Source organism: Haliotis rufescens, unplaced genomic scaffold (genome assembly GCF_023055435.1).
Source record: "Haliotis rufescens isolate VD_foot unplaced genomic scaffold, xgHalRufe1.0.p SCAF_17, whole genome shotgun sequence".
NCBI lineage: Eukaryota > Metazoa > Mollusca > Gastropoda > Lepetellida > Haliotidae > Haliotis > Haliotis rufescens.
In genome coordinates, this window is record NW_025963857.1 from 23,485,308 (window position 1) to 23,629,486 (window position 144,179).

The 144,179-nt window shown below is 39.3% G+C and overlaps 11 protein-coding genes across 12 annotated transcripts; all 11 read right to left on the minus strand.

The window, feature by feature from the left end:
- Positions 1 to 10,496: 10,496 nt before the first annotated feature.
- Positions 10,497 to 11,170, minus strand: LOC125381062 (acanthoscurrin-1-like). Its single transcript, XM_048397244.1, has 2 exons — positions 10,834 to 11,170; positions 10,497 to 10,579 (listed from the first exon to the last, which is right to left on the minus strand). The coding sequence occupies exons 1-2, from the start codon at positions 11,168 to 11,170 to the stop codon at positions 10,563 to 10,565; spliced, it is 354 nt and encodes a 117-aa protein (XP_048253201.1). The 3' UTR covers positions 10,497 to 10,562.
- Positions 11,171 to 14,952: 3,782 nt separating this feature from the next.
- Positions 14,953 to 15,931, minus strand: LOC125381084 (ctenidin-1-like). Its single transcript, XM_048397281.1, has 2 exons — positions 15,290 to 15,931; positions 14,953 to 15,035 (listed from the first exon to the last, which is right to left on the minus strand). The coding sequence occupies exons 1-2, from the start codon at positions 15,624 to 15,626 to the stop codon at positions 15,019 to 15,021; spliced, it is 354 nt and encodes a 117-aa protein (XP_048253238.1). The 5' UTR covers positions 15,627 to 15,931; the 3' UTR covers positions 14,953 to 15,018.
- A 3,473-nt stretch (positions 15,932 to 19,404) lies between these two features.
- On the minus strand, positions 19,405 to 20,254 carry LOC125381083 (acanthoscurrin-1-like). Its single transcript, XM_048397280.1, has 2 exons — positions 19,742 to 20,254; positions 19,405 to 19,487 (listed from the first exon to the last, which is right to left on the minus strand). The coding sequence occupies exons 1-2, from the start codon at positions 20,085 to 20,087 to the stop codon at positions 19,471 to 19,473; spliced, it is 363 nt and encodes a 120-aa protein (XP_048253237.1). The 5' UTR covers positions 20,088 to 20,254; the 3' UTR covers positions 19,405 to 19,470.
- A 3,610-nt stretch (positions 20,255 to 23,864) lies between these two features.
- LOC125381085 (acanthoscurrin-1-like) lies at positions 23,865 to 24,843 on the minus strand. The gene is made up of 2 exons (XM_048397282.1): positions 24,202 to 24,843; positions 23,865 to 23,947 (listed from the first exon to the last, which is right to left on the minus strand). The coding sequence occupies exons 1-2, from the start codon at positions 24,545 to 24,547 to the stop codon at positions 23,931 to 23,933; spliced, it is 363 nt and encodes a 120-aa protein (XP_048253239.1). The 5' UTR covers positions 24,548 to 24,843; the 3' UTR covers positions 23,865 to 23,930.
- A 3,480-nt stretch (positions 24,844 to 28,323) lies between these two features.
- Positions 28,324 to 29,173, minus strand: LOC125381086 (acanthoscurrin-1-like). Its single transcript, XM_048397283.1, has 2 exons — positions 28,661 to 29,173; positions 28,324 to 28,406 (listed from the first exon to the last, which is right to left on the minus strand). The coding sequence occupies exons 1-2, from the start codon at positions 29,004 to 29,006 to the stop codon at positions 28,390 to 28,392; spliced, it is 363 nt and encodes a 120-aa protein (XP_048253240.1). The 5' UTR covers positions 29,007 to 29,173; the 3' UTR covers positions 28,324 to 28,389.
- A 3,609-nt stretch (positions 29,174 to 32,782) lies between these two features.
- On the minus strand, positions 32,783 to 33,485 carry LOC125381087 (acanthoscurrin-1-like). The gene is made up of 2 exons (XM_048397284.1): positions 33,120 to 33,485; positions 32,783 to 32,865 (listed from the first exon to the last, which is right to left on the minus strand). The coding sequence occupies exons 1-2, from the start codon at positions 33,463 to 33,465 to the stop codon at positions 32,849 to 32,851; spliced, it is 363 nt and encodes a 120-aa protein (XP_048253241.1). The 5' UTR covers positions 33,466 to 33,485; the 3' UTR covers positions 32,783 to 32,848.
- A 3,774-nt stretch (positions 33,486 to 37,259) lies between these two features.
- Positions 37,260 to 54,159, minus strand: LOC125381193 (acanthoscurrin-1-like). Of its 2 annotated transcripts, XM_048397757.1 has the most exons (3): positions 53,989 to 54,159; positions 37,578 to 37,775; positions 37,260 to 37,323 (listed from the first exon to the last, which is right to left on the minus strand). In XM_048397757.1, the coding sequence occupies exons 1-3, from the start codon at positions 54,134 to 54,136 to the stop codon at positions 37,307 to 37,309; spliced, it is 363 nt and encodes a 120-aa protein (XP_048253714.1). In that variant the 5' UTR covers positions 54,137 to 54,159; the 3' UTR covers positions 37,260 to 37,306. The 2 variants fall into 2 exon arrangements, with proteins under 2 accessions (XP_048253714.1, XP_048253713.1); XM_048397756.1 differs by lacking the exon at positions 53,989 to 54,159 and having other exon boundaries at positions 37,578 to 38,220.
- LOC125381194 (ctenidin-1-like) lies at positions 48,912 to 49,683 on the minus strand. The gene is made up of 2 exons (XM_048397758.1): positions 49,248 to 49,683; positions 48,912 to 48,993 (listed from the first exon to the last, which is right to left on the minus strand). Exons 1-2 carry the CDS (start codon positions 49,567 to 49,569, stop codon positions 48,977 to 48,979), a joined length of 339 nt encoding a protein of 112 aa, XP_048253715.1. The 5' UTR covers positions 49,570 to 49,683; the 3' UTR covers positions 48,912 to 48,976.
- A 5,870-nt stretch (positions 54,160 to 60,029) lies between the features above and the next one.
- LOC125381088 (neuronal acetylcholine receptor subunit alpha-3-like) lies at positions 60,030 to 68,408 on the minus strand. The gene is made up of 6 exons (XM_048397285.1): positions 68,308 to 68,408; positions 65,812 to 65,951; positions 64,900 to 64,944; positions 63,994 to 64,103; positions 62,606 to 63,144; positions 60,030 to 61,135 (listed from the first exon to the last, which is right to left on the minus strand). The coding sequence occupies exons 1-6, from the start codon at positions 68,363 to 68,365 to the stop codon at positions 60,789 to 60,791; spliced, it is 1,239 nt and encodes a 412-aa protein (XP_048253242.1). The 5' UTR covers positions 68,366 to 68,408; the 3' UTR covers positions 60,030 to 60,788.
- Positions 68,409 to 75,042: 6,634 nt separating this feature from the next.
- LOC124125733 (neuronal acetylcholine receptor subunit alpha-7-like) lies at positions 75,043 to 83,087 on the minus strand. Its single transcript, XM_046489099.2, has 6 exons — positions 83,022 to 83,087; positions 81,796 to 81,938; positions 81,052 to 81,096; positions 79,214 to 79,323; positions 76,649 to 77,187; positions 75,043 to 75,553 (listed from the first exon to the last, which is right to left on the minus strand). Exons 1-6 carry the CDS (start codon positions 83,071 to 83,073, stop codon positions 75,240 to 75,242), a joined length of 1,203 nt encoding a protein of 400 aa, XP_046345055.1. The 5' UTR covers positions 83,074 to 83,087; the 3' UTR covers positions 75,043 to 75,239.
- Positions 83,088 to 88,425: 5,338 nt separating this feature from the next.
- Positions 88,426 to 99,370, minus strand: LOC124125737 (neuronal acetylcholine receptor subunit alpha-3-like). The gene is made up of 6 exons (XM_048397245.1): positions 98,998 to 99,370; positions 96,027 to 96,239; positions 93,652 to 93,774; positions 91,168 to 91,267; positions 89,081 to 89,619; positions 88,426 to 88,754 (listed from the first exon to the last, which is right to left on the minus strand). Exons 1-6 carry the CDS (start codon positions 99,368 to 99,370, stop codon positions 88,426 to 88,428), a joined length of 1,677 nt encoding a protein of 558 aa, XP_048253202.1.
- Between the last annotated feature and the right edge of the window lie 44,809 nt (positions 99,371 to 144,179).

Below are 144,179 nucleotides of genomic sequence, written 5' to 3' on the forward strand. Positions count from 1 at the left end.
ACAATGTCTCAGCCATTCATACTTTTGCATATATACTTAATCACTGTTGCAAATAACTCACGTTAACGTGTTTTAATCTTCGGCTGAGTCTTAGGTCGTAAACATTAGAAGAAAGTATATAAATCGTCTCTACCCTTTACGTATGCCCTTGACATGATGAAGCAGTAGTGATAGTGATGATTGTGTTCTTTTAAGTCGTGTTTAGACCAAAACTCTTACCAAGAATAAAACACGCGCAAATCAGTTTGACAATGTGTAACTATATAAGGGTTGCCCAGAAAAACCGTACATCTAAAAGTAAAGACGTGTGTTTTCAGAAGAAAATGCTCTTAAAGTATAACACAAAGGTGTTTTCAAAGATAGACATGATCAAACGACTTGTTTTTACAGTCTGGTTGTTGTTATAAAGACTTATGACACGCTTTAAAGTTGGACCATTTATTCCGCTGAATTTCACTCTCTACAGTTACCAAATGCAATCTCCTTTGTATTGATAAATGATTGTCACTTCTGCTTTGTAATCAAACAAAAGGGATATATTAGCTATTTGTTTGTTCATTGTAATCTTCAATCCTACCAATCCAGTTCGGAATCTTCAAATTCGCGCTCTGATTTAATCAATATGTATTTTACAAATAGCGCCTACAGGGAAGGTGGTTAGTAAACACACAACTAAATATCTATATAGATACTTCTCCTATTAATTACATAAGCAGTATGCAAAATGTTAAATTGCATCATCAAATCAAGAAGTACATGTTTGATGGAAATTACAAATAATTCGTAGTTTGATAAGCTATACCCGGACAAGCGTATTTAATAGATACTTTTGAATTCAATCGTTTTGTTTGTGTAATTGATAAACTGTAAAGATATGTTATTGTCATGGAAATTCCAACTGTATGCATTCCCTTCTAACCAAAGCAGTAAGAATCTTGCAACATTTGTTTTGATGCTCTACATCACTATGGCTTTCGGGTTTGTTTTATTGCAGCAGCTCAGATATTATTTATACAAAGCGCCATAACAACATGTAGATTGTATTCTGAATACAACTTTCGCTCATTTTCAAGGACAGCGCACACATTTGCATTTCAATACAGTGCACACTGTCTACCCCTTGATACCGTCAATGACTGCTTTGACAAAAATTGACACGCCTGCTTATTTGTTTCGCTGCATGTTTTTAAAATGCAAATTGAAATACAGACAGCCAATTCCAGATATTATGGTACTTCAAATGGCCATCAAACCCTTTCCTGGCAGCCCAAATGATACATTCCCGTGAAACATGAACTCGGGTAAGTGACATTTGGTGGGAGATATATCAAGCATAAAATCCCTCCTCTTATCATCATGTCCGGTTTCCTCAGGAACTTAATAGCACATTTCAGTAGTTGATATCTTAGCTAGCAGTAAAACGCAATATCATTGAAGTGTGCTTGGATATTGGTCGACAACACGTACTATGTCCAGAGTTTACAATATAGAGAAACATAGATCACTCTTCCATTGTGAACATTCAATTCAGATTAAGATTTTCAAACAAATTTCAAGGCGTAAATAAATATGACAAGATTTTATTGAACCAATTCCATTGGTTTGAGAAAATACATAAATAGCCAGCATCACACTGCAGGTGATAATAACTCAATAATAGCCGATACCTGAAACAAAAAAATAGTAGAATAAAGTTGGGATGTATGGATAAGTCACAACGAAGTCTTGAAACTAGCTGCATGATAAACTATACCAAATATTAGAGAAAGCAGAGAATAGTTTTAAAGATGTTTTGTAAATGTCATCAGCTTTGTCGCTGAAAATAGTAATACCACATAGGTAAATTATGCAATTTTGCAAACGAGACTGGAGGTATATTTACGGATACGATAAACAAATGATATCATATTTTGTGAAATACCTTTTCCCAATCCAATTCCGTATCCTCCCATTCCGTAGAGACCACCATAGCCCCCGAGTCCTCCGTACAGACCTCCCATGCCGTATCCGTATTTGCCTCCGTATAGACCTCCCATGCCTCCGTATATACCTCCCATGCCTCCGTATAGACCTCCCATGCCTCCGTATAGACCTCCATAGCCTCCAAGACCTCCAAGGCCTCCGTACAATCCACCCATTCCGTAGCCAATTCCGCCCAGTCCTCCTTTCAACCCGCCAATTCCACCATACAGACCGGTAGGCTCGGCAAAGGCGGTAACAGCCAGGCAGGCAACAAGAGCGGCGACTATCTTCATCATTTTGAGTATCTATTGAGTAACGGGAAAATTATTGTCAAGAAAGGTAAAATAGCATGTTATCGTTACTCATCTGGTAAATTCAGTTCACACCACTCATTGTGAATTATGTTATCAGTTTTGCTTTCACCCGCATTCATATATTTCTCAATTTACAAGAACGTCTTATGTTACATATTCGGACTTTTATGAATTGGCTCAACATAAAGATTGAAAACAGCCTGATGCGCAGCAGATGAATCAAAAATTAAAAGTATACATATATATCACAAGCAAAATTTAAATTAGTACTTGCAGTTTGGTCTTTACTCGTATCTGTGTCTCAACGGCAGGTGAAGATAAGAGATGATGGAACAGTTTCCCCCGTCCTTTATATATACCATTTGTGAATTATACGTGATTGATTTACCTTGGGCTGACCACTTCCAGGTAAGTAACGCACCTCAGCTTAATGGTGTAAAGTAAGCATTCTTTTCGCATCAAAGGGCCCGAGGTTATCACCCTACGGGTACACATGCGAGCTGGTATCCATGAACATCGATTAAGGAAGTACAAGACAACGTATATAAAGGTGGCAAACAGACACACTCTCTCTGGCATCGTCGAACTGCATTTCAAACAGTCCTCGATACTCAATGTTTAACCTATATTATTTAGGGGCGGTCGGGTAGCCTAGTGGTTAAAGCGTTCGCTCGTTACGCCGAAGACACGGGTTCGATTTCCGACATGGGTACAATGTGTGTAGCCCATTGCTGGTGTCCCCCGCCGTGATATTGCTGGAATATTGCTAAAAGTGGCGTAAAACCATACTCACTCACTCACTTTAACCTATATTAAGTAAATATTCGATAATGGTCTGAAAAGTGTGTATCCAGTAAATATATGATGTGGGAGCAACATACATCAGACATTATAATGCATCTGTGTGATACGACATAACATGAGACCAGAAAACTGACGCAACACACCAGTACAGCCTCGCCACAGTACAGCAGTAGCACTGTACCACACGAGGTCAACTATGCTAACCGTTTCCGTGTAATACAGCAGCCTGCTCACAAGAAAATAGCTTCTGCTGAATATACTGCAGAAGTCCCCAGATACTACGTTATTCTCCCCGAATTTTATTTATCTTACTGCACAATAACTATAAACTACAACAGCTTTATTTCCTAACTGAAAGGGACATATATTGGTTTCTTCTCACAAAGGGACTGTCACTATGAATACTCACAACACCTTTATATGTGTGTAGTATCTGTTAAAAGCCGAAAGTACACCAGTGTCTTCTGAAAACATGATTGACATATGAACAACAGCTTGTTTTCTCGTCTTTGTTGACTTGTCTTTGTATGTGTTTGTGACGGTAGAACCGATGGGGCAGGATACGCTTACTTTTTGGCAACCGCCAGGTATCATCACTATCTGGTTGGTTAGTTGGTTGGTTGGTTGTTTAACGCTGCACTCAGCAATATATTACTGCTATATGACGGCGGTCTGTAAATAATCGAGTCTGGACCAGACAATCCAGTGATTAAAATCATTAGCATCGATCCACCCAATTGGGATCGATGACATGCATCAACCAAGTCAGCGAGCCTGACCACCCGATCCCGTTAGTCGCCTTTTACGACAAGCATAGTCACCTTTTACGGCAAGCATGGGTTGCTGAAGACCTATATATTCTACCCCGGAATCCACTATCTGATAGTCATTCATACGCACATGCTTGTGATCATTATAGTCGGAATCGTACAATGGCCTCTGCTTCGAGCAGAGCTTTCGAATGATTCTGAAAAGGGTTTTGTGGCGTTTATTTGCAACTGCGTTTCTTGAGAGAACTCTCTTATCTTCAACATATCATCTTGATAATTGTACACTTCATTATCAAGGAATTTGTGATTATACGAGCATCACTAAATTTGATATCTCAACTTTTATAGATAACGCCTGAATATTGATATAATAATCATTCAATGATGACCCTTTAGCTACATAAATCGTCAACGACAGAGAATATTCAGGCTCGATTATCTGTTGAAACAGATTTCATTGGGTGTAAAAGGCAAGATTGTGCTAAAATGTATACTGAATATCAGTGATGTCACCAGGTGTTAGTGAATAGTTCATATTTGTTGGATGTTTCATGAGCTCCTCCGTCCGTTCCATCGTGTGCCAAATTGGGAGAATGTTGTCTTTTGACAATGTCTCAGCCATTCATACTTTTGCATATATACTTAATCACTGTTGCAAATAACTCACGTTAACGTGTTTTAATCTTCGGCTGAGTCTTAGGTCGTAAACATTAGAAGAAAGTATATAAATCGTCTCTACCCTTTACGTATGCCCTTGACATGATGAAGCAGTAGTGATAGTGATGATTGTGTTCTTTTAAGTCGTGTTTAGACCAAAACTCTTACCAAGAATAAAACACGCGCAAATCAGTTTGACAATGTGTAACTATATAAGGGTTGCCCAGAAAAACCGTACATCTAAAAGTAAAGACGTGTGTTTTCAGAAGAAAATGCTCTTAAAGTATAACACAAAGGTGTTTTCAAAGATAGACATGATCAAACGACTTGTTTTTACAGTCTGGTTGTTGTTATAAAGACTTATGACACGCTTTAAAGTTGGACCATTTATTCCGCTGAATTTCACTCTCTACAGTTACCAAATGCAATCTCCTTTGTATTGATAAATGATTGTCACTTCTGCTTTGTAATCAAACAAAAGGGATATATTAGCTATTTGTTTGTTCATTGTAATCTTCAATCCTACCAATCCAGTTCGGAATCTTCAAATTCGCGCTCTGATTTAATCAATATGTATTTTACAAATAGCGCCTACAGGGAAGGTGGTTAGTAAACACACAACTAAATATCTATATAGATACTTCTCCTATTAATTACATAAGCAGTATGCAAAATGTTAAATTGCATCATCAAATCAAGAAGTACATGTTTGATGGAAATTACAAATAATTCGTAGTTTGATAAGCTATACCCGGACAAGCGTATTTAATAGATACTTTTGAATTCAATCGTTTTGTTTGTGTAATTGATAAACTGTAAAGATATGTTATTGTCATGGAAATTCCAACTGTATGCATTCCCTTCTAACCAAAGCAGTAAGAATCTTGCAACATTTGTTTTGATGCTCTACATCACTATGGCTTTCGGGTTTGTTTTATTGCAGCAGCTCAGATATTATTTATACAAAGCGCCATAACAACATGTAGATTGTATTCTGAATACAACTTTCGCTCATTTTCAAGGACAGCGCACACATTTGCATTTCAATACAGTGCACACTGTCTACCCCTTGATACCGTCAATGACTGCTTTGACAAAAATTGACACGCCTGCTTATTTGTTTCGCTGCATGTTTTTAAAATGCAAATTGAAATACAGACAGCCAATTCCAGATATTATGGTACTTCAAATGGCCATCAAACCCTTTCCTGGCAGCCCAAATGATACATTCCCGTGAAACATGAACTCGGGTAAGTGACATTTGGTGGGAGATATATCAAGCATAAAATCCCTCCTCTTATCATCATGTCCGGTTTCCTCAGGAACTTAATAGCACATTTCAGTAGTTGATATCTTAGCTAGCAGTAAAACGCAATATCATTGAAGTGTGCTTGGATATTGGTCGACAACACGTACTATGTCCAGAGTTTACAATATGGAGAAACATAGATCACTCTTCCATTGTGAACATTCAATTCAGATTAAGATTTTCAAACAAATTTCAAGGCGTAAATAAATATGACAAGATTTTATTGAACCAATTCCATTGGTTTGAGAAAATACATAAATAGCCAGCATCACACTGCAGGTGATAATAACTCAATAATAGCCGATACCTGAAACAAAAAAATAGTAGAATAAAGTTGGGATGTATGGATAAGTCACAACGAAGTCTTGAAACTAGCTGCATGATAAACTATACCAAATATTAGAGAAAGCAGAGAATAGTTTTAAAGATGTTTTGTAAATGTCATCAGCTTTGTCGCTGAAAATAGTAATACCACATAGGTAAATTATGCAATTTTGCAAACGAGACTGGAGGTATATTTACGGATACGATAAACAAATGATATCATATTTTGTGAAATACCTTTTCCCAATCCAATTCCGTATCCTCCCATTCCGTAGAGACCACCATAGCCCCCGAGTCCTCCGTACAGACCTCCCATGCCGTATCCGTATTTGCCTCCGTATAGACCTCCCATGCCTCCGTATATACCTCCCATGCCTCCGTATAGACCTCCCATGCCTCCGTATAGACCTCCATAGCCTCCAAGACCTCCAAGGCCTCCGTACAATCCACCCATTCCGTAGCCAATTCCGCCCAGTCCTCCTTTCAACCCGCCAATTCCACCATACAGACCGGTAGGCTCGGCAAAGGCGGTAACAGCCAGGCAGGCAACAAGAGCGGCGACTATCTTCATCATTTTGAGTATCTATTGAGTAACGGGAAAATTATTGTCAAGAAAGGTAAAATAGCATGTTATCGTTACTCATCTGGTAAATTCAGTTCACACCACTCATTGTGAATTATGTTATCAGTTTTGCTTTCACCCGCATTCATATATTTCTCAATTTACAAGAACGTCTTATGTTACATATTCGGACTTTTATGAATTGGCTCAACATAAAGATTGAAAACAGCCTGATGCGCAGCAGATGAATCAAAAATTAAAAGTATACATATATATCACAAGCAAAATTTAAATTAGTACTTGCAGTTTGGTCTTTACTCGTATCTGTGTCTCAACGGCAGGTGAAGATAAGAGATGATGGAACAGTTTCCCCCGTCCTTTATATATACCATTTGTGAATTATACGTGATTGATTTACCTTGGGCTGACCACTTCCAGGTAAGTAACGCACCTCAGCTTAATGGTGTTAAGTAAGCATTCTTTTCGCATCAAAGGGCCCGAGGTTATCACCCTACGGGTACACATGCGAGCTGGTATCCATGAACATCGATTAAGGAAGTACAAGACAACGTATATAAAGGTGGCAAACAGACACACTCTCTCTGGCATCGTCGAGCTGCATTTCAAACAGTCCTCGATACTCAATGTTTAACCTATATTATTTAGGGGCGGTCGGGTAGCCTAGTGGTTAAAGCGTTCGCTCGTTACGCCGAAGACACGGGTTCGATTTCCGACATGGGTACAATGTGTGTAGCCCATTGCTGGTGTCCCCCGCCGTGATATTGCTGGAATATTGCTAAAAGTGGCGTAAAACCATACTCACTCACTCACTTTAACCTATATTAAGTAAATATTCGATAATGGTCTGAAAAGTGTGTATCCAGTAAATATATGATGTGGGAGCAACATACATCAGACATTATAATGCATCTGTGTGATACGACATAACATGAGACCAGAAAACTGATGCAACACACCAGTACAGCCTCGCCACAGTACAGCAGTAGCACTGTACCACACGAGGTCAACTATGCTAACCGTTTCCGTGTAATACAGCAGCCTGCTCACAAGAAAATAGCTTCTGCTGAATATACTGCAGAAGTCCCCAGATACTACGTTATTCTCCCCGAATTTTATTTATCTTACTGCACAATAACTATAAACTACAACAGCTTTATTTCCTAACTGAAAGGGACATATATTGGTTTCTTCTCACAAAGGGACTGTCACTATGAATACTCACAACACCTTTATATGTGTGTAGTATCTGTTAAAAGCCGAAAGTACACCAGTGTCTTCTGAAAACATGATTGACATATGAACAACAGCTTGTTTTCTCGTCTTTGTTGACTTGTCTTTGTATGTGTTTGTGACGGTAGAACCGATGGGGCAGGATACGCTTACTTTTTGGCAACCGCCAGGTATCATCACTATCTGGTTGGTTAGTTGGTTGGTTGGTTGTTTAACGCTGCACTCAGCAATATATTACTGCTATATGACGGCGGTCTGTAAATAATCGAGTCTGGACCAGACAATCCAGTGATTAAAATCATTAGCATCGATCCACCCAATTGGGATCGATGACATGCATCAACCAAGTCAGCGAGCCTGACCACCCGATCCCGTTAGTCGCCTTTTACGACAAGCATAGTCACCTTTTACGGCAAGCATGGGTTGCTGAAGACCTATATATTCTACCCCGGAATCCACTATCTGATAGTCATTCATACGCACATGCTTGTGATCATTATAGTCGGAATCGTACAATGGCCTCTGCTTCGAGCAGAGCTTTCGAATGATTCTGAAAAGGGTTTTGTGGCGTTTATTTGCAACTGCGTTTCTTGAGAGAACTCTCTTATCTTCAACATATCATCTTGATAATTGTACACTTCATTATCAAGGAATTTGTGATTATACGAGCATCACTAAATTTGATATCTCAACTTTTATAGATAACGCCTGAATATTGATATAATAATCATTCAATGATGACCCTTTAACTACATAAATCGTCAACGACAGAGAATATTCAGGCTCGATTATCTGTTGAAACAGATTTCATTGGGTGTAAAAGGCAAGATTGTGCTAAAATGTATACTGAATATCAGTGATGTCACCAGGTGTTAGTGAATAGTTCATATTTGTTGGATGTTTCATGAGCTCCTCCGTCCGTTCCATCGTGTGCCAAATTGGGAGAATGTTGTCTTTTGACAATGTCTCAGCCATTCATACTTTTGCATATATACTTAATCACTGTTGCAAATAACTCACGTTAACGTGTTTTAATCTTCGGCTGAGTCTTAGGTCGTAAACATTAGAAGAAAGTATATAAATCGTCTCTACCCTTTACGTATGCCCTTGACATGATGAAGCAGTAGTGATAGTGATGATTGTGTTCTTTTAAGTCGTGTTTAGACCAAAACTCTTACCAAGAATAAAACACGCGCAAATCAGTTTGACAATGTGTAACTATATAAGGGTTGCCCAGAAAAACCGTACATCTAAAAGTAAAGACGTGTGTTTTCAGAAGAAAATGCTCTTAAAGTATAACACAAAGGTGTTTTCAAAGATAGACATGATCAAACGACTTGTTTTTACAGTCTGGTTGTTGTTATAAAGACTTATGACACGCTTTAAAGTTGGACCATTTATTCCGCTGAATTTCACTCTCTACAGTTACCAAATGCAATCTCCTTTGTATTGATAAATGATTGTCACTTCTGCTTTGTAATCAAACAAAAGGGATATATTAGCTATTTGTTTGTTCATTGTAATCTTCAATCCTACCAATCCAGTTCGGAATCTTCAAATTCGCGCTCTGATTTAATCAATATGTATTTTACAAATAGCGCCTACAGGGAAGGTGGTTAGTAAACACACAACTAAATATCTATATAGATACTTCTCCTATTAATTACATAAGCAGTATGCAAAATGTTAAATTGCATCATCAAATCAAGAAGTACATGTTTGATGGAAATTACAAATAATTCGTAGTTTGATAAGCTATACCCGGACAAGCGTATTTAATAGATACTTTTGAATTCAATCGTTTTGTTTGTGTAATTGATAAACTGTAAAGATATGTTATTGTCATGGAAATTCCAACTGTATGCATTCCCTTCTAACCAAAGCAGTAAGAATCTTGCAACATTTGTTTTGATGCTCTACATCACTATGGCTTTCGGGTTTGTTTTATTGCAGCAGCTCAGATATTATTTATACAAAGCGCCATAACAACATGTAGATTGTATTCTGAATACAACTTTCGCTCATTTTCAAGGACAGCGCACACATTTGCATTTCAATACAGTGCACACTGTCTACCCCTTGATACCGTCAATGACTGCTTTGACAAAAATTGACACGCCTGCTTATTTGTTTCGCTGCATGTTTTTAAAATGCAAATTGAAATACAGACAGCCAATTCCAGATATTATGGTACTTCAAATGGCCATCAAACCCTTTCCTGGCAGCCCAAATGATACATTCCCGTGAAACATGAACTCGGGTAAGTGACATTTGGTGGGAGATATATCAAGCATAAAATCCCTCCTCTTATCATCATGTCCGGTTTCCTCAGGAACTTAATAGCACATTTCAGTAGTTGATATCTTAGCTAGCAGTAAAACGCAATATCATTGAAGTGTGCTTGGATATTGGTCGACAACACGTACTATGTCCAGAGTTTACAATATGGAGAAACATAGATCACTCTTCCATTGTGAACATTCAATTCAGATTAAGATTTTCAAACAAATTTCAAGGCGTAAATAAATATGACAAGATTTTATTGAACCAATTCCATTGGTTTGAGAAAATACATAAATAGCCAGCATCACACTGCAGGTGATAATAACTCAATAATAGCCGATACCTGAAACAAAAAAATAGTAGAATAAAGTTGGGATGTATGGATAAGTCACAACGAAGTCTTGAAACTAGCTGCATGATAAACTATACCAAATATTAGAGAAAGCAGAGAATAGTTTTAAAGATGTTTTGTAAATGTCATCAGCTTTGTCGCTGAAAATAGTAATACCACATAGGTAAATTATGCAATTTTGCAAACGAGACTGGAGGTATATTTACGGATACGATAAACAAATGATATCATATTTTGTGAAATACCTTTTCCCAATCCAATTCCGTATCCTCCCATTCCGTAGAGACCACCATAGCCCCCGAGTCCTCCGTACAGACCTCCCATGCCGTATCCGTATTTGCCTCCGTATAGACCTCCCATGCCTCCGTATATACCTCCCATGCCTCCGTATAGACCTCCCATGCCTCCGTATAGACCTCCATAGCCTCCAAGACCTCCAAGGCCTCCGTACAATCCACCCATTCCGTAGCCAATTCCGCCCAGTCCTCCTTTCAACCCGCCAATTCCACCATACAGACCGGTAGGCTCGGCAAAGGCGGTAACAGCCAGGCAGGCAACAAGAGCGGTGACTATCTTCATCATTTTGAGTATCTATTGAGTAACGGGAAAATTATTGTCAAGAAAGGTAAAATAGCATGTTATCGTTACTCATCTGGTAAATTCAGTTCACACCACTCATTGTGAATTATGTTATCAGTTTTGCTTTCACCCGCATTCATATATTTCTCAATTTACAAGAACGTCTTATGTTACATATTCGGACTTTTATGAATTGGCTCAACATAAAGATTGAAAACAGCCTGATGCGCAGCAGATGAATCAAAAATTAAAAGTATACATATATATCACAAGCAAAATTTAAATTAGTACTTGCAGTTTGGTCTTTACTCGTATCTGTGTCTCAACGGCAGGTGAAGATAAGAGATGATGGAACAGTTTCCCCCGTCCTTTATATATACCATTTGTGAATTATACGTGATTGATTTACCTTGGGCTGACCACTTCCAGGTAAGTAACGCACCTCAGCTTAATGGTGTTAAGTAAGCATTCTTTTCGCATCAAAGGGCCCGAGGTTATCACCCTACGGGTACACATGCGAGCTGGTATCCATGAACATCGATTAAGGAAGTACAAGACAACGTATATAAAGGTGGCAAACAGACACACTCTCTCTGGCATCGTCGAGCTGCATTTCAAACAGTCCTCGATACTCAATGTTTAACCTATATTATTTAGGGGCGGTCGGGTAGCCTAGTGGTTAAAGCGTTCGCTCGTTACGCCGAAGACACGGGTTCGATTTCCGACATGGGTACAATGTGTGTAGCCCATTGCTGGTGTCCCCCGCCGTGATATTGCTGGAATATTGCTAAAAGTGGCGTAAAACCATACTCACTCACTCACTTTAACCTATATTAAGTAAATATTCGATAATGGTCTGAAAAGTGTGTATCCAGTAAATATATGATGTGGGAGCAACATACATCAGACATTATAATGCATCTGTGTGATACGACATAACATGAGACCAGAAAACTGATGCAACACACCAGTACAGCCTCGCCACAGTACAGCAGTAGCACTGTACCACACGAGGTCAACTATGCTAACCGTCTCCGTGTAATACAGCAGCCTGCTCACAAGAAAATAGCTTCTGCTGAATATACTGCAGAAGTCCCCAGATACTACGTTATTCTCCCCGAATTTTATTTATCTTACTGCACAATAACTATAAACTACAACAGCTTTATTTCCTAACTGAAAGGGACATATATTGGTTTCTTCTCACAAAGGGACTGTCACTATGAATACTCACAACACCTTTATATGTGTGTAGTATCTGTTAAAAGCCGAAAGTACACCAGTGTCTTCTGAAAACATGATTGACATATGAACAACAGCTTGTTTTCTCGTCTTTGTTGACTTGTCTTTGTATGTGTTTGTGACGGTAGAACCGATGGGGCAGGATACGCTTACTTTTTGGCAACCGCCAGGTATCATCACTATCTGGTTGGTTAGTTGGTTGGTTGGTTGTTTAACGCTGCACTCAGCAATATATTACTGCTATATGACGGCGGTCTGTAAATAATCGAGTCTGGACCAGACAATCCAGTGATTAAAATCATTAGCATCGATCCACCCAATTGGGATCGATGACATGCATCAACCAAGTCAGCGAGCCTGACCACCCGATCCCGTTAGTCGCCTTTTACGACAAGCATAGTCACCTTTTACGGCAAGCATGGGTTGCTGAAGACCTATATATTCTACCCCGGAATCCACTATCTGATAGTCATTCATACGCACATGCTTGTGATCATTATAGTCGGAATCGTACAATGGCCTCTGCTTCGAGCAGAGCTTTCGAATGATTCTGAAAAGGGTTTTGTGGCGTTTATTTGCAACTGCGTTTCTTGAGAGAACTCTCTTATCTTCAACATATCATCTTGATAATTGTACACTTCATTATCAAGGAATTTGTGATTATACGAGCATCACTAAATTTGATATCTCAACTTTTATAGATAACGCCTGAATATTGATATAATAATCATTCAATGATGACCCTTTAACTACATAAATCGTCAACGACAGAGAATATTCAGGCTCGATTATCTGTTGAAACAGATTTCATTGGGTGTAAAAGGCAAGATTGTGCTAAAATGTATACTGAATATCAGTGATGTCACCAGGTGTTAGTGAATAGTTCATATTTGTTGGATGTTTCATGAGCTCCTCCGTCCGTTCCATCGTGTGCCAAATTGGGAGAATGTTGTCTTTTGACAATGTCTCAGCCATTCATACTTTTGCATATATACTTAATCACTGTTGCAAATAACTCACGTTAACGTGTTTTAATCTTCGGCTGAGTCTTATGTCGTAAACATTAGAAGAAAGTATATAAATCGTCTCTACCCTTTATGTATGCCCTTGACATGATGAAGCAGTAGTGATAGTGATGATTGTGTTCTTTTAAGTCGTGTTTAGACCAAAACTCTTACCAAGAATAAAACACGCGCAAATCAGTTTGACAATGTGTAACTATATAAGGGTTGCCCAGAAAAACCGTACATCTAAAAGTAAAGACGTGTGTTTTCAGAAGAAAATGCTCTTAAAGTATAACACAAAGGTGTTTTCAAAGATAGACATGATCAAACGACTTGTTTTTACAGTCTGGTTGTTGTTATAAAGACTTATGACACGCTTTAAAGTTGGACCATTTATTCCGCTGAATTTCACTCTCTACAGTTACCAAATGCAATCTCCTTTGTATTGATAAATGATTGTCACTTCTGCTTTGTAATCAAACAATAGGGATATATTAGCTATTTGTTTGTTCATTGTAATCTTCAATCCTACCAATCCAGTTCGGAATCTTCAAATTCGCGCTCTGATTTAATCAATATGTATTTTACAAATAGCGCCTACAGGGAAGGTGGTTAGTAAACACACAACTAAATATCTATATAGATATTTCTCCTATTAATTACATAAGCAGTATGCAAAATGTTAAATTGCATCATCAAATCAAGAAGTACATGTTTGATGGAAATTACAAATAATTCGTAGTTTGATAAGCTATACCCGGACAAGCGTATTTAATAGATACTTTTGAATTCAATCGTTTTGTTTGTGTAATTGATAAACTGTAAAGATATGTTATTGTCATGGAAATTCCAACTGTATGCATTCCCTTCTAACCAAAGCAGTAAGAATCTTGCAACATTTGTTTTGATGCTCTACATCACTATGGCTTTCGGGTTTGTTTTATTGCAGCAGCTCAGATATTATTTATACAAAGCGCCATAACAACATGTAGATTGTATTCTGAATACAACTTTCGCTCATTTTCAAGGACAGCGCACACATTTGCATTTCAATACAGTGCACACTGTCTACCCCTTGATACCGTCAATGACTGCTTTGACAAAAATTGACACGCCTGCTTATTTGTTTCGCTGCATGTTTTTAAAATGCAAATTGAAATACAGACAGCCAATTCCAGATATTATGGTACTTCAAATGGCCATCAAACCCTTTCCTGGCAGCCCAAATGATACATTCCCGTGAAACATGAACTCGGGTAAGTGACATTTGGTGGGAGATATATCAAGCATAAAATCCCTCCTCTTATCATCATGTCCGGTTTCCTCAGGAACTTAATAGCACATTTCAGTAGTTGATATCTTAGCTAGCAGTAAAACGCAATATCATTGAAGTGTGCTTGGATATTGGTCGACAACACGTACTATGTCCAGAGTTTACAATATGGAGAAACATAGATCACTCTTCCATTGTGAACATTCAATTCAGATTAAGATTTTCAAACAAATTTCAAGGCGTAAATAAATATGACAAGATTTTATTGAACCAATTCCATTGGTTTGAGAAAATACATAAATAGCCAGCATCACACTGCAGGTGATAATAACTCAATAATAGCCGATACCTGAAACAAAAAAATAGTAGAATAAAGTTGGGATGTATGGATAAGTCACAACGAAGTCTTGAAACTAGCTGCGTGATAAACTATACCAAATATTAGAGAAAGCAGAGAATAGTTTTAAAGATGTTTTGTAAATGTCATCAGCTTTGTCGCTGAAAATAGTAATACCACATAGGTAAATTATGCAATTTTACAAACGAGACTGGAGGTATATTCAAGGATACGATAAACAAATGATATCATATTTTGTGAAATACCTTTTCCCAATCCAATTCCGTATCCTCCCATTCCGTAGAGACCACCATAGCCCCCGAGTCCTCCGTACAGACCTCCCATGCCGTATCCGTATTTGCCTCCGTATAGACCTCCCATGCCTCCGTATATACCTCCCATGCCTCCGTATAGACCTCCCATGCCTCCGTATAGACCTCCATAGCCTCCAAGACCTCCAAGGCCTCCGTACAATCCACCCATTCCGTAGCCAATTCCGCCCAGTCCTCCTTTCAACCCGCCAATTCCACCATACAGACCGGTAGGCTCGGCAAAGGCGGTAACAGCCAGGCAGGCAACAAGAGCGGCGACTATCTTCATCATTTTGAGTATCTATTGAGTAACGGGAAAATTATTGTCAAGAAAGGTAAAATAGCATGTTATCGTTACTCATCTGGTAAATTCAGTTCACACCACTCATTGTGAATTATGTTATCAGTTTTGCTTTCACCCGCATTCATATATTTCTCAATTTACAAGAACGTCTTATGTTACATATTCGGACTTTTATGAATTGGCTCAACATAAAGATTGAAAACAGCCTGATGCGCAGCAGATGAATCAAAAATTAAAAGTATACATATATATCACAAGCAAAATTTAAATTAGTACTTGCAGTTTGGTCTTTACTCGTATCTGTGTCTCAACGGCAGGTGAAGATAAGAGATGATGGAACAGTTTCCCCCGTCCTTTATATATACCATTTGTGAATAATACGTGATTGATTTACCTTGGGCTGACCACTTCCAGGTAAGTAACGCACCTCAGCTTAATGGTGTAAAGTAAGCATTCTTTTCGCATCAAAGGGCCCGAGGTTATCACCCTACGGGTACACATGCGAGCTGGTATCCATGAACATCGATTAAGGAAGTACAAGACAACGTATATAAAGGTGGCAAACAGACACACTCTCTCTGGCATCGTCGAACTGCATTTCAAACAGTCCTCGATACTCAATGTTTAACCTATATTATTTAGGGGCGGTCGGGTAGCCTAGTGGTTAAAGCGTTCGCTCGTTACGCCGAAGACACGGGTTCGATTTCCGACATGGGTACAATGTGTGTAGCCCATTGCTGGTGTCCCCCGCCGTGATATTGCTGGAATATTGCTAAAAGTGGCGTAAAACCATACTCACTCACTCACTTTAACCTATATTAAGTAAATATTCGATAATGGTCTGAAAAGTGTGTATCCAGTAAATATATGATGTGGGAGCAACATACATCAGACATTATAATGCATCTGTGTGATACGACATAACATGAGACCAGAAAACTGATGCAACATACAAGTACAGCCTCGCCACAGTACAGCAGTAGCACTGTACCACACGAGGTCAACTATGCTAACCGTCTCCGTGTAATACAGCAGCCTGCTCACAAGAAAATAGCTTCTGCTGAATATACTGCAGAAGTCCCCAGATACTACATTATTCTCCCCGAATTTTATTTATCTTACTGCACAATAACTATAAACTACAACAGCTTTATTTCCTAACTGAAAGGGACATATATTGGTTTCTTCTCACAAAGGGACTGTCACTATGAATACTCACAACACCTTTATATGTGTGTAGTATCTGTTAAAAGCCGAAAGTACACCAGTGTCTTCTGAAAACATGATTGACATATGAACAACAGCTTGTTTTCTCGTCTTTGTTGACTTGTCTTTGTATGTGTTTGTGACGGTAGAACCGATGGGGCAGGATACGCTTACTTTTTGGCAACCGCCAGGTATCATCACTATCTGATTGGTTAGTTGGTTGGTTGGTTGTTTAACGCTGCACTCAGCAATATATTACTGCTATATGACGGCGGTCTGTAAATAATCGAGTCTGGACCAGACAATCCAGTGATTAAAATCATTAGCATCGATCCACCCAATTGGGATCGATGACATGCATCAACCAAGTCAGCGAGCCTGACCACCCGATCCCGTTAGTCGCCTTTTACGACAAGCATAGTCACCTTTTACGGCAAGCATGGGTTGCTGAAGACCTATTCTACCCCGGAATCCACTATCTGATAGTCATTCATACGCACATGCTTGTGATCATTATAGTCGGAATCGTACAATGGCCTCTGCTTCGAGCAGAGCTTTCGAATGATTCTGAAAAGGGTTTTGTGGCGTTTATTTGCAACTGCGTTTCTTGAGAGAACTCTCTTACCTTCAACATATCATCTTGGTAATTGTACACTTCATTATCAAGGAATTTGTGATAATACGAGCATCACTAAATTTGATATCTCAATTTTTATAGATAACGCCTGAATATTGATATAATAATCATTCAATGATGACCCTTTAACTACATAAATCGTCAACGACAGAGAATATTCAGGCTCGATTATCTGTTGAAACAGATTTCATTGGGTGTAAAAGGCAAGATTGTGCTAAAATGTATACTGAATATCAGTGATGTCACCAGGTGTTAGTGAATAGTTCATATTTGTTGGATGTTTCATGAGCTCCTCCGTCCGTTCCATCGTGTGCCAAATTGGGAGAATGTTGTCTTTTGACAATGTCTCAGCCATTCATACTTTTGCATATATACTTAATCACTGTTGCAAATAACTCACGTTAACGTGTTTTAATCTTCGGCTGAGTCTTATGTCGTAAACATTAGAAGAAAGTATATAAATCGTCTCTACCCTTTATGTATGCCCTTGACATGATGAAGCAGTAGTGATAGTGATGATTGTGTTCTTTTAAGTCGTGTTTAGACCAAAACTCTTACCAAGAATAAAACACGCGCAAATCAGTTTGACAATGTGTAACTATATAAGGGTTGCCCAGAAAAACCGTACATCTAAAAGTAAAGACGTGTGTTTTCAGAAGAAAATGCTCTTAAAGTATAACACAAAGGTGTTTTCAAAGATAGACATGATCAAACGACTTGTTTTTACAGTCTGGTTGTTGTTATAAAGACTTATGACACGCTTTAAAGTTGGACCATTTATTCCGCTGAATTTCACTCTCTACAGTTACCAAATGCAATCTCCTTTGTATTGATAAATGATTGTCACTTCTGCTTTGTAATCAAACAATAGGGATATATTAGCTATTTGTTTGTTCATTGTAATCTTCAATCCTACCAATCCAGTTCGGAATCTTCAAATTCGCGCTCTGATTTAATCAATATGTATTTTACAAATAGCGCCTACAGGGAAGGTGGTTAGTAAACACACAACTAAATATCTATATAGATATTTCTCCTATTAATTACATAAGCAGTATGCAAAATGTTAAATTGCATCATCAAATCAAGAAGTACATGTTTGATGGAAATTACAAATAATTCGTAGTTTGATAAGCTATACCCGGACAAGCGTATTTAATAGATATTTTTGAATTCAATCGTTTTGTTTGTGTAATTGATAAACTGTAAAGATATGTTATTGTCATGGAAATTCCAACTGTATGCATTCCCTTCTAACCAAAGCAGTAAGAATCTTGCAACATTTGTTTTGATGCTCTACATCACTATGGCTTTCGGGTTTGTTTTATTGCAGCAGCTCAGATATTATTTATACAAAGCGCCATAACAACATGTAGATTGTATTCTGAATACAACTTTCGCTCATTTTCAAGGACAGCGCACACATTTGCATTTCAATACAGTGCACACTGTCTACCCCTTGATACCGTCAATGACTGCTTTGACAAAAATTGACACGCCTGCTTATTTGTTTCGCTGCATGTTTTTAAAATGCAAATTGAAATACAGACAGCCAATTCCAGATATTATGGTACTTCAAATGGCCATCAAACCCTTTCCTGGCAGCCCAAATGATACATTCCCGTGAAACATGAACTCGGGTAAGTGACATTTGGTGGGAGATATATCAAGCATAAAATCCCTCCTCTTATCATCATGTCCGGTTTCCTCAGGAACTTAATAGCACATTTCAGTAGTTGATATCTTAGCTAGCAGTAAAACGCAATATCATTGAAGTGTGCTTGGATATTGGTCGACAACACGTACTATGTCCAGAGTTTACAATATGGAGAAACATAGATCACTCTTCCATTGTGAACATTCAATTCAGATTAAGATTTTCAAACAAATTTCAAGGCGTAAATAAATATGACAAGATTTTATTGAACCAATTCCATTGGTTTGAGAAAATACATAAATAGCCAGCATCACACTGCAGGTGATAATAACTCAATAATAGCCGATACCTGAAACAAAAAAATAGTAGAATAAAGTTGGGATGTATGGATAAGTCACAACGAAGTCTTGAAACTAGCTGCATGATAAACTATACCAAATATTAGAGAAAGCAGAGAATAGTTTTAAAGATGTTTTGTAAATGTCATCAGCTTTGTCGCTGAAAATAGTAATACCACATAGGTAAATTATGCAATTTTACAAACGAGACTGGAGGTATATTTAAGGATACGATAAACAAATGATATCATATTTTGTGAAATACCTTTTCCCAATCCAATTCCGTATCCTCCCATTCCGTAGAGACCACCATAGCCCCCGAGTCCTCCGTACAGACCTCCCATGCCGTATCCGTATTTGCCTCCGTATAGACCTCCCATGCCTCCGTATATACCTCCCATGCCTCCGTATAGACCTCCCATGCCTCCGTATAGACCTCCATAGCCTCCAAGACCTCCAAGACCTCCAAGGCCTCCGTACAATCCACCCATTCCGTAGCCAATTCCGCCCAGTCCTCCTTTCAACCCGCCAATTCCACCATACAGACCGGTAGGCTCGGCAAAGGCGGTAACAGCCAGGCAGGCAACAAGAGCGGCGACTATCTTCATCATTTTGAGTATCTATTGAGTAACGGGAAAATTATTGTCAAGAAAGGTAAAATAGCATGTTATCGTTACTCATCTGGTAAATTCAGTTCACACCACTCATTGTGAATTATGTTATCAGTTTTGCTTTCACCCGCATTCATATATTTCTCAATTTACAAGAACGTCTTATGTTACATATTCGGACTTTTATGAATTGGCTCAATATAAAGATTGAAAACAGCCTGATGCGCAGCAGATGAATCAAAAATTAAAAGTATACATATATATCACAAGCAAAATTTAAATTAGTACTTGCAGTTTGGTCTTTACTCGTATCTGTGTCTCAACGGCAGGTGAAGATAAGAGATGATGGAACAGTTTCCCCCGTCCTTTATATATACCATTTGTGAATTATACGTGATTGATTTACCTTGGGCTGGCCACTTCCAGGTAAGTAACGCACCTCAGCTTAATGGTGTAAAGTAAGCATTCTTTTCGCATCAAAGGGCCCGAGGTTATCACCCTACGGGTACACATGCGAGCTGGTATCCATGAACATCGATTAAGGAAGTACAAGACAACGTATATAAAGGTGGCAGACAGACACACTCTCTCTGGCATCGTCGAACTGCATTTCAAACAGTCCTCGATACTCAATGTTTAACCTATATTATTTAGGGGCGGTCGGGTAGCCTAGTGGTTAAAGCGTTCGCTCGTTACGCCGAAGACACGGGTTCGATTTCCGACATGGGTACAATGTGTGTAGCCCATTGCTGGTGTCCCCCGCCGTGATATTGCTGGAATATTGCTAAAAGTGGCGTAAAACCATACTCACTCACTCACTTTAACCTATATTAAGTAAATATTCGATAATGGTCTGAAAAGTGTGTATCCAGTAAATATATGATGTGGGAGCAACATACATCAGACATTATAATGCATCTGTGTGATACGACATAACATGAGACCAGAAAACTGATGCAACATACAAGTACAGCCTCGCCACAGTACAGCAGTAGCACTGTACCACACGAGGTCAACTATGCTAACCGTCTCCGTGTAATACAGCAGCCTGCTCACAAGAAAATAGCTTCTGCTGAATATACTGCAGAAGTCCCCAGATACTACATTATTCTCCCCGAATTTTATTTATCTTACTGCACAATAACTATAAACTACAACAGCTTTATTTCCTAACTGAAAGGGACATATATTGGTTTCTTCTCACAAAGGGACTGTCACTATGAATACTCACAACACCTTTATATGTGTGTAGTATCTGTTAAAAGCCGAAAGTACACCAGTGTCTTCTGAAAACATGATTGACATATGAACAACAGCTTGTTTTCTCGTCTTTGTTGACTTGTCTTTGTATGTGTTTGTGACGGTAGAACCGATGGGGCAGGATACGCTTACTTTTTGGCAACCGCCAGGTATCATCACTATCTGATTGGTTAGTTGGTTGGTTGGTTGTTTAACGCTGCACTCAGCAATATATTACTGCTATATGACGGCGGTCTGTAAATAATCGAGTCTGGACCAGACAATCCAGTGATTAAAATCATTAGCATCGATCCACCCAATTGGGATCGATGACATGCATCAACCAAGTCAGCGAGCCTGACCACCCGATCCCGTTAGTCGCCTTTTACGACAAGCATAGTCACCTTTTACGGCAAGCATGGGTTGCTGAAGACCTATTCTACCCCGGAATCCACTATCTGATAGTCATTCATACGCACATGCTGTGATCATTATAGTCGGAATCGTACAATGGCCTCTGCTTCGAGCAGAGCTTTCGAATGATTCTGAAAAGGGTTTTGTGGCGTTTATTTGCAACTGCGTTTCTTGAGAGAACTCTCTTACCTTCAACATATCATCTTGGTAATTGTACACTTCATTATCAAGGAATTTGTGATAATACGAGCATCACTAAATTTGATATCTCAATTTTTATAGATAACGCCTGAATATTGATATAATAATCATTCAATGATGACCCTTTAACTACATAAATCGTCAACGACAGAGAATATTCAGGCTCGATTATCTGTTGAAACAGATTTCATTGGGTGTAAAAGGCAAGATTGTGCTAAAATGTATACTGAATATCAGTGATGTCACCAGTTGTTAGTGAATAGTTCATATTTGTTGGATGTTTCATGAGCTCCTCCGTCCGTTCCATCGTGTGCCAAATTGGGAGAATGTTGTCTTTTGACAATGTCTCAGCCATTCATACTTTTGCATATATACTTAATCACTGTTGCAAATAACTCACGTTAACGTGTTTTAATCTTCGGCTGAGTCTTATGTCGTAAACATTAGAAGAAAGTATATAAATCGTCTCTACCCTTTACGTATGCCCTTGACATGATGAAGCAGTAGTGATAGTGATGATTGTGTTCTTTTAAGTCGTGTTTAGACCAAAACTCTTACCAAGAATAAAACACGCGCAAATCAGTTTGACAATGTGTAACTATATAAGGGTTGCCCAGAAAAACCGTACATCTAAAAGTAAAGACGTGTGTTTTCAGAAGAAAATGCTCTTAAAGTATAACACAAAGGTGTTTTCAAAGATAGACATGATCAAACGACTTGTTTTTACAGTCTGGTTGTTGTTATAAAGACTTATGACACGCTTTAAAGATGGACCATTTATTCCGCTGAATTTCACTCTCTACAGTTACCAAATGCAATCTCCTTTGTATTGATAAATGATTGTCACTTCTGCTTTGTAATCAAACAATAGGGATATATTAGCTATTTGTTTGTTCATTGTAATCTTCAATCCTACCAATCCAGTTCGGAATCTTCAAATTCGCGCTCCGATTTAATCAATATGTATTTTACAAATAGCGCCTACAGGGAAGGTGGTTAGTAAACACACAACTAAATATCTATATAGATATTTCTCCTATTAATTACATAAGCAGTATGCAAAATGTTAAATTGCATCATCAAATCAAGAAGTACATGTTTGATGGAAATTACAAATAATTCGTAGTTTGATAAGCTATACCCGGACAAGCGTATTTAATAGATATTTTTGAATTCAATCGTTTTGTTTGTGTAATTGATAAACTGTAAAGATATGTTATTGTCATGGAAATTCCAACTGTATGCATTCCCTTCTAACCAAAGCAGTAAGAATCTTGCAACATTTGTTTTGATGCTCTACATCACTATGGCTTTCGGGTTTGTTTTATTGCAGCAGCTCAGATATTATTTATACAAAGCGCCATAACAACATGTAGATTGTATTCTGAATACAACTTTCGCTCATTTTCAAGGACAGCGCACACATTTGCATTTCAATACAGTGCACACTGTCTACCCCTTGATACCGTCAATGACTGCTTTGACAAAAATTGACACGCCTGCTTATTTGTTTCGCTGCATGTTTTTAAAATGCAAATTGAAATACAGACAGCCAATTCCAGATATTATGGTACTTCAAATGGCCATCAAACCCTTTCCTGGCAGCCCAAATGATACATTCCCGTGAAACATGAACTCGGGTAAGTGACATTTGGTGGGAGATATATCAAGCATAAAATCCCTCCTCTTATCATCATGTCCGGTTTCCTCAGGAACTTAATAGCACATTTCAGTAGTTGATATCTTAGCTAGCAGTAAAACGCAATATCATTGAAGTGTGCTTGGATATTGGTCGACAACACGTACTATGTCCAGAGTTTACAATATGGAGAAACATAGATCACTCTTCCATTGTGAACATTCAATTCAGATTAAGATTTTCAAACAAATTTCAAGGCGTAAATAAATATGACAAGATTTTATTGAACCAATTCCATTGGTTTGAGAAAATACATAAATAGCCAGCATCACACTGCAGGTGATAATAACTCAATAATAGCCGATACCTGAAACAAAAAAATAGTAGAATAAAGTTGGGATGTATGGATAAGTCACAACGAAGTCTTGAAACTAGCTGCATGATAAACTATACCAAATATTAGAGAAAGCAGAGAATAGTTTTAAAGATGTTTTGTAAATGTCATCAGCTTTGTCGCTGAAAATAGTAATACCACATAGGTAAATTATGCAATTTTACAAACGAGACTGGAGGTATATTCAAGGATACGATAAACAAATGATATCATATTTTGTGAAATACCTTTTCCCAATCCAATTCCGTATCCTCCCATTCCGTAGAGACCACCATAGCCCCCGAGTCCTCCGTACAGACCTCCCATGCCGTATCCGTATTTGCCTCCGTATAGACCTCCCATGCCTCCGTATATACCTCCCATGCCTCCGTATAGACCTCCCATGCCTCCGTATAGACCTCCATAGCCTCCAAGACCTCCAAGACCTCCAAGGCCTCCGTACAATCCACCCATTCCGTAGCCAATTCCGCCCAGTCCTCCTTTCAACCCGCCAATTCCACCATACAGACCGGTAGGCTCGGCAAAGGCGGTAACAGCCAGGCAGGCAACAAGAGCGGCGACTATCTTCATCATTTTGAGTATCTATTGAGTAACGGGAAAATTATTGTCAAGAAAGGTAAAATAGCATGTTATCGTTACTCATCTGGTAAATTCAGTTCACACCACTCATTGTGAATTATGTTATCAGTTTTGCTTTCACCCGCATTCATATATTTCTCAATTTACAAGAACGTCTTATGTTACATATTCGGACTTTTATGAATTGGCTCAACATAAAGATTGAAAACAGCCTGATGCGCAGCAGATGAATCAAAAATTAAAAGTATACATATATATCACAAGCAAAATTTAAATTAGTACTTGCAGTTTGGTCTTTACTCGTATCTGTGTCTCAACGGCAGGTGAAGATAAGAGATGATGGAACAGTTTCCCCCGTCCTTTGTATATACCATTTGTGAATTATACGTGATTGATTTACCTTGGGCTGACCACTTCCAGGTAAGTAACGCACCTCAGCTTAATGGTGTAAAGTAAGCATTCTTTTCGCATCAAAGGGCCCGAGGTTATCACCCTACGGGTACACATGCGAGCTGGTATCCATGAACATCGATTAAGGAAGTACAAGACAACGTATATAAAGGTGGCAAACAGACACACTCTCTCTGGCATCGTCGAACTGCATTTCAAACAGTCCTCGATACTCAATGTTTAACCTATATTATTTAGGGTTTGTCGGGTAGCCTAGTGGTTAAAGCGTTCGCTCGTTACGCCGAAGACACGGGTTCGATTTCCGACATGGGTACAATGTGTGTAGCCCATTGCTGGTGTCCCCCGCCGTGATATTGCTGGAATATTGCTAAAAGTGGCGTAAAACCATACTCACTCACTCACTTTAACCTATATTAAGTAAATATTCGATAATGGTCTGAAAAGTGTGTATCCAGTAAATATATGATGTGGGAGCAACATACATCAGACATTATAATGCATCTGTGTGATACGACATAACATGAGACCAGAAAACTGATGCAACATACAAGTACAGCCTCGCCACAGTACAGCAGTAGCATTGTACCACACGAGGTCAACTATGCTAACCGTCTCCGTGTAATACAGCAGCCTGCTCACAAGAAAATAGCTTCTGCTGAATATACTGCAGAAGTCCCCAGATACTACATTATTCTCCCCGAATTTTATTTATCTTACTGCACAATAACTATAAACTACAACAGCTTTATTTCCTAACTGAAAGGGACATATATTGGTTTCTTCTCACAAAGGGACTGTCACTATGAATACTCACAACACCTTTATATGTGTGTAGTATCTGTTAAAAGCCGAAAGTACACCAGTGTCTTCTGAAAACATGATTGACATATGAACAACAGCTTGTTTTCTCGTCTTTGTTGACTTGTCTTTGTATGTGTTTGTGACGGTAGAACCGATGGGGCAGGATACGCTTACTTTTTGGCAACCGCCAGGTATCATCACTATCTGATTGGTTAGTTGGTTGGTTGGTTGTTTAACGCTGCACTCAGCAATATATTACTGCTATATGACGGCGGTCTGTAAATAATCGAGTCTGGACCAGACAATCCAGTGATTAAAATCATTAGCATCGATCCACCCAATTGGGATCGATGACATGCATCAACCAAGTCAGCGAGCCTGACCACCCGATCCCGTTAGTCGCCTTTTACGACAAGCATAGTCACCTTTTACGGCAAGCATGGGTTGCTGAAGACCTATTCTACCCCGGAATCCACTATCTGATAGTCATTCATACGCACATGCTGTGATCATTATAGTCGGAATCGTACAATGGCCTCTGCTTCGAGCAGAGCTTTCGAATGATTCTGAAAAGGGTTTTGTGGCGTTTATTTGCAACTGCGTTTCTTGAGAGAACTCTCTTACCTTCAACATATCATCTTGGTAATTGTACACTTCATTATCAAGGAATTTGTGATAATACGAGCATCACTAAATTTGATATCTCAATTTTTATAGATAACGCCTGAATATTGATATAATAATCATTCAATGATGACCCTTTAACTACATAAATCGTCAACGACAGAGAATATTCAGGCTCGATTATCTGTTGAAACAGATTTCATTGGGTGTAAAAGGCAAGATTGTGCTAAAATGTATACTGAATATCAGTGATGTCACCAGGTGTTAGTGAATAGTTCATATTTGTTGGATGTTTCATGAGCTCCTCCGTCCGTTCCATCGTGTGCCAAATTGGGAGAATGTTGTCTTTTGACAATGTCTCAGCCATTCATACTTTTGCATATATACTTAATCACTGTTGCAAATAACTCACTTTAACGTGTTTTAATCTTCGGCTGAGTCTTAGGTCGTAAACATTAGAAGAAAGTATATAAATCGTCTCTACCCTTTACGTATGCCCTTGACATGATGAAGCAGTAGTGATAGTGATGATTGTGTTCTTTTAAGTCGTGTTTAGACCAAAACTCTTACCAAGAATAAAACACGCGCAAATCAGTTTGACAATGTGTAACTATATAAGGGTTGCCCAGAAAAACCGTACATCTAAAAGTAAAGACGTGTGTTTTCAGAAGAAAATGCTCTTAAAGTATAACACAAAGGTGTTTTCAAAGATAGACATGATCAAACGACTTGTTTTTACAGTCTGGTTGTTGTTATAAAGACTTATGACACGCTTTAAAGTTGGACCATTTATTCCGCTGAATTTCACTCTCTACAGTTACCAAATGCAATCTCCTTTGTATTGATAAATGATTGTCACTTCTGCTTTGTAATCAAACAAAAGGGATATATTAGCTATTTGTTTGTTCATTGTAATCTTCAATCCTACCAATCCAGTTCGGAATCTTCAAATTCGCGCTCTGATTTAATCAATATGTATTTTACAAATAGCGCCTACAGGGAAGGTGGTTAGTAAACACACAACTAAATATCTATATGATACTTCTCCTATTAATTACATAAGCAGTATGCAAAATGTTAAATTGCATCATCAAATCAAGAAGTACATGTTTGATGGAAATTACAAATAATTCGTAGTTTGATAAGCTATACCCGGACAAGCGTATTTAATAGATATTTTTGAATTCAATCGTTTTGTTTGTGTAATTGATAAACTGTAAAGATATGTTATTGTCATGGAAATTCCAACTGTATGCATTCCCTTCTAACCAAAGCAGTAAGAATCTTGCAACATTTGTTTTGATGCTCTACATCACTATGGCTTTCGGGTTTGTTTTATTGCAGCAGCTCAGATATTATTTATACAAAGCGCCATAACAACATGTAGATTGTATTCTGAATACAACTTTCGCTCATTTTCAAGGACAGCGCACACATTTGCATTTCAATACAGTGCACACTGTCTACCCCTTGATACCGTCAATGACTGCTTTGACAAAAATTGACACGCCTGCTTATTTGTTTCGCTGCATGTTTTTAAAATGCAAATTGAAATACAGACAGCCAATTCCAGATATTATGGTACTTCAAATGGCCATCAAACCCTTTCCTGGCAGCCCAAATGATACATTCCCGTGAAACATGAACTCGGGTAAGTGATATTTGGTGGGAGATATATCAAGCATAAAATCCCTCCTCTTATCATCATGTCCGGTTTCTTCAGGAACTTAATAGCACATTTCAGTAGTTGATATCTTAGCTAGCAGTAAAACGCAATATCATTGAAGTGTGCTTGGATATTGGTCGACAACACGTACTATGTCCAGAGTTTACAATATGGAGAAACATAGATCACTCTTCCATTGTGAACATTCAATTCAGATTAAGATTTTCAAACAAATTTCAAGGCGTAAATAAATATGACAAGATTTTATTGAACCAATTCCATTGGTTTGAGAAAATACATAAATAGCCAGCATCACACTGCAGGTGATAATAACTCAATAATAGCCGATACCTGAAACAAAAAAATAGTAGAATAAAGTTGGGATGTATGGATAAGTCACAACGAAGTCTTGAAACTAGCTGCATGATAAACTATACCAAATATTAGAGAAAGCAGAGAATAGTTTTAAAGATGTTTTGTAAATGTCATCAGCTTTGTCGCTGAAAATAGTAATACCACATAGGTAAATTATGCAATTTTACAAACGAGACTGGAGGTATATTTAAGGATACGATAAACAAATGATATCATATTTTGTGAAATACCTTTTCCCAATCCAATTCCGTATCCTCCCATTCCGTAGAGACCACCATAGCCCCCGAGTCCTCCGTACAGACCTCCCATGCCGTATCCGTATTTGCCTCCGTATAGACCTCCCATGCCTCCGTATATACCTCCCATGCCTCCGTATAGACCTCCCATGCCTCCGTATAGACCTCCATAGCCTCCAAGACCTCCAAGACCTCCAAGGCCTCCGTACAATCCACCCATTCCGTAGCCAATTCCGCCCAGTCCTCCTTTCAACCCGCCAATTCCACCATACAGACCGGTAGGCTCGGCAAAGGCGGTAACAGCCAGGCAGGCAACAAGAGCGGCGACTATCTTCATCATTTTGAGTATCTATTGAGTAACGGGAAAATTATTGTCAAGAAAGGTAAAATAGCATGTTATCGTTACTCATCTGGTAAATTCAGTTCACACCACTCATTGTGAATTATGTTATCAGTTTTGCTTTCACCCGCATTCATATATTTCTCAATTTACAAGAACGTCTTATGTTACATATTCGGACTTTTATGAATTGGCTCAATATAAAGATTGAAAACAGCCTGATGCGCAGCAGATGAATCAAAAATTAAAAGTATACATATATATCACAAGCAAAATTTAAATTAGTACTTGCAGTTTGGTCTTTACTCGTATCTGTGTCTCAACGGCAGGTGAAGATAAGAGATGATGGAACAGTTTCCCCCGTCCTTTATATATACCATTTGTGAATTATACGTGATTGATTTACCTTGGGCTGGCCACTTCCAGGTAAGTAACGCACCTCAGCTTAATGGTGTAAAGTAAGCATTCTTTTCGCATCAAAGGGCCCGAGGTTATCACCCTACGGGTACACATGCGAGCTGGTATCCATGAACATCGATTAAGGAAGTACAAGACAACGTATATAAAGGTGGCAGACAGACACACTCTCTCTGGCATCGTCGAACTGCATTTCAAACAGTCCTCGATACTCAATGTTTAACCTATATTATTTAGGGGCGGTCGGGTAGCCTAGTGGTTAAAGCGTTCGCTCGTTACGCCGAAGACACGGGTTCGATTTCCGACATGGGTACAATGTGTGTAGCCCATTGCTGGTGTCCGCCGCCGTGATATTGCTGGAATATTGCTAAAAGCGGCGTAAAACCATACTCACTCACTCACTTTAACCTATATTAAGTAAATATTCGATAATGGTCTGAAAAGTGTGTATCCAGTAAATATATGATGTGGGAGCAACATACATCAGACATTTTCATGCATCTGTGTGATACGACATAACATGAGACCAGAAAACTGATGCAACACACCAGTACAGCCTCGCCACAATACAGCAGTAGCACTGTACCACACGAGGTCAACTATGCTAACCGTCTCCGTGTAATACAGCAGCCTGCTCACAAGAAAATAGCTTCTGCTGAATATACTGCAGAAGTCCCCAGATACTACATTATTCTCCCCGAATTTTATTTATCTTACTGCACAATAACTATAAACTACAACAGCTTTATTTCCTAACTGAAAGGGACATATATTGGTTTCTTCTCACAAAGGGACTGTCACTATGAATACTCACAACACCTTTATATGTGTGTAGTATCTGTTAAAAGCCGAAAGTACACCAGTGTCTTCTGAAAACATGATTGACATATGAACAACAGCTTGTTTTCTCGTCTTTGTTGACTTGTCTTTGTATGTGTTTGTGACGGTAGAACCGATGGGGCAGGATACGCTTACTTTTTGGCAACCGCCAGGTATCATCACTATCTGATTAATTAGTCGGTTGGTTGGTTGTTTAACGCTGCACTCAGCAATATATTACTGCTATATGACGGCGGTCTGTAAATAATCGAGTCTGGACCAGACAATCCAGTGATTAAAATCATTAGCATCGATCCACCCAATTGGGATCGATGACATGCATCAACCAAGTCAGCGAGCCTGACCACCCGATCCCGTTAGTCGCCTTTTACGACAAGCATAGTCACCTTTTACGGCAAGCATGGGTTGCTGAAGACCTATTCTACCCCGGAATCCACTATCTGATAGTCATTCATACGCACATGCTGTGATCATTATAGTCGGAATCGTACAATGGCCTCTGCTTCGAGCAGAGCTTTCGAATGATTCTGAAAAGGGTTTTGTGGCGTTTATTTGCAACTGCGTTTCTTGAGAGAACTCTCTTACCTTCAACATATCATCTTGGTAATTGTACACTTCATTATCAAGGAATTTGTGATAATACGAGCATCACTAAATTTGATATCTCAATTTTTATAGATAACGCCTGAATATTGATATAATAATCATTCAATGATGACCCTTTAACTACATAAATCGTCAACGACAGAGAATATTCAGGCTCGATTATCTGTTGAAACAGATTTCATTGGGTGTAAAAGGCAAGATTGTGCTAAAATGTATACTGAATATCAGTGATGTCACCAGGTGTTAGTGAATAGTTCATATTTGTTGGATGTTTCATGAGCTCCTCCGTCCGTTCCATCGTGTGCCAAATTGGGAGAATGTTGTCTTTTGACAATGTCTCAGCCATTCATACTTTTGCATATATACTTAATCACTGTTGCAAATAACTCACTTTAACGTGTTTTAATCTTCGGCTGAGTCTTAGGTCGTAAACATTAGAAGAAAGTATATAAATCGTCTCTACCCTTTACGTATGCCCTTGACATGATGAAGCAGTAGTGATAGTGATGATTGTGTTCTTTTAAGTCGTGTTTAGACCAAAACTCTTACCAAGAATAAAACACGCGCAAATCAGTTTGACAATGTGTAACTATATAAGGGTTGCCCAGAAAAACCGTACATCTAAAAGTAAAGACGTGTGTTTTCAGAAGAAAATGCTCTTAAAGTATAACACAAAGGTGTTTTCAAAGATAGACATGATCAAACGACTTGTTTTTACAGTCTGGTTGTTGTTATAAAGACTTATGACACGCTTTAAAGTTGGACCATTTATTCCGCTGAATTTCACTCTCTACAGTTACCAAATGCAATCTCCTTTGTATTGATAAATGATTGTCACTTCTGCTTTGTAATCAAACAAAAGGGATATATTAGCTATTTGTTTGTTCATTGTAATCTTCAATCCTACCAATCCAGTTCGGAATCTTCAAATTCGCGCTCTGATTTAATCAATATGTATTTTACAAATAGCGCCTACAGGGAAGGTGGTTAGTAAACACACAACTAAATATCTATATGATACTTCTCCTATTAATTACATAAGCAGTATGCAAAATGTTAAATTGCATCATCAAATCAAGAAGTACATGTTTGATGGAAATTACAAATAATTCGTAGTTTGATAAGCTATACCCGGACAAGCGTATTTAATAGATATTTTTGAATTCAATCGTTTTGTTTGTGTAATTGATAAACTGTAAAGATATGTTATTGTCATGGAAATTCCAACTGTATGCATTCCCTTCTAACCAAAGCAGTAAGAATCTTGCAACATTTGTTTTGATGCTCTACATCACTATGGCTTTCGGGTTTGTTTTATTGCAGCAGCTCAGATATTATTTATACAAAGCGCCATAACAACATGTAGATTGTATTCTGAATACAACTTTCGCTCATTTTCAAGGACAGCGCACACATTTGCATTTCAATACAGTGCACACTGTCTACCCCTTGATACCGTCAATGACTGCTTTGACAAAAATTGACACGCCTGCTTATTTGTTTCGCTGCATGTTTTTAAAATGCAAATTGAAATACAGACAGCCAATTCCAGATATTATGGTACTTCAAATGGCCATCAAACCCTTTCCTGGCAGCCCAAATGATACATTCCCGTGAAACATGAACTCGGGTAAGTGATATTTGGTGGGAGATATATCAAGCATAAAATCCCTCCTCTTATCATCATGTCCGGTTTCTTCAGGAACTTAATAGCACATTTCAGTAGTTGATATCTTAGCTAGCAGTAAAACGCAATATCATTGAAGTGTGCTTGGATATTGGTCGACAACACGTACTATGTCCAGAGTTTACAATATGGAGAAACATAGATCACTCTTCCATTGTGAACATTCAATTCAGATTAAGATTTTCAAACAAATTTCAAGGCGTAAATAAATATGACAAGATTTTATTGAACCAATTCCATTGGTTTGAGAAAATACATAAATAGCCAGCATCACACTGCAGGTGATAATAACTCAATAATAGCCGATACCTGAAACAAAAAAATAGTAGAATAAAGTTGGGATGTATGGATAAGTCACAACGAAGTCTTGAAACTAGCTGCATGATAAACTATACCAAATATTAGAGAAAGCAGAGAATAGTTTTAAAGATGTTTTGTAAATGTCATCAGCTTTGTCGCTGAAAATAGTAATACCACATAGGTAAATTATGCAATTTTACAAACGAGACTGGAGGTATATTTAAGGATACGATAAACAAATGATATCATATTTTGTGAAATACCTTTTCCCAATCCAATTCCGTATCCTCCCATTCCGTAGAGACCACCATAGCCCCCGAGTCCTCCGTACAGACCTCCCATGCCGTATCCGTATTTGCCTCCGTATAGACCTCCCATGCCTCCGTATATACCTCCCATGCCTCCGTATAGACCTCCCATGCCTCCGTATAGACCTCCATAGCCTCCAAGACCTCCAAGACCTCCAAGGCCTCCGTACAATCCACCCATTCCGTAGCCAATTCCGCCCAGTCCTCCTTTCAACCCGCCAATTCCACCATACAGACCGGTAGGCTCGGCAAAGGCGGTAACAGCCAGGCAGGCAACAAGAGCGGCGACTATCTTCATCATTTTGAGTATCTATTGAGTAACGGGCAAATTATTGTCAAGAAAGGTAAAATAGCATGTTATCGTTACTCATCTGGTAAATTCAGTTCACACCACTCATTGTGAATTATGTTATCAGTTTTGCTTTCACCCGCATTCATATATTTCTCAATTTACAAGAACGTCTCATGTTACATATTCGGACTTTTATGAATTGGCTCAATATAAAGATTGAAAACAGCCTGATGCGCAGCAGATGAATCAAAAATTAAAAGTATACATATATATCACAAGCAAAATTTAAATTAGTACTTGCAGTTTGGTCTTTACTCGTATCTGTGTCTCAACGGCAGGTGAAGATAAGAGATGATGGAACAGTTTCCCCCGTCCTTTATATATACCATTTGTGAATTATACGTGATTGATTTACCTTGGGCTGGCCACTTCCAGGTAAGTAACGCACCTCAGCTTAATGGTGTAAAGTAAGCATTCTTTTCGCATCAAAGGGCCCGAGGTTATCACCCTACGGGTACACATGCGAGCTGGTATCCATGAACATCGATTAAGGAAGTACAAGACAACGTATATAAAGGTGGCAGACAGACACACTCTCTCTGGCATCGTCGAACTGCATTTCAAACAGTCCTCGATACTCAATGTTTAACCTATATTATTTAGGGGCGGTCGGGTAGCCTAGTGGTTAAAGCGTTCGCTCGTTACGCCGAAGACACGGGTTCGATTTCCGACATGGGTACAATGTGTGTAGCCCATTGCTGGTGTCCGCCGCCGTGATATTGCTGGAATATTGCTAAAAGCGGCGTAAAACCATACTCACTCACTCACTTTAACCTATATTAAGTAAATATTCGATAATGGTCTGAAAAGTGTGTATCCAGTAAATATATGATGTGGGAGCAACATACATCAGACATTTTCATGCATCTGTGTGATACGACATAACATGAGACCAGAAAACTGATGCAACACACCAGTACAGCCTCGCCACAATACAGCAGTAGCACTGTACCACACGAGGTCAACTATGCTAACTGTCTCCGTGTAATACAGCAGCCTGCTCACAAGAAAATAGCTTCTGCTGAATATACTGCAGAAGTCCCCAGATACTACATTATTCTCCCCGAATTTTATTTATCTTACTGCACAATAACTATAAACTACAACAGCTTTATTTCCTAACTGAAAGGGACATATATTGGTTTCTTCTCACAAAGGGACTGTCACTATGAATACTCACAACACCTTTATATGTGTGTAGTATCTGTTAAAAGCCGAAAGTACACCAGTGTCTTCTGAAAACATGATTGACATATGAACAACAGCTTGTTTTCTCGTCTTTGTTGACTTGTCTTTGTATGTGTTTGTGACGGTAGAACCGATGGGGCAGGATACGCTTACTTTTTGGCAACCGCCAGGTATCATCACTATCTGATTGGTTAGTTGGTTGGTTGGTTGTTTAACGCTGCACTCAGCAATATATTACTGCTATATGACGGCGGTCTGTAAATAATCGAGTCTGGACCAGACAATCCAGTGATTAAAATCATTAGCATCGATCCACCCAATTGGGATCGATGACATGCATCAACCAAGTCAGCGAGCCTGACCACCCGATCCCGTTAGTCGCCTTTTACGACAAGCATAGTCACCTTTTACGGCAAGCATGGGTTGCTGAAGACCTATTCTACCCCGGAATCCACTATCTGATAGTCATTCATACGCACATGCTGTGATCATTATAGTCGGAATCGTACAATGGCCTCTGCTTCGAGCAGAGCTTTCGAATGATTCTGAAAAGGGTTTTGTGGCGTTTATTTGCAACTGCGTTTCTTGAGAGAACTCTCTTATCTTCAACATATCATCTTGGTAATTGTACACTTCATTATCAAGGAATTTGTGATAATACGAGCATCACTAAATTTGATATCTCAATTTTTATAGATAACGCCTGAATATTGATATAATAATCATTCAATGATGACCCTTTAACTACATAAATCGTCAACGACAGAGAATATTCAGGCTCGATTATCTGTTGAAACAGATTTCATTGGGTGTAAAAGGCAAGATTGTGCTAAAATGTATACTGAATATCAGTGATGTCACCAGGTGTTAGTGAATAGTTCATATTTGTTGGATGTTTCATGAGCTCCTCCGTCCGTTCCATCGTGTGCCAAATTGGGAGAATGTTGTCTTTTGACAATGTCTCAGCCATTCATACTTTTGCATATATACTTAATCACTGTTGCAAATAACTCACTTTAACGTGTTTTAATCTTCGGCTGAGTCTTAGGTCGTAAACATTAGAAGAAAGTATATAAATCGTCTCTACCCTTTACGTATGCCCTTGACATGATGAAGCAGTAGTGATAGTGATGATTGTGTTCTTTTAAGGCGTGTTTAGACCAAAACTCTTACCAAGAATAAAACACGCGCAAATCAGTTTGACAATGTGTAACTATATAAGGGTTGCCCAGAAAAACCGTACATCTAAAAGTAAAGACGTGTGTTTTCAGAAGAAAATGCTCTTAAAGTATAACACAAAGGTGTTTTCAAAGATAGACATGATTAAACGACTTGTTTTTACAGTCTGGTTGTTGTTATAAAGACTTATGACACGCTTTAAAGTTGGACCATTTATTCCGCTGAATTTCACTCTCTACAGTTACCAAATGCAATCTCCTTTGTATTGATAAATGATTGTCACTTCTGCTTTGTGATCAAACAAAAGGGATATATTAGCTATTTGTTTGTTCATTGTAATCTTCAATCCTACCAATCCAGTTCGGAATCTTCAAATTCGCGCTCTGATTTAATCAATATGTATTTTACAAATAGCGCCTACAGGGAGATGGTTAGTAAACACACAACTAACTATCTATATGATACTTCTCCTATTAATTACATAAGCAGTATGCAAAATGTTAAATTGCATCATCAAATCAAGAAGTACATGTTTGATGGAAATTACAAATAATTCGTAGTTTGATAAGCTATACCCGGAAAAGCGTATTTAATAGATATTTTTGAATTCAATCGTTTTGTTTGTGTAATTGATAAACTGTAAAGATATGTTATTGTCATGGAAATTCCAACTGTATGCATTCCCTTCTAACCAAAGCAGTAAGAATCTTGCAACATTTGTTTTGATGCTCTACATCACTATGGCTTTCGGGTTTGTTTTATTGCAGCAGCTCAGATATTATTTATACAAAGCGCCATAACAACATGTAGATTGTATTCTGAATACAACTTTCGCTCATTTTCAAGGACAGCGCACACATTTGCATTTCAATACAGTGCACACTGTCTACCCCTTGATACCGTCAATGACTGCTTTGACAAAAATTGACACGCCTGCTTATTTGTTTCGCTGCATGTTTTTAAAATGCAAATTGAAATACAGACAGCCAATTCCAGATATTATGGTACTTCAAATGGCCATCAAACCCTTTCCTGGCAGCCCAAATGATACATTCCCGTGAAACATGAACTCGGGTAAGTGATATTTGGTGGGAGATATATCAAGCATAAAATCCCTCCTCTTATCATCATGTCCGGTTTCTTCAGGAACTTAATAGCACATTTCAGTAGTTGATATCTTAGCTAGCAGTAAAACGCAATATCATTGAAGTGTGCTTGGATATTGGTCGATAACACGTACTATGTCCAGAGTTTACAATATGGAGAAACATAGATCACTCTTCCATTGTGAACATTCAATTCAGATTAAGATTTTCAAACAAATTTCAAGGCGTAAATAAATATGACAAGATTTTATTGAACCAATTCCATTGGTTTGAGAAAATACATAAATAGCCAGCATCACACTGCAGGTGATAATAACTCAATAATAGCCGATACCTGAAACAAAAAAATAGTAGAATAAAGTTGGGATGTATGGATAAGTCACAACGAAGTCTTGAAACTAGCTGCATGATAAACTATACCAAATATTAGAGAAAGCAGAGAATAGTTTTAAAGATGTTTTGTAAATGTCATCAGCTTTGTCGCTGAAAATAGTAATACCACATAGGTAAATTATGCAATTTTGCAAACGAGACTGGAGGTATATTTACGGATACGATAAACAAATGATATCATATTTTGTGAAATACCTTTTCCCAATCCAATTCCGTATCCTCCCATTCCGTAGAGACCACCATAGCCCCCGAGTCCTCCGTACAGACCTCCCATGCCGTATCCGTATTTGCCTCCGTATAGACCTCCCATGCCTCCGTATATACCTCCCATGCCTCCGTATAGACCTCCCATGCCTCCGTATAGACCTCCATAGCCTCCAAGACCTCCAAGACCTCCAAGGCCTCCGTACAATCCACCCATTCCGTAGCCAATTCCGCCCAGTCCTCCTTTCAACCCGCCAATTCCACCATACAGACCGGTAGGCTCGGCAAAGGCGGTAACAGCCAGGCAGGCAACAAGAGCGGCGACTATCTTCATCATTTTGAGTATCTATTGAGTAACGGGAAAATTATTGTCAAGAAAGGTAAAATAGCATGTTATCGTTACTCATCTGGTAAATTCAGTTCACACCACTCATTGTGAATTATGTTATCAGTTTTGCTTTCACCCGCATTCATATATTTCTCAATTTACAAGAACGTCTTATGTTACATATTCGGACTTTTATGAATTGGCTCAACATAAAGATTGAAAACAGCCTGATGCGCAGCAGATGAATCAAAAATTAAAAGTATACATATATATCACAAGCAAAATTTAAATTAGTACTTGCAGTTTGGTCTTTACTCGTATCTGTGTCTCAACGGCAGGTGAAGATAAGAGATGATGGAACAGTTTCCCCCGTCCTTTATATATACCATTTGTGAATTATACGTGATTGATTTACCTTGGGCTGACCACTTCCAGGTAAGTAACGCACCTCAGCTTAATGGTGTTAAGTAAGCATTCTTTTCGCATCAAAGGGCCCGAGGTTATCACCCTACGGGTACACATGCGAGCTGGTATCCATGAACATCGATTAAGGAAGTACAAGACAACGTATATAAAGGTGGCAAACAGACACACTCTCTCTGGCATCGTCGAGCTGCATTTCAAACAGTCCTCGATACTCAATGTTTAACCTATATTATTTAGGGGCGGTCGGGTAGCCTAGTGGTTAAAGCGTTCGCTCGTTACGCCGAAGACACGGGTTCGATTTCCGACATGGGGACAATGTGTGCAGCCCATTGCTGGTGTCCCCCGCCGTGATATTGCTGGAATATTGCTAAAAGCGGCGTAAAACCATACTCACTCACTCACTTTAACCTATATTAAGTAAATATTCGATAATGGTCTGAAAAGTGTGTATCCAGTAAATATATGATGTGGGAGCAACATACATCAGACATTTTAATGCATCTGTGTGATACGACATAACATGAGACCAGAAAACTGATGCAACACACCAGTACAGCCTCGCCACAATACAGCAGTAGCACTGTACCACACGAGGTCAACTATGCTAACCGTCTCCGTGTAATACAGCAGCCTGCTCACAAGAAAATAGCTTCTGCTGAATATACTGCAGAAGTCCCCAGATACTACATTATTCTCCCCGAATTTTATTTATCTTACTGCACAATAACTATAAACTACAACAGCTTTATTTCCTAACTGAAAGGGACATATATTGGTTTCTTCTCACAAAGGGACTGTCGCTATGAATACTCACAACACCTTTATATGTGTGTAGTATCTGTTAAAAGCCGAAAGAACACCAGTGTCTTCTGAAAACATGATATACATATGAACAACAGCTTGTTTTTTCGTCTTTGTTGACTTGTCTTTGTATGTGTTTGTGACGGTAGAACCGATGGGGCAGGATACGCTTACTTTTTGGCAACCGCCAGGTATCATCACTATCTGATTGGTTAGTTGGTTGGTTGGTTGTTTAACGCTGCACTCAGCAATATATTACTGCTATGTGACGGCGGTCTGTAAATAATCGAGTCTGGACCAGACAATCCATTGATTAAAATTATTAGCATCGATCCACCCAATTGGGATCGATGACATGCATCAACCAAGTCAGCGAGCCTGACCACCCGATCCCGTTAGTCGCCTTTTACGACAAGCATAGTCACCTTTTACGGCAAGCATGGGTTGCTGAAGACCTATTCTACCCAGGTGTTAGTGAATAGTTCATATTTGTTGGATGTTTCATGAGCTCCTCCGTCCGTTCCATCGTGTGCCAAATTGGGAGAATGTTGTCTTTTGACAATGTCTCAGCCATTCATACTTTTGCATATATACTTAATCACTGTTGCAAATAACTCACTTTAACGTGTTTTAATCTTCTGCTGAGTCTTAGGTCGTAAACATTAGAAGAAAGTATATAAATCGTCTCTACCCTTTACGTATGCCCTTGACATGATGAAGCAGTAGTGATAGTGATGATTGTGTTCTTTCAAGGCGTGTTTAGACCAAAACTGTTACCAAGAATAAAACACGCGCAAATCAGTTTGACAATGTGTAACTATATAAGGGTTGCCCAGAAAAACCGTACATCTAAAAGTAAAGACGTGTGTTTTCAGAAGAAAATGCTCTTAAAGTATAACACAAAGGTGTTTTCAAAGATAGACATGATCAAACGACTTGTTTTTACAGTCTGGTTGTTGTTATAAAGACTTATGACACGCTTTAAAGTTGAACTATTTATTCCGCTGAATTTCACTCTCTACAGTTACCAAATGCAATCTCCTTTGTATTGATAAATGATTGTCACTTCTGCTTTGTAATCAAACAATAGGGATATATTAGCTATTTGTTTGTTCATTGTAATCTTCAATCCTACCAATGCAGTTTGGAATCTTCAAATTCGCGCTCTGATTTAATCAATATGTATTTTACAAATAGCGCCTACAGGGAAGGTGGTTAGTAAACACACAACTAAATATCTATAATGAATGAATGAATTTCTTTATTTCCTCCAGAGTTGAATCCGAAGATTTTACATGGGCAAGTACATTATTTACAAAACATCAATGAAATTACTTGAATATATACAAAGAAATCATGTTATACACTACTATGAATAAACAATTTACAATGTACATTTTGAGAGCAGTAAGGTATCTAGTAGATATACATAAGGTATTTCTTTAAATTCCATATGAAGTGGCAGAAGACATTATGATGCTTTGCCAAGTATCGTAATCAAGTTCGTTTGTCAAGTCATGGACATCTGCACCGAGAAAGAAAGAAAGCATATCATCATCGTCAAGCATATCTATTTTCACGTATACATCTACATCAAGTTTATCAATTAGGCATGAGAAGAAATTATTTCTGTCAGGCATAAACATTTCACAGTGCAAAATAATATGGCAATCATAGTCATAGCAATGTCTATTGCAATGGTTACATTCTTTCGACACTTTTGCTCTTGATCCGATTTTAATACAAAGTTGCAGGGGTTGTCTTAGATGTGGATAGAGATACACTACATTATAAAGAACATGCATTTGTAACCGTTTATGAATTTTATGGTATCGTGAAAGATCCGGTCTCTGTGCTAGTCTCTCTCTCCAGATGTACTGTTCATTCTCTGATAGACGTCTGATTACGAGAGCTCGCCAAGCCGATTTTGTTGGGAACGAACCGCTATCAGTATATCCCTTTATATAGTTATCCAAATGGTATTTTTTAGCAGTATATAGAAGGATGTTGCATATGCTTACTGGACGGCTAATATTGACAAAAGCGTTGGTAGCAATGTGAGCACAAAATAGGTCTTTTGTTATTGAGTTACAATCGTTATTGCAGAGCCTTCCTAATAATTGTAGTCTACATTTATCAATGTAGCCATTCATTGACCACATTCCCAAGTTAGAAATAGACGAATCGGTTGGATGTCTTTTACCAAATCCTTGTATATGACGAGCAAAGTAACTTTGTGTACATTCAATCATTTCAAGTTCTTTACCGAAAAGGCTGGTAACAATTCACATCCATAAAAGCTTGTAGATAAAATCATTCTTTTCCATATATTGACATATGCAACTGGGTGGAGGTCTGAGTCGTTGAGGCCGAGTGATCGTAGTGAATTAACACTTTTTCTTGCTTTTGAGCAACATGTCATGATTCTTTCTTTACAGGATAAATTATTGTTTATGATTATTCCGCCATATTTGACGGAGTCGGAAGTGTCAATTATTGCATCGCCAAATTTGTAGGTTACTTTATTATGACGCTGGCGTGTTTTGCAGAATACAAGTGATTTACTCTTGGAGGCATTATAGGTGAGTCTCCATTTGTTGGCATATAAACGAACTGAATCAAGGGAAGACTGTAAGCCCCGTGGGGTTGTAGACAAGAGCGTTGTGTCATCGGCCAATAACACACTGGGTATATAGATGCCATAAACAGAGAGGCCATCGTTTGCTTTCCTTAGTTCTATGAAAACGAGAAAGAACCATGCTGACATAACTCGACCTTGCCCAACACCTTGTTTAATGGGAAACACATCAGTTCTTTCTCCATTGTAGGATATCAAAGCACAGCTGTCTGTATAGCTATCGAAAAGTAAGTTCCATAATTTACCTTTCACACCAAGGTCATGTAATTTGACAAAAAGACCGTCGTGCCAAATACGATCGAAAGCTTTTTCATTATCTAAAAATGCAGCAAACACTTGTGATTCTCTTTCTAGGTAAAAATTAACACATTCTAAAACGGTGAATACAGACATGATTGCTCCATGTTCCTTTCTGAAACCAAATTGTAAAGCATCGGGGAATGATTGGAGATTACTGGGTGTATATTTTTCTATTCTACTTAAAATGATTTTCTCAAGGAGTTTAGATAGACACGATGTAAGAGTTATGCCCCTGTAGTAACGTGGATCATGTTTGTCGTTTTTGCCTTTATAAATAGGTATTATCATGCCTTTTCTGAAGGCACATGGATAATACTGGGATGCAAGTATTTGATTGAATAGGTGTTTGAGGGTTACTACAAGCATCTCTCCTCCAAATATCAGGTGTTCATTTGTGATACCATCAGGTCCTGGAGATTTGTTTCTTTTAAGGTTGTGTATATGTGATCTGATTTCTGGGACTTGGATTTCTGTATACAGGATATCATCTAGTGGATCATGATTATGACGATTTTGTTCCATGATATAATGAAGTTTTGATACAACGGTGAGTTTAAAGTTTTCGTCAAAATCATCAGACTGGTGAGGTTTTGCCAAGTCTGAATAATAGTCACCCCACAGTTTACATATATCAGCTGAAGAAACAGCACTACGTCCATTGTAAACTAATTTATCAATAACCGGACTCTTGCGTCTCAACTGACGAACATGTTTATAGAATGTATTTATATCGGCTTCACATGTCTTTTCTAGTTCTGTACTTATTTCTTTGCGCTGTTTACGTTTTGATTTTCGGTGTAAACGTCTAAATTCCCTTTTTGCATTTTTATAGGATTTGTATAATCTAGAGTTTCCTCCCCGTGGTCTATTATCTGCTATCCATTCTCGTCTGGCCGACCTCATTTCATAGTGGGACTGATTTAACCCATCATTTTTCCAATAGGGCTTCAAATGTGATCTATATACACTTTGGGGGATATTGTTAGAGCTGGCCTTCATAAGACATTTACTTAGCTCTTCGTTAAATTGCTCTATGACATCAGGTTGAACGTGGTCAGATGCTATACATACAGAGGAGAGAAGTGTGTCAACTTCTTTTGTATACATATTTATGTGTATTTCGTCTGCCTTGGGCCACTTTGGAACATGTGTTGTTTCCACATTGGGTGGGGTTTGATGTGTACATTGTATGCAGACAAGGCAAGGCAAGTGGTCCGAAGTATCGTACTGACATTGATCAAGTATGCTGCACTGGATGATGCAGTTACGCATGTTGGATGGTATGAGGGCATAGTCAATAAGTGATGTATTAACATTGTCTTTACTTCTGTACGTATACCCGGGACCTGTGTTGCATAGGTTATGCGTTACACTAACTAGGTGCCTATGATCTATTACCTTTTGTAGTAGCTTATCGCGAGGAGACATGTTTATTCTGTGGATATCAGAATTTAAATCACCTAATATGACAGTGTCACCTTTGGCACTTAAAGTATCATACATGTCAATGACTTCATCTAATGCGTTGACATACACTGAATGTAAGACGTTAGTTGAGGGAAGACGGCAACATATGACGGAGACATCATTATAACCCTTAGCATAAATAGTAGCAGCTACAAAGAAATGAGAGTTAGTATGTAGCGACTTGGCACTCCACATGGATGTATCATTACATAGAATAGCCGTGCCACCAGAGCCTCTAGCAGAAAGTAATTGTGAATTACATGAATAGGTACTAACTGAAAAACCAGACAAGTCATTAAATCTATACTCACAATCCGGCGAAAGCCAGTGTTCCTGAATAGCCAGTATGTCCACTGAGTTTGGAATTACACTATTTATACCACGTGTACCATATAACAGACCACGCACATTCCATGTAAGAAGACTAAGGGTCATAATTGAAGACACAAGAGACATGATTGAGTGGGACACTGGTTTCAGCACTAATGCATGTTTTCTACTGACGTCTTTGGTTGTTATCACTGTACTGACCGTGCTTTTCATAGTTCCTGAAGCGCGGAACGTAGTCACGACATTGTATATCTTCAGGCCAGAACTTTTTGTCATTAATGACATAATCATAATCGTCACACGACATATTGACTTGAACTGTGTATGTCTCTGTATTGTCGTAGTGGACACGTTTCTTCAGCAGGCGTGCATGAGTAACACGTACGTGGCGTTCATGTGCGTAGTCAAAGATTAACTGTTTGACATCATCAAAAGATTTGTCTGCCCTGATATTAGAGAGGACAACTCTTTTGGTCCGGACTCTTGAAACCCCTTCAAGTGTGTTGTAGGATTTAGCCAGTGACTTGATCTTGTAGGTGCTTGAAGGTTTATCAGAGTGACTTCCTGTGTGAGGATGGACAGGTTGAGAGTTGTCACCATCTTCCATGCCGGAAAACACTAGACCATGGACGTTATCATTGTAGATGTTCCACAGAAGATCAGTGTTCGTCAAATCTACCATACGTGGTTTCTCCTTTGGTTTTGAAGTCGTTGTTTCTGATGTTGTATTTTGTGAGATTCTCTCCTTGTATGATGTGCTCTGTTTCTCAGTCTTTCGTTGTCATGACTGTTTGCGTTCGTTGAAGGTTGTGTGGGTGTGGGTTGGCACTGGGAAGTGTCAGGGGTGATCGTTGTTGATGCAGTTTGAGTCTGTTCAGTGGGTACATCAGTTGATTTTGGGGGCGATTTTACTGCACTGGCATACGAGAGCTTCATCTTGGAAGTGACGTTGCCTATCTTATTATCAATAGTCTTTAGTTTGGTGTCTATTTGATAATAAAGACGAAGTAGTTCATGCTCAAGCTCCTGAACTCTTTCCTTGAGAGTTTTAATTTCTTGTGAGTCGAGTTTGAGTTGTGCTCTTAATTCCGATCGTCTTAGTTCTGAATCTTCCAGCCTTTTAGCAAGGTCGTCAATTGTCTTCCTCTTGTGGCCGATTTCAAGATCTTTTTGTGACAGGTCTTCATTAAGTTTCAACTCGATATCCGAGAGCTTCTTGTCAGTGGATTTTGTAGCCTGTGAGACACACTGTTTAAGTTGCACGATATGACTCAGTATGAGCCCAATGGCATCAGTATCACCTGTTAGTTTTCGATCTGATTCAATGTAAGCGTCATTTTCATCGTTGTCGTACGAAGGTACAACTGACAGGGACATATTCCTGACACTCGCCCTACTGAGTACTTTAGACTGGAGTACATGATCTGGTACACCTCCTTCTATGAAGTGGAAAAGATAGTATACATCTTGTGCACATTTATCGAGGGCATTGTGAACACCGCCATTTGTATTTCGTCGTTTGACAAGCGATCCTGGTGGAAAGTTGTCACAATTATCCTTCGCATAATCGTATAAGCTCTCTCTGACGTGATTGATTTCCTTCATGCTTTTGTCGTAGATACCAAGTAAGTTTTCCATGAATGATCGCTTTTCTTTGTGTCCAAGTTTTTTCTTAATCTCCAGATACATGGCTTTATCCTGTTCATCGCTGGGCTGTGTACTGTAGACCTCGTCGGATTCTTCTATTGTTGGCCCATCAGTACCCGAGCGCTCACTGTGCGTCTCTGGTGGAGACTCCATTGTTGGGCAGGCTTGGGTTGTTAACACATGCGTGGCGAGATAGTTTTGTTATTGCAAATAGTTTTACAGATTTTAACCAAAAACAACATTAAACTCAGTTTCCGAGAAACATCGTTTTCACGGCATTGTTTTCCTGTAATGCTCAGCTGTAAGTAGGTACTTTCTCAATTAGTCAGCTGTACAGATCATGAGATAAGTAGCACTTTTCTCAGAGCGATATTACGTACGACCGTCTCCTTCGACGATCAACTATTATCACAAAGGGACTGTCACTATGAATACTCACAACACCTTTTTATGTGTGTAGTATCTGTTAAAAGCCGAAAGTACACCAATGTCTTCTGAAAACATGATTGACATAGATTGCTCACAAGAAAATAGCTTCTGCTGAATATACTGCAGAAGTCCCCAGATACTACATTATTCTCTCCGAATTTTATTTATCTTACTGCACAATAACTATATTTCCTAACTGAAAGGGACATATATTGGTTTCTTCTCACAAAGGGACTGTCGCTATGAATACTCACAACACCTTTATATGTGTGTAGTATCTGTTAAAAGCCGAAAGAACACCAGTGTCTTCTGAAAACATGATTGACATATGAACAACAGCTTGTTTTCTCGTCTTTGTTGACTTGTCTTTGTATGCGTTTGTGACGGTAGAACCGATGGGGCAGGATACGCTTACTTTTTGGCAACCGCCAGGTATCATCACTATCTGATTGGTTAGTTGGTTGGTTGGTTGTTAAACGCCGCACTCAGCAATATATTACTGCTATGTGACGGCGGTCTGTAAATAATCGAGTCTGGACCAGACAATCCAGTGATTAAAATCATTAGCATCGATCCACCCAATTGGGATCGATGACATGCATCAACAAAGTCAGCGAGCCTGACCACCCGATCCCGTTAGTCGCCTTTTACGACAAGCATAGTCACCTTTTACGGCAAGCATGGGTTGCTGAAGACCTATTCTACCCCGGAATCCACTCTCTGATAGTCATTCATACGCACATGCTGTGATCATTATAGTCGGAATCGTACAATGGCCTTTGCTTCGAGCAGAGCTTTCGAATGATTCTGAAAAGGGTTTTGTGGCGTTTATTTGCAACTGCGTTTCTTGAGAGAACTCTCTTATCTTCAACATATCATCTTGATAATTGTACACTTCATTATCAAGGAATTTGTGATAATACGAGCATCACTAAATTTGATATCTCAATTTCTATAGATAACGCCTGAATATTGATATAATAATCATTCAATGATGACCCTTTAACTACATAAATCGTCAACGCCAGAGAATATTCAGGCTCGATTATCTGTTGAAACAGATTTCATTGGGTGTAAAAGGCAAGATTGTGCTAAAATGTATACTGAATATCAGTGATGTCACCAGGTGTTAGTGAATAGTTCATATTTGTTGGATGTTTCATGAGCTCCTCCGTCCGTTCCATCGTGTGCCAAATTGGGAGAATGTTGTCTTTTGACAATGTCTCAGCCATTCATACTTTGGCATATATACTTAATCACTGTTGCAAATAACTCACGTTAACGTGTTTTAATCTTCGGCTGAGTCTTAGGTCGTAAACATTAGAAGAAAGTATATAAATCGTCTCTACCCTTTACGTATGCCCTTGACATGATGAAGCAGTAGTGATAGTGATTATTGTGTTCTTTTAAGGCGTGTTTAGACCAAAACTCTTACCAAGAATAAAACACGCGCAAATCAGTTTGACAATGTGTAACTATATAAGGTTTGCCCAGAAAAACCGTACATCTAAAAGTAAAGACGTGTGTTTTCAGAAGAAAATGCTCTTAAAGTATAACACAAAGGTGTTTTCAAAGATAGACATGATCAAACGACTTGTTTTTACAGTCTGGTTGTTGTTATAAAGACTTATGACAAGCTTTAAAGTTGAACCATTTATTCCGCTGAATTTCACTCTCTACAGTTACCAAATGCAATCTCCTTTGTATTGATAAATGACTGTCACTTCTGCTTTTTAATCAAACAATAGGGATATATTAGCTATTTGTTTGTTCATTGTAATCTTCAATCCTACCAATCCAGTTCGGAATCTTCAAATTCGCGCTCTGATTTAATCAATATGTATTTTACAAATAGCGCCTACAGGGAAGGTGGTTAGTAAACACACAACTAAATATCTATATAGATACTTCTCCTATTAATTACATAAGCAGTATGCAAAATGTTAAATTGCATCATCAAATCAAGAAGTACATGTTTGATGGAAATTACAAATAATTCGTAGTTTGATAAGCTATACCCGGACAAGCGTATTTAATAGTTACTTTTGAATTCAATCGTTTTGTTTTCTCCTTTTAATTACATAAGCAGTATGCAAAATGTTAAATTGCATAATCAAATCAAGAAGTACATGTTTGATGGAAAATTACAAATAATTCGTAGTTTGATAAGCTATACCCGGACAAGCGTATTTAATAGTTACTTTTGAATTCAATCGTTTTGTTTGTGTAATTGATAAACTGTAAAGATATGTTATTGTCATGGAAATTCCAACTGTATGCATTCCCTTCTAACCAAAGCAGTAAGAATCTTGCAACATTTGTTTTGATGCTCTACATCACTATGGCAGTCGGGTTTGTTTTATTGCAGCAGCTCAGATATTATTTATACAAAGCGCCATAACAACATGTAGATTGTATTCTGAATACAACTTTCGCTCATTTTCAAGGACAGCGCACACATTTGCATTTCAATACAGTGCACACTGTCTACCCCTTGATACCGTCAATGACTGCTTTGACAAAAATTGACACGCCTGCTTATTTGTTTCGCTGCATGTTTTTAAAATGCAAATTGAAATACAGACAGCCAATTCCAGATATTATGGTACTTCAAATGGCCATCAAACCCTTTCCTGGCAGCCCAAATGATACATTCCCGTGAAACATGAACTCGGGTAAGTGACATTTGGTGGGAGATATATCAAGCATAAAATCCCTCCTCTTATCATCATGTCCGGTTTCCTCAGGAACTTAATAGCACATTTCAGTAGTTGATATCTTAGCTAGCAGTAAAACGCAATATCATTGAAGTGTGCTTGGATATTGGTCGACAACACGTACTATGTCCAGAGTTTACAATATGGAGAAACATAGATCACTCTTCCATTGTGAACATTCAATTCAGATTAAGATTTTCAAACAAATTTCAAGGCGTAAATAAATATGACAAGATTTTATTGAACCAATTCCATTGGTTTGAGAAAATACATAAATAGCCAGCATCACACTGCAGGTGATAATAACTCAATAATAGCCGATACCTGAAACAAACAAATAGTAGAATAAAGTTGGGATGTATGGATAAGTCACAACGAAGTCTTGAAACTAGCTGCATGATAAACTATACCAAATATTAGAGAAAGCAGAGAATAGTTTTAAAGATGTTTTGTAAATGTCATCAGCTTTGTCGCGGAAAATAGTAATACCACATAGGTAAATTATGCAATTTTGCAAACGAGACTGGAGGTATATTTACGGATACGATAAACAAATGATATCATATTTTGTGAAATACCTTTTCCCAATCCAATTCCGTATCCTCCCATTCCGTAGAGACCACCATAGCTCCCGAGTCCTCCGTGCAGACCTCCCATGCCTCCGTATAGACCTCCCATGCCTCCGTATAGACCTCCCATGCCTCCGTATAGACCTCCCATGCCTCCGTATAGACCTCCATAGCCTCCAAGACCTCCAAGGCCTCCGTACAATCCACCCATTCCGTAGCCAATTCCGCCCAGTCCTCCTTTCAACCCGCCAATTCCACCATACAGACCGGTAGGCTCGGCAAAGGCGGTAACAGCCAGGCAGGCAACAAGAGCGGCGACTATCTTCATCATTTTGAGTATCTATTGAGTAACGGGAAAATCATTGTCAAGAAAGGTAAAATAGCATGTTATCGTTACTCATCTGGTAAATTCAGTTCACACCACTCATTGTGAATTATGTTATCAGTTTTACTTTCACCCGCATTCATATATTTCCCAATTTACAAGAACGTCTTATGTTACATATTCGTACTTTTATAAATTGGCTCAACATGAAGATTGAAAACAGACAGATGCGCAGCAGATGAATCAAAAATTAAAAGTATACATATATATCACAAGCAAACCTCAAAATAGTACTTGCAGTTTGGTCTTTACTCGTATCTGTGTCTCAACGGTAGGTGAAGATAAGAGATGATGGAACAATTTCCCCCGTACTTTATATATACCATTTGTGAATTATACGTGATTGATTTACCTTGGGCTGGCCACTTCCAGGTAAGTAACGCACCTCAGCTTAATGGTGTAAAGTAAGCATTCCTTTCGCATCAAAGGGCCCGAGGTTATCACCCTACGGGTACACATGCGAGCTGGTATTCATGAACATCGATAAAGGAAGTACAAGACAACGTATATAAAGGTGGCAAACAGACACACTCTCTCTGGCATCGTCGAACTGCATTTCAAACAGTCCTCGATACTCAATGTTTAACCTATATTATTTAGGGGCGGTCGGGTAGCCTAGTGGTTAAAGCGTTCGCTCGTTACGCCGAAGACACGGGTTCGATTTCCGACATGGGTACAATGTGTGAAGCCCATTGCTGGTGTCCCCCGCCGTGATATTGCTGGAATATTGCTAAAAGCGGCGTAAAACCATACTCACTCACTCACTTTAACCTATATTAAGTAAATATTCGATAATGGTCTGAAAAGTGTGTATCCAGTGAATATATCATGTGGGAGCAACATACATCAGACATTATAATGCATCGTTGTGATACGACATAACATGAGACCAGAAAACTGATGCAACACACCAGTACAGCCTCGCCACAGTACAGCAGTAGCACTGTACAACACGGGTCCGTTTCCGTGTAATACAGCAGCCTGCTCACAAGAAAATAGCTTCTGCTGAATATACTGCAGAAGTCCCCAGATACTACATTATTCTCCCCGAATTTTATTTATCTTACTGCACAATAACTATAAACTACAACAGCTTTATTTCCTAACTGAAAGGGACATATATTGGTTTCTTCTCACAAAGGGACTGTCACTATGAATACTTTCAACAACTTTTTATGTGTGTAGTATCTGTTAAAAGCCGAAAGTACACCAATGTCTTCTGAAAACATGATTGACATATGAACAACAGCTTGTTTTCTCGTCTTTGTTGACTTGTCTTTGTATGTGTTTGTGACGGTGGAACCGATGGGGCAGGATACGCTTACTTTATGGCAACCGCCAGTTATCATCACTATCTGGTTGGTTAGTTGGTTAGTTGGTTGTTTAACGCCGCACTCAGCAATATTCCAGCTATATGACGGCGGTCTGTAAATAATCGAGTCTGGACCAGACAATCCAGTGATTAAAATCATTAGCATCGATCCACGCAATTGGCATCGATGACATGCATCAACAAAGTCAGCGAGCCTGACCACCCGATCCCGTTAGTCGCCTTTTACGACAAGCATAGTCACCTTTTACGGCAAGCATGGGTTGCTGAAGACCTATTCTACCCCGGAATCCACTATCTGATAGTCATTCATACGCACATGCTTGTGATCATTATAGTCGGAATCGTACAATGGCCTTTGCTTCGAGCAGAGCTTTCGAATGATTCTGAAAAGGGTTTTGTGGCGTTTATTTGCAACTGCGTTTCTTGAGAGAACTCTCTTATCTTCAACATATCATCTTGATAATTGTACACTTCATTATCAAGGAATTTGTGATAATACGAGCATCACTAAATTTGATATCTCAATTTTTATAGATAACGCCTGAATATTGATATAATAATCATTCAATGATGACCCTTTAACTACATAAATCGTCAACGCCAGAGAATATTCAGGCTCGATTATCTGTTGAAACAGATTTCATTGGGTGTAAAAGGCAAGATTGTGCTAAAATGTATACTGAATATCAGTGATGTCACCAGGTGTTAGTGAATAGTTCATATTTGTTGGATGTTTCATGAGCTCCTCCGTCCGTTCCATCGTGTGCCAAATTGGGAGAATGTTGTCTTTTGACAATGTCTCAGCCATTCATACTTTGGCATATATACTTAATCACTGTTGCAAATAACTCACGTTAACGTGTTTTAATCTTCGGCTGAGTCTTAGGTCGTAAACATTAGAAGAAAGTATATAAATCGTCTCTACCCTTTACGTATGCCCTTGACATGATGAAGCAGTAGTGATAGTGATTATTGTGTTCTTTTAAGGCGTGTTTAGACCAAAACTCTTACCAAGAATAAAACACGCGCAAATCAGTTTGACAATGTGTAACTATATAAGGTTTGCCCAGAAAAACCGTACATCTAAAAGTAAAGACGTGTGTTTTCAGAAGAAAATGCTCTTAAAGTATAACACAAAGGTGTTTTCAAAGATAGACATGATCAAACGACTTGTTTTTACAGTCTGGTTGTTGTTATAAAGACTTATGACAAGCTTTAAAGTTGAACCATTTATTCCGCTGAATTTCACTCTCTACAGTTACCAAATGCAATCTCCTTTGTATTGATAAATGATTGTCACTTCTGCTTTGTAATCAAACAATAGGGATATATTAGCTATTTGTTTGTTCATTGTAATCTTCAATCCTACCAATCCAGTTCGGAATCTTCAAATTCGCGCTCTGATTTAATCAATATGTATTTTACAAATAGCGCCTACAGGGAAGGTGGTTAGTAAACACACAACTAAATATCTATATAGATACTTCTCCTATTAATTACAGCATGCAAAATGTTAAATTGCATCATCAAATCAAGAAGTACATGTTTGATGGAAATTACAAATAATTCGTAGTTTGATAAGCTATACCCGGACAAGCGTATTTAATAGTTACTTTTGAATTCAATCGTTTTGTTTTCTCCTTTTAATTACATAAGCAGTATGCAAAATGTTAAATTGCATAATCAAATCAAGAAGTACGTGTTTGATGGAAATTACAAATAATTCGTAGTTTGATAAGCTATACCCGGACAAGCGTATTTAATAGTTACTTTTGAATTCAATCGTTTTGTTTGTGTAATTGATAAACTGTAAAGATATGTTATTGTCATGGAAATTCCAACTGTATGCATTCCCTTCTAACCAAAACAGTAAGCATCTTGCAACATTTGTTTTGATGCTCTACATCACTATGGCTTTCGGGTTTGTTTTATTGCAGCAGCTCAGATATTATTTATACAAAGCGCCATAACAACATGTAGATTGTATTCTGAATACAACTTTCGCTCATTTTCAAGGACAGCGCACACATTTGCATTTCAATACAGTGCACACTGTCTACCCCTTGATACCGTCAATGACTGCTTTGACAAAAATTGACACGCCTGCTTATTTGTTTCGCTGCATGTTTTTAAAATGCAAATTGAAATACAGACAGCCAATTCCAGATATTATGGTACTTCAAATGGCCATCAAACCCTTTCCTGGCAGCCCAAATGATACATTCCCGTGAAACATGAACTCGGGTAAGTGACATTTGGTGGGAGATATATCAAGCATAAAATCCCTCCTCTTATCATCATGTCCGGTTTCCTCAGGAACTTAATAGCACATTTCAGTAGTTGATATCTTAGCTAGCAGTAAAACGCAATATCATTGAAGTGTGCTTGGATATTGGTCGACAACACGTACTATGTCCAGAGTTTACAATATGGAGAAACATAGATCACTCTTCCATTGTGAACATTCAATTCAGATTAAGATTTTCAAACAAATTTCAAGGCGTAAATAAATATGACAAGATTTTATTGAACCAATTCCATTGGTTTGAGAAAATACATAAATAGCCAGCATCACACTGCAGGTGATAATAACTCAATAATAGCCGATACCTGAAACAAAAAAATAGTAGAATAAAGTTGGGATGTATGGATAAGTCACAACGAAGTCTTGAAACTAGCTGCATGATAAACTATACCAAATATTAGAGAAAGCAGAGAATAGTTTTAAAGATGTTTTGTAAATGTCATCAGCTTTGTCGCGGAAAATAGTAATACCACATAGGTAAATTATGCAATTTTGCAAACGAGACTGGAGGTATATTTACGGATACGATAAACAAATGATATCATATTTTGTGAAATACCTTTTCCCAATCCAATTCCGTATCCTCCCACTCCGTAGAGACCACCATAGCCCCCGAGTCCTCCGTACAGACCTCCCATGCCGTATCCGTATTTGCCTCCGTATAGACCTCCCATGCCTCCGTATAGACCTCCCATGCCTCCGTATAGACCTCCAAGGCCTCCAAGACCTCCAAGGCCTCCGTACAATCCACCCATTCCGTAGCCAATTCCGCCCAGTCCTCCTTTCAACCCGCCAATTCCACCATACAGACCGGTAGGCTCGGCAAAGGCGGTAACAGCCAGGCAGGCAACAAGAGCGGCGACTATCTTCATCATTTTGAGTATCTATTGAGTAACGGGAAAATCATTGTCAAGAAAGGTAAATAGCATGTTATCGTTACTCATCTGGTAAATTCAGTTCACACCACTCATTGTGAATTATGTTATCAGTTTTGCTTTCACCCGCATTCATATATTTCTCAATTTACAAGAACGTTTTATGTTACATATTCGGACTTTTATGAATTGGCTCAACATAAAGATTGAAAACAGACAGATGCGCAGCAGATGAATCAAAAATTAAAAGTATACATATATATCAAAAGCAAAATTTAAATTAGTACTTGCAGTTTGGTCTTTACTCGTATCTGTGTCTCAACGGCAGGTGAAGATAAGAGATGATGGAACAATTTCCCCCGTCCTTTATATATACCATTTGTGAATTATACGTGATTGATTTACCTTGGGCTGGCCACTTCCAGGTAAGTAACGCAGCTCAGCTTAATGGTGTAAAGTAAGCATTCCTTTCGCATCAAAGGGCCCGAGGTTATCACCCTACGGGTACACATGCGAGCTGGTATTCATGAACATCGATTAAGGAAGTACAAGACAATGTATATAAAGGTGGCAAACAGACACACTCTCTCTGGCATCGTCTAACTGCATTTCAAACAGTCCTCGATACTCAATGTTTAACCTATATTATTTAGGGGCGGTCGGGTAGCCTAGTGGTTAAAGCGTTCGCTCGTTACGCCGAAGACACGGGTTCGATTTCCGACATGGGTACAATGTGTGTAGCCCATTGCTGGTGTCCCCCGCCGTGATATTGCTGGAATATTGCTAAAAGCGGCGTAAAACCATACTCACTCACTCACTTTAACCTATATTAAGTAAATATTCGATAATGGTCTGAAAAGTGTGTATCCAGTGAATATATCATGTGGGAGCAACATACATCAGACATTATAATGCATCGTTGTGATACGACATAACATGAGACCAGAAAACTGATGCAACACACCAGTACAGCCTCGCCACAGTACAGCAGTAGCACTGTATCACACGGGGTCCGTTTCCGTGTAATACAGCAGCCTGCTCACAAGAAAATAGCTTCTGCTGAATATACTGCAGAAGTCCCCAGATACTACATTATTCTCCCCGAATTTTATTTATCTTACTGCACAATAACTATAAACTACAACAGCTTTATTTCCTAACTGAAAGGGACATATATTGGTTTCTTCTCACAAAGGGACTGTCACTATGAATAGTCACAACACCTTTTTATGTGTGTAGTATCTGTTAAAAGCCGAAAGTACACCAATGTCTTCTGCAAACATGATTGACATATGAACAACAGCTTGTTTTCTCGTCTTTGTTGACTTGTCTTTGTATGTGTTTGTGACGGTGGAACCGATGGGGCAGGATACGCTTACTTTATGGCAACCGCCAGGTATCATCACTATCTGGTTGGTTAGTTGGTTGGTTGGTTGTTTAACGCCGCACTCAGCAATATTCCAGCTATATGACGGCGGTCTGTAAATAATCGAGTCTGGACCAGACAATCCAGTGATTAAAATCATTAGCATCGATCCACGCAATTGGCATCGATGACATGCATCAACCAAGTCAGCGAGCCTGACCACCCGATCCCGTTAGTCGCCTTTTACGACAAGCATAGTCACCTTTTACGGCAAGCATGGGTTGCTGAAGACCTATTCTACCCCGGAATCCACTATCTGATAGTCATTCATACGCACATGCTTGTGATCATTATAGTCGGAATCGTACAATGGCCTCTGCTTCGAGCAGAGCTTTCGAATGATTCTGAAAAGGGTTTTGTGGCGTTTATTTGCAACAGTTACTGCGTTTCTTGAGAGAACTCTCTTATCTTCAACATATCATCTTGATAATTGTACACTTCATTATCAAGGAATTTGTGATAATACGAGCATCACTAAATTTGATATCTCAATTTTTATAGATAACGCCTGAATATTGATATAATAATCATTCAATGATGACCCTTTAACTATATAAATCGTCAACGCCAGAGAATATTCAGGCTCGATTATCTGTTGAAACAGATTTCATTGGGTGTAAAAGGCAAGATTGTGCTAAAATGTATACTGAATATCAGTGATGTCACCAGGTGTTAGTGAATAGTTCATATTTGTTGGATGTTTCATGAGCTCCTCCGTCCGTTCCATCGTGTGCCAAATTGGGAGAATGTTGTCTTTTGACAATGTCTCAGCCATTCATACTTTTGCATATATACTTAATCACTGTTGCAAATAACTCACTTTAACGTGTTTTCATCTTCGGCTGAGTCTTAGGTCGTAAACATTAGAAGAAAGTATATAAATCGTCTCTACCCTTTACGTATGCCCTTGACATGATGAAGCAGTAGTGATAGTGATGATTGTGTTCTTTTAAGGCGTGTTTAGACCAAAACTCTTACCAAGAATAAAACACGCGCAAATCAGTTTAACAATGTGTAACTATATAAGGTTTGCCCAGAAAAACCGTACATCTAAAAGTAAAGACGTGTGTTTTCAGAAGAAATTGCTCTTAAAGTATAACACAAAGGTGTTTTCAAAGATAGACATGATCAAACGACTTGTTTTTACAGTCTGGTTGTTGTTATAAAGACTTATGACAAGCTTTAAAGTTGGACCATTTATTCCGCTGAATTTCACTCTCTACAGTTACCAAATGCAATCTCCTTTGTATTGATAAAAATGATTCTGAACAGTATCATCAAACTTGACTGAAGCAAACTTTTTTTTCCGATTATATTGGGTTATCTGTTTGTGACATCTTGAACAATAGTGAATGAGTGGGTGAGTTTGGTTTGATGCCGCTTTAAACAGTATTCCAGTTATGTCAAGGCGTGTCAGTTTAATTCAGGAGGAAAGCCGAGGTGAAACGCGTGAGCTCGGGTATGACGCCGACAAACCTAGAAACATAATCAGTATGAACCGATCCTAAACAATAGGAGACGTCATATTGCATTATTCGAAAGCGTTATGCTATGGCATGACACTTAAACTGACACTGAGAATTGCTTAAATGCACATATATCAAGTTAAACTCGATTTTAAAACGTAGTAATCAATCGATAGCAACTGACAGCAATACCGTCACTTGGATAACGTTCTAATTCCATACACAATTATTTTTATACCACACGGGCCCGTGAAGATCCGGGGTAGAATAGGTCTTCAAAAACCCATGCTTGGCGTAAAAGGCGACTAACGGGATTGGGTGGTCAGGCTCGCTGACTTGGTTGATGCATGTCGTCGTATCCCAATTGCGTGGATCGATGCTCACGATGTCAATCACTTGATTGTCTGGTCCACACTCGATTAATTACAGACCACCGTCATACAGCTGAAATATTGCCGAGTGTGGCGTTAGGCAAAAAAATCAATCCTTGATCCGGACTACTTGACATGTCGGTTGAAATAATTTAAAATCATTGATAATTATAAAATTTCAACGCCAGAGAATAATCAATCTCAATTATCTGCCGAAACAGACTCCATTGAGCGTAAAAGGCAAAATAAACTGCCAGGAAAAAGAAGATTAGAGAGATAAGATAAGACTTTATCATCCTACAGTAAATTCATATTGCACCGTTGATGAGCACTAAAATATAAAAAAGACAATATCACATTGAAATACTGTAACGTGTGGTATGAACGGCAGGGGTTCCTGCTAATACCACAAATAACAATTACAAGAATCACACAACAATCTCTGAAGTTTAAAGCTAGATTTAATAATTAAAACAAAGATAAGTATATAACAATTCTCAGTTACTGGGCAAGGCACTCATACACATCTATTTAGGCAAAGGAATATGGCAAATGTGCAATATAGATAATAGTCACCTCAGATTTCTTGACATCACATTCCCAATGAATTCCATTTCACATTGTTCCAAACGTATATATCACAGTTCACAGGATAACTGGGCAACAACCGTTTCCTCCTTCGAAGCCTCGACATGACCTTCCAACTTTGTCTCCGGACATAACGCTGGGCTGAACTGCCCTCGTTCAGTTAAACCATATTTCTCCCTCTCCAATTCTTTTTTCCTTTTTCCTTTCTATACGATAACTTGCCCTCATATAGTAAACAAATTTCAAAGTAAGCTATCTACTTCAGCACACAACAAAAGGTTGATCGGCCCATACTAATCAGTTACCAAGCCAACTCAAACTCCAATCACCACAAGCACGCTTCTCCCCCGCCAGGCAGCTTGCTTAACTCAATCAAGCATGACGCCGTCCACCCAAACTGGACCCCTTGTGAACCACACAAATATACAACGTCACTCATAACAATAAATACATAAGAAAATGAAACACTTACGCATATAACCACAAGTAAAAACATGTAGGAATTTTGACATTATCACAGTGACGATAAAGAAGCTTTTTAAAAAGTACACACACACACACACATACGCACACACGCACACACACACGCACACACACACACTGACATTTTGAATTAAGTATATGCCCACTTTGATTTTTAGTATCTTGAGTGCCTTTTTGACAAATTGTTGCTCATAAATATCGACGTTGTGTTGAAATTATTGTACCTGAAATTCTGCTTGATGTATTAGCAATTTTATGTAATTTAGATGGATTTAGTTTTGTACAGGCTTCCATACCAGCTGTGGACATAACAAACTAAAGACTAATATGCTTTCAATAAATATTCACCGAGACAGTGTAGTATAAAGAAATTTAAAATACTTCAGATGCCGTAAGCAAAACGACCGCTTTTGGCCCTTGTATAAATATGCTATGCGTTTGCATTCCAAGTAAATTCCGAATCAATAATGGTGCCAAGATACCTATATTGTCCAACTAAATCAATATTTTTGTGATCACTAACAACAGGCAGAATTTCGGCCTCTTTTTCTAAAATCTACAATCCTTTTCTTTGTTTTTGTTTTTTTATTTAGAGTAAAACGAATTTTTCAGTTTGGGAGGGATGATCAATTTGAGAATGCTTTGGGAATCCGAACAGTGCTGTGTCATCTGCAAACACAACGGTTAAACATTTCTTAAAGTTACTGATCATGATACATACACAATAAATAGAACAGGAGAGAGCACACAACCCCGGAGGGCACCCGTAAATGTGAAGGTTACAGGTGATATGATACCATTTACAGTCAGAAACTGTGATCTGTTTAATAGAAAGGATTCTATCTTTTTAATAACTGTTGAATAACTTGCATGTTGGATACTTTGTGCACAGACAGATGAGGCTACATCTACACATTGTGGTATTAAACGTAGAGGATAAACAAACAAGATTCGTACAAATGAACTGGAAATTTCAAGATGTTTGTAGATATGTATGAGTGATATCCTCTACGCCTCTTCCGGCTCTGTAGGCAAACTGAAATGGGTCAGGCCAACATGTAAATTGTCAATAATACGCTACCTGTTCGGCCACTGAGGCCTTATGTATTGAAGAAACAATTTATGATCACACCATATACCACTGATGACTCGTTGTTTTCACTAGAGGAGGTTGAGTTGAGGTTTTGTTACCTACAAACAGCAGACTTTGACATATAAGGGACGCAACTCTGCACAGAGAATTGAGGTGCCTCAGTTCACTGGGACATGTCCCTGCGATAACGCAATGTGCAGAAACAGGTACTGGATTCTTACCTCAGACTATTTTCAGTTGGATAAGAAATCATTTTCTCTTTTTTTCTAAACATGCACCTTGTTACTGACAGAAGGTTTTGTTTGTTTATGTGTTGCTTGTCGCCGCACTCGGCAATATTCCACCTGTATGACGGCGGTCTGAAAATAATCGAGTCTGGACCAGAGAATCTGGTGATTGACACCATGAGCATCGATCCACGCAACTGGGATACGATGACATGCATCAACCAAGTCAGCGAGCCTGACCACTCGATCCCGTAAGTCACCTTTTACGACAAGCATAGTCGCCTTTTACGGCAAGCATTGGTTGCTAAAGACCTATTCTATGCCGGATCTTCATTAATTGCATAAGGACATTTCTGCGTTCATATGACAATGTCTGTTGTGATCGCAAAGTTCAACGTTTGTGTAAATTGGTTCCTGAGAAAGACACTTTTTAAAAAACAACCATGCAACCAAGTGTCGAGAAGATAAGTGTAAATTTGCTTAACTTTTTAAAATCTCAGAAAAGTACCAGGTTCATTTCTGTCAAATGGTACCTTTAATGAACCATATGTCTTCAACCAGTTCTGAGGTCTAATGGTTGGAGTGCCTGATTACTGATCAGAAGGTTGTGGGTTCGTTAACACAATTCGTGCCGTGGAAAAAGTAAAACCTCCTTAGACGCATACGATGCTATTACGGAGAAACAATTAACGTCGTCCCAAACAGTGGTTAATATCCGTGTAGGTTTATGATAATGGCGCAGGGCGATTTTTCACTTTCGAGTAAAAATCAAGAATGATCCCTCGCCCACGCGCACGAAGGTATTGTATTTTGCACGTGAAATGTTACGGGTGTTAGGTTTTGGTTCCGAAACTGATCCTTCCCTAGAAGTCACTGTTAACAGCTTCTTTTGACAACCGATCATGACATTTATATTTAATGATCTCCTTCTTTCAGATATATTTCATTCTTATTTAGCATTTTTGACTGGTGTAAAATGGGGTCCCACTGATTATGAACTAAACAAATATCAATACCCCAAATACAACAGTCACAATTGTCACAGCAAAAAGAAAAACAACAAAGCATATTTTGTTCAGAAATCCAGCGACCACCGGCCAAGTAATGTGAACATTGTCACGACTTTTGTCCTTGGTACTCATGTCACTTCTGTTGAATAGTTCGGATTCCTCATTATTTGGAACATGGTTCATCAATTCAGGCGTTAAGCCCTTACGTTTGGCCGCAAGCCCCGTCATCCATCTGGGAACGCGGTGTTCGGGTGGGAGTCTGTATATGCTCAAAATGATGACGTTGCCTACTACAGAGAGGAAGCTGATAAAGCTTTGTATGGATGCCAGTAACACTGAAACATAAACAGGTAGTATTATATACAGTTATCTTGTGTCAGTAACATGTTTTAAAAAATAAACAAAGTAATTATAATGTGTAATGCTATAACATGGCTAATCGGGACACTGTTAGTTTGGAAAGCCCGAAATCGGGTCCTCCGAAAGCGCTCGTTAAATCTTCGACATCATCATAATCATCATCATCATCAACGTACTATCCCGGACAATTTGACTGACCATGATACTCTCCGGATGAACGTTGTTTCACTGTATGTTGGAATGTTTCATAGGTACAAAATCACACCAAGCATGACATTTTGCAGTTTGTTTCTGTGAGATATACAGGGCCTATTTGCAACGAGCTGCTGAGATTGGGTTTCTGCTTATGGCAAAAATGATTAAACATTAACTGAGTTTCGAGTGGGTATTTGATATATCATTTTCCATCATCAATATACGAAAGACAACGAGAAAAATAGTTTTAAAATGTCAACCCTACAAAGAAACTCAACTGAAGTGAACTGAAGGGCCTCGTTCCACAAGTCGATCTTTGCGCAGAAACGATCATAACTTCACACTTCACCGTATACTCGGAGTGCTAAAACCACATTGCTTGCCAGATTACCAAGGGCAAGCTGTTTACATCCCGAATAGGCCCGTGCAGATCCGGAGGAGAATAGGTCTTCAGAACCCCATGTTCGCTGTCAAAGGCGACTATGCTTGTCGTAAGAGGCGCCTAATGGAATCGGGTGGTCAGGCTCGCTGACTTGGTTGATGCAAGTCCTCACTGGATTGTCCTGTCCAGACTAGATTTTTTCACAGACCGCCGTCAAATAGCTGGAATATTGCTGAGTTCGGCGTTATAAACAATAAACAAACAAAACATCCTGAGTAATAGTTGATGCCATATTGTTTTACTCAAAAGTGCATTGTAATGGCATGCCGCTCTACATGATTAAACTCGATTTTACAACATATAAATTGATATGTAGTAATTGATAGCAATATCGCCATTTGGATACTATCGTAAGTATATACGTAAACATTTGTAAACCATACAAAGTTTACCCTTTGTCATTTGAGTAGATAATGTTTCCTCATCATATTTTTAATACATACTAGTATGTTGGAATACGTAGTTGTGTGGACATTTTAATAACTGCAATATATACCAATAAGTTGGGGGACACATGACATGGCATTCAGTGTGACGAGCGAAACATTTAATTTATAACGAGTAGGCTAAGCCATCGCTTCTAAATATCAATAAAACACAGGGGCGGTCGGGTATCCTAGTGGTTAAAACGTTCTCTCGTCACGCCGAAGACCCGGGTTCGATTCCCGACATGGGTACAATGTGCGAGACCCATTTCTGGTGTTCACCGCCGTGATATTGCTGGAATATTGCTTAAAGCGGCGTAAAACAATACTCACTCACTCAATAAAACAAAGGTGATAGAGTATACATTTGCAAACGTACGAACCGAATAGTGAGACATGGTTCGACAGCTTCGGCAACGTCTCATAGATGGACGACATGAACACAAAGACTGATAGTAGAGATGTGATGGCCAGGGTCGTCTTCTCCCCACTGTCTGCAGGAACCAGGAAACTCAGAGGACTCAGCAAGGGGAACACCAGCAGTGGTGACACCAGACACAACCAGTAGAAGGTTCTTCTCCGCTTAAGAACGAAGAAGAAATCTAATCCCTCGAGTGTTTCATTTTCAATGTGAGTCATTGCGCTCAACGTTGAATTCACCCATGCAGAGATCATTTGAAACTCTCCATTTTCAGTATACCAACGCAAAGAAACACCCTCTATCGAAGTCGTATGTTGGTATGCGTTTGTTGTCATCCATGAAAGTATGCTAATGGAGCACACTTGTGTGTCGAAGGGGAAGTATGTGATGTCGATGTTGCAGGAAGTTGAAGCGACATATCCAGGTTCCCAAATGATAGTGCCGTTAGATTTGACGACCACAAGGTTTCTGCCGTCTCCCATACGCTTCTTTACACTAACACTGCAACATGAAACACCATACTAGGAACACACACATCACCCAAGAAGTATAAGCAATTAAACCCTTTCCATAGGAAATCCATTACTCCTTTATAACAAACCATCGTATGATTTCATGAGTATGTATTTATGAAACACTGTCACATTGTGATGATACCAGGTGTACCCGAAAAGGTTAGCGTATCCTGCCCCAGTGACACCCAACACAAACACATGCACAGGCAAGTCAAATGTTTACCTGGACAAAGGCAAGAACAATTCACAAGTTAAAAAAGGGAATTGCATCGGATATCATGTTGGTCTGTTATGTGTCCCTTAAAACTTTTTGAAAGTTTGCGTGGGATACAATGCTGTAACCCTCATCAAAAACTGTTGAGCAAGATCCGTTAGTAATTAATTTAATTTATCATTTATATGCATTATCCATATTATTTCAGGTCTATGTACAAAGAATGTGGGGCCTATTGTTACATGTTGTCTGTGAGTGGATGTGAATGTCTGGCAAGGATAAGTTTGTTCTCGTTCATATTCTCTCTATGTGTGGTCAGGTGAAGACAGCTGCCAAACGTGCTTGCTTTACTCAACGATATCTAAGAAGACCCATTTCTCTATGAACTATGTTCTTTAGTCCCGCATGGATCCGATGATCGTGATCGTGAGTCTGAATCCCAGATTCTTCCCTCCTATATATTAAGAAAGCATCTTGGTAATGTATCAATGTGTCAACAGCACTGCTCAATGAGATCAATGCTTCTTTAAATTTCACGTTTTTCAGTGTGTATTAATTTCTTAAACATGTAGTGAATCAATCAGTTAATGAAGGCAAACCTGATTTCATTAAGTTACTTACTCATTGTCAATAACATAATCTGGTGTCCATATCATGTTTTCAGTGACAGTGATGTATTTCACAAACCCAAAGTCCTCGGGCTTCCACACCAGGAACTCGTCTGTCCACGTCTGATGGAGAAACAAATAGTTACAGATAAGATACCGGTCATTTGATATTCGGGGGGTTGGGGGTAGGGCAGAGGATATCTAATCTCGATACAAAATTCCATCAGTTGGTCGGTCTCTGACGTGGATAACGTAAGCGTTAGGGATGATCAGTGAGTGAGTTGGCTTCAACGCCGCTTTAACGCCGTCAGTTTAATGTGGGAGGAAAAGCCGAAGTGATGCAGGTCTTAGAAGTTTACCACTTTTGTGACTCCAGCGAGCATGGGTAAGGTGCTAACAAACCTAGAAACATAATCGGGGCGAACCGGCATTCGAACCCAAAATCATAGGTTCCTGGCGTGCCTAAGGGACGCAACTCTGTACAGCGAATTGCGGTGCGTTAGACGATTGGGCTCAGTGTCCCGGTAAACATAAGGAAGATATAATGGTTATGGAAGTGACAAAACTGAAATAATATCAGGGGGTAGCCTAGTGGTTAAAGCGTTCGCTCGTTACGCCGAATATCCGGGTTCGATTCCCCAATTGGGTGCAATGTGTGAAGCCCATTTCTGGTGTCCCCCGTCGTGATATTGCTGGAATATTGCAAAAGTGGCGTTAAACCAAACTCTCACTAAATAATATCAACGCGCTTAAATATAATTAAAATATAAATGATAAATATTGGGTATCTCTGGGAGCACGTCGTACCGCAGCGTCCGAATAAAGGGCAAAGTTGTCTGAAGCAAAACTATTTGGCCCGACTCTTAGTGTTCACTATTTTATACATTCGATCTAACAGAAGTATATAAATTCTACTTACAATACTGAAAAATCCCAACGACTTCATTGTTTCTGTTTTCATGTCCTGCAAGAAACATTCATTAGATAATGAAATTCCAACTGCAAATTTAAAGCAAGTAAATTATAGATTAGAGGGGGTTAATTGAGAGACTTGGCTGTGTTTTGCTACTTTCATTGACGAAGCTGATATTTGGAGGTTATTAAAAGGCAGTTTTAAAATCATGCTCCAATATCTACCCAAGACCACTATATCAGCCCAAGCACCAAAGACCTGAGGGCATATATAGGGATAGGGGGGTTGATATTGGGTATTATATGAAAAGAACCATTTTTTACATATAACATCTAATCCATTCATGAAACATCCCTAAATGCTGGTTTGCGCTTCTCGCCGACTGGGGGCGGTCGGGTAGCCTAGTGGTTAAAGCGTTCGCTCGTCACGCCGAAGACGGGGTTCGATTTCCGACATGGGTACAATGTGTGAAGCCCATTTATGGTGTCCCCCGCTGTGATAGTGCTAAAATATTGCTTAAAGCGGCGTAAAACCATACTCACTCACTCATTCACTCACCGACTGATACCAAATGGTTTCTGAATAGCTTTATGTTGTTGTCAGTTTTACATACAGTATTTTTCATTTTGTTCACAAAACCTTCCGCGCCCGTTTGCTTATACAAATGTGCTCAGTTTTGTCTAAGATAGCATCTAGTTCCGTAATTCTCTTTGCAAGTAGATCGATGCTCGTGATGTCAATCACCAGACTGTCTGGTCGAGATTTGATGATTTACAGACCGTCGTCATATGACCGCAATATTGCTAAACACGACGTTAAAAAACAAACTAGAATTAGAAGTTAATAAATCTAAATGTGAGTGAAGATTAATTGTCATGGTTTTGCAAATTACGACAAAGAGATATCTTTCCGACGTACCAGGTTCTCCATCTGTTTCATAGTAAACACAACGTTCACATTTGTTGGCTTTTCCTTGTCGTGTGAGGGCCTGACAAGAACACTGTAGTTGTCGAACAAGGTGTTTAGTAGTTGGTGTATATCTTCTTGAGACTTCGTAACTGTAACAAAATAACATTTCGAAAAACAAGAAAATATATGTACACATTATTTCCTTCTCTGGTATATCCGGTATCATTCTGTCTTTTTAGCTTGTTCACAATCATTATCAAACAGTGGTTTACGTACATGTATATGAGGGTTTGCAGAGGAGTTAGGAATTCTTTCGTCTCCAAAAGCATTTAATTGATTAGCAAATAGTTGTTTTGGATCAAGAACATTCTGATTGTTTGTTTGTTTGTTGTTTAACGCCGCACTCAGCAATATTTCAGCTATATGATGAGTCTGCACCAAACAATCCAGTGATTGACATCATGAGCATCGATCCACGCAATTGGAAATCGATGACATGCATCAACCAAGTCAGCGAGCCTGAACGCCCGATCCCGTTAGTCGCCTTTTACGACAAGCATACTCGCCTTTTATGGCAAGCATGGGTTGCTGAAGACCTTTTCTACCCCGGATCTTCACGGGTCAGAGTCTTGTTAGATGTTTTCTGTACATAGTGTTTGGAACAAAGACCAACTGGCCTTTGTAAAGTTCTACGTTGTTGAAGGTGGTTCATCAGCGGGATTGATAGGTAAAGTATATGTTAAAGTATACGTTAAAGTATATGTTAAAGTGACCTACAAAGGTCATCATGGACCGACAATTCACATTTGTCCAAAATATTTGACAGTTTAAAATCTTAATTCACTAGTAATTTCATTAAAATTATTCGCAAGACCTCTGCAATTCCATGATTGTATAATGTTTTGTGGATTCATGGTGCTTCCACAGGAGATGTATCACGCGATGTTGAGGAAGACTTTGAATTAATTACTCCTTTGTGTCACGTGGAGATGGATGTACCTCTATGTCAAGAGAACCAAAGGAGTGGCATTTTTTGGTGTCACACCTGCTCTCGTTTCTGCTTTTGTCTTTCTTTGACGGATTGACAATGTCTGGTTCTGGTTCAGATACTGGTTTAACCGTTTTGGATTTGAGATTTAGATTTGGATTTGGATTTTGGTTTTTCTAGTTAAGAGGTTGGCATGGGTTGCAGAGACTTGACCCATGTCAGATCAGTCTGGCAGACAATAATAGAGGCAGTAGTAACAGAATGGGAGACTGCAGCAGAGTACGAAATAGTTGATGAAGTGGTTGCAGTCAGACTGGCAACCCACGTCTTAGCTTCACAGTGTAGGATTTAGAGAGGTCATATGGTTCCTATTGCAGATAACACACTTCACATCCTCCCTGGAAGCCCGTGCTCTCGTGAATGTCACCGCAGCGGTAACAAACAGCACACGCATGGCAGGATTTGGATCAATGTCCAAACGCTTGCCAGTAGTAGCAGCAAAGTGGATATGGGATGTACACCTCCACTCCAATTTTACAAAAAACAAGCTTTGATCGATTGAGGGATCGATGTTCGGGCAAAGGTGATCTTGTAGGTGTTGGTCGGTTCAACCCTACCATCCTTCTTAACAGTTAATCGTTTAACAGCTGTGTCAGACCATATGTTCACACACTTGTATGCACAGGGCATGGTTGATAGAATCGGGCCCATTCTATCACCCGTCTTGGCAAAGTTAGAGTTGAAGTGGCGTGTTGGACTAAGCAACGCTATTGCCGGCTCCGGCGCCTCAACCACCAGACTCCCTTCTCCAGGTTCCGAAACATGGACGCAACCCACGGCAAACAGGTTGCCCTTACGACCAGCAATGTGGTACAGGAGTACGCCGGGTTCATGCTTAAGAGACGCTGTAAACATATTTGTTTGTTGCTTAACGCCGCACGACACAATATTGCCTGAAAATGACGGCCGTCTGTAAATAATCGAGTCTGGTTCAGGCAACCTAGTGACCGACTTCATGAGCATTGGCGACACGCATCAATCAAGTCTTCGAGGCCCGTTAGTCCCCTCTCTTGAGAAGCATTAGTTGCTGAAGGCCAAAACAAGAATTCTTCAGTAGGTAGGAACCTCATCATTTAAACAGTGATTTCTAGCTTACACTATCCTGAGATGAAGACATGAGGATTGATAGGATTGTGAGGATACACTCACCTTCTCGCAAACACCTGGTATCATCCCTATTTGATAGGGATTCATAAACAAGCTCATGATAAAGTCGGAATCGTACAATCGATTCTGCTTTTGGCAGAGATTTCCAATGAATATGAGAAAGGGTTTTGTCGCTTTTATTTAATTACATAACTGAGTTTCATTCGAAATGTCAGTTATTTGCAACACCTGTCCTTTTCCAATGTGATCTGATTTTATATTCCTATAGTTTGACAACCTGTGGGAAAAGAGACAAAGACATGGACCCTTAACGATTGGAGTTACGGTAATAATGGAATGTGTAGGCTTACCTCCGAACTTGAACCATGTTATGAGGACGACAATCCTGGCAACAGGTCGTATGTCCATTATCTGTGTATCGTCTGGCTCTGGTGGAACTGAATAGTGTAACGTTGGCTTTGTATCATACTGACGAATCATTTGAAAATCGATGCCTCAATTCTGTAGAGTATGGTGTCATGTAGTTTAGCGGCGAAGGCGTGATGATGATGGGCGGGAAATACGATGTCATTGTTAACAACCCCCCCCCCCCCCCCCCCCCCCGTATATCGGGAGTGCTCCTATATGTTGCGTTATGAAACAAATTATTCCTTTTTTATGCAAATTGTGACTGGGGAGTACCACCGGTAGGGCAGGACATGCTACCCTTTTCGCAAACACTCGATGTCATCGCTGATTTTCAGGGATCCAATCATATAACTTTCACAGCTATGTTGCCTTTACCGTCCAATGGCATATGTTTCGGCACAAGATCGAGATTAATTCTTGCGCTGGCGATTTATTTTATGATTATGGAAAGGGTTATGTCGTTATTTGCATTATCAGGAAATATATAACATTCTAATTCTGCATAATACAAATGATTTATTGTGATAACGCAGTTGTGAAGAATGAAATGAAGTTCGTTCCCTCAGACTGACCATATATTCCTACCAGTCCCACTGTGACGGATCTAGGGGGCTCGAGTACCGGACGTGGCGTCACAGTATGCATATCCATCAAATAAAAACAGAACAGGATATCCTTGTCAACAATAACAGTATCAATTTATTTACATTAATTAACAAGTTGAACTCAATTCAGCCAGTATATTTATATCAATAAAGATATATAAAATTACTCCATAAATATATAGTTGCCAGACGACCAACGCCAAAGATTGGAACATTGCTGAGTGCGGCGTTAAACAACAAATAAATGAACAAAATATTTACAGACCGCCGTCATATATCTGGAAGTGCGGCATGAAACCAACAAAAAATATATATAACGTCAACGCCAGAAATGGACAGTCTTGACAAATCCATTGGGCTTAAAAGGGAGAAAAGCAGTGAATACGATATGAAAGGGACACTGAAAATGAGAGACGACACCAGGTGTTCGGCAAGGTTAGGCATGTCCCGCCCCAGCGGTAGCACCTGTCATACAAAACACGAAACTATTTACGATAAGACTGTCACATTCCATTAGGCCATCTGTGCTTTGTTCATGACCAGGATTATTTAATCGCACGCATGACAGACTAACAGTTTACATCTGACTGCGTCCGGTTATATACCAACCGTACCATAATGTTGAACTATTCATCGAAAGCCATCAGTCATCTATTAATCATGTGTCGACCTTCTGCCACGCTTGTAGAACTCCACTATCTGTATCTCTCTGGTATTGTCCTCATATGATAATGGAAAGGGGACCTCGAGAACAGAGACGAGGTGTCGGTAGTCATGGTCCCATGATGTTGTGCGAGCAACGCTGCCACCACCGACTGTCTGAAACACTCGTGGCACGAGTTTCATGCTGATAACAAACAATGGCACTGTGGGCGAATGGGATGAATACACCAGACATGAAATGAATCTGTGAAATATTTACCAATATCTCACTCAGCTTTTCTGGACATACGCGGGAGGCATAAAGCACGGCTATCGCCTGTGTGTACATAAAACTTTATGTACATAAAACTGTATGTACATAAAAGTGATCAAAGATGAATAGTGTAAGCTATCATTTAATGACAGTGGCTTTTGATATCAAATATTGTTAACACATGACATTTTTAAACAATAATCGGTGTGTGCTTTTAACTTCGCCCTTTTCTGCTTTAAAAGTCATAATAAACCAGTGGTATGAATCACACACGCACGCACGCACGCACGCACGCACGCACGCACGCGCACACACTCACACATACCATCAGAATCAATTAGATCTGATCGCCTACTCCCCATCATATATCATCATATCATTTCCATTTGGCAATACCATATGGATCAGAAGATATGACTTGATGATGCCCACTAACCCTACCTTTGGGGCATAGTATGTATGCACACACACCACATACACACATACTAGTATATACAGTGTCTCGAATTCATTCCAGAGACACAGATCAAGTTGTCCGACCTTGTTACCGCATGACCTAGAATCAGACAACAGAAGGCGAACGTATAACACGTTAAAGAAGTCGGGGGTCAAATTTGCATTTTGCAGCCAACGTCACGAATATCGGATATAATCATTTCTGTTGGCCACACATGCACGAATGCTTCAGACTTTATGTTGTTCCACTCATCAGTTCATTGAGGGTGATGGGTGGATATTTGACACTGAGGTGCAACAGGACGTGTTTAATGGTTCAGGACTGAGTGTTGGCAATGACATGACATGGGTGTTTTGCTGTTAGGGGAATTTAGTCACAACCATGAGATAAGGGACCTTATGGGTGAAAAATCACATTTTGACTACTCATTATGTCAGAAATACAGTATCTTAAGAACACAGGAACACGATGCACAACCTTCAATCCCTATTTACTAAAAAGTTACTTGGCATCAAACAGTTGGACTAATGCTCTGCAAAATCCCAGCTAACTGTTGGATTCATTTAGATATAGTGACTGATTAATCGAAAGTAGACATGTATGCTAAAATGTTTTGAAATAATGATTTTATTACATTACGACTAAAAGGAAAAATAAGACCGCCGTCATATAGCTGGAATATTGCTGAGTGCGGCGTTAAACAACAATGCCGTTATGAACCCACCACCCAAAACAATCATGCTACACGACGTTAACGTCTATAGAACGCTTACTATGACGTCTCCATGAGTATGACTTGATTCGGTCATGGAAGTCGAGAGTGAACTTAGATTCGTCTGAAAACATGACATTTGTCCAACGGCAATTATCCCAGTGCTGACGTTCCCTACACCACTGACGCCTCTGATTTAAATTACATGCAATATGTTTTATGATGACACGTCGACGTCTTGCACGCTGTTGTCATCTGTACAGAGGATTTTGCACCATCTGAGCATGTACTCTTACACCAGTTGCTGCAACCGGTCCCTTATCTGAGTGACAGTAATGTTTGCAACCGATCATCGTTTTGACTAATGTGTCCTGGATAATGGAATGAACTGCTATATCAATGTGAATTAATTGGCGGCATCAATATTCCGGCAGAACAATTCACAAGCATAAACCTGGCTCGTGTTTCTTCTTCGTTAAAAATGACAACAACACGATTGATAATCTACACTATGGGCATGTCAGAAACATAATAAACCAGAAACTTGGGGGAACATAGCTTCAAAGGTATTTCAAACGAGCTTAAAACATCCCTTATTTACTTCCATCAATGATCCATCAATAGGTGGAGCTCCTTTGATAATGAAAGCTCGATATGATTTCAAAGATTTTGCTTTTAAAACACCACTGCTTAGACCAACCACACAACATGCCAGGTGTCTATATGGTTTGTTCGCGGCTAATATAAATCTCTTGATCAGGTTATTCGTGTCACATGGGCTACACATGTTAACATTTACAGTTTACATATGGATTTGGATATGTCTGGATTTCGCAGGAGGTTGGAGACGATGTGTTAGTGCTTAACAGGTTCGGAAAACATGGTACGATAACATTTGTAAATCAAATAAGCTATTGTATAAGGAATAGAAACATAAGTTATCGTTCGATTTTATCTGTCTGAAATCCCAATCCGTGAATACAGACGTATTTTATGCCTATTAAGAATTGGTGAACTACCATTGATGGTAAATATAGGTTTGAGATGGTATCGAACGTAAAAACAGATTATGCAAGTTTTGTACTCATCAGGCTGTCAAAGATCAATATATTGGTTTTACTAACTTGTCCGTATTTTAGTTCTGTAAGAAATAAATACTTACCACGATACTATTCAGATAACGTATTCAAATACAGTCATTTGTTGGCTGTTAGGCAAAAGTGTATACGTATTAACGGTGCTAAATATGTGTTAGAAGCTCTTGCTATAAGAAAAATGTCGTGATATCACTATCTATTACTGTGTGATGTTTTCAATGATCGTTGTACGTGGGTTGTACTGAATAAACCAACTGAATGAAATTGATGGTGGCTGACTGATGTAAGAGAGAGAATCCCTTGGTTGATTGAGGCGAGGCTCATTTTCGTTGGTTTAATGCCGCTTGGAACAGTATTTCAATTATATCGCGAGGCTCATACGTCAAATATATTGAATTATGACAATGGCAGCCGTCCAATAGTCAGGATTGGCAGACACTTATCATTAATACTACATAGCCCCCAAGAGAATGCGTTCTAAAATTACAGTAGTAATCGTTTCTGAGTAGGATTGAAATTTGGCAATGTTTTCCACATGTCTATCGTTAAACCTTTTGAAACCTATATTAAGGTTTTGAATGTTGTAACCCTGAACAAACAACTTTTGTGCAAGAGTCGTATGATGGTCTTATTTTCAATTTTCGTTGAAAGAGCATACACGATTGTTCCTCAAAAGTTGTGAAACGTAGAACCCAAAGGCTGAAACTGCTGGAAAATTGCTCGACACAACGGGAACGTTGATCTCATCCTGCTTGTCATTCAGTCTTATGGATATTCTTTCTCTCCATGAATCATTATGTGTAGATCTAAATATGAAAGAGATGAGGCGCTTAACACTGGTCGTTTTTATTTCTAGCACAGGTGGGTAAGTCGGTGGAAGGGTAGTGGCTATTTGACCAATTCCTGAAGCTTAGGTGTTAAAATTCTTGGCCTTGTCTCGATTTTGCTAATCCGAACAGAAATTCTGACTAGCATACATAACGAAAACGCCGCTTTGAACAGTATATGATTTATATAAGTGAGTTTCGTTTTACGCAGCAATATTTTACCAACATGAAATCATAAATATGCATTGTTGCAAGTAATTCAAGATGACGTCATCAGTTTATGACGTCACAGAAGATCGTCTGTTCGCAATTCATGACGCACGTCCTTCTAACAATAGACTGACTTAGAAAACATTTTTCTGTTTTAAGCAGTGCCCATTGCACGAACGGTACTATGGCATTGCTTTTTCACCAGTACATTACCAGTGCAATACTTAAAAAGGCTCTAAATCGTTACCCCAGTGGTTATTTGACATAGCGTAGCTTGCTAAAGAGACCCACGGGAAAACGAAAAGCAATGAAGAGAGAGAGTGGTGTCAGAAAATGTCACGTTGAGGTAAACCGCACGTACATTATTGATCATTCTGTAATTACTTACTAACAAAGGCACGTGTTCAATATTTCCATGTCAACGAAGCCGCTTACCAGCTGTGTGTCTTGTCTTGGATATTTTAAAAAATTCTTTCAATGTAGTCTATTTCGGAATGTGGATAGTTGATAAAATAAATTAAAAAAACCTCATAAACCCATCACAGAGCTATAGCAGGTGTCATTACATGGTTCACGGAACATGTCACAACAAAGTCTACAGTATATTGATTGTGTTAAAAGTGTACGTCTCTTTAGCAAATCTTCAGCTCTATAGGGATGTTTTAATAGTTTAAAGACAGAGTGAGTGTATGTTGTTTAACGCCGCTTTCCTATCACCAGGAATGGGCTTCACATATTGTACCCATGTGGGCAATCGAACTCGGGGATCGTGGGCTTGTGGGAGCGCACGCATTAACCATAAGGCTACTCCACCGTCCCTCAAAGTGGGATCTTAGTTCATATAGATACATATTTGCCTTTGATATTATAATATTTTTTTCGTGTTATCGAAATAATATACAAACGAATGGGACACACATCTACGTATTTTCCTGACCTGATTAAGTAAATATCTTTGTCTTTTTCTTATTCCGTTAGAACGGTTTGTGTCATGGTAATATGCATGCAACGAAAGTGAAATCCTACTGGGACCACGCTCTCTTCTGTTTGTTTGTTTGTTTGTTTGTTCCTTAACGCCGCGCTCACCAATATGCCTTTTATGAGCATCGATCAACGCATTTGGTATATGATGACATGCATGAACCAAGCCAGCGAGCAAGACCTCTTGATCCCGTTAGTCGCCTCAAACGACAAGCATTAGTTACTAAAGACCAACACTTAGCCGAATCTTAATTGTAAGTCTCAATCTGATTAATACAGATGACTTTTCACAACCTAGCGCATTACATTAGAGACAAATTTAAAGTACAAATTAAACAAGCCAATAAAACATTTTTAGCAAATCTTCAGCTCTATAGGGATGTTTTAATAGTTCAAAGACAGAGTGAGTGTATATTGTTTAACGCCGCTTTCCTATCACCAGGAATGGGCTTCACACATTGTACCCATGTGGGCAATCGAACTCGGGGATCGTGGGTTTGTGGGAGCGAACGCATTAACCATAAGGCTACCCCACCGTCCCTCAAAGTGAGATCTTAGTTCATATAGAAACATAAGAACCATAATAGCCATAATAATCTTAATTGTAAGTCTCAATCTGATTAATACAGATGACTTTTCACAACCTAGCGCATTACATTAGAGACAAATTTAAAGTACAAGTTAAACAAGCCAATAAAACATCCAGACAGTGCTCTCCATATGAATTATATCGTGAATGTATCGTTGTAGAACGGTACATAAAAATGCAATACCCCACAATTGCAAATGTGACAAAGAGCTCTTGACGTTTTCAACTGAGAGCATCCTTGTCTGTGCCAAAAAATAACACAATATCAAATGTGACACCATTCTGTAATCCGCCACAAAACCATGTAATATCAACCTAACAACTAGTTGCGTTAAAAACTGGTTGGCACCGAAAAATTCATATGCCAATACTTCAACATGACAGAAGCAAGTCTAATTGAAACAGTCGGCCACAGTCAGGATTGGCTCCTGTCACCAGAAGGTTCAAGCGATGGAAACGACAATGCCATTGGACGGTAGTTCATTGATAGATCATTAACGCTCCAAACACAATGGTGATCATAGTGGTACAAACTAATGAGAACCCTAAACATATTTTGCCAAGGAATGCTGCAACCATCGCCCATGTCGTGTCAGCACTATCACTAATCTTCCTTGTTTCCGGAGCGGTGTCCTCACAATTTAAGTAAGTAAATGTTGGTTTGTCCCGCTGGACAATTATGTTTAGCCACTTGGGAATTTTATGGCGGGAGGTAAGCCTGTGTAGACACAAGATGATGACGTTGCAGACCACCGTTAGCATACTGACGAAGACTTGAACAGAGGTCAGTAACACTGAAACATAATTGGAAAAGTTAAGTTCTCAAATGCAAATACAGTTCTATAAAATCGACCAAATCACAAGTTGAATGTGTACTTTGTTTTAGAATCTGCACATGCTTTGACAATTTACCAACCCAAAGGGTTGATTGACCTTGTCGATTGTCGGCAATATATATACCGCGACTGCACGTTGTTAGGCCCCTTTTACCTAATTTATTTGAGTATCATTTATCCAAATGTAAGCCCAGGGCTTAAAAATAAAAAGGACAAAACATGAAAGGAAGAATGAATATCCTAAGTGTAATGAAACAATCCTACCAAATGGAATGAGAGAGCAACACTTCAACATAAGACATGAGTTGCTTTTTCAATTAGTAAAGAATACGTTCAAAATTGAAATGACAGCTGTCACAAGAAATAACAACAAACATATATCGCAGATATGCTTGTCTGTCATATGCGTTTAAAATGCCATTTTGAGTATACGGAATATCACCTACGTCAAGGGGGGTCCAATGTGTCTTGTTACACTTGTAACAGCACCTGAGATGCAGTAATAGTGAAAATTGGCCATATAGAAGCGTGCTTGAACACATGTTGAAACAAATCCGGTATGGCAGATCAATCACTTTTTCAATTTAATATAAGCCAGCCTATGGGCTTATATTTTCGTTTTTAAGCCCAGGCAAAAACGTGCAGTCCCGATAGTGGAGAAAATGAAGGTTATCCCTTACTGTAGATCAAACAATGTCACGTTTCAGGTGATATTTATTTTGTTCCTATGATGTTTTGTTTGTTGTTTAATGCCACACTTAACAATATTCCAGCTACTTGACGATGCATCAACCAAGTCAGCCAACCTGACCACCCGATCCCGTTAGTCGACCCTTACGACAAGCATGGGTTACTGACGTCCAATTCTAACTCGGATCTGAGACCTGCATCACTTCGGGCTTTCCTCCCACATTAAGCTGACACGCCGTGATATGACTGGAATGCTGTTAAAAGCGGCGTTAAACCAGACTCACTCACTCACTCTATCTCGGATCATCACGGATGCTCGTAAAAATTAAATCACAAGGAAGGATATAAGCCATACAGCCTTACCGAACAAGGATACATGATTAGAAAGCTTTGGCAACGTCTCATAGATGGACGACATGAACACAAAGATTGACAGTAGAGACGTGATGGCCAGGGTCGTCTTCTCACCACTGTCTGCAGGAACCAGGAAACTCAGAGGACTCAGCAAGGGGAACACCAGCAGTGGTGACACCAGACACAGCCAGTAGAAGGTTGTCCTCCGCTTCAGAACGACGAAAAATGCTAATCCCTCCAGCATTTCATTTTTGATGTAAGTCATTGGAAAGAGAGTGTGTTCAACCCAAAAGCCCTTTATTTCAAACTCTCCGTTTTCTGTGAACGAATCTAAAGAAATGCCTCTGGTTGAGTAGCTACGTAGGCTGATGTTGGATGTCATCCATGATGTAATATTCACAGGGCACTTTTGTATGTCAAACGGGAAGTACTTGATGTCAACGTTACAGACAGTTGTAGCAATGAACCCAGGCTCCCATAATACACGACCATTGGACTCAATGACAACTAAGCTGCTGCCATCTCCCATTTTCTTTTTGGATGTGATGCTGCAATGAAGAATATCGTATAGACGTTATATGAAAACGTACACAAAACACCTCTCCATTGTCCTAAGTCTTAATGTTATTAGCGAGTGTTTGCACTGGAGTTTACTTTCAGGTAGCAGAGATACCGTATGCCTTCTTGGTTCCTTGGTATTGTGACCAAACTATAATTAGTTGCTCTTGGCTAATAGCCTATGCTCTGTCATGTCAATTCTACCATGAATATTGAAATTACACTATTCTGATTGGTCAATCAGAGGTTATCAAATCATAATAAATAATACTCAGAAATGGAATGAGAGATCAACACATTCAACATAAGACTGATTAAAACAGCCGATTTGGCGGTCACATCACCGCAGAGGCTTACATTTATAGAATAGTACTTCTTTTACAGTAATTGTGGTAGGCATTTTTAAAGGTTAAAGGTTACAAAATGAAATGTTGCTGTTACTACAATTATTTCTTTTTACGACTTTGACGTCATATCTTTTGCGTCACATCAGGGATGTGACGTCATTATGAAGTTGCTGTGCTACACGGTTCCAATGCTTGACATATTCTAGAGTGCAATGTTACGCGGTTAAACTGCTTGAGCATATACAGCGCAATCTTTTGTTTTGGGGCTGTTGTCGGTGATTTAGTAATTCATATCAATCATGTGAACAGTGAATTTCAATGACCCAACGAATATTTTGGCAGATATATAGTCGAGACTAAATATTCCCTGTCATTCATCTGTCTATTTACAACACTTTTAGAAATATTCCAGCTATATGTATGCGTTTTACGATTACACACCCATGCATACGAATGAGTAAGTGTATGTTTAAGAAGTGTTTATGTTTGAGAAACCGCGTTTACGATATTACAAATGCAATGTTTCATTGCCAAACAGACATTATTGGCAATGGGTTAAAGTCAAATCGGCAGTATTTCAGCCATATCGTGACTATAAAAAGTTTTATATTGATAATAAAATACATTTAGACCATATATCAACATGTATAACAGTCGACAGTAAAGTAACTAGACTATCGCAGATTTCAATTTAAAAGGATCTCACTACACATTATAAAAAACAGCATATCACCAGTAACCGATTTAGGCTGCCATACTAGGGGACCATGTGAACTTATCTGGCATTTGGAATACAATTCGCGGGTTTGTTCGGGTCCTACTTTGTTTTTTTCCATCTTCATAGGTGGATCGATGTTTGTTTCGGCTTTGTTTGTAAACAACTCGGCAAGCTTCAAAATTGCCAGATCAAAGAGGAGTGCAAGTGTGCATTCAGAAATATTCCAATATGACAAAGGCCTGTAAATATTAGTGTCTGGACCAGACAATGCAGTGATTTAGATTACCCGCAATCGGGTAAGTCCCCTCTTACCAGCATCATTGGTTGCTAGGAACCTGTTCTTATTAAGAATCCCCAAGGGTTCGAACAACTATAGGTACATGCAGGCGTCTATTAAAGAAATAAGCGACGAGTGGGAGTTGTTTACGTACAATAAAACACTGCAGGGAGAATAAACCATGAGAGGCGCAACTCGTTTATTTCTTATATTAATTAGATATCAACATTGTGTATAGCTTCTTTAAGGATGTTGATCAAATTTGCAAGCTTTAAAAATAGTTACCTTAATTTAATTATGATGACTCCCTGAATTGAATCCCTTGTCGGCAATGTCGGAAAAGTCAATTTTATGAACAAGTGGGTTAAGTTTGGTATTTCCCGCATATTCTCACAATCGATTATCTGTACCTTTTCTCCCAATACCGATTGTCATATCACTCCCGCTTTTGGATGCTATGTTTGCACAACCCTCTAGACACTTTCCTCTCGAAAATAACATGTACAATACAACACATTATAGTTCAAAGGGAGTAAACATTAACAGCTGCTAATTGCTGATGCGGCGTTTAGCAATAATCACTCTCGTTAATTGCTCTGACCTGGACTTGATGTATATAAATTTGTGAATATTTTGTTTAGTCCACAGAGAGCATTTCAGTATGAATAACTTACTCGTTGTTAATGACATAATCTGGCTTCCAGATCCTATTTTCGGGGACAGTGATGTATTTCAGTCCATTGTGGTCAGCGGGGTTCCATTGCAGAAACTCGTCAGTCCAATTCTGTGATTAAGATACAAATATGAAGATATCATAAACTACATGAGATAAGTCACATATAAGAGTTCAGGTTCATAAGATCTAAAATACAGATCACGTCTATCAAGTTCGCTCCATGCATGTTCAAATGGGTTAAGATCTGGCGATGTGAAAGTGCGGCGACGAACAGGATGCTGTTCAATTCAAGGAAATCGGTTTTGCGTCCTTCATTTTCATGTTGAAGACTACTTTACGTTTGTATATGAGTGAATGGTGTGTGGCTGAATGATCTCGTTGCAGTACCGAACGGCTGTTGGGTTGCCTGAGACGTGCACAAGCTCTGTTCTTCTAGTGAAGACATGGTCATGATATATAACACTGCCACCGGCAAACGTATCTAACTGTTGAACAGCACTTTGGCGTCAAACGTTCATTACGTTTTCTGTGTACCTGTACTGCCATCTGGATGTCGTAGGTGAAATCTCGATTCATCACTGAAAACGACAGTCCTCCATTCCTGTCGAGAACGCCCATGATCGTTTCGGCACCACTGAAGGTGACGTTGATGACGTGGCAGATTAATGACACGTAATGGTCTGCGAGCTCTTATTTCTGCTCACCTAAAACGGTTCCTAACGATTTGGTCGGTTATTCTACGCAGACCTGGAACTACAGAAGTGGTAGAGGGGGCCGTTAAGAAGCGGTTACGCAAGAGACATGAGCAGATGGGGCGGTTCTGGGCCCCCATGGTCTTCCAGAACGAGGCAGGTAACTGTGCGAAAGTCGTGAAACCTTCTTTTGTCCAGCCTCCAAATGGTCAATGACGTTGTAAGTGTAGGAATGTCCATTGCTCCTTGTGAAATCGAGGCTCCTGTTCTTGAATAGCTACCAGTAGGACGTGCATCAAATGTTGTGTGAGATTTGTATGACATTAATTTTTATTGTGTTTCTTTAAGATTTCATTTTTTGTTTGTGCTCCAAACGCGGTGTTTTCGGATGGTAATGAAAACCAATACTTTGCGCATTGTGAAATTATATGTTGATAATGACAGCCATTTCTGAATCACTTACATATCATGCGTTTCATTTTTTAGTTGTGTACCTTCATTTCTTGGAAATTGTATTCGGTTCCTGATGTTCTGGTATCTCTTAAGTAACATCGACGTATCCGAGTATTGACACATAATAAAACGGATTCTCAACGTAAATCATAACGGCAAAAGAATTATATCATTTTGTTTAGTATTAAATGTCATTTGTGACTTCAAAATCAGTATGAACACAACAGTGTTCGCACACAGTATTGTGATGACATTGTGTTTATTTGTTTCTTTCTTGTTTAACGCCGTACTCAGCAATATTCCAGCTATTTGACGGCGGTCTGTAAAAAACCGAATCTGGACCAGACAATCCAGTGATTGACATCATGAGCATCGATCTACAAAACTGGGATACGATGACATGCATCAACCAAATCAGCGAGCCAGACAATGAGATCCCGTTAGTCGCCTCTAACAACAAGCAAGGGTTGCTGAAGACACAAATAAAAAACAAAAATTCAGACGGCCTCTTACGACAAGCATAGTCGCCTTTTACGGCAAGCATTGGTTACTGAAGACCTATTCTAACCCGGAACGTGCCGGGTCGATGACATTGTGACTTAGATCATTAACATAACGTATAATAAATAAATTTAGTAATAATTAGGATTTTATGTAAAATTGAATGTTCCACATAGCCTTAATTACTTACGATGCTAAAATGGCCCAAAGACTTCATAGCCTGTTTCTTCATGTCCTAAAACAGATATTGTCACATACAGGTTGAACTGACACCTACAATACATCACGGACATCACGAACCATTTCAAAATTCGCGACTGCTCTATGTATTATGTATATGTTGTATTCTTACGGCATACCGAAACACATATATTTAATATGAAAACGTTGCATTTAGTGACCGACCATTTGATATTCGGTGGCAGGGGGAAGGCATCCTTGAAAAAAATAATTCTGCTTCAGATTGTTGAAACAAAAATAAATTGTCGTCACAAATAATACATTGTTGTGTGATTGTATTTTTTTTTTAACTAGGCCCATACTTTTTAATTAAAAAGAAGACTGGTTTTGCAAATGTAGCTGAAAAAATATCATGTCTTAATAAAAAAATCAAATGGTCGGTCCCCTTGTTTGGGGAATCAAAACCAGCGCACCAAAACGAACTACAGATATAACGTACAGATTTCAACAGTCCAAATCGATATATTGTGAATACAGTGAAACATGTTTATGACGAACTCCAATGTTTTTATAACCATTTTTACTGTGTTCACATCATACATCAAATCGTATATATCAATGATACTCCAATTCTCTTCCTTTTAATTCGACATATGAACAAGTATGAATACATGTAGATTAATAATTTGAAGTATTGGTATTTGAAGATTTATTGGTAATGCTATAGTTAACTATTGCTGTGTCTATATCTTACCAAAAACTCCAGTTGTTTCATCCAGAAGACCACATTTATTTTCGTCGGAATACTTTGGTTGTAGATAGGTCTAACAAGAACATCGTAATCAGCAAATATAGTGTTTACTAAATTCTTTATGTCCGCTGACGTGTATGGGGTCACTGTAACAAAATAACACAATATGTATCGTTTTGCTCTACATCTTCACCACAATAACACTACACCAGTCAGTGAGTATGGTTTTACACGGCTTATACAACTATTCCAGCAAATTCACGGCGAAGGAGGGGGCACGGGTGGCCCAGTCGTCTAAAGCGCCGCGATTCGCTGTGCAGAGTTGCGTCCCTTGGGCACGCCAGAAACCTATGATTGTGGGTTCGAATCCCGGTTCGCCCCGATTTTGTTTCTAGGTTTGTCAGCACCATACCCGTGCTCGTGGGTTTCACCGAACTGGTAAACGTCTGAGACCTGCATCACTTCGGGCTTTCCTCCCACATTAAGCTGACACGCCGCGATATAACTGGAATAGCTGACACGCCGCGATATAACTGGAATACTGTTAAAAGCGGCGTTAAACCCAACTCACTCACTCACGGCGGAGGACATCTGCAGTTTGTGTCACACTTTGTACCCTTTGATGAGCGGGGCGGTCGGGTAGCCTAGTGGTTAAAGCGTTCGCCCGTCACGCCGAAGACACGGGTTCGACTCCCGACATGGGTACAATGTGTGAAGCCCATTCCTGGTGTCCCCCGACGTGATATTGCTGGAATATTGCTAAAAGCGGCGTAAAACCAAAATCACTCACTCACATTTGATGAGCGAACACTTTAGCCACTAGGCTACCTTGCCGCCCCTACGCTAGAGGAAACATAATTAAGTTCTGGCCACACTTTGGGTGACATTTACACTCAGGGCTACAGCAACCATTTGGTCACAGGTAAAATCAAGGTTACAGATCCACTCAGTGACAGAACAACTTGGGTTAAATCAACCATTTTGTTACAGCTATAATCAAGGTTACAGATCCACTCAGAATGACAGAACAACTTGGGTTACAGAAACACTTCGGTTACAGGGACGCTGTAAAATTCTGAAAATGTTTACAATCCTGGTTATACCTACGCTGAGGGTTGCAGTGTTACATCTGCATTTGATGTTACTACGAATTGAATAAGCTGTGTTAAAAAATGCTGATGTTTAAAACATGGGAAGATGGTGGAAAGTCATGGAAAGATTGCACTTACCCTCAGTACTGACACAGAGCAGCATAACCAACACCAGCAAAGAACGAGCCATCCTAACAGTGGAATGTTAAGTGCGAAAGTAGAACTCATTACACGTTGAATGCTCTTGAGAATATCGTTCCACCTCTAATCCTCAGTGGGACGGTCACGCCAGTTTCAACATGAATAATATATCTTCATCTGAATGGCATTGAGTATGTCGTAAATGTCTGAAGTGACTGTGTAATCAATAGACGTAGTGTCAGTAAAAGCGACAAAAAACATTCCCATTATGATCGGAATTTTATTATACAATTCCAATCATATCATAGCATGTATTTATAAATCACTATGAAAAGGTTACTGATATATGGCAGTGTTATTTCTTGTTATACACTGTTGTAATTGCATTACATTGTTTCTGGTGAGAATCACATAATTGTGTTTTGACTATGGTAAGTTGTAAGGGAGGTAGTGCCATCTAATGTAAGTAGTGGTATGGAAGTTATTATATTCAGATGCGTTTGGGGTCAAATGTAGTCTGGAATCTTCTAGAACAGCTATACTAATCAAGCATGGTATTGAACCATCTAGAAGGTATGAGGACTAAATGTAGTTGACAGGGACATGCGTCTCTCATCTCACATTACATCAAGACCAGCGGATCATTGTTTTCACCCTGGATATCCAGTTGAGGCCATTTGTGAAAGCCTGACCACTGTTACTGCAAGGTGAATATTGTTATCGCTGACAATTTTGCTATTGCCACTGCTATTATTATATATGTTTTATACTGCCTTTGAATTTTGCACTTCCATTCAATTGTGTAGTCATTACAATTGATGTGCAGTAATTTGTATCGTTTTTTTTAGCCGAGTTAATTGTATTATACAAATTCTTTGTTGAATGTTTGTTTCTTTTACGTAAAGATTTCTGGGTTAACTTTTTTCAATTTCGAAGTCGACACGTAACATGATCATACAAGGTGTTCCCGAAAAGGTGTGGTGTAAGTATCTTGCCCCACCGGACTCCAGTCACAATAATTAATTACAACGACAAAACCCTTTCCATAACCAATTGAAATCTCTGCATAAAGCAGAGTCGATTGTACGATTCCGACAATATCATGTATTCATAAATCACAATCAAATAAAGATTATACTGTTCCCTCAAAGGTGAGCGTATCCTGCCCTAGCCGTGTCATCCGTCACAAACACATGCAGAGGCAAGTCATTTGTTCACCTGAAAAAATACGGGAACATATGGTACATAATAGGGAATTGCATCATTTTTGTCATTCATCATGATGCGTCAAATTTGGAAATGTCCTCCACATGTCTACCATAAAACTTTTTGAAAAGCTTTACTGCTGAGGCCTTGAATGTTGTAACCTTAATCAAACAACTTGCAAGTGAATTGTTCACCTGCAAAAATCACGAGAACATTGTTACAAGGGAAAATGGGAAAATAATCATTTCTGTTAAAATACTGTTTTGTAACAAACACGTGATTATCAAGGTTTAATACTGTTTGTAGCATACATGTAGTTCTACGTATTTTATAATATGTATTGTGAACATAATTCGACGTCAAATTCGCCAAAAGCTTACTTTATTTTAATTTTAATAATTTTAAATATATAATTAGTTCCAGTATTTAGCCCTATTGCTATGCCTCTGCGATATGTTACACGTCCTGAATAGATAAAGAAAATATTTAGTCATAGAGAATGTATTTCAGCTGGTCTAAACTATCAGCTACTGTAACAACTGGAGAACAGCAAACTATGCATTATTAATGTTCACGAGCGATTCTATGCCAACACCTCTCTTTTTGGTTGGCATGGCTGGGATTACATTAATAAATCTCAAGGATATCCAGTAACGATATTTTGTGAATGATGTTATTTTACATGAACTATTGATAACGGGGTGAGTCGTAACAATTATTTATAACCGAAAAAATGTATGTTTTATGTACATGTATGTTTAATAAAACAACATGCTGTACTGAGTTGACCTGTACCAAGATTTCCATTGTGACGTCATCAGAAACATGTTACTTTCAAACCATTATTTGAGACTTGATGAACATCTGACCCGTGAAGATCCGGGGTAGAATATATCTTCAGCAACCCAGGCTTGCTTTAAAAAGCGACTATGCTTGTCGTAAGAGGCGACTGACGGGATCGGGTGGTCAGGCTCGCTGATTGATGCAATGTCATTGATCCCAATTGCGTGGATCGATGCTCATGGTGTCAATCACTGGATTGTCTGGCCCAGACTCGATTATTTAGAGACCGCCGTCCTAAAGCTTGAATATTGCTGAGTGCGGCGTTAAACAACACACAAACAAAACAAATGATGCCCATCTTTTAATACGTTCAGATGATCATTGTATATAGTTTACAGGATATTGATGCTTGGCAGTCACGAAGTACCAGGTTATTGAAACAAAAGTAATTAAGTAGAGTCGTTGAATATCTACAGGTCAGGCATTTCAACATGCTTAGCTGTTCATCAAATAACAGAGCCAAAGGAGTACTCCAATCACATTAACCGTTATTGATCGTCATTTCGTAATTGCTTTTATCCGTGTTAATCGACGAGGGATTTTTTTATCCACTTGTGTGCCTATGTAATGTAAAAGGTTCCACGGGCGGGTTGTTCTCATCCAGCTTAAAACCGAAATTCAGGGGGATTAGGGCTGAGGGGTAGTCTGTCTCGAACCTGTGTTCAATTTGGAGGTATATCTTTATTTAGTTATTATTCTGTTCACCTTGAGCTTGTGTTCACTTTGGAGGTATATAATTATTTCGTCATTACTGTGTTCACCTTGAACTAAGCTATGCACAGGTATGTATGTATCCGTGAAGATCCGGGTTAGAATATGTTTTGAGCAACCCATGCTTGTCGTAAGAGGCGACTAACGTGATCAGCTGCTTAGGCTCGCTGACTTGGTTGATGCATGGCATCGTATCCCAATTGCGTGGATCGATGCTCATGATATCAATCACTGGTCTGTCTGGTCCTGACTCGATTATTTACTGACCGCCGTCATAAAGCTTGAATAACAACAAACAAACAATACACAGGTATGACACACGAAGTAAAGACAACTTGACCATGAACATGTACAAGGCAGAATATGTTGCCGGGGGGTGGGGGGTGGGGGGTGGGGGGGGGGGGGGGGGGGGGGGGGATAACATGCGACAGATATGTGATACGCTTGAGAATTGACTTTCACTTTCTGCAACTCCAATGAAGTTGCACAAGGTGAAAATCAATTTTTATTATTTTTTATCCCTATTTTACATGTAAACTATGGCGATTACAAGTGTTAGTCATGATCACCATTGATCAATTGGCCAATCATTGAATGGTGATGGCAAATAGATACTGGGATAAATTTGTAGTTTGCTGTAGATTGTCACTTGTCAGTGTAGACATGGGTCGAGTTCATAGTTTGTATGCAAAACGTTCAAGATTACAAGGTCTAAACAACGCTTCTGTATTTATGCAAGCAGGGAATTCGTAGGGGTTTCCCCAAGAGTGTGGAAGTAGTCCGGCAGTGTTTCCGAAATTTCAAGAATACAGTCCCGTGAAAAACGTATGAACGTCAAAATGTGTCGTTCATGGACTTATGAACGTCAGTTTTGTGACCAAAGGTAAAACCTTATATACCGTGTGAAGTTCACATTAAGAGTGAGTGAGTGAGTTTGGTTTTACGCCGCTTTTAGCAATATTCCAGCAATATCACGGCGGGGGACACCAGAAATGGGCTTCACACATTGTACCCATGTCGGGAATCGAACCCGGGTCTTCGGCGTGACGAGCGAACGCTTTAACCACTAGGCTACCCGACCGCCCCTCACATTAAGAACATATAAGGTGATGTATATATATCAGTATCTGTGATCATGGAAACTTATTTCCTATAAATGAAGTTCCGGTCGTTTTGTTTTTAAAAATGATAAATAAAGCATATTACACAAGTTTAGTGGTAATGTTTTCTTTACGATGTGTTCTCTGATATAGACTGTAGCTAAATTGGCTTTCGAAATGCAAAATGACCGCTTAGTTACATGTACACACGACTTTGAGGCGCAGTGGAACGATTTTGAGCTGGATGAGAATGAACCCCACGAGGTCGTATCAGAGGGATTCAGCAGAGGGTCAACCCAAAGTATGACAGTGTCTAGGGGAGGGTCATCCCCAAACTCTGTTTTTTTCAGGGAGGGTCATGATAATTATGTACAAGGGCATGGAGAGGGTCATCCAAAATATAAAAAAGTAGGATAAGCATCAGGGGAGGGTCGTTATTTCAAGTATATTACTGCGTCAAAATCCTCTGACCCCATCCCATCCGTAATAAATGACCGGTCCCTAAATGCTAAATTCTGTTTTTAGCAAATCATAACACATTGCATCGGACATAATTGACTCCGCTGCTTTGCTATGTAATCGCCTGTTATCACAGAAACACAGGCGTTATTGAACCAACGTGTGAGGCTCTTTTATCTTTTCATACTTGGGACCGTTCAATAGCGACCTCAGAACTATAACAATCGTAACTACATGTACGATACTCTTAACATAGATTTGACAGCCGTAGCGCTAAGGTGGCCTCGTCGAATGACGCCATGTTTACAACTATTATGTAGACCAATAGCAAGGCGAAGTGTTGTGTTGATATATGCCAGGGTTGGTCGAATATGAATAAATATAGGGACAGTGGAATCGATTATGTCCTTTACTTAAAGTGTTAATAAGTGAGTTGGGTTTAACACCGCTTTGAACAGTATATCACAACGTGTCAGTTTGATGTGTGCAGGTCTCAAACGAGTACCACTTCGGTGAAACCCACAAGCACGGGTATGGTGCTGACAAACATAGAAACATAATCGGGGCGAACCGGGATTCGAACCCAAGATCATGGATTTCTGGCGTGCAACTCTGCGCCTTAGCCACCCGTGATCCCTAAAGTGTTAATGAAGATAAGGTTCGTATAACGTGGTGCGGGAGTGTCAGAGTTGGGTTTCAGGCCACTTTTAACAGTATTTCAGTTATTCAGTGGTTTACAGCAGGTATTTACATTGAATCAAACTAATTTGTTTGATAAATCTTCTATGTACAAATATGGACAATTAAACTTCTTTGGTTGAATATGGGTACGGTGGTGATTAATTAATTTCCAAGTGTATATATGACGCACTGAAATGATTGTTGTGTTTTTCAGATTTTAAACTGACTAACATTTCCATTATTTGATATCAAATTTGTTTGGAAGGCCCTTATTCTCACAACCATATATTTACAAAGGGATTGGTATAAATGCATTTAATATTTGTTCTTCCATAAATAATACCACGCAGAAAATTCCAGATGTATGAATATTTGTCACAACTACATATTTTCGCATATGGTCAAGAGAAGAGCATGGCTCCGATCACAATGGTTACGACAGTAGTCGAGACGAAGGAAACTATAAAACATATTGTGTTGATGAATCCTGCAACCATTTCCCAAGTTGCATTGTCACCAGAGGCGTGAACATTCTCTTCATCGAGGTTTGCACTCAACATACTGCCATCATTTGCAACAAAGGCCTTTGCCGTTTGTGAATTCCTCTTGAATGCTCTCTTCAAACACATTGGGATTTTGTAGTTTGATGGGAGTCGATGGATACACAGTATGATGACGTTGCACGTCACAGTCAAGAAGCTGATGAAAGTCTGAACAGATGCCAGGAGCACTGAAATAGGAATATATAAATAACTGTTTACTGTATAACAATGACGTCGAGCCACATATATACATGTACTTCAAGTTCTCTTATGCATAAATTCCATTTAAATTTTGAGCATACTATCTCGATTAGCAGGTACAATATTATGTTCCAAATGTAGCGATTACATTCATCTACACGGCTTAAGAAAATCTGAAATAACTGTGATTGGAGATCATATTGAGAAAGTAATTTCCATTGTCCCAGATTCATTGTTGACAGTGCGAATACAAGTATGTAGATGCTGTAGATTTATATTTATCAGCATTTTACAATTCAGAATTGAACCTTACCGAAAAGGGAGATAGTGTTAGAAAGCTTAGGCAGCGTTTCATAGATGGACGACATGAACACAAAGATTGACAGTAGAGACGTGATGGCCAGGGTCGTCTTCTCCCCACTGCCTGCAGGAACCAGGAAACTCAGAGGACTCAGCAAGGGGAACACCAGCAGTGGTGACACCAGACACAGCCAGTAGAAGGTTGTTCTCCGCTTCAGGACGACGAAGAAATGTAATTCATCAAGTGCTTCATTTTCAAAACCAGTCATTGGAAAGGGTGAATGTTCAACCCAATGATTGATTATTTCAAACTCCCCATTTTCCGAAGTATCACCCAAAGACACACCCGTCTTTGAGTAGCTGTGGATGCTAATGTTCGACGTCATCCATGGTGTTAACTTCACAGAACAGATCTGTGTGTCAAAGGGGAAGTATTTGATGTCCACGTTACATGTAGTTGTAGCAATATAACCAGGTTCCCAGAGTATCTGTCCTCTGGAATCGATGATTACCAACTTTCTTTCATCTCCGATTCCCTTTTTGGCACTGACACTGCAATAAACCGTATATGTGTGTTTATGAACTCAGACTAAATGTGTCATTGGAATGACATATTCTCACAGTTTCAAATTGCAATTTCAATGACCGTTTAATGGTACTCATGACTTTGCAATGCAACAGAAAGTTTGAATCAAGGTCACAGAAGTCAGTGTGAAGTCAAAATAATAACACATTAAGATTAAAAGGTCGAGTGCAAATACCTTCTCGAAATTTGCACTTTTTCATTTTAAAGATTTTTAAAGCTGATTGGTCAGGTGAAATAATAAGACGTCACACAGCTGCATTGGTGCGAACAATACATCATGATGTGATACATCGTGAATGACGTGACAAACCAATAACGTCTACTGACGCCTTCAGAAGAATACATTTCACTTCTCTTTGTATGTTTGAGATGTCATTCATTTTTCTTCATTTGGCCAATTTCCTCATACCATTTTCTTTAATTGTACTTTCAGTATCAAGTCTACCATGTGACATTTGTTGATGTACCGTAAAGCCTCGTTATCCCAAACTTTATAGATTAACTTATCATTAGCCTGACCTACATTGATCAGATATATCATTAACTTTAACTCCATTGACTCACATATATAGTACCCGATATTAGCGACGGTGGCTGCACCATGCAAATTTCGAATCTGACCCCTGACCTCTTCAACGACGTCGTGCACCACCATCTCATCACACCTACCATTATGACCCATTAGATCTTACCCACAAGATATGATCATATCATTTTCATTTGCCAATACCATGTAGATCAGAAGATGTGTCTTGATGATTCCAACTATTCCCTTCTTTTTTGGCATAGTATATATCCTTAACTCGAACAGTATTGATCTGATATATCATTGACAAGAAACACATTGATCTGACATATCGCAATAGTGTTCCGACATATCGTTAACGTTGACCTAATGGCCCGAGCCTACTGCATATCGACACTGTGGTTGAATCTGGACCAGACAAGCCAGTGATTAATACCAATTATGAGCTTCGATCCATCCAATTGGGATCGATGACATGCATCAACCGAGTCAGCGAGCCTGACTACCCGATCCCGTTAGTCGCCTTTAACGCAAGCATGGGTTGCTGAAGACCTTTTCTACCCCGGTTCTTCACGGGTAGACACTATGGCCATGTATACGTATCTGCACCTAGCTTGAACTCTATTCATCTTTATATAGCGTTAACTCGTACCGTATTGATCCGATATATCCTCAACTTGAAGTCTAGTGATCCTATATATATATCGGTTACTTAAAAACAATTTGATAAGATATGTCGTAAACTCGAACTCCATTGATCTCATATATCGTTAACTCGAACTCCATTGTTCCGACATATCGTTAATTAAGACCTTCTGGCCTGGGTTTATATGCATACGAATACGATGGCCTTGTATCAACACTTCGCTTGTCTCGAAATACGTATAAGTCGATGTAGTGCCCATGGCCCTCAGAAACTTTGAATTAACGAGGATTCACTGTGTTTAAAAATACATAATTTGACACAAAAATGCAAGTTTTCACATACTCGTTGTCAATGACATAGTCTGGTTTCCATATCTTGTTTTCAGGGACGGTAATATAGCGTATTCCTCCATAATCAGTTTGGTTCCACACTAGAAACTCGTCTGACCAGTTTTTGTGGAAAAAAGATAAACAAAATATATGAAGCCAATTAAAAGAACGTTATTACCAATTGTTAAATTACAACGTTCTACTCGTTTAGTGGGAAAGTATTACGAAAATTGATTCCGATTTGTTCAACCGAGAGTTTCGATTCACAATAACCACTTCTATTTAAAACAGATGATGTGACGGCCGCATCGCCGCGTAGTCTAATAGTTGTCTTCTGAGTGGTGATTTTGGAACATAAAGACAACCACCACGAGCATATGATTGTATTTTAATACATGACACGACTCGTCAGTTTCGGAAGATACCAAGCCATTACGTCAATCGGTTTAAAATGGTAACTGAGTGTGTTCTCCTCAAATATACGATTCCCCTTGCCCCGCGTGTTGCTGGTTATGAGAAAATGAAGAACAGATAAGGTCAAGAGAAACACCGCTCAAGCACATATTATAGTTGTCTTGATACACAACACGATTCCAAATCCAACTAGGATGTGTTTTTACTTAAAAACATTAGTTCAAGTTGTTGATATTAAAGAGTTTGCAAATCCGAAAAACAATATTAGGAACTTATATCATAGACTAGAAAGATAATGGTTTCATGAAGAAATATTCATTAACTGTTGAGTTTCGTCGGGAACCAAACGCTACTTGTTTGAGACTTGTTTAGTCCAAATTGTTTCCTTGAAAACACCACAAATTAATAATTTAAACAATTGAAAATTATAATTAAATTAAAAATATTTGTGCATATGGTCATTGCACATGTATGGTTTAATGCAAAAATAATCATAGGTTTGAGAGTCATTATTCGGCCTTGAGTTGTTTAGAGACTAATTCCAAATTGTTTTCATGGAAATGTAACCAGTTAAAATTTAGATCAAAATATAGTTAAAATATGTTGAACAGTTTTCAAGATATGGCCCAAAAAACAACCCGACCCTTGTTTCCATATATTACGACGGGTCGTCGGCGTGAAGAGCGAGCGCTGAACCAGTCAATCATGTGTAATGTGAAAATTTGCTGATGTTGCAGAAAATACTTAATTCACTCAATAGCATCAACTTACAATGCTGAAAAATCCCAGTGATTTCATTTCTCGTGTTTTAATGTCCTGAAATTATAACATACATACAATGAAATACATTTCAAAGCTGACAGGACAATATTCGTAGTTGCATTTTTGCATTTTTCAGTTCATATTGATGTTTTGTAAGAAAACTGCTTTATAATTTTACTTTCACTTCTTCGAAAACAGTTTTACACATTTTTTTACATCAAACCTGAGGGGAAATTTGTGTATTCCATTACATTCTGAGGCTGATTTGTCTCCTATAAAATGGATACCATTTGACAATAGTGGCACGGGCTATTTTTTTGTAGAGAGACTTGAACTTATGTTTTCCGCTACAGCGGCAACACACCACACCACAATTTGGGCTTTCAGTCGAACATTTCGGGAACAAATTAAGTTAAAAAAATCAAAAATCAAATCGGTCCCTATGGGCTATGGAGAAAAACAGATATGCTGATTTCACTCACCAGGAATTCCACTTGATTCATCATGAATTCAACACTAATCGCCGTCGGGTTGTTTTGATCGTGAGCAGGTCTCACGAGAACGCTGTAATTGGCGAATAGCTTGTCCAATGGTCTGTGCACATCATGCGCCGTATGTGGAGTCGCTCAAAAAGTAAATATAACATACAAGATATTGGTAATACTTTAATTATATTTCCTAGTTGATGAGTGTATGAGTTGGTTTTACGCCACCTTTAGCAAAAATTCCAGCAACATCACGTCGGGGGACACCAGAAATGGGCCTCACAAATTGTACCTATGTCGGGAATCGAACCCGAGTCCTCGGCGTGACGAGCTAACGCTTTAACCACTCTTTCTAGATGGTACTTTTTATAATAAAACATAAGGACATCTATAGGCCTTATCTATCAATGTAACATCGAATATTGTATTTGTTTTATGTACTACTCAATAATCCAGCTGTATGATGGCAGCAGTAGGGGCGGTCGGGTAGCCTAGTGGTAAAAGCGTTCGCTCGTCACGCCGAAGACCCGGGTTCGATTCCCGACATGGGTACAATGTGTGAAGCCCATTTCTGGTGTCCCCCGCCGTGATATTGCTGGAATATTGGTAAAAAGCGGCGTAAAACCATACTCACTCACTCACTATGATGGCAGCCGGTAAACACTCGTGCCAGACACGATAATCCAAAGATTGTTTTATGAGCAACGTCGAACGCAGTCGGGGTACGATAAAACTCCATCAAGCAACTCACTGAGTCTGACCACAGATCCATTCAGACTCATAAAAAAGCGGAGACAACAAAATAGGCCCTCCTCATGGAGGCACTGACATCTCACCTGTATCACTGAAACACAGTATCAGGATCGTTACCACCAAAGCACGGTACATCGTTGGTCTCCGATCAACCTTATGCAATGACTCTATTTCATACGGGAAAATGAGGTGATCCTGCCAACCAGCTGCAGAATAACATTGTAATGGGAAGGAAAGGCAGGATAACGTGACGGCAATCTCCATAGAATTTACTTTGGCGTCAATTTGAAAGTAAACAAGAGGTGTGCAGACATATTGATTACAAATTGTTAAATCGCCGCGTTTTATTCGTTAGTTGATAAGGTGAGTCAATATTCATGTAAAGCTAATGATGTTAATTGTCTAAATATTTAAATAAAGCGACAAAACCCTTTCCATATCCAATAGAAATCTCTGCATAAAGCAGAGTCGATTGTATGATTCCGACTATATCAGAGCATGTGTTTATGAATCACAATCAAAAAGTAATGATACCAGGTGATTGCGGAATAGTGACCGTATCCTGTCCCACCGTCACCCGTCACCAACACATGCAAAGGCAAATCAACTTACACCTGAACAAATACGGGAACATATTGTACAAGTCAAAATAGGGAATTGCATCGGACATCATTTTCGTCACTGATTTGGAAATGTCCTCCACATGTCTACCATAAAACGTTTTGAAAGCTTTAATGAGGCTTTGAATGTTGTAACCTTGATCAAACAACTTCTGAGCAGTGTCGTATGGGAGAAAGAGCATGCTCGATTGTACCTCAAAAGTTGTGAAATGAAAACACCAAAGGCTGGAGCTGCTTGAACATTGATCGACATGAAGGGAAATCATATCTGTGTTTTGTTACATATCCACTTCATGGATCGGGTAGTCAGGTGGTGTACTCCCGGTTTCCCAACATTGGAAAACTTCGAACAACACAGGGATTAATGGATTAACACCTGTGGGTATGTCCCACTGTCTTTTTAGTGGTGACCGACGCTCTATGGACACTCTTGATGTCAATGAATGGTTGGGTGACTTGGTTGATAGAGTGTTATCGTAACCCGACAGTTGGTTTACTCGAATACTCACATGACTGACCTTTGCATGATTTCAACGTCCAAAGATGAAAGCTCCTGAAATATATTCTGAATTGCTGTTTAGAAGGGCAGGGTGGGGAGATGATATCGAAAAAAAGTACATTGTACCAAGAAATGCTTGCAAAATGTAATCATCCGCTACAATGCAAAATGCTTTTATTTTGCAAAATACCCCCGGAGCGTCGGCAGACATTTGGTAAAAGGTGCGTCATATCTTTGCCGGGACTACGCAATATGAACATTTCGCCTCCACCTATACTGGCATAAATCATTTTACGATGATACACATAATCGATTATTTAGAACTGTGGGGAAATATACTAGCCACAAAACATAAGGGAACTGTTTGGTGAGTGACGTGTGAGGTGAGGTGAAATGGGGTTTAACGTCGCGTCAAAGATTATTGCACTTATATAGCGACGTGCATGCACGTGTGTGTGTGTGTGTGTGTGTGTGTGTGTGTGTGTGTGTGTGTGTGTGTGTGTGTGTGTGTGTGTGTGTGTGTGTGTCTGCTTGTACTTGTCCGGACTGATGCCGATTTATAGTGCTAGCACACTGAGATACCATGGTCCGAGCCGACCAGTCCTTGTTTTAGCCCCTTAATGCCGAGCGCCAGACAGGGTAACAACAAATACCATCTTTTAACGTCTTTTGGTATGACGCGGACGCTCTACCATTAGACCACGGAGGCGGTCTCGAGACGTGTGACATCTATTTGCCTTGGATGATGTTCAATGTTACGGCATACATTAACATTGAAGATAAGATTGACTGAAGGATTGCAACCGCTTTTATTCTTTAAATGGGATTTTTTAACAAGTACTCTCTCAGTAATTGCGAAAGTGATCAAAACCTTGGTATGACATAGTTATACAAATAGGGTTCAGCATCACAAATGTTATCAGCGATGATACCCATAAACATCAGACAGAATCAGATATAATGCATCAATACTTTTGTGACACGAGATAATAGATATGTGACGAGTTGATATGAAATGGATGTCATTTGTTTCAGGTTTCAATCTGCTTGATATATTAATTATATTTTTAACAGACAAGTCTAGATATTACCAACCGTTCATTCACTACGGGGCGGGTGATAAATATTTGTCTTATTCGTTCTCCTGTAAAATAATAGCACACAGAAACCTAAAAATAACAAATGTGATTTCACTTTTAGCAAATACATGTGTACACGTTAAGTCAAATGGAAAACATTGATCCGATCACAATGGTAACGACGGAAGTCGACACTAAAGAAGCAATGAAACATATTCTGTTGATGAATCCTGCAACCATTCCCCAAGTAACAGTTGCACTAGGGGCGTGAACAGTCTCTCCATCGAGGTTAGCATTCAACATGCTGCCCTTCTTTGCTATGAGGATCTTTGCCGTCGGTGCCTCCATTATGAATACTTTCTTCAGACACATTGGGATTGTGTAGTTCGATGGGAGTCGATTGATACAGAGTATGGTGACTTTGCATATCACAGTCAGGAAGCTGAGGAAAGTCTGAACAGATGCCAGGACCACTGAAAAGGAAATGAATAAAAACAGCCATTTTACTGTATAGAAATTGTATTGTATTGAAATACAACTAAGTCTTTAATGGCCAGGACCGAAATGTAATTGCAAGGAAAGCCAACAAGTTCATAAATATGTCACAGCCATCGTGTATGTGATTGAAAGTCCACGTAAGGAACATCTAATTGAATCAATATCTGCTTGAGAGGTCTGCTAGCCTTGTGGTTAAATTGTAAAACACAGGACAATTGCTATGTGAGAAGCCAATTACTGTTCTCTTCAAATGGTTGTAAGACTGGATAAGGCAAAACTCTGCATAACTCAACTGCATTTGAATGAGTTAAGCTATTGATGCTTGAGCAGAATATCGATTAGTGCACATATATGCTTGTAACTCATGATGGGTACCTACATGCATTTATACATTCTACAATACACGTTTACCACATAAACGTTGAGTATAATTTCTGGATTATATCATATCTTACAGCAAGTAAAATATAACGTTCCGAATGCAGCTTTCACTTCTATATACGGCTTAAGGTAACCTGTTGAAGACTAACTGGAGAAGTTATGTTGTCATGTGGTGATTGATTTTCATGTATCAGCACCTTACAGTTGACACTTAAATCTTGCCTGAAAGGGAGATAGTGTAACTGTCATTGAAATACAACTGTAAGTCTTTAAATGTCCAGCACCGAAATGTAATTGCAAGGAAAACCAACAAGTTCATGTATTTTTATGTCAAAGCCATCATGTATGCGATTGAAAGCCCCATTAGGAACATCTAAGTAAATCGCCTAAGTATTTGTTTGCCTGTGGTTAAAGTGTAAGACAAAGGAAAATTGTTGTGTGAGAATCCCATTTCTGGTCTCTCCCACTCGTTATGAGACTGCAATAAAGCACAACTCTGCAAAACACCATTGAACTCTTCATTTTCATAATTTAAGCAAGAATATCTATTCGTGTACACATATGCTTGGTACACATTATGGGTGCATACATGCATATGCACATTCTGCAATACATGTGTACCCTTTAAATGATGAGCATAATTATTTCATATCTTATAGCAAGTAAAATATACTCAACAACAAAAGTTCCTGTGACACAAATATTTTAGTGTATTTTTCAAACAAGTAAAGATTGGTTTTCAATATTGTAGTACATGTATGGAATCAAGTCACAAAAACGCAACTGCTACAGAAAAGCATGCATTCCATGCAAAACATGACTTTTATGCAAGCCCTATGCATTTCACTACCCAAGAATGGATATAAAAACATGTGCGTTAACGGTGCTCCGTGCTGACAACAACCACTCAGAAAAACAACACAATTACGCAATTATTCAACATTACGAAATGCCACGCCTGTCCGAAAATGAGTGTCTGCGAGCCATTGGTATGCTTGAATTAGGATCGAGTCAACGTGATGTTGCAAGACAATTTAACGTCCACAGAAACACTATTTGGTGTTTATGGCAACGTTGGCAACAGACGAATGCAGTCAGAGACCATCCTCGGAGTGGCAGGCCACGCGTAACCAATAATCGACAAGACAACTGGATTCGAACAACACACCTACGAAATCGATTACAGCCAGCAACAGTGACTGCAAGAAGCATCCCTGGCCTTCGACGAATATCTTCACAATATCTTCGTCGCCTCAGATGTGCAGGGATTGTCACCAAAAGACCCACCCAACGTCCCATTTTGACAGGAAACCACCGTCAAGCACGTCTACAATGGTGCAGACAGCGTCTACGCTGGACGGCCATGCAATGGGGACAAGTTCTATTCACTGACGAGTCTCGTTTTCACCTCAGCCACAGCGATGGACGTATTCGAGTGTTCCGACGTCGAGGTGAACGCTACGTCAATCATTGTGTCATGGAAGAAGATCGGTTCGGGGGCGGCAGCGTTATGGTATGGGATGGGATTACAGCAAGACAGAGGACCCGTTTGATAGTGGTAGAGGGAAATCTCAATGGACAGCGCTACCGCGACGAGATCATCGGCCCTGTTGTTCTACCGTTTTTGCGTCGTCATGGCCCAGGCATTCCCTTTCAACATGATAACGCCCGGCCTCATATTGCTCGACTTGTTCAGGATTCTCTTCAACAAAACAACGTGAATGTCATCCCCTGGCCGGCTCGCTTCCCTGATCTCTCATCAATCAAGCACATGTCGGATGAAATGGATCGGCGCCTTCGACGTCAACCACGTGATCCACAGATACTCCAGGAACTTCGAAAAATGTTCCAGTAGATAAGGACAGATATCCCACAGGACTTTAATTTGTGCGACGCCTGGTCCATTCCATGACACGAAGATGTGTTGCTTGCATAACAACCAGAGGTGGACACACACGCTATTGATTTGTAAACTGACATTTTGGCATGTTCATGTTTTTTTATGAAATCACGCATTTTCTGAAGTCAGTATGGCAAATTAAACCATTTGAACACTTACAGGAGTCTTTTATCTGCTGCAAACCGAAATTGTTTCAGATGTGGTAAAAACAGAACATAATTAAATCTTATTCAATGTCACAGGAACTTTTGTTGTTCAGTACGTTCCGAATGCAACTCACACTGTCTTCACTTACATATTCACCTTGAGTTAAATTGTTCAGTTCTGACAGGAGATGTTATATTGTAAGGATAATTCACCGTCACAGATCCATTGCAGACATTGTCTATGCATGTACGTGCAGTGATTAATTTTCATGTATCAACACCTTACAATTGAGACCTAAATATTACCGAAAAGGGAGATAGTGTTAGAAAGCTTAGGCAGCGTTTCATAGATGGACGACATGAAGACAAAGATTGACAGTAGGGATGTGATGGCCAGGGCCGTCTTCTCCCCACTGTCTGCAGGAACCAGGAAACTTAGAGGACTCAGCAAGGGGAATACCAGCAGTGGTGACACCAGACATAGCCAATAGAAGGCTCTTCTCCGCTTCAGAATGACGAAGAAATGTAATTCATCAATTGCTTCATTTTCAAAACGCTTCAGTAGAAAAGATGAGTGTTCAACCCAGTGATTGGTGAATTCAAACTCCCCATTTTCCGATGTTTTACCCAGAGAAACGCCCGTCCTTGAGTAGGTGTGAAGGCTAATGTTCGACGCCATCCATGACGTTAACTTCACAGAACAGATCTGTGTGTCAAAGGGGAAGTATTTGATGTCCACGTTACATATTGTTGTAGCAATATAACTAGGTTCCCAGAGTATCTGCCCATTGAAATATATTCTTACCAAACTGATGCCATCTCCAATCCATGCGTTGGCACTTACTCTGCAAAATGACGTATATATGTGTATATTAATAACAGTACAATTGCAATGACTATTATTCAATGGTATACGTTTTATATGATGTAATCAGGGTCACATAAGTCAGTATCATGATCAAGTGCAAATAATATAAAATTAAGATTAAAAGGCCGAGTGCAAATAACTTTTCCATATATTGGCACATTTTCAAAGCTAATTGGTCTGATGAAGTATTGAGACGTCACAAAGCTGAATTGTTGCCAACAATACATTATGAAGTCAAACATAATGAATGACTCGACAAATAATGTTTACTTACGCCTTCAGAAGAATATATTTTAGTTACTTTATATACTTTAGATTTCATTCGTATATCTTCATTTCATCAATTTCCTGATACCATTCTTCTTTAATTGTACTTGAGGCAAATACTCTCAGTATCAACTCTAACATATAATATTTGGCGATGTGCCGTGAAGCCTCGACCTACAGTGATCCAGATTAAATTCTATTGAGCGCATATATCTTTAACTCCAACTGGTTGGATCTGTTGTATCGTTGGCTTGAACTCTATTGATCTCATATATTGTTAACTCAACTCAAATTGTTGGATCCAAGGGTGGAGACGATGTCGCCAGCCCCACTATCGTTAGATCCAGAACTTTATCAACTAGTTTATATATCAATAAACAGTTGTAACATAACCAATTTTTTATGCTTTTAGGCTCTCCGTCCTGTCTTCAGGCTATTACAAATATTGTGTTATGACATCATTGCATTACATAATAATTTACTACTGACCAATACAACATCGTCTTGTGGTTGTTACCAAGCCATGTTGGAGTCTTTGGTAACAGAATGGCTGATGCTTCCCCTAAAGCAGCACTCTGTGACACTACTTCTGATCCCATGCAGTTATAACAAACCTGTGATTAGATGTTACATTTGAGATCTAATACAAAAGACGTGGGACACCCATGTAGGTATGAATCAATTATATCAAATTAAACCAACAATCGGTCATTTCTACTTGTCAGTTCAGATGTGAAAAGGTCATAATGCGACGATGTTGTATTGACCATACCACATACACTTATGAGTATTTATTGAAAGGTTGGGATCCTCCATACTTCAGTGTAATACTTCATATTGATCTAATATATCATTAACTCGAACTATCTCGATCCAACATGTCCTCAACTTGAAATCGAATGATCGCGTATATCGTTAACTCTAACCGTTGTGACCCGATGTATTTTTAACTTGAAGTCTTTTAATATTATATATCGTTAATGCGAACCGTATTGCACCGATATACAGTGAGTGAGTGAGCATGGTTATACGCTGCTTTTAGCAATATTCGCACATTTCACACCTTGTACCCATGTCGGGAATTGAACCCGGTTCTTCGGCGTGATGAGCGAACGCTTTAACCACTAGGCTACCCAACCGCTCCGATATACGATTAACTTGAACTCTATTGATCTCTTACATGTACATCGTAATTTCAAAGTTTAACCTTATCGATCCGATATGTCATTAACTCGAACAATATTGATCTAGTATATCGTTAACCTGAGCTCTATGCATCTGATATATCGTTAATTCGAACTGTATCGATCCGATATATCATTTACACGGACCACATTGATTCGACATATCGTTAATGAAGACCTAATTCCCACAGCTTACTGCATATGACCACGTGGCTTTGTATCAGCACATCGTTTGTCTCGAACTACGTCTAAGTCGGTGTCGCGTCAATGGCCCTCAGAAACTTCGAATTAACCAGAATTCACTGTTTAAAAATCCATAGTTTTATACTTTACACAACAAGTATTCACCTACTCGTTGTAAATGATGTAGTCTGGTTTCCATATCTTGTTTTCCGGGACACAAAGGTGTTGTATTCCTCCATAATCAGTTGGGTCCCATACCAGGAACTCGTCTGTCCAGTTCTGTGAAATGAAGATGAACAAAATGTACGAAGCCAATTAAAAGAAAGTTACTACCATAGTTCAAATACCACGTTCTACTCGTTTTGTGGGAACGTATTATGGAACATTCTACTTTGAATTGAAAAAGGACTTATTCTGATTGTTCAACCGAGGGTTTCGAATCACAAAAAAACACTTCTGATTGAAACAGATGATGTGACGGTCAACATCATCGTGGATGCTGATATTTATCTTCTAAGTGATGATTTGGGAAAATAAAGAAACTCCACATGAGCATATCATTGGGCGCGCACAGCAGTACCAGGTGATACCAAGCCAAACGTCAATAGTTTTTAACTAGATTCCTGATCCAAATATTACACGATTATTGAAATGTGGATGTATCACATCAGTACTGTAATAATAGATATTTTATTTACGCATTGCATACGACCCATGCCAATAGGTACGACAACATGCAATCAGTCAAGTCACAAAGGAGCCTGACCATCCCCATTTTAGTTCACTGATTACGGAACTGGTTTCTTGCTTTTATATAGTCATAGGTAAATCAATCAATTTAGTCAACAGTGTCTACTTACAATGCTGAAATATCCCTGTGATTTCATTTCTTGTGTTTTAATATTCTGAAATTATAACACATATACTATGAAATACATTTCAAAGCTGACAGGACAATGCTTGTTGATTGATAATTACACTTTTCAGACAATCTTGCATTCTGATGGCAGCAGTTTTCTGGTGTTGGTCAATGATCATGCCGCAGAATATGCGTCTTTCAGTTTTGGCTTCGAGTCGAACATGAGGAGAACAAATTAAGTTTAAAGAAACGCGGGCCCCTTCAGAAAAACAAATGATAGGCCCCCTACGGATGAGATGCAGTTTTTACTCACCAAGAATTCCACTTGATGTATATTGAAGTCAACACTAATTGTTGCCTTGATCGTGAGCCGGTCTCACGAGAGAACTGTAATTGGCGAATAGCTTGTCCAGTAGTCTGTGTACATCATGTGCCGTATGTGGGGTCGCTCAAAAAGTAATATTACCTTATAAGATATGAGTTATACTTGATATGAGTTGATGGTACTTTCATGTCGGACAAGACGACATCTTTTGGCCTGATCTATCATTTCAACATCGAATATTGTTTGTTGTTTAATGTCGTATGCTGCAAAAATCCAGATGTATGACATCGACCTGGCCCCGATTTCTCGAAACAAACTTAAGTTTTTACTCAAATCTCAAATTGAGTTTGCAAAAACTCATCTGAGTTTTTAACTCAAAAGCGTTTCACGAATCAAACTCAGCTAAAACTAAGCTGAGTTAATAACTCAGCATTTGAGATCGATCTTGGTTGGGGTTTTTTTACGCGATGTAAGCGGCCTTGGCGCGAGATTTGACTTCCGTTTTCAATGTGAACACTTTGCCTTCTGCACATGAGTGTAAGCGTAAATGAACGAGACGCGGCGGTTAATATCGATGGTGGCAAGAGGAGGCCGAATTGGACCGAGGAGAAGAGGGAGCTACTTGTTGAAGAAGTACATATATGTGACACGATCGCTGTGTTGGAAACTTAAAGGGGTGTGGCATGGGCGCAAAGAACAAGGGTCAGGCGCCGGGATCAGATTACCGAGGTCCTAAATGCATAAGTTAATGCACATTATTATTCAGATGTAACAATGAATGTAGTACCTAAGCATATGTTGGAAATCGAATATCCTTGCTGGGTACACTAAGCTTTTGACAACGAGAACCATAGCAAGTCTAAACGCATCCCATTGCCAAAGCCTGCTTCGCCATCCCAATCTAATGCTGTGATTCTGGAATCACTATCCGACAGGCCAACCCTCCAAAGGTCAGCTTGTGGTTGGTTGGTTGGTTGGTTTGTTGTTTAACGCCGCACTCAGCAATATTCCAGCTATATGGCGTCGGTCTGTAAATAATCGAGTCTGGACCAGACAATCCAGTGATTGATATCATGAGCATCCATCCACGCAATTGGGATCGATGACATGCGTCAACCACGGACTTTGCGTCAACCAAGTCAGCGAGCCTGACCACCCGATCCCGTTGGTCTCCTTTTACGACAAGCATAGTCACCTTTTACGGCAAGCATGGGTTGCTGAAGACCTATTCTAACCCGGATCTTCGCGGGTCTGTCAGCTTGTGGGATTGACACTGAAGGTAGATAAGTTGCCAACAGTTGGCTGAACATGCTAAAACTATATCATTGTAAAGTTACTGTGTTACGCTCTATATAATGCTTTTACATCCTCGTCATGTTAAAATAGTAGCTTGATACCTTGTCCTAACAATTTTACAATACAATTATGACATACAAAATACAATGCCGTAGTAAACTGATATGGACATATGGTATTTTAAGTGATTGAACCGTTTACTGAAAATGTAGACATTATGTTCTGATTTATTCAACTCAAGTTTACATAAAACATTTATGAAAAACACGATATTTCATTGGGTGGCGTCTCCTGCAGTCGACAGGCGACAGGTTTATTCAAAGCTAATATGTACAGTAGTGCCAGTGCAGTCAACCATCGGAGTCAACCATCGGAGTTAGGATTAAGTACTTAGCAAAACAATCTGTGTGCACACGAAAGCACATGTGTTTTGCATATGTGGTGATGCTGTGTTACTTAATATTGTGCTGTATATGGGGATTCAGCTGCAGTTTCACTCTTAGAGTCAGTTACATCAATAGAAAGTGCCTTTTGTGACAAAAGTAGGACATTATAATCTGATGTCAATAGTTTCCAAAAATATGTTTTGTATGTATTTGCAGAAATAAAAGCTGCCCCGTCACCGTAAATATTTTTCCCTCCCATGTTTTACTTACAACCAGTTTAATACACATCAACAAGACTCTTAAAATGAATCTATGCTGCTATGACCTGTTGGTAACATGGACATCCTTAGATACTATCAATACAAAATCCATATGCAATGAGCACAGGCAAATCATTTATTAAATTCTCAATATATATATACTGAGTCAAATTAAAAACTTCACATTTTTAAAAGTAATCCCATATAAGATATACAACGGACAAATGTATCATAGAAAGGTAATTTGTAATCATTTATGTCCAAAGAAGGATTTCAATTAACGGTGGTAACCATAATTTGTTCCAAGCACCTACGGTATTCGGTAATAACATCAACAGTTTAAATCACAAGTCCCAAGCACAAGAATCTGATGGCACACAAGTTTAGTAGCGTGTATGGCCACCATGTGCGTTGACAACTGCCACACAACGCCTCCGCATTGACCTTGTGATGCTTGTGAACACACGATTGGGAAGACGACGCCATTGTTGCGGCAAAATGGTCCCAAGATCTTGCAAATTCTGTGGTTGGTTCTGGAGAGTGCGCAGACTTCTGCCAAGAGCATCCCAGACGTGTTCGATGGGATTGATGTCGGGAGACCTTGACGGCCAGTCCATGACGTTGACTCCCGCATTCTGAAGGAAATTCTTTGTCAAAATTGCTGTGTGGGGTCTGGCATTGTCGTTTTGGAAGATCAAACCGGGTCCATGTGCTGCCATAAAAGGCAGAAGTTCTGGTCGCGGTAAGCAGCAGCGTTGAGGTTGCCACGGATGACAAGAAGCCTGGAACGTGCATTGCCACAGAAAGCACCCCACACCATGACACTTCCGCCTCGAAATCTGTCAACTTCCTGTACACAACACTGGGCGTAACGTTCATGACGGCGCCTCCACACCCTCGCCCTACCATCAGCAAATCGAAGATTAAATCGGGATTCATCACTGAAGACGACTTGATTCCAATTCCTCTGAGTCCATCGTAAGTGTCGCTGTGCCCACAATTGACGTTGACGTCTGTGTAATTGAGTCAGAATCGGCCCGCAGTATGGCCGTCGTGCTTGAAGGTGAGCAGTTCTATGGCGGTTTCGAACAGTTTGCGCACTCAGTCTACCCCTAAACAGTTCATTTCTGGTTGATGTAGCCGTCAAAAATCGGTTACGGAGGTGACGTAAGACAATCTGACGATCCTCTGCATGTGACGTCACACGTGGTCGACCTGGCCGAGGGCGATCAGCGGTGGTACCCGTTTTCTGTAGACGCGTCTGTAAATCATAAACAGTCCGTCGACTACAACCCATCGTCCTTGCGACTTCAGCTACGGACTTTCCAGTCTGCAACATGCCGATGGCACGTTCATGTTGCACATTTGAAAGGCGTGGCATGACAAATGGCCGTAAAGACTTTTGTTTTCTTGTGTTTTTCTTTTTTTGTTAATGACTGCTAACAAGTATGGCTGAAAACACGTGCGGTATTATGGCCACGTGACCAGTTGCACGTGAAAAAGCACTTTTGCCACTATAGTGCTGTGCACATGATTTTGATCGATTCACCTGCACAAAAACGGGTGTCATCTGAAGACATTACGTGGCCATTACTGTTTAAATACACAATAAGGGCCCACAATGATAACTGGTCAAAATGTTAAAATTTTAGGATTGTGAAGTTTTTAATTTGGTTCAGTATATATATATATATTAAGTGATCCATATCGACTGTTGATATGCAGTATATGATTTTTCATCAGTGTGGCGGGACAGGCACATGGATGTCTTATTATCCTTGGTTGGGATTTTACATCCAGCGCCAAAATTAACAGATAACAGATATCAATGTTTTACTGTTAATAAATGTTGAACTTGAAATACTTTTGTGGATTTATTTATAATCTCCTGCTACGAAATGGGAGGGGGACATGAGCATGTGTGCTGTGTACCTGTCCTTTCAGATAAAAAAATTCCAAAATATCGGAGGTAGTTTTTCCATAAATGTTGGCCATTTTAGTCATGCAAAAATATTCTTATCTTTAATTACTATAGATGCATCTTTACTGAAAAATGTCAATGGAGACAGTGGCTTTATACCACATCAACTGGTCACATAATAATGCATACATCCTCTTACACAGATCAAACATTCTGGTACACAATCACATATGTATATATAATCATATATGATACACATATTTATTCATGCATCCGATTCACATATTTATTCATGCATCCAATTCACACCTCGGTTCATAAGATGTATCTGCTTATTGAATGAACATTTTAGTAATTCGTTAAAACAAACATCAGGTATGGGGACTAAATCTTCCCTTCCATATATCAAATAGATTTATGAAACGAATGACTGGCATATGTAATTTCTGACATTAACACCACTCTAGTCATTAGCAATGTTGACATTGACATTTTCGATTCCATTAGAGGGTTTATGATGCAAATTAATTATGTCTTTCCTATCAATTCCTATGTTTCGAAGTACTACACATGGTGTGATATTTCGACAGGCCCTCTCTGGTGATGCTCTAAGGCTATTATATAAGTAAGAAAATCGCTGCTTTAAGATGCCAAAGCTTTGTTCTATTAAAACTCTGGTTGAGACATGGCAGCGGTTATATATAGATGCTGGAGAGAGGAATTGTGTCATCATGTAGTTTTTGCAGGGTTAGGCTGAATCCCCTGACAAAAAGCCTTTGTATGTGCCTGTAACATACACAAATAAGAACATATGACATATTAAATTCTGTTACCCACATAATAATTGCAATGACAGGGGAGATAACTTGATAGACATGACACACCATACAAATGAGAACTTTAGTATTTCACATCATAATGCATTCTATCTGCAAAAGATGCTAGTATATAGTGAATGGTGTTTTTACATTTCTTCATGAAAACATTGTAACATACCAGCTCAAGTAATATTTAACAACTTCAGGGGTTACATGATCATAATTTATTTCTGACATAACCAGCTTTGAGGAATAATCACAACATGCTACTTGCATTTTTTATTTAATGGTCATTTGTACCCATGTTCATAGCAACCACAAAGTCTGGTAATCAAATGTGATATCTACCATTTTCAAATGCAACACTGATTCTGCTATCCCTGAATATCCTGCCGTCATGTACACTTCCTGGCAATTTTGCTACACAGTAGATAAATCTGTATTCTGCATCACAGATCATCTGAAAGGAAGCAGAGGGTCGATTTTCATTGATATAGAAATAAAATTTAATTGGTAAATAATGACATAAAATTCCCACTATTTCTTCGGCCCCCTTTACTTTCATAACGTAATGTAAAACGGTTGAAAGATCGATGAATTACCTGCGATTTTGTGAAACATCTGTTTTGTGGTGTCTGCGTATGATCCTGTCACCATCCTCACAAACCGGTAAGCAGTTGAACTGGTGCAAACATCTCGGACAGACCGCAACACCGATAGCGCAGATATTGCCGAGAAGGAGGCAGAAATGAGAGAAGCCTCCCGTAACATGCAATCTCAGCGTAACAAGTACCCGCTGGGGGCTGAAGGGGGCTGTTACGTTGAGTGGGACAACGCAGTCTGTTGGATACGAGTGACACGATGTAAAGAATTGCTTCCGCCCGAAAAACTAAATCTAAGGAACAAATCTTCGTCTGACATGTCTTCCAGTGGGTTTTCACGATCGGTAAGCGGCCTGGAAATAATCTGTCTCCTTCTCGATCCCCTGCTTACGTCCATCAGCAATCGCCATATTTCTCCGAATAACTTAAATTACCATGTAGGCAAACTTAGGTTTTACGTGGTTGCGAACTCAGTTTGAGTCAAAATTGAACTCAGTTTGGTTTGAGAAATGAATTTTGCTGAGTTTTCTCAAATTTGAGTACAAACTCAGACTTAAGTCAGTTCTTGAACTTTAGTTTGTTTCGAGAAATCGGGGCCTGTAAATAATGGATTCTGGACAAGACAATCAAGTTGCTGATAGTATAAGCCATACGCAATGCAGTCGGGGTACGATAACACTCGGTCAACCAATCCGGATTAATAAAGGCGCCTACTTGCTGAGGGCCAATTACTAACCTAAAATCCCCATGGGGTCAGACATTGGCAGCGGAGACAACAAAATAGGCCCTCCTCAAGGAGGCACTGACATCTACCACTCGCCTTCATCATTGAAACATACAGTCATGATCGCTACCAACAAAACACGGTACATCGTGGAAGATCTCTGGTCTCAGATCACCATATGTTATATTGGTTCTCTTCACTCAGGAAGAATGTGAAGATGCTGTCAACCAATTACCAATGCCGGATGCAGGATAACTTGGCATTGGAAAGGAGATACCTCATTACCCGTGGGAAGGCAATCTTTGTAATTACATTCACTTTGACGTCAATATAGAGGTAAACAAGAAGTGCGCAGAAACAATTATAACAAATTGTGAAATCGACACGTTTTATTTGTCAGTTGTCAGGCCGTTGCTCAATATTCCAGTATAGCTAGTTACGTTTATTGCCTAAAAGAAATGAGCTGGCATATTGTTTATTGATTTGCGTCGCTCTCTCCAACATTCCTGCTCTTTACGGCAGCAGCCTTAAAATAATTGAGCCTGAGCCAGACAAAAAAGTCGTGGACATTACAGATATAATGTTTCTAATAAATCTATTCAAATCCATCGACGCACAGGAAGATACAGACTGGTGTCATTACACCCCATTGGAATTCTAGATCTCGCTCTGGCGGATTAGAATAGCATTTGTCCACAGCCCCCTTGCTGGTCACTTAATGGATTGGGTGGTCAGGTTGGGTGACTTGGTTGATTGAGTGTCATCGTACCCGATCGTTGGTTTACTCGAATAATCACAGGGCTGATATTTGCATGATTTCATTTTCCAATGATGAAAGTTCCTGAAATATATTCTTAACTGAAATACTGTTCAGAAGGGCGTTCAGAAGGGCGGGGCATTTTGACGAAAGAAATAGAAAATGCTTGAAAAAATACACATACGCTACAAAGGAAACTCACCGCGGAGAGTCGGCTGACATTTTGCAAAAGTTCCGCATATGTATGCAGGGACTACACATAATTTACATTTCGCCTCCAACAATACTAAAATGAACCCTGTAACATTATTACACACAATCAATTATTCAGAAATATTAGGAAATATAGTACCGACAAAACATAAGGGAACGATTTGAATGGAGCTATCGTTGAGGTGCACATCTGCAATACCGTGGCGCTGCATCTCAACGCAACATTCAATAATAATGAAATTTCACATCATGCTTGAACAGCACGTGATGCACGTGCAGACAGAAGCCAAGGTGTGCACCTATAAAGGAACTCACAATCACAAATGCAATTGAGCTAAGTACACGATTACAAGGCCTCCGAGACAGTATCTCAATGAACATAATGGCGCACTATGGACACTTTTTGAGTGGGGACGTCAAAATCTCAAGTTGCCCGATTAATTGGCAAATCAAGAAGTGTAATTTCTCGACTGTGGGTACCGTCAAACGGGTGGAGTTACAATGAGACCTTGGCATAGCAGGCCCAACAAAACAACACCTAGATAAGATCGTCTCATTAGTTCTACAACGCAATAGATTCAAATCTCCTCCTGTTATCAATAGTAAAATCCATACAATAACAAGAAGGCGAATTTCAACACCTGCCGTTAGAAACCGGCTCAATGCATCCAGCTTGAAAACAGGGCGGGTAGGCTAGGCAATACCAGGCATGAGCTGTGCGCCAATGGCATTACACCATGTTGATAGACGGATTCTTCTGAAATCAACTTTCGGTGTCATCAACTTTCAACGTTTGTTTGTTTGTTTGTTCGGCTATATTCCAGCTATATGACGGCGGTCTTTAAGTAATCAAGTCTGGACCAGACAATCCAGTGATTGACATCATGAGCATCGATCCACGCAATTGGGATCGATGACATGTATCAACCAAGTCAGCGACCCTGACCACCCGATCCCGTTAGTCGCCTTTTTACGACAAGCATAGTCGCCTTTTACGGCAAGTATGGGTTGCTGAAGACCTATTCTACCCCGGAATCTTCACGGGTCCAACTTTCAACGTGCCTGGTATTTCATAAATTAACGAGGATAATAACCAACAATATATAATTCCTTGATTGCTGCAGTTCGAGTTATCAACACATGCATTTATTCACCCGTGCTGTGTTAGGTCGAAAATGAACATTAAGATAGCGTGGACAGAGATTGTAGACCCCCCTGTAAATTCGGCCGACGATGTTGGTATACACATATTGCTGTTGGGCGAGTGATAGTGTATACACGATTAAGTGTACCTAAAAACAACATATTTGCTGGATGTCACATATAATGAAGTACAGTAACGGCAAATGGCGATCACTAACATCCTGGACGTGTAATCAATCTGAAGGATGAGCACATGTCTTCATGTTCCAGTTGCAACTTGGCATATAGATGCACTGAACCTCACACACCATACTAGAATATGGGAATTATTACAAATTCAATTTCGTTTCATAATATTCACTCAAAATTGTTATGGATTGTGTCTGTGACACTGATTGCCTCCACCCATGATCAGTGGCATGTGATTTCTGTTCAACTTGCTCCGACACAAAGAAACATGGATGGAAATGACATAAAAGAGGCGACGATCACTGAAGCAATATACGACGACATCCATAAACTGAAAAACACTGGAATTGCGAAAGTTTTGATTCGTCGCAAGAGTGTAACAGGATTAAGATGTCTGTCCTTATGTCTGATTTACCAAAGTACATATGTCAACAGTGGTAACAACATTGACGCAGCGCTATGTATCAAGCTACATACATGCAGAGACAATGCATTGTTACGGCAGGAATATTTTACAAACTGGTGTCTATTTATCAAACATTACCTGCAACTATTCACACTGTAGTACTGTTGTTAACCTAATTTACTTGGAGCGTGTAGTTTGTCCCTCCTGGCGTTGACCATGGGCTAGTCCCATAAACCTTCTTGTTAGGGCCATTACACGATAAATTTGTTTTGGCGTTGAATTCGAAATTTGGAAAGGTCCTTCACATGTCAAACAAAGGAAGAGTTTGCTCGATAAGTGTACTTCAAAAGGAGCCGGACCGCCTCCGTAGTCTAGTGATAGAGCGTCCGCCCGGAGAGTGGAAGGTCCGGGGTTCGGTCCCCGACCGCGTCATACCAAAAAGACGTGTAAAGATGGTACTTGTTGTTACCCTGTCTGGCGCTCGGCATTAAGGGGCTAAAACAAGGACTGGTCGGCTCGGAGTCAGTATACTGTGTCTGAGTGGGATATTCATGTTAAACTGCGGCATGGTATCTCAGTGAGCTAGCACTATCAATCGACATCAGTCCGGACTAGTACAATTTCAAGCAGCAACTTCGAATTCTTAAGGTCAAGGTAACGTTTGAAAGCCGTGGTACTGTTGATTGTTTTTGGCAGACTTCTTCCTCAGGTAACATCCTGGCCTTGTGTGTGGCATTATTTAGCGTGTCACAAAGATGAAGAAATAGAGCAATAGGGAGAGTTATTTCAAATTGCATACGGCGCTGAGTTTAGTTTCGGGCTAATGGGTCCAAAACAGTGATCACATTGTTTATTCTCAGCAAGACGGTAATGTTTGGACGGAAATGAAAAACACTGCAGAGTGTGTGAGAGGTACATGTATATTTCATTCCCTCTTGTGCATTGACTGTTTTATTATAAGGTTTATATATCTAAAGACCGAAAAGGAAAAACATGCAAATCAGGTCATTAGCTTGTCGGTGTATTGATTAGATACGAATGTCCACGTTTAAGATGGCACTGAATGTATTTATTAATCCGTTTGGAGGGGGGATTGGTTTTGTGAAATTGGTAACCGAGTATGTTTTTGCTGACAAACCGCGCCTTGTACTGTCAGCGCAGACAATGCTCATTTGTTTCTCATGATTTCGGCATTGTCGATCAATCAGACAATTTTATTCAAGTTTGACGTTCAAGGAGGGGATGTGATAATGGAGATCTCTCTAGAACATTTATGTCATTTGTTATCCTATATGCACTAACACCGTCATCTGTTGTTTTACTAATTTGTTTTTAATTCATGTTAATATGTCACAGGAAATATCTGATATCAGTCGTATATAAATATTTGACAATATGGCAGACATACACGTTCGATTATCCTCAGGTATTGCAATTGAGTTCTTGTCGATAATCTAGTCTATTGTTCTTCTCAATTTCATAACAGTTTTTGTAAATTAACCTTATGTGATACTTGACTTTAGGGGGTAGTCGTGGTGGTAACCCAGTGCTAAAACCGTTTGCAAGTAAGGCCCGGGTTGGATTCCTTACTTGGGCATAATGTGTGAAGCCCATTTCGCCATGATATTGCTGTAATATTCATAAAAGCGGTGCAAAACCATACTCGTTCACTAACACAACCACCCAACCATACTCAATCATTCACTAACGCGTGTGAGTTTGGTCGCTTTCTTAGATGAAGGGCGGAGTGGACTCGCAGTGACAGAATAGGCCCAGTACACTTCATTCTGGTCGTAAAAGATAATAAAATTGAATCGTTAATGCTTTCTAAAGAGCGATCATGATGATTCCGGGTCAGAATAGGTATCGAATTGATCGTGTCTCATGCTATAAACCAGTGGTTCGACATGCCCCCTCTCGATTATGTACAAACGTCTTGAATATTGCATTGTAACATCCGTGTATTCACTCGCCCGGTACTTTAAAGACTCATATGATTAAAAACTCAAAATCCTGAACCTCAAATATGAAATAAATACAAAGGACAAAGTCCATTGTGTACTTTCCCTTTTTGAAAATCATTTTTCGACTGAAATCTATATCTCAATGAAACCATTGGCGGAATCAGATATAATGATATATCAGATAAAAAGCTTTTTGTGACACTAGATAATAAATATGAGACGTGTTGAAATAAATATCATTTGTTTCAGGTTTCAATCTGCTTAACATATTAATTATATCCAACAGACTAGTTTGGATATCACCAACCGTTCTTTCACTAAGGGGCTAGTAAGATATATTTGTATCCCGTAAAATAATCGTGCGCAGAAACCTTAAAATAGCATATGTAGGTTAACTTTTCACAAATACGTGTGTAGTTGTTTAATCAATTGAACAGCATGGCTCCGATCACAATGATAACGACACTAGTCGACACTAAAGAAACAATGAAACATTTTCTGTTGATGAATCCTGCAACCTTTCTCTAAGTGACAGTGTCACTAAGGGAGTGAACAGTCTCTCCATCGAGTTTTGCATTCAACATGCTGCCCGTTTTGGCCATAATGGCCTTTGCCGTTGGTGCTCTCTTCAGACACATAGGGATTATGTAGTTCGGTCGATGGATACAGAGTATTTCACAGTCAGGAAGCTGATGAAAGTCTGAACAGATGCCAGGAGCACTGAAAGAGGAATTAATATAAACCCAAACCATTTTCTGTATAACATAACCTATCTTGGATCAATGTTGGTGTTTCCATGTGTCAGTGAGAGTATATTTTAACCCTGTTGGCAATCCCTTTGGTAAATCAAGATAGTAAGGCATCCGGATCTGTAGCTGAAATGCTACATTATAAATCTGTAAATGTTCAGCACCGAAATGTGATTGCAAGGACAACCATTAGGTTCATATATTTGTCAAAACCATCATGTATGTGATTGAAGGTCCCCACAAGGAACATCTAAGTAAATCAGTATCTGCTAGGAGGTCGGGTAGCCTTGTAGTTAAAGCGTGCGGCACAGGCAAACTGCAATGTGAGAAGCCTAGTTTCGTTATAAGACTGCAGTAATACACAACGAGGCACAACGCCATTGCACTCAACATTTTTATAAGTTTAGCTATTGATGCTGAGCTAGAATATCTACTTCTGTGTACACAAATGCTTGGATCCCATGATGCGTGCATACACGCATATATACTTTCTGCAATCCATGTGTACCACAAAAATGTTGAACATAATTTTGAGATTACATGTTATATCTTACAGCAAGTGAAATAGAACTTCCGAATACAACTCACATAGTCTTTCACTTGCACATTCGACTTATGGAAACCTGACGGATGTTACTATATCAGTAGCTTACATTTGGAACGTAAATCTTACCGAAAATGGAGATAGTGTTAGAAAGTTTAGGCAGCGTTTCATAGATAGACGACATGAACACAAAGATTGACAGTAGGGATGTGATGGCCAGCGTAGTCTTCTCCCCACTGTCTGCAGGAACCAGGAAACTCAGAGGACTCAGCAAGGGGAATACCAGCAATGGTGACACCAGACACAGCCAGTAGAAGGTTGTTCTCCGCTTCAGAACGACGAAGAAACCTGAACCCAAAGACTGCTTCGTTTTCAAATCGAGACATAATGTGTAACTTCATGATGTATTTGTGAAGCCCATTTCTGGTGTAGAACTGGAATATTGCTAAAATCGGCATTAAACCGAACTTACGAACTCATAATGCATTGTTCACAACAATTCAGCTATGTGACGTCTTATTACTTCACCGGAACAATCAGCTGTGAAAATCGCTAAACTAAAAATGTGCATACATGTATGTTGTCCTTTTAAGCTTAAGTTATATTTTTTGCACTCGGCACTGACTTTCGTGGCGTTGATAAAAATTTAATGTTGTATTAAAAGATACTGTACAGTATCAAAGATCTTTGGTAGTAAATCGATTGCATACTGTCATTCGACTGACACGTACATTATAAGCTTACAAAATTCATGCGAATCCGCCGCAGATACTGCACAGACATATTGTTCTGAATAGCTACACTAGACTCCCAAGAGCTTCTGTGGAATTTCTGCGGATATTTGCAAAATTAATTTTCATGTTTTTCATGTTTCTTGGGCGTTGGCGCAAGTGTTGTTCTTTACAGGACGTCAAGCTGTATAGAGTCGTTTTCTGACGGTAGATGTTGAAATTCGCCTTCCAATTATCGCACAGAAGTTGTTATTGCTGTCAGGAACAGATTTGAATGTATTGTACGGTGCAATTAATTGTTTGAGGCGATCTTTTCAACAGTTTTATTGAGTATGACATTGCTATACAGAAAATGTTAGGTACATACACAGGTATTTACAAATGCAACTACAAAATCACAAATGTTGATTATAAATCAGTTAAATTACATAAATTGCATAAAACTTTTTATGACTGGAGCTAATAAATATGTGACCCGCTGAAACGAATGTCCTGTTTGTCAGGTTTTCAGATGCATAATACATAACAATCATTCCCCAAGTAACAGTGTCACCACAGGCATAAACAGTTTCTCCATCGAGTTTTGCATTCAACAAGCTGCCCGTTTTTACCATAATAACCTTTGCCGTTGGTGCACCTTTCTTGACTACTAGTACTCACTTCATGATCAGACACATTGGGATTGTGTAGTTTGGTGAGAGTCGATGGATACTCAAAATGGTGACTTTGCATACCACAGTCACGAAGATAATGAAAGTCTGAACAGATTCAAGGAGCACTGGAGTAGGAAGTATCAAGAGTACAAAACATTTTACAGTATTACAGAATAAAAAGTTTTACAGAATAAAAGTTTCAAGTTTCCATGTGTTTTTACAAGAGGGAAGGAAATAAATCGTCTATTTATTTGTTCTCCCTTGAAGCATTGCACGACAAATGTGATGTCAGTTTTTGCAAATCTACACCCAGATGGGCCATGAAGTGGGACCTGTGACGTTAGACCGAGTTGGGATTCCGGGTTAAACTGGTAAGGATAGTATTGCAGCATGGTATCTCAGTGGCCTAGCACTATCAAACTGGCATTAGTCCGGACTAGTCTAAGCAACCACACACAAACACACACACACACACACACACACACACACACACACACACACACACACACACACACACACACACGTGCATGCACGTCGCTCTATAAGCGCAATGATCTTGAACACGACATTAAACCCCATACAACCTGAAACGTTGTGAAATGTAGACGACCGAGGCATATTGCCCGGAAAAAAAATAAGTTGACTGTTACAAAGTTGAGGTGGGTAAATCAGTGGAAACAATTTGGCTATTTCACCATTGTTGACTAATAGCAGATCATACATTTACCTGAAGATATGTTATCAATTGGGAAGTTCAGCATTTCACATATTTTTTTCTCACTTTTGCCAGTAAACTTCACGTGGCATTTGCTTTCATTTTTGACAATTTGTCCTCAACCTTTGAAGATAGCCATTTAGCTATACCTATGGTCACCACGTTAATGCCAAATGGCCCATGGATAAAGTTGTTCTTTCAGCAAACCCTTTAAGTTTTGAGACTCAATATTGAATTGATTCTGCTTAAAATACTTTCTGTGAATGTAATGAAAGTCCTTACTTGATTGTATTAAGAATTATGGTTAGTCTTTGAGACAGGGATTTGGTGGTACATTTGCTTGACCCAGAAATATATCTCTCTTTGTACGGAATTTTAGGGAGCTTCAACAACTCAATTAACAATGTGCGTAACCACCATTTGCGTTGATCCGGGCGACGGGTATTGCAGACACCATATTATTGAAAACAGCCTGGGGCATGTTGTTCCAAATATCAACCAAAGATTGACCTAAGTGAGCTAGCGCTACCAGCTAGTTCTGGTCCTGTCATAGGCGTCGTTCAATCTCAGCCCAGGTATGTTCTATGGTGGAGAGGCCTTGAGCTACAGTCAGCCATATCAGTACAGCTGCACTATGTTGCATCAGAAAGTCTGTTACATGTGCAACATGTGGACCCTGTATGTGCACAAAGGGTAGAATAAAAATGTCGTCCCGGCAGCGTACGCCATTGAAATTGCCATTCACAATGGTCAGTTCTGTTCTCCGTGCGTCGTGGTCACCCCATACCATTACACTTCCACACAAACATTACGGCGTTGAGTAAAGTAAGCGTCTCTAAACGTTCTCATGGACCCCGATAGACACTTGCAGAACCATCAGAGCTGTCCAGATAAAACCTGGACTGCTCTGGGTACAGTATACTGCCCGAGTCTTGTCTCCTGAACCTCAGATGTTGTCAACACCGAGCTATGCGTCCCTGGCGATGACGTGGAAGCGAAATTGGGCATATTGCTGGATGTCGGGGCAAAATATTTTGCTCCCTCAACTCTGTTAATTAGTTCTGACACTAATTGGTCTCAACCCCGGAATTGTCCGAGATGTTATAATGTGACATGTGGTGTCGATTCCGTAGATACACCAACCGAAAACGGTTCTCTTGTTGACGTAACGTCACATGTGGGCGAGCGTCTCGTTGCAAGTCATGTTGCTCTGCTGGAGATATCATCTCCAAAGAGGTGATATTGTGTTTCGATGACCATCAAAATTTCTGACAATTTCGCTTTGCGCCATTCCTGTTTTACAGCATACCTACGGCTCGTAGACGGTAGTTTTCGGAAAACCGTTGTATTGCGGAACCTTATTTAATGGTTTAACAATAATTGTTTGCAGCCCATATTTAAAATCATATGTGAATGAGTATCATGCTCCCAACAAACACGCAACCATCCAAATTGAATATGCACGTGCACATTTTAAATCCCGACCTTATAGTCGAAGATATGTCTTCATCAATATGAATTGAAAGATGCATTTATAAAATTTCAGAACAATATTCTTTTTATTAAACTTTCTTTGAAGCTGAGTTTCTTTTGTAGTTGCATATGGTGGTGATGTTCTTAGAGGTTTTGTCCTTGGGAACAAGAACAAAATTTTCATGTGGGGCAGCCAGATTTTGGAAACCGTGCTCGTGTGGTCTTTACGCTATTGAAAGAGGATGGAGCGAGACGCACTGCATGGAGACCTGCGGTATGTATATGGGGACTGATGTCAGAGCACACAAGGCTTGTTAGGTACACACTCTGAAGAAAACCATTGACAAGACATGTCAGACCAACGGCGGTGGATCGCATCAACTCTCTTCATTGCGCCCTTCGCGAATCATCAGTGTGGACTCTCATATCCTCGTTTGACTCGCATATCGATCTCCCACAAGTATTGATGCCTTATTTTGTTGACAAATATTTAATGCAATTTTGTGATGGTATTTGTAATACACTTCAGGCTGTCTTTCAAGATGATGGCGCATTTAGCGAGAATCCCGATAATCCCAATCCTTTCTCGAATTTAACAAGAGATCTTTAGAAATACAGGTTGGCCCTTTGTCTGCCGTTGTGTAACCTATCAAATCTGGTTACTCTGAATTTTGTTTAAAAAAAGGATGAACATATAGGAGATGCTCGTCAATACACTTAATGTTAGGATACCTTACATTACAGGGATAAAATAGGTGAGGTGAGGTGAAATGGGGTTTAACGTCGCGTCCAAGATTATTGCACTTATATGCACGTGTGTGTGTGGCTGCTTGTACCAGTCTGGACTGATGCCGATTTATAGTGCTAGCTCACTGAGATACCATGCCGCAGTTTAACATGAATACCCCACTCAGACACAGTATACTGACTCCGAGCCGACCCGTCCTTCTTTTAGCCCTTTAATGCCGAGCGCCAGACATGGTCACAACAAGTACCATCTTTTAACGTCTTTTGATATGACGCAGCCGAGGATCGAACGGGGCGGACGCTCTACCTCTAGACCACGGAGGCGGTGGGATAAAATAGGAAGGAATTCATAGAACATATACCTTGATACGAAAATAATAGACACAGAAAATGTTTCAGAAAGATTATGAAGGATGGAATTGAAAGTTGATAGTTGAAATAAGCCATAAACTTATATTTCTGAAGATTCCAATAGTTTTCTAACCTTAGTTTTGATGTCCGGAATTGGCATACATGAGCATGAGAGCATTTTAGGAATCGTGTTGTTTGTTTGCACTCAGCAATATTACAGCTATTTGTAAATAATCGAGTTGGAACAAGACAATCCAGTGATTGACATCATGAGCATCGATCCACGCAATTGGGATACGATGACATGCAGCAACCAAGTCAGCGAGCCTGACCACCCGATCCCGTTAGTCGCCTCTTACCACAAGCGTAGTCGCCTTTTACGGCAAGCATGGGTTGCTGAAGACCTATTCTATCTAAAAATGGTATTAGCATACAGCATTTACATTCAAACTTCACATATTGTTAATATTAAACACAAAACATCACATTTCAGGAATTCTGAATGTCTCAATTTTCTTTTATACTGGGATTCAATTACACATAAGGTCTTCAAGAAACAATGAGTATCTACATGTACTTATCAAATACGACGTATTTCTGAAAATACTGACAGTCCATCTGTAGGTATGGGTACATAATACTCCTTACAAAATTATGAACGAAATTAGTTTATGTCTAATGGGTGGATAAAAAATACAACTTTTTAAATTTTGAGCGAGAAGTTAATGTTTGGACGGAAATGTGTAGAGAGTCTGAGAGGTATATTCCATTGCCTCGTGTGTATTGACTGTTTTATTCAAGTGCTATATACATATCTAAAGACCGGAAAAGTCAAACGTTCTTGTTTACTTGAACTACCGGTAATGTGTCTGCAAATCATTAGCTTGTCGGTGTATTGATTAGACACGAATGTCCACGTTTTAGGTAACTCTGAGTGCATTTATTAATCCGTTGGTGTGATTGTTGATTTGGTATGTTTATGTCGACAACAGAACTGTCCCGTAATGGTAGCGCAGATCATGCTCATATGTTCCCCCTGATCTCGGAATACTGTGTGAAGCCCATTTCGCCGTTATATTGCTGGAATATTAATAAAGCGTTTTAAAACCACCCCCACTAACCCAACCTCCCAACTATACTTATTCATTCACTCACATGTGAGTTTGGTAACCCCCGGTTATAAAGCTGGAATATTGATGTATAACAGTTTAAAACATTTTTCAGATGATGGGCCGCAAGGACTCCCTAGGTCAGAGTAGGCCCTTCACCTCAATTTGGGTCGTCAGATACGAAATAGATACAAAGGACTTTTTTTTAAATAAAGTTTACACGATATACGGCTTTCCCATTGGACGAGAAGTCGGTTACGTTACCGCAAAATTGACGTTCATGTATATGAACGGCACAATTTGACGTTCACACGTCTTTTCACGAGACCGTATTCTTCAAAAGACGTAAACACTGACGGACTACTTTCACATTCCTAGGGGAACCCGTGGCAATTCCAAGCATGAATACACACAGAAGCGTTGTTTCTGATCATTTAAACCCTTGAATCTTAAACTCAGTATTGTAGCATACATTGAGAAAAATCAGAGAGTTTTACTGCGTGGTCGTTCACGGATATCCTCGCTACGACCCATCCTAGTGAACAAAACGAAGAAATGCACAACCAAACTATTGTAGTATCGACTCGATCCGTGGCTAGACTCACAGTGGCAGTCTGCAGCAAACTATGAATTTACCTTAGTTTCTATTTGACACATCTTTATGATCTCCTTTCAATGATCGGATGCCTGATCAATTATTACTAATACATGTAACTGCCACAGGTTCATTAACAATTTCGGAAATCTCCCCCGTCACGTTTATCGTGTCTGATATTTTGACCATTTGTAATTGATGTGAATGTATTATGACGCGCTGCGATTGTGACTGACTTACAGAGGTACCTCTTAACATACCTTTCTCATCTAATGATGATCTTATTTGACTATAGTTGTGGTAAACAAACTACGAAAGACGTCACTGTAGAACAATGTGAGTATGTACACGCACTCGTCTCCTCTTCTTTTGAGGCACTATTTCATTCCGCGATACAGCTGGTTGTATGACCGTCAGTGTAAACATGAAGTCACACGTAATTTATAAAATTGTGTATAGATCTACATCCTTTGAGGTAAAAAATTGTGATATGAAAATATAAGAATTGACTTTCACTTTTTGTGAGTGAGTTTATTGGCGTATGAACCTTCATAGAGTGAAGGCCAAACATTTTATAAACGTCGTCGCAAGCACTGATAAAAAATAAAGGTTTAAAGTAGTTTCGTGGAATTAATTTCATTCTAATAAATAAAATTCATTATTTTGACCATCAACGTTCATTAAGACTCTTCAGTCTGTCAGGGAACATTTTGGTATTAGTGAACATTTTTTGTTATCATTCAGATTATCCCAGCATGCACCTGATGGTTCTCGGGTTTCATTTTGTGACGGGGATGATGGGGGTTAGGGTTCCTTTGACTGAAATCAATAATCCTGCAACTTGCAAGAACAGAGTTAAGCATGATATGTTATGCACCTGAATGGATATCGAAAGTTTGCAAACAGGCAACTTTCAAATAGAGACCTCAGAACTTCGTAACTCCAATACACAAACCTAGACTTGACAATCGTTTCACTAAGATTCCCTCGTCGAATGACACCCTGTTTACAACCATAATGTACTCCAATATCTGGGGAAAGTGTTCCGTAAATATGTGCCTGGGTTGGTCGATTGTGAAAAAAACAGGGAAAATGCAATGAATTATTGTTCTTTACTTAAAGTGTGATGGGGGCACGGATGGCCCAGTCGTCTAAGGCGCCGCGATTCGCTGTGCAGAGTTGCGTCCCTTGGGCACGCCAGAAACCTATGATTGTGGGTTCGAATCCCGGTTCGCCCCGATTATGTTTCTAGGTTTGTCAGCACCATACCCGTGCTCGTGGGTTTCACAGAAGTGGTAAACGTCCGAGACCTGCATCTCTTGGGGCTTTCCTCCCACATTAAGCTGACACGCCGTGATGTAACTGGAATACTGTTAAAAGCGGCGTTAAACCCAACTCACTCACTCACTAAAGTGTGATGAGTTTCGGCCATGATGTTCCGGGCAGCACATATTGTGTCACAGATAAGAAATCAAGGGTCTTCATAATTCTCAAAATAGCTTATGATAAATCGTATTTATTGGTATTAGAACTCGGGACGTTTGACATGGTCTGTGTGTGTATGCGTGTGTGCACGAGTTTGGCTTAAGGCCACTTTGTACATTATTTCGGGTTTTTTAAAATTGTTTTGGGATGTTCTATACACAAATGCAGACATGTTAGGACATGCGAGGACAACTACTAGAATAATAATTAATATCACAGCATGCATCAACATTGGAGACGAGATTGACTAAAGGATTTCAAGCTCTTTTAGTCATTAAATGCGACGTGTTGTTACAAGTACGCTACTGCCTAGAAGTTCATTCCCCTTACACGCATGGGAAACGCGTTACGCAACCCGTGTGCACCCCGTGTCACACTCATTAGAGGGGGAACAAACTTTTGACCAAAGGAGGACCCATGGGCATGTCTAGCTGAACCTGGAGGTGGTAACAAGGAGATGACTTTTTGATTTCCTGACGAAAAATGTTAATACACATTTTATCATATGTACATGCTGATGTTTCATTTTTAGATGTGATTACATGGTGTCTTGCGATGGTGTTAAGAGAATACATGATCCTGTTACATGTTATTGCTATGCAAATGCTTTTTTGTGATTTGACATTAAACGTCTGTAGTACGACGTTCAGTGATCATGTTTATGAGGTTTGGTGGAGCATTGTTTTTATTGGACCCTAATTACTCTATCGTCTCAGCTCCATTGCCGTGACGCTGGGAAAGGGCAGCATTTAATTAATGAGAGTAGAATATATCCTGGAGGATACACTTGAGGGAGAGGGCTTTACTAATTACCGTACCACAGGAAGAGACCTGTAGACGTGAGCAAGGGGTTGTGTGTAAGATGGCCGTCGCATAATGGCCGCCAGGAGTGGTAAACATTGAGCTAAAGCAGTGTTGTCTTCACGGGCCTGTTGAATAAATTCCCAGCGCTGCTGTCCATATATCTTCTACTTGATCCTGGATACATCATTTTGATATTTACATCATAATATTTTTCAACGTATATTAATGGTTTACTAGTCATATATTTTAGAGTATTTGTCAATTGTGTTGAACGTACAAGCAATAATTGTAATTTGTGGTGACATCTAAATTTAAACGTCTCATTTAAAACAATAAGTAAGTACGATAGTAAATAATAATATTCAAATCGCATTAAAATACAATGATAACAAGATTCACATGTACGCCCCTAACGTCGCTATAAATGGGGACATGGGATGGATACCGCCTGTTGTCAGACAGTGGAAAAGTGTAGCAAGACAATGGTGTCGCCTTAAGAATATGCCTAGTAGGTTAAACAAACACGTGTTTAACTGGGCTGATAGATACGCTGTAAATGGTTGTAAAAATTGGAATGGTAGGGTAAGAAAGAAGTTTAATAATATGGATTTAGGACATATATTAAACGCTACAGGTTTTATTGATAAATTTTCTGTTTGTACACAGGTGGAACAATGGTGTAAAAATGAATATGTTACCCGTTGGAGCGATATCTTAAGAAAGGAAGAGGGGCGAAATGGGCTTAATAAATTGAGAATGTATCGATGTTACAAACGAGTATATGGGACAGAATACTATGTTTCAAATAAGATGCCCAGAAACTATAGATCGGCACTAGCCAAGTTTAGATGTGGTGTGGCTCCTATTCGAGTGGAAACCGGTCGATACGAAGGTGTACCTGTCAATAATAGAAGATGTTTTCACTGTAATGACAGCGTAGAAGACGAGGTCCATGTTTTGTTTCACTGCGCATTATATGATGATATCAGGGCAACTCTTTTTAATGAATGTATTGCTAAATCTTATAATGTTTTAGATATGCCTGATGTCGACAAACTTTGTTTTATTTTCAGTGACTCCAGTGTGTGTTTTATACTTGCCAAAGTCTGCTTTTTAATTCTTAATCGTAGAAAACATCTTTTATATGGATAACTTATTACTATATATCTTTATATCATTTATGTATAAATTCTGTGATAATTCGTCTCTCATAATTCTACTGAATGGTTCTGTACATTTTATCTCTGTCAAGTTGTATAAAGCTGTTTTATGTATGTACAGGAGTGAGACGTTAATAAACTATTGTCTGTCTGTCTGTCTGTAACCCTAAAGCCTGTGTTCCACATTCATAGCCAGGAGGACAGCTACAGACTAAACAAAGGGAAGAAGCTTGCCCTTACATATATGTAGAGACATCATCTGAATATGACTGAGTTACGAAACTGTATCTATCTTCACGAATTATTAAAAAATGAGCATAAAGTTCACGGAGACGAAGGCTATAGATACAATACCATATTATATTTTTCAGATGATAAAGTACATCATTTGATAATGAATTCGGTTATTGATATCTAAAAACCGATTTTCCATATTAATAAACATTTCATGATAAAACACAATCAAATGTGTGATATAAATTCATTCTTTAGTATCCATAAATGAATTATTGATATCATATAACGAATAAATAGTAAAAAGGCGCCCTATATATTGTTCTTTGTGGACTGTATTAAGTAACGCATTTTCATCACGGTTATAATGTTAATTGCTAGTCTTTTTTCTGCACCATCATTTCTTTCATCTTATGAAAAACTGTTTAAAAAATGGCAACTTATAATTAACCAAGGTAATAATACTTACCTGACCTGCGTTTATTTATCTCTCTGTCATTATTATCGTTAACATGTGTCTACTTTTAAGTGTATATACTTATGCCATACATCGTACTGGTTAAGGAATGACACATCATCGCGAGATATATGTACTCCATACCCATGATTCTATAGCACAGAAAATCGTTACCCCGAGTTACTGTGTAACGGTTCACCCCTTGTTTTCAGGGTTTATGCACGCCAGACATTGGGGTGAAAATAGCTCAATTTGACTCAACTTGTATGTCGCTCTCGCGTTAGATTTGCTAACGAACCAATTAAGGTCGGATTTAGTGCACAATGCGTTTAAGCTCCCATGTCTAATCCTTATGAAAACACATTAAGGGTTTTAAAACAACACAGTAATCCATATCATGTTTCACATCACCACGAAATATGACACATAAATAAGGTATATTTCTTCTTTTAATAACAAAATAAGATAATAAAAAGTTGTGTCACTCATTTTATTCACAAAACAAACCATCAACAATGTCACAACAATGTATCATTTTACATTACTCCAAGTGAAGCGATGGTCGGCATATACCATTCTGGATACGGCACCATCCATCAGTCGTGCTCTAGTTGTTAGTTCTTGAACCGTCTTTGCCGAAGTGGTTCGAAAGATGTCGCAAGTTGTCTCCAGTGGAGTAACCAAGGATCTTCAGTCGAAACACGTGCAGGACATGTCTTTTCAAGACACAGCCAAGACTGCCACGTGTCTCTCTTCTTATTGCAACGAAACATAAATCCATGAAAACAAAGAATCCTACCTCCACGATGGGATGGTATGAATTTGATGTCAACTTGAGCGTTTGCCATTTTGCAAGTAACTTCTCGCTTTTTAATTACGCTCATTTAATTAATTAAGATTGACATTGATTGAACATGCTACTATGATTACCAAATCATAATTAATTACTGAGATGTGGTCATGGAGAACATACTAATCCTATGTTAAAACATACTAATCCTTTACGTAAACAGATTAAAACCCATGGCCTAATATTATTTATTATTCAACCCGACCTACCCCGTCGATGTAATACAGGATGTTGATGTAAAACCTAAAACTTGATGATGATGATAATATATGAATGTTAATGCAACAAGCGGTGCGTGTGAAGATATATTGAATACGTTTGACACATTAACCTATTTCTACACCTTTTTAACGGTAAAATTAGATACACTTAAAAGTAAGTAGCATTTAACCGTTGAAATTGAAAGGTCTACAAGAAGATGTATTTCTTATAATAGAAGGTCCATAAGGGTATTTAGTATTTCGTTATGAAAAAAATAGTTCTCTTGATATTCAATACTGGACATTTCCCCACACCCCTCTTTTCTTTTGTTTATGGTAAAAGTTAATAACAGGAGGTTTGGTGGGGGACTAGAGGTATCTTTTCAGAGGGTGTTATTCTGGCATTACCCACTATTTACAGGAGGATATTGGAAATGAATATACTGTAGACTGTCATCTTGTCTGACTACAGATAGGATTTGTTATCTTAACAATCACTGGGGGTTTCACATTAGAGGTGATTTGTACAATTGCCCAATTGCAAATGATCCTGCTGAGTATTGGTGCTTAGTGATGTCAAATGGAATATTTTATTATTAGAGGAAATTGGTAGTGAAAACTTAATACCATCTGTACAGGATATCTTCAGGATTTTTAGCCCTTTCTTTCTCTGTGTGTAATTCTGATGGAAAGAAGTCACTCAACCAGTTCATGCATTCCATGGTAAAAAAAAAATCAGACTTGGTTAGAATCCGTGTTTATCTCCGACAACTTCCCACTGGTGACATTGTAGTGAACTTGGGAAGTGGTGATGATTTTTTATATTCATATTATTATAATCTGTCAAACTGTGCATAAATGTGTGTGTGTTAAATCATAAAATTCAAAGGGACTGTTCCCTACAACCATCAATATCATAATGAATGAACATTAGTTTATTGTATGGATTATATAAAGAAGCTCTCACTAAGTATATGTTTTGCATGCATGAAAGTTGGGATTAAGGGAGAAAGGAAATATTTTCCTGAACGTTTCCAATAACTAGTGGAGGAAATTGGAAATGGCTGAACCTGTAGATAGCGTCAAATCCGTGATGGATTTGACAGATCTCACAGGGTAACATTCAACAGGCTTTTTACCTTGTGGTTATATTAACATTTTTTCTTAACAGTTTAGAAAAAGAGAAGATATTTGAAGTGAACTACATTGAAAAATGAGAGAAGAAATTAATTGTCAATGTTTTTTATCATAAAAACTCTCTGGTCAGTAAACAACAGTTGTTATTTTAGTACTTTCAAGAGGAAACCCAAACCTTCTCTTACTCTGTTATGATATATAATGTCAAAGTGAAAGCAAAAAACCATTAACGTGCAACAAAGCATTTTCCATGGACTTGTTTATTTGCTATTTTGATATGCATGTGTTCAGATTGATTGAAAAATATACAATATCAACTATAAATTTCTGCCGTGTGTGAATGCGTGTAATACTTGCATATTGGCTCCCCAGTTCTCATAATGCTTCATATGAAAGCAAAATTGTGTGTTTGATTAACATCATCTCTTATGTCAGTGACTGATTTCAAACCGCATGTCTTGGTGTTACACAGCCAGTGTCCCAACGCTCGTTAATGTTTCGCCCTCGCGATCTAACGTTATAACATTTCAGGTCATAGACATCCTCTTATACACAGCAGATGCGTTCTGGACATATTACCTTTCGACCCCATAGTATGTACTGTCTTAAAATTGACTTTATTAGTCTTCGGATGTTACGTCTGGAACACACAAACAAGACCGTTTAGCTCATATAAGGAATGTAGCAGGCAGTGGATCTTCCAGTTGGCTAACTTACTGTTGGTAATATCCGTTTTCTTTTAGCAAATAAGAGGATAGTTAGTAACAAAAAATACGATATACAACGCATATTTGCACAACTATCACCAAACCATTCGACACTGACACCCCATCAAACCCCGCGGTAGACTGGACAGTTATGTGCTCACCGATAAGATAACCCCTACCGACAGGGTGGGGATTGTGGTTCGAAGCGAAACAGACAACCCTGTCTGTTGCCTAATAAATGCTGGGCGGCGCCTTTGATCTTGCCTTTAACCATGCATGAAGTAGGAGTAAACGATGACCAGGTTGGCCTTGAAATAAACAAGATTCTTTCTTGTTGAATATCAAGGTACCAATTCATCGGTCATGGGGTTTTCTTCTGTATCTAGTGTATCCACAATTAACTAGAATGTTTCATATCCACCAAAATGTATATGCGTCAGTGTGGTTTATCAACACATGTATAATGTATTATTCACGCTTGGTGTGCCAGACTGAAATTGAACATTATGATAGCATCAGCAGGGATAATAGAGGTCATAAGATGTGGCATAAAAGATCATACATAAATATGTTTAAGTTACATAGGCAGCAGGCTAGGTTATTTACAGCAATACAGTTCAAATATTGTGTTCAATAAAAGAAAACGTTGATTTTTAACACACTTATTTTTGTACTATTAAACAAACTGTGGACTTTGAAGACATTTTCGCTTATTGTAATGAGATCAAGGTAAAAAATCATATCTTTCTCAGAAATCCACGGGCATAGTTTCTGTCAAACATAAGAACGTAATCAGGGCGGCCAGCTTTGACTTGTCGTATGCCTTAAAGTGAGTTTAAACATGTCAAAAGCGATTGACCCTACAATATAGGGTCATTTACTCCAACGTTCTAACTGTCAATCGTCTTAACAGGACCATAACGTTTGTTGTATATCGACTGCCTGTCTCTATGTCTTAAGTTGTTTATCGGTAACTGCGGTCCAAATTTATCTAATTTATTCATCTACTGTTGCAATCTTGACTGATTTGTTTACACAATAAAAATTCTAATTGATCATGCACTACTGAGGCATTCAAGCACCTGTATAAGAAATATTAAAGCAGCCATGTTACATGTAGTCCCAAAAACTGGCAATTATTTCGCCGAAAAAATGCTGATGTGACGTGACATATAAACTTACCCACAGACAATACATTTTTTCCAGAGAGTGTAGCACAATTTTATCAAAGTTTTATTGACAATTTGAAAAAGTATAATAATATGATTATTAAAATTCATCATCACTTTTCAAGTTTACAAAAATGTCACCAGTTGGAAGATGTCACAGATAAACAAGGATTCTAACTAAGTTTGATCGTCACAGGTTTATCTCCAATTTGCCAGAACAATGCAGAGGATTTAACAGTTACTGTGAGTGAGCATGGTTTTACGCCGCTTTTAGCAGTTACTGTGTTTATACAATTCCCACAGACGTCATGCCAAAAACGCTCACAGTAGTTAGTGAGTAAACTCAACTGAGGATTTTACAAGTATCTATCACAACCTTTGAAAGCTAACATGTGAATAAACTCAGTTCACTGAAACTTAAATAATTAAGGCACTTGCAGTGACCAGTTAACAAGTAATCAATGAGATATTATATAAATACTGGGAACGCCAAACAACTTCATTGTAAATAGACAAATGCACCTGTGAATGGTCAAGGTTTTAAATACCGAGTGAAACAAAGACGAGGTGCCAGCCTACACTGGAAATGCTGTATGCTGCATGTCCAGCCTGCATCAACACCTCTAGTGATCTATTCGTGATTCCGGGCCTTGCGCATAACCATTGTCATGACCTGGTTTACCCACAGAGGAAGAAAGGATGAAAATCCTAAAGACATCCTATCAAAATGGTATGAGTACTCACAACCAATTTCCTCTAATAGTAAACTGTCACCTTTGGTATCCCCAACAACACTCACCATGGTCATTGGGCAAATGTAAAAATCACAAACCCTAACGAGATTCTGTCTATATGGTCACACCCGGTGATTGTGAAGATCTAAAATTCTATCAACAGTTTGTTTGTTTGCTGTTTAACGCCGCACTCAGCAATATTCCAGCTATATGAAGGCGGTTTGTAAATAATCGAGTCTGGACCAGACAATCCAGTGATTGACATCATGTGCATCGATCCACGCAATTGGGATACGATGACACGCATCAACCAAGTCAGCGAGCCTGACCACCCGATCCCGTTAGTCGCCTCTTACGACAAGCATGGGTTGCAGAAGACCTATTCTGCCCCGGATCTTCACGGGTCGGATCCTATTCAAGCACTATCCACACATAACATCCATTGTGACAATCGAATAGTTTCATCATACATCATTATCATGTTTTGTGCATGCAAGTCATTGGTTCAATGCATAGAATAGCAGATAATCAAGTATTAGCTTGGACGTCGTTTTAAAAAGGTGCCCTCGCAACGTTGCATTAACAGTTGTTGATCAAATTCTGATTTGAGTCCATGGGTGGCCCAGTCGTCTAAGGCTCAGCAATTCACTGTGCAGAGTTAGGTCCATTGAAAACATATGATTGTGAGATCGAATCCCGGTTCGCCCCGATTACCTTTCTAGGTTTGCCAGCAGCACACCCGTGCTTGTGGGTTTCACCAAGGTGATAAACGTTTGAAACCTGCATTACTATGGGCTTTTCTCCCACGTCTAGCTGGCACGCCGTGATATAACTGGAATACTGTTCAAAACGGCGTTAAACCCAACACACTGACTCACACAAATCCTGACATCAAATGTGAGGTGTCCTGTGTCAGGATTACATATATGGTTCAATGTTCAGTGTTTCATGATATATGATTGATATCATGAGCATTGATCCACGCAATTGGGATACCATGTTAGCGAGCCTGACCATCCGATCCCGTTAGTTGCCTCTTACGACAAGCATAGTCGCCTTTTACGGCAAGCATGGGCTGCTGAAGATCTAATCTACCCCGGATCTTCACTGGTCACGAACCGACCTGATGACATATTGCTTTGTATATTATTACACATGTACGATGGCCAGGTTTCCCCACGTACATCAATACATTGATTAGACCATATTGATATCCTATTTGATGCTAATGTACCAGTAAGTTGGTCAAGCCTTGCTTTTAGGAGACTTACATGCTTTCTATTTTAACATAGATTACTAATGTTGTTGATTGGATATATATACCCATTGTTGGATGTATCGTTAATGATTTGGGGATTATGTGATATCTGAAAAATGCAGTAATTGGTGCTCTTATACAACAATTCGTAATTCAACGTTTGCCATGTCCACATCAGATGTCGATTCTCCAAATTTAATTGCTCGATATTTTTATGACAGTTCATTAATCATCAATCACTGTTATATAACCACATGTCACAAACGGGATCAAAGGCATTGCTCCATTCCACATGTATCTTGTAATATACAGCAAACGCCAACACCATTCCCTGATGAAGTAAATTAATATGCGTGAGTGTTACACACAGGGTAACGGCTAAAATTAGAACTTGGAAATAAAAGTGACATCCGTGTACATTCTACGAGTGCGACCATATCAAGTGTTCATGAATAACTGTGAAAAGTAGTAATGACATCGGATGTTTGCGAAAAGGTGCGATTTTCCTGCCCCACCCATTGCGAAAACGTGTAAAAGCAAGTCAACGTCTCACATGAAAATGATGGCCTGAATGTGAGAATGTTAGTAGTAATTGTAAATAGTCAATGAAAGTTCAAGCAGTGATGATGTCAGTTCACAAATGGGCCTTGTTCTCGGTAGCTATTGAGACCACTACGTGACTCCAAAACTGATCCGCATCGTCCCGGCATGGATTGAAGAAGGCTTTGGGTCCTAGCTAGCCCAAATGTTCTGTGGAGTTAATGTCTGGCGATTTGGACAGCCATGTGAAAGCGGTAATGTAATGCATTCCTAGGCAAGAGTGGAACGTGCAGTCCGGCATCCTGAACATTTCTCTCTTATGGTCAATAATAAGAATCATGTGTAAAACGTGATCTCTGTGACGAAAAGCCGTTATAATTGTCCCGTTTACACAAGATAGGATATCCTCAATTATTCTTTTGTACGTGAAGTGATGTGTGGTATATTATGTTGAATTTTGTTTAACGACACAGTCAGCAAAAACTGACAAGCTAGCGACGGAAATTATATTTTATATTATTGTGTAGCAGGCAGAGGCACAGGCAGATCCAGGGTTTCAGGTGTCACCACCCATCAATTACCTGTAGACGCATGTTTCTCGAACTGACCAACAAGCAGCACATACTTAAACTACATTATTCTGCAATTTTAAAATTTTACGTCCGGAATAATGCTGAGCTCTCTCATTCACCCGAGTGACTCAGAATTGGTGATATGTAGTCCCAGGAACTGGCTACTTTTTATGTTTCACTTTTTGTTTCCTTATAATTCTTACTTCCTCTTTTTTCAACTGATGTTTTTGTAACGTTAAATAGTCGAATAAAACAGTGGCTTTTGTCCTCAAAGCATAAGTCACTTCGCTAAAATATTTTGATCTGTCCATGTTGTGGTGTTCGCTCATTTAGAACGCTGAGTTTTGCTGTACGCGTCATTGGAAACATTTTCAATAAAACGAAGCTGCAGGAACTACTTTCTTTGTGTTTCAATGAGTTTCCTTAAAAGAGAACATATGTCAATTCTTGCCAAATATTGAATGAATGGAGCACATTGTATCATTTATGTCAGGTCAGTTGATGAGAAAACATTATTTGAACAGAAACACCCTGATACATCCCTTCTCAGGTGGTGCGTCACACGTTTCACGTGAATATTTCACCTTGAATACAACTTAATCGTGGTGTGAAGATATGTGTGATCATTTTTGTTGGAAAATCAAAATTTAATTGCATTGCGAGAGTTATTTACAAATGCATTGTCATCTGACAGCGAGAGCATTGTATTTTTTGTAGCCTAATTTTCGAATTTGCTAGGTTTTATATTTTATCATTTTACTGACATTTTACTTCAGACGTTTCCTCCGCATGAACCTACATGTAACACGCTGGGATATAACTTACATGAAGGAGAGGCGATACAACTTTGGAATGGTCAGCAGTCCGAACATGACCATAAAGGGATCGAGCCTACAGGAACACACTTAATAACATTGGAAAGTTTATGTTCCTCAAATGACCTCAAATGCATTTCTGAAGAAAATTGACTGATTTGTTTTGTACTGCAGAAATTTCTGGAAGAATCTTTTTATACCTCCAGAAATTTCTGCCAGACATTTATTATTTACCACTTTGTATTATGTATTTCAAAATATCGCTCAGCAGTCATTTTTGGAGTAAACAACACGTTGGTGTTGAAACATTAGTCTCTGTGGTCAATCAATATATTTTGCAGTGAGAGAAAATCATTTGGCCTGATAGACTAGGGAATCATACCAAGATTTTCAACACATTTCATACTCTCATGGCTTCAAATGCCCGATTAGCTACAATGAAAACCAATTAGTGGATTTTTCATACTTTTATTATACATGGTTTGATACAGGAAAATTGCGTGACACTATAGTTCATGAAAGTCAGCCTCACAAGTATGATATTGGAACCACCTAGTCCCACAGTAGTTGTAAGTGTGGCATCACGTTCGAGTGATTAGAGGATGGTGCACAATCATTCGGGGCACAACTGCGAGTTTTCCAGGTAGTACCCGGTCCAAGTAATGTCCATCACAGTGGCCTTTTGTCAGGTACCAACTACTTGTCCTCCACAGCTCGTTCAAGTCTTGGTGGATCAAGTGATTCATACTGAATGAAAAAGAAAGACAACGTTACAAGTAAGCACTTACAAATTGGTGACATGTAGAATTAGTATTGTCGTAACATTGATTTTCAGCCACCAGCGCGTTTTGTTTCTCATAATTAATGCTATCTGTCTCTGCTAATCAATTTGAATGGCACTGACAGCATCGAAGCAATGCATTTCATACTTCATCTCGCCATGGATGTTGATCAAACAACCGCGACCATAATTTTAAAGGTTTAAATTGTTACAATATTCCCAGGTGTATGGGATCTATTTCTACCTTATGGCACTAAGCTTACATATTTACAACAGTAATGCTATTCTACAACTACCTACAGATGCAAGGATAAACATGTAAAACATATATGAATAAATTATATTAAATTACATGCAACACAGAACTAGTCCCATCATAATCTTTCTTGAATAGCGAAAACTTTACCACAACAAACGTGTATCATGACCCATTTTAACGTCCATCTACTCAAGTGACAGATGACCTCATCAATACATGTTTTAGATTCATCACGGATACCTCATGTTGCCAAATGCAGTAGAAATTAGTCCTGTGCCTCAAGCTGTCAATGTAAGCACTCTTGGTTTTGATAACTTCACTTCTGTAATGGGAAAACAGACAAACTGACTTAATTGTAGTAAAGGCCAAACATAACATAAGCTCAATGCATCACAACCTAAAAACAGTTCTCCACCAACATAACTAAGAAAGTTGTTGGCACTTCCAGTTAAATTACATCATTTCCCGTTTGGAAAGAAGACAACTTCAAAACAGAAAGTGTTATTCCACTAGCTACCATAAACAGAAAGTTATAAGCACTTTTGGTGTAATGATCTTGACCTCAATTTAAGAGAATCACTTGTTTGATTATTTTTAGTTGAAAACATAGGTGTAAGCTCTTACAAACATGTTATACACACACATTATTTCTTCAGTACCGAAAGGAGCAGAAGTACCTTAAGACAGACATTGCATTTGATTGCCTAGTCATTTAGACCTTATAGTAGGTCTTCGTCATTTCAATTAATTGTAACTACATTGAACGCTTTTTATCATTGAGAACACGTGACCTTGACATTATCAATATCAACTGCAATATTGTCAAGGGTTAACCAGTATATAAAACCAAATATGAAGTCTCATGGTGGGATTCAATGTCACAACGAAAATATGGTACATGCTTTTCATTGAAAATAGGTCACTGTGACCTAACAAATATCTGAAGAAATAGACACTGAAATGAAAGGCACTGTTCTGCCCCCAGGGTGTCCTCGTGACAGTGACACTGAATATCTTCTGGCAATCATTTCCTCAAGAGGTCTCGAATAATTTCGTGACAGTGAATTAACACTGAATATCTTCTTAGCAATCATTGCTTCGAGATTAACTCTTGGAACTTTCATACCTCTTTATGACAGTGAAGTGTCATTGAAAATATTCTTTGTAATCAATGCCTCAAAACGGCCGATTGGAATTCTTCTGTCTCCAGGGTGTCATCGTGAAAGTGAAGTTCCGCAAAATATATGCTTGGCAATGAATGCCTCGATATGTCCTCATGGAAATCTTCTGCCACCTGGGTGTCTTCATGACAGTGAGGTGTCATTTAATTTTTTTTAGTAATCAATGCCTTGAAATGGCCTCTTAGAACTCTTCTGCATCCAAGATGTCTTCGTGACAGGGAAGTGCCATTTTAAAAATATTTGTAATCAATGCATCGAGATGTCCTCATGGAACTCTTCTGGCTCCAGGGTGTCTTCGTGACGAAGAAGTATCATAGAATATATCCTCAGCAATCAATGCCTCGAAATGTCCTCTTATGAATCTCTTCTGAATGCGGGGTGTCTTTGTGACAGTAAAGTGCCACTCAATATATTCTTGGCAATCCATGCCTCGAGATGGAATTATTTTGCTTCCAGGGTGCCTTCGTGACATTGTATTGGCTGTCGTTGCCTCCTCATGATAAATGCCACTCTTCTGCCTACAAGTTGTCGTCGTGACAGAGAATTGTCAATGAATATAATCTTGGCAATCATTGCCTCTCGTGGAGTTATTGGCACTCTTCTGCCTCAAGGGTGTCTTCGTGACAGGGCAATGTCACTACATATATTATTGACAATCATTGCTTCGAGATTTCCCGATGGAACTCTTCTGCATCCTTAGTGTCTTCGTGACAGGGAAACGTCACTGAATATATTTTTAGCAATCAATGTCTCGAGATGTCCTCATGGAATCCCTCTGCCTTCCTGACTGTGAAGCGTCACATTCATTGCCTCAAGATGCTTCATGTCACTATTTTCCCTCCAGGGTGTCTTCGTGCAAGGGAAGTGCCACTTAATAATTCTTGGCAATCAATGCCTCGAAATGTGCACTTTGATCTCTTGTGCCTCCAGAGTGTCTTCGTGACATTCAATTTCCACTGAATATCTTATTAGCAGCATCACTGCATTCATATGTCTTCTTGACCCTCTTTTGCCTCCAGTGTGTGACCGTCGTTATCCAGTGGTCGGGCATGCTTCAGGCGGATACAAAGAGGCTGACACTGCCTCTGACAACCAAAAAATCCCCGATTTTGAACCTAAATCTAAAGAATTTGGAAGTGTCTTTCTATAAAGTAATGCGCCTACGTGCAGGTTGTTAGTGCGGGTTAGTGCAGGTTAGTGTAGTGTTAAGTCTCTGAACCTAACGTGCCTTAGAAGCATACCCGACCCTTAGATCGAGGTCTCCAGAGGTCTTATTTGGGTACCAGTGACATGGGAGGTGGGAAACCTGGCCCTGGAGAGTCTCCTGGTGATGCCTTTTGCCTCGAGGATGTCTTATTGGCAGACATATTCCTATAGAGGTCTTCTTGGTCATTTTCTTCCCCCAGAAGTCTTGTTGGCACCCTAATGCTTCAAGTGTTTCTTCGTGACAGTCAATTGCCACTGAACAGCTTCTTGGCAAACATTGCCTCCAGACGTCTCCTTGCAACTCGTCTGTGTCTTTTCTGTGATTTGTTACAGACTATCCTATGGCCCATCAATATCCTCTAAGAACCCTTCTGTCTCAAGGGTGTCTTCGTGACAGTGAAGTGTCACTGAACGTATTCTTAGCAATCAATGCCTCGAAATGTCATAGAATTCTTCTGCATCCAAGGTGTCTTCGTGACAGTGAAGTGTCACTGAACGTATTCTTAGCAATCAATGCCTCGAAATGTCCTCATGGAACTCTTCTACCTTCAAGGTGTCTTCTTGACAATAAAGTATCACTGAACGTATTCTTAGCAATCAATGCCTCGAAATGTCATAGAATTCTTCTGCATCCAAAGTGTCTTCCTGACAGTGAAGTGTCACTGAACGTATTCTTAGCAATCAATGCCTCGAAATGTCCTCATAGAATTCTTCTACCTTCAAGGTGTCTTCTTGACAATGAAGTACCACTCAATCTAATTTTGACAACTAATGCCTCGAGATGTCATAGAATTCTTCTGCCTCTAGGTGTCTTCGTGACAGTGAAGTGTCACTGAACGTATCCTCAGCAATGAATGAATAAAAATATCCTCTTCAAACTCTTCTGTCTCAAATGTGTCTTCGTGACAATGAATTGCAACTCAATCTAATCTTGACAACTAATGCCTCGAGAAGTCATAGAATTCTACTGCATCCAATGTGTCTTCGTGACAGTGAAGTGTCACTGAATGTATTCTTAGCAATCAATGAATAGAAATATCCTCTTCAAACTCTTCTATCTCAAGGGTGTCTTCGTGACAGTGAAGTGCCACTCAATATAATCTTGGCAATCAATGCCTCGAGATGTCATAGAACCCTTCTGCATCCAATGTGTCTTCCTGACAGTGAAGTGTCACTGAATGTATTCAATCAATGAATAGAAATATCCTCTTCAAACCCTTTCGCCTCAAGGGTGTCTTCATGACAATGAAGTGCCACTCAATATGATCTTGGCAATCAATGCCTCGAGATGTCATGGAACTCTTTTGCATCCAAGGTGTCTTCGTGACAGTGAAGTGTCACTGAATGTATTCAATCAATGAATAGAAATATCCTCATCAAACCCTTTCGTCTCAAGGATGTCTTCATGACAATGAAGTGCCACTCAATATGATCTTGGCAATCAATGCCTCGAGATGTCACAGAACCCTTCTGCATCCAAGGTGTCTTCGTGACAATGAAGTGTCACTGAACGTATGTTTAGCAATCACTGAATCGAAATATCCTCTTCAAACTCTTCTGTCTCAAGGGTGTCTTCCTGACAGTGAAGTGTCACTGAATGTATTCATAGCAATCACTGAATCGAAATATCCTCTTCAAACTCTTCTGTCTCAAGGGTGTCTGCTTGACAGTGAAGTGCCACTCAATATAATCTTGGGAATCGATCCCTCGAGATGTCATAGAATTCCTCTGCATCCAAGGTGTCTTCGTGACAATGAAGTGTCACTGAATGTATTCTTAGCAATCAATGCCTCGAAATGTCCTCATGGAATTCTTCTGCCTGCAGGATGTCTTCGTGACAGTGAAGTGTCACTGAACGTATTCTTAGCAATACATGCCTCGAAATATCCTTTTGAACCTCTTCTGTCTCCAGGGTGTCTTCGTGACAGTGAAGTATCACTGAATGTATTCAATCAATGAATAGAAATATCCTCTTCAAACTCTTCTTTCTCAAGGGTGTCTTCGTGACAGTGAAGTGCCACTCAATATAATCTTGGCAATCAATGCATCGAGATGTCATAGAACCCTTCTGCATCCAATGTGTCTTCGTGACAGTGAAGTGTCACTGAATGTAATCTTGACAATCAATGTCTCGAAATGTCCTCATCGAATGTAATAGAACTCTTCTGCCTTTAGGGTGTCTTCCTGACAGTGAAGAGTCACTCAACGGAGCCTCAGCAATGAATGAATAGAAATATCCTCTTCAAACTCTTCTGCCTCAAGGGTGTCTTCGTGACAGTGAAGTGCCACTCAATATTATCTTGGCAATCAATGCCTCGAGATGTCATAGAACCCTTCTGCATCCAAGGTGTCTTCGTGCAGTGAAGTGTCACTGAATGTATTCAATCAATGAATCGAAATATCCTCTTCAAACTCTTCTGCCTCAAGGGTTTCTTCGTGACAGTGAAGTGCCACTCAATATAATCTTGGCAATCAATGCTTCGAGATGTCATGGAACTCTTTTGCATCCAAGGTGTCTTCGTGACAGTGAAGTGTCACTGAATGTAATCTTGACAATCAATGTCTCGAAATGTCCTCATCGAATGTAATAGAACTCTTCTGCTTCCAGGGTGTCTTCCTGACAGTGAAGAGTCACTGAACGTATCCTCAGCAATGAATATATAGAAATATCCTCTTCAAACTCTTCTGCCTCAAGGGTGTCTTCGTGACAGTGAAGTGCCACTCAATATTATCTTGGCAATCAATGCCTCGAGATGTCATAGACTTCTTCTGCATCCAAGCTGTCTTCGTGACAGTGAAGTGTTACTGAATGTATTCAATCAATGAATCGAAATATCCTCTTCAAACCCTTTTTTCTCAAGGGTATATTCATGACAGTGAAGTGCCACTCAATATAATCTTGGCAATCAATGCCTCGAGATGTCATAGAACCCTTGTGCATCCAAGGTGTCTTCGTGACAGTGAAGTGTCACTGAATGTATTCAATCAATGAATCGAAATATCCTCTTCAAACTCTTTTGTCTCAAGGGTATCTTCATGACAGTGAAGTGCCATTCAATATAATCTTGGCAATCAATGCCTCGAGATGTCATAGAACCCTTCTGCATCCAAGGTGTCTTCATGACAGTGAAGTGTCACTGAATGTAATCTTGACAATCAATGTCTGGAAATGTCCTCATCGAACGTAATAGAACTCTTCTGCCTCTAGGGTGTCTTCCTGACAGTGAAGTGTCACTGAACGTATCCTCAGCAATGAATGAATAGAAATATCCTCTTCAAACTCTTCTGTCTCAAGGGTGTCTTCGTGACAGTGAAGTGCCTCTCAATATAATCTTGGCAATCAATGCCTCGAGATGTCATAGAACCCTTCTGCATCCAAGGTGTCTTCGTGACAGTGAAGTGTCACTGAATGTAATCGTGACAATAAATGTTTTGAAATCTCCTCATCGAATGTAATAGAACTCTTCTGCTTCCAGGGTGTCTTCCTGACAGTGAAGAGTCACTGAACGGAGCATCAGCAATGAATGAATAGAAATATCCTCTTCAAACTCTTCTGCCTCAAGGGTGTCTTCTTGACAGTGAAGTGCCACTCAATATAATCTTGACAATCAATGCCTCGAGATGTCATAGATTTCTTCTGCATCCAAGGTGTCTTCGTGACAGTGAAGTGTTACTGAATGTATTCAATCAATGAATCGAAATATCCTCTTCAAACCCTTTTGTCTCAAGGGTATATTCATGACAGTGAAGTGCCACTCAATATAATCTTGGCAATCAATGCCTCGAGATGTCATAGAACCCTTCTGCATCCAAGGTGTCTTCGTGACAGTGAAGTGTCACTGAATGTATTCAATCAATGAATCGAAATATCCTCTTCAAACTCTTTTGTCTCAAGGGTATCTTCATGACAGTGAAGTTCCCCTCAATATAATCTTGGCAATCAATGCCTCGAGATGTCATAGAACCCTTCTGCGTCCAAGGTGTCTTCATGACAGTGAAGTGTCACTGAATGTAATCGTGACAATAAATGTCTCGAAATGTCCTCATCGAATGTAATAGAACTCTTCTGCCTCCAGGGTGTCTTCCTGACAGTGAAGAGTCACTGAACGGAGCATCAGCAATGAATGAATAGAAATATCCTCTTTAAACTCTTCTGCCTCAAAGGTGTCTTTTGACAGTGAAGTGCCACTCAATATAATCTTGGCAATCAATGCCTCGAGATGTCATAGATTTCTTCTGCATCCAAGGTGTCTTCGTGACAGTGAAGTGTTACTGAATGTTTTCAATCAATGAATCGAAATATCCTCTTCAAACCCTTTTGTCTCAAGGGTATATTCATGACAGTGAAGTGCCACTCAATATAATCTTGGCAATCAATGCCTCGAGATGTCATAGAACCCTTCTGCATCCAATGTGTCTTCGTGACAGTGAAGTGTCACTGAATGTATTCAATCAATGATTCGAAATATCCTCTTCAAACGCTTTTGTCTCAAGGGTGTCTTCATGACAGTGAAGTGCCACTCAATATGATCTTGGGAATCAATGCCTCGAGATGTCATGGAACTCTTTTGCATCCAAAGTGTCTTCATGACAGTGAAGTGTCACTGAATGTAATCTTGACAATCAATGTCTCGAAATGTCCTCATCGAATGTAATAGAACTCTTCTGCCTCCAGGGTGTCTTCCTGACAGTGAAGAGTCACTGAACGGAGCCTCAGCAATGAATGAATAGAAATATCCTCTTCAAACTCTTCTGCCTCAAGGGTGTCTTCGTGACAGTGAAGTGCCACTCAATATAATGTTGGCAATCAATGCCTCGAGATGTCATAGAACCCTTCTGCATCCAATGTGTCTTCGTGACAGTGAAGTGTCACTGAATGTATTCAATCAATGAATCGAAATATCCTCTTCAAACCCTTTTGTCTCAAGGGTATCTTCATGACAGTGAAGTGCCACTCAATATAATCTTGGCAATCAATGCCTCGAGATGTCATAGAACCCTTCTGCATCCAATGTGTCTTCGTGACAGTGAAGTGTCACTGAATGTATTCAATCAATGAATCGAAATATCCTCTTCAAACCCTTTTGTCTCAAGGGTATCTTCATGACAGTGAAGTGCCACTCAATATAATCTTCGCAATCAATGCCTCGAGATGTCATAGAACCCTTCTGCATCCAAGGTGTCTTCGTGACAGTGAAGTGCCACTGAATGTATTCAATCAATGATTCAAAACATCCTCTTCAAACTCTTTTGTCTCAAGGGTGTCTTCGTGACAGTGAAGTGCCACTCAATATAATCTTGGGAATCAATGCCTCGAGATGTCATGGAACTCTTTTGCATCCAAGGTGTCTTCGTGACAGTGAAGTGTCACTGAATGTAATCTTGACAATCAATGTCTCGAAATGTCCTCATCGAATGTAATAGAACTCTTCTGCTTCCAGGGTGTCTTCCTGACAGTGAAGAGTCACTGAACGGAGCCTCAGCAATGAATATATAGAAATATCCTCTTTAAACTCTTCTGCCTCAAGGGTGTCTTCGTGACAGTGAAGTGTCACTCAATATAATCTTGGCAATCAATGCCTCGAGATGTCATAGATTTCTTCTGCATCCAAGGTGTCTTCGTGACAGTGAAGTGTCACTGAATGTATTCAATCAATGAATCGAAATATCCTCTTCAAACCCTTTTGTGTCAAGGGTATCTTCATGACAGTGAAGTGCCAATCAATATAATCTTGGCAATCAATGCCTCGAGATGTCATAGAATCCTTCTGCATCCAAGGTGTCTTCGTGACAGTGAAGTGCCACTGAATGTATTCAATCAATGATTCGAAATATCCTCTTCAAACTCTTTTGTCTCAAGGGTATCTTCATGACAGTGAAGTGCCACTCAATATAATCTTGGCAATCAATGCCTCGAGATGTCATAGAACCCATCTGCATCCAAGGTGTCTTCATGACAGTGAAGTGTCACTGAATGTAATCTTGACAATCAATGTCTCGAAATGTCCTCATCGAATGTAATAGAACTCTTCTGCCTCCAGGGTGTCTTCCTGACAGTGAAGAGTCACTGAACGGAGCCTCATCAATGAATGAATAGACATATCCTCTTCAAACTCTTCTGTCTCAAGGGTGTCTTCGTGACAGTGAAGTGCCACTGAATATAACCTTGGCAATCAATCCCTCGAGATGTCATAGAACCCTTCTGCATCCAATGTGTCTTCGTGACAGTGAAGTGTCACTGAATGTATTAAATCAATGAATCGAAATATCCTCTTCAAACCCTTTTGTCTCAAGGGTATCTTCATGACAGTGAAGTGCCACTCAATATAATCTTGGCAATCAATGCCTCGAGATGTCATAGAACCCTTCTGCATCCAAGGTGTCTTCGTGACAGTGAAGTGTCACTGAATGTATTCAATCAATGAATCGAAATATCCTCTTCAAACTCTTCTGCCTCAAGGGTGTCTTCGTGACAGTGAAGTGCCTCTCAATATAATCTTGGGAATCAATGCCTCGAGATGTCATGGAACTCTTTTGCATCCTAGGTGTCTTCGTGACAGTGAAGTGTCACTGAATGTAATCTTGACAATCAATGTCTCGAAATGTCCTCATCGAATGTAATAGAACTCTTCTGCCTCCAGGGTGTCTTCGTGACAGTGAAGTGCCACTGAATGTATTCAATCAATGAATCGAAATATCTTCTTCAAACTCTTCTGCCTCAAGGGTGTCTTTATGACAGTGAAGTGCCACTCAATATAATCTTGACAATCAATGCCTCGAGATGTCATAGATTTCTTCTGCATCCAAGGTGTCTTCGTGACAGTGAAGTGTCACTGAATGTATTCAATCAATGAATCCAAATATCCTCTTCAAACCCTTTTGTCTCAAGGGTATCTTCATGACAGTGAAGTGCCACTCAATATAATCTTGGCAATCAATGCCTCGAGATATCATAGAACCCTCCTGCATCCAAGGTGTCTTCGTGACAGTGAAGTGCCTCTGAATGTATTCAATCAATGAATCGAAATATCCTCTTCAAACTCTTTTGTCTCAAGGGTATCTTCATGACAGTGAAGTGCCACTCAATATAATTTTGGCAATCAATGCCTCGAGAAGTCATAGAACCCTTCTGCATCCAAGGTGTCTTCATGACAGTGAAGTGCCACTGAATGTAATCTTTACAATCATTGTCTCGAAATGTCCTCATCGAATGTAATAGAACTCTTCTGCCTCTAGGGTGTCTTCCTGACAGTGAAGTGTCACTGAACGTATCCTCAGCAATGAATGAATAGAAATATCCTCTTCAAACTCTTGTGTCTCAAGGGTGTCTTTGTGACAGTGAAGTGCCTCTCAATATAATCTTGGCAATCAATGCCTCGAGATGTCATAGAACCCTTCTGCATCCAAGGTGTATTTATGACAGTGAAGTGTCACTGAATGTAATCTAGAAAATCAATGTCTCGAAATGTCCTCATCGAATGTAATAGAACTCTTCTGCCTCCAGGTTGTCTTCCTGACAGTAAAGTGTTACTGAACGTATCCTCAGCAATGAATGAACAGAAATATCCTCTTCAAACTCTACTGTCTCAAGGGTGTCTTCGTGACAGTGAAGTGCCACTCAATATAATCTTGGCAATCAATGCCTCGAGGTGTCTTAGATTTCTTCTGCATCCAAGGTGTCTTCGTGACAGTGAAGTGTCACTGAACGTATCCTCAGCAATGAATGAATAGAAATATCCTCTTCAAACTCTTCTGTCTCAAGGGTGTCTTCGTGACAGTGAAGTGCCACTCAATATAATCTTGGCAATCAATGCCTCGAGATGTCAAAGAACCCTTCTGCATCCAAGGTGTCTTCGTGACAGTGAAGTGTCACTGAATGTATTCAATCAATGAATCGAAATATCCTC

Excerpts from the sequence above, each read along its gene's own strand:
- LOC125381088 (XM_048397285.1), bottom strand. The coding sequence starts at position 68,365 with ATGGACATACGACCTGTTGCCAGGATTGTCGTCCTCATAACATGGTTC. Across the intron at positions 64,104-64,899 it reads CGTTGGGATTTTTCAGTATT|ACGTGGACAGACGAGTTCCT; the intron begins GTAAGTAGAATT and ends TTTCTCCATCAG. Across the intron at positions 63,145-63,993 it reads GATTATGTTATTGACAATGA|TGTTAGTGTAAAGAAGCGTA; the intron begins GTAAGTAACTTA and ends TTCATGTTGCAG.
- LOC125381084 (XM_048397281.1), bottom strand. The coding sequence starts at position 15,626 with ATGATGAAGATAGTCGCCGCTCTTGTTGCCTGCCTGGCTGTTACCGCC.
- LOC125381083 (XM_048397280.1), bottom strand. The coding sequence starts at position 20,087 with ATGATGAAGATAGTCGCCGCTCTTGTTGCCTGCCTGGCTGTTACCGCC.
- LOC125381194 (XM_048397758.1), bottom strand. The coding sequence starts at position 49,569 with ATGATGAAGATAGTCGCCGCTCTTGTTGCCTGCCTGGCTGTTACCGCC.
- LOC124125733 (XM_046489099.2), bottom strand. The coding sequence starts at position 83,073 with ATGGCTCGTTCTTTGCTGGTGTTGGTTATGCTGCTCTGTGTCAGTACT. Across the intron at positions 81,939-83,021 it reads GCTCTGTGTCAGTACTGAGG|TGACCCCATACACGTCAGCG; the intron begins GTAAGTGCAATC and ends ATTTTGTTACAG. Across the intron at positions 79,324-81,051 it reads CTTTGGGCCATTTTAGCATC|AATTGGACTGACGAGTTTCT; the intron begins GTAAGTAATTAA and ends TCTTAATCACAG.
- LOC125381086 (XM_048397283.1), bottom strand. The coding sequence starts at position 29,006 with ATGATGAAGATAGTCGCCGCTCTTGTTGCCTGCCTGGCTGTTACCGCC.
- LOC125381087 (XM_048397284.1), bottom strand. The coding sequence starts at position 33,465 with ATGATGAAGATAGTCGCCGCTCTTGTTGCCTGCCTGGCTGTTACCGCC.
- LOC124125737 (XM_048397245.1), bottom strand. The coding sequence starts at position 99,370 with ATGGCGTCGAACATTAGCCTTCACACCTACTCAAGGACGGGCGTTTCT. Across the intron at positions 96,240-98,997 it reads TAACACTATCTCCCTTTTCG|TGGTCCTGGCATCTGTTCAG; the intron begins GTAATATTTAGG and ends TTTCCTTTTCAG. Across the intron at positions 89,620-91,167 it reads GACTATGTCATTGACAACGA|TGTCAGTGCCAAAAAGGGAA; the intron begins GTATGTGAAAAC and ends GGTTTATTGCAG.
- LOC125381085 (XM_048397282.1), bottom strand. The coding sequence starts at position 24,547 with ATGATGAAGATAGTCGCCGCTCTTGTTGCCTGCCTGGCTGTTACCGCC.
- LOC125381193 (XM_048397757.1), bottom strand. The coding sequence starts at position 54,136 with ATGATGAAGATAGTCGCCGCTCTTGTTGCCTGCCTGGCTGTTACCGCC. Across the intron at positions 37,776-53,988 it reads ATTGTACGGAGGCCTTGGAG|GTCTTGGAGGTCTTGGAGGC; the intron begins GTCTTGGAGGCC and ends GAGGCCTTGGAG.
- LOC125381062 (XM_048397244.1), bottom strand. The coding sequence starts at position 11,170 with ATGATGAAGATAGTCACCGCTCTTGTTGCCTGCCTGGCTGTTACCGCC.